This window comes from Passer montanus, unplaced genomic scaffold (assembly GCF_014805655.1).
Source record: "Passer montanus isolate IOZ18808 unplaced genomic scaffold, ASM1480565v1 scaffold3, whole genome shotgun sequence".
Taxonomy (NCBI): Eukaryota; Metazoa; Chordata; class Aves; order Passeriformes; family Passeridae; genus Passer; species Passer montanus.
The window spans coordinates 11,404,684-11,548,862 of NW_024367707.1; positions in this window are offsets into that span (position 1 = coordinate 11,404,684).

Sequence of the window (144,179 nt, forward strand, 5' to 3'; positions counted from 1 at the left end):
CCGGATATTCAACCTTAACTAGCATTTTACAAAAGTGGATATTATTTTTAGTTTATTTCTCTGTAAAAAATCACATCCTGCGATAATAACAGAATTGTCTATTATGAAGAAAAAACCCCTTATTGGACTCATAAAAATAGTAATTTAGCATTTTACTTTATTACTCTTTGGAATGATTTTTGGCTTATGAGTAGGAAGCATCTTCAAGTTATTTCTTTAAAAACATGGATTTCTATCAATAGCTACAAAACTAGGACATTTTTCAGGAGAAATATACAGAAATAAAGCATGGGCTGTTCCATACTTTCCTGGATTTTTATATTGTTTCGGTATAAGAATTATATGTAGTGGGACAAAGAATAGCCATCAATGTCTGTATTCTCAACTAAAAGGAACATAATAGGGAAATAATTCTACTTTGGATGAAAAGGCACACACTAAGGACCTGCATTCCCCAACTGAAAACTGATATTCAGGAGAGATAGCAAAACTTAATGTTCTGGAGAGCAGAACATGCTGTTAAGTGTCTATGGCACCAGTGCAGTGGGAAAATGTCTGGGTATGCTATTTGCCAAATAACTGTTATTTGTGAAGGAGTAGCTCCAAAGTCATATCCTACTGCTTTGGCACACTGAGTGATCCAATAAATGAAGACAGACGCTGAACCTGGCCTTGATGTATCCAATGTAATTAAGGAAGAGATCTTAAAGAACATTTTCCTAGTAAATTAAAAAAGAATGTGGGTTTTTTTGGGGTTTTTTTTGGGTTTTTTTTTGGTTTTTTTTAACTTTTAATGTTGCAATGTATAATTCTTGGTATCCCCAGACAGTCTAGTTTTTTTGGGAGTTGTTTTTTGTGTTCTTTAAAATGGAATCCCTCTGAAAACTGTAGAAAAATGGATGAAACAGTGAAGCTGAAAAACATGAAAGTGTTTTTCTGAGCTGTAAAAAAAGAAAGGCAGATGAGCATAAAAACAATCAATATATTAACATAATAGATTCACCTAATAATTTACATTCAGTTGCTACAATTAATGTCTGCTCCTTCAGATCACAAAGGTGAGTTGTATATTACTGTCCGGGGGTGGGGTGGTAGGGGGGAACAACAGCACAGTTGAAAAAGAGAAAGAAGCAACTCTGATGGTTCAAACTAAAAACTTGAACCCTTAGATGCTTCAACTTAGCTGACCAATTTTCTTTCTCAGAGGAAAAGAGTCTTTCACATATGACTCCTGTTTGGAAATGAGTTTCCTTGCTACGACTCATCTCCTCCACAGCCAAGGAGAACACCCTCTCTCTGCAGGCTGCTGGCAGTGATGACATCCAGAACCCTCACAAGCCTGAGGCTTCATTTGTCTGTCAGAAGTAGGAACCCAGCAGATAAATCAGTCCTACAGCCCTAGTTTTCCTGTGTTACTAAATTAATGATAAATGTGAAGTCTTTTAATGAAAATTTCATATGTACCCTGTTTAGAGTTGGCAATTTGTTTGGCACTTGATTCTTCCTGTATAAATTAAAGGGAAAATCTCTATTTGCACATTAATGTGCCTTACCTAGTCTTCACATAGAAGAGAGATTATGTCTTTATTTCTGTGCAAGTTTATTACATATTTTCCTTCTGAATAGCTGTTACAGAATAATTCTTGAGAAAACTGGTGTTCACTCTTTTAAAGTTTGTTTGTTATGGATATTAGAATACAAAGTCTGATTTGCATCTTAATGAAATGCCCATATTCTACATAGCCTCCAGCCCATCAGTTATTTGAAATTATATTTCAGGTCACGCTCAGTTTAAAAATTAATTGAAAAGAAATTAGTCCCACAAGGATATAGCTGTGAACTGTAATTTTGAGTGACAATAAGATAAAAGACTGTGGATTTGATCATGACACTTTTAAATGCATTTCATATATATAAAGTTTTTAAACTTTTCACAAGCATGCATTTAAATTGGTCTTGGCAGACATCTATTAATCTGTGTAATTCAGGAGCACAATAGGAAAAAAAAAGGAATTACTTTGAGATACTTGTCGCTAACTATTGTTTTATTAAAAATTCACCTGCCATTCTGAAAAAAGCAAAATCACCCCAAACTCCAACCTAAATAAAAAAACCCCAAACATAAACTCCCTTCTGTTTTATAACTGAAATTATTTGCTAGACTTACAGTCTTTCAAAGGTCTGAGAAGTCAAGGCAGTGAATCTGTGATACATGATACATCTACAGTATTTCTAATGATACAGGAGACTGAACAACCAGAAAGAAATCAATACATAGCAAGACTACGTGAAGGGAACCAAAAATTTCCAGTGTGCAGTTTGTGGCTGATCAAAATAGTTCAAACGTTGATTGTGACAAACAACTGGAATGGGCAGAATCTGAAGGAAATTGCATTGTTGAATTGAGCCTTATTGAACCATTAGGGTCCCTTTGGCGGTCTAGACTCAGGTGTTGGAAACATGGGGAAAAGGATAAGGATGTGATTTCAGGTGTGGGTTGACTCCTTGAAGTGAATAAGTACTTTCTTTCAAAAAGAAACATTAAAAGGTTCAAATCCATTCCAATCCATTTCTCTCATGTATAACTGTTTCAAAACATCAACAGCTTGCAAAATTAATACAAATGTAGAAACACATTATTACTTATCCAGAAGTAAGCTGGAATTAAAATACAAACCCCTCCTCCTGCTCTCAATCATGATACTTTGTTCTGCATTACTGATTCACTTCTGCTAAAGTGGTGATACATCCAGGTGATACTTCGGCCTTCTAAATTTATTGTTTGAGGAAAGAGGATAGGAACTAAATGTGTTCCTCCAAGGCTTCTTTTTCTATCTTTGAAAGGTGAGGTCACTAAGGTGAAGAACAGAAAAATCAGTAACTCCTTAGAAGAGTTACAAACACAGTACTTGAACTCTCTTTTAATGTTTTGTCCTATAGCTTTGCTTTGTCATCCATCTCCTTTTCTTGCAACAGAATCTGCATTAAAATATCTCTAGTCCACGCCTGAGGATGTCTGAAGGATGCTCCAGAAGTCTGAGGGTTTAGGGAATGAAATCTGCTCTAACTAAACAACTGCAATGAAGGGTCAGGGTGATATATTCAAAAGTCAGTTTTGACATTGACCTTTAATTACAGTTAGGTTTTTCTTTTAGGGATACTAGCAGGAGTGATGGAGGAAGTCTTTCTCATTTCAACTTTAAAAATCTACAATGTGAGCACCTAGAAAAATGAACTTAAATGAAGTTGATAGTGGAGAAGTAGCTCATAGGTGAGCACACTAGGACATAAGTATTCTTTCTGGAAGCTCTCAGCCAATGGTTAGAGAGAGTTTTACAGACAAAGTTAATTAAAACATAGCACAATTAACCATTTTCCCACAGTCTGTTTTGCCTGAAGCGAACAAATATATAAAGCAATAGGTGTAGATGTAAAAGTCTGCTAAGCTAAATTTTCTAAATAGGATGTAAAATGTACATGAGTAAATGTTAGAAATATTTCAAATACTATTTGGCTTTTTGGGGTAATAAACTTCATTAAGAAAATTGAAAGGAACCCATCAGGACGGCTAAGTCCAACTCTTGTCCCTGCACACGACAAGAACATGGCAAGATTCACACTGTGTACCTGAGTGCATTGTATAAACACTTCTTGAACTTTGCCAGGCTTGGTTCTGTGACCATTTCCCTGGTCAGCCTGTTCCAGTGCTCAACCACATGCTGTGTGAAAACTTTTTCTTGATATCCAACCTAAACCTCCCCTGACTCAGCTCCAGGCCATTTCCTTAACTCCTGCTGCTGGTCACCAGAGTGATGAGGTTGGTACCCGCTCCCTCATTTCCACTGGTGAAGATGTTGAAGACCTCAGTGAGGTCTCCTTTCAGTCTCCTCTTCTCCCAGCTGAACAGACCAAGTGACATCAACAGCTCCTCAGGAAATAAAGACCAGAAAATTAAATCAGGGAAAAAAAAAAAAAAGAACATGTCAAAACCTTGGATAGCAAATGGATGACTGAATTACACATTGGCTTTCTATTATGAAAAGTTTTGGAAAAGTAAACAAAGAGTCCTATGCAGACAAATCACAGAATGTGCCATTTCCACAGCCATCTGCTATAAGGATATGACTGTCCAGCTGTGCTGTATTGTAAGAAGTGAGAAAAATGACCACTCAGGACCTGCAAAGAGGAAAAAAATCCCTTCACAAGCTTGAAATCTTGTTTCAGACCTCCCTCACCACAGGGGTTTTCTGTTCCGCCATACCATTTATTACACTCACATCCCAGGCCAAACCTAAGCTGTAAAGTGTGGTGATTTGTGGAAGACACAAGGGAAAACAGATTAAATAATGGACTGCAAGCAAAGAGTTTTTCCTAATTCTAAAGTTTATCACAGATTCTGGAATTGTCCCCAGCACTTAAAAACATAAGTGCTGATTTTCAAAACATAAAAATGGCAGTGTTAAAATTTCTTTAAAGCAGTTGATTCAAAATGTGCTTAATCAGAATCCCAGTACCTCTTATATTGCAATTGTTTATGGTTACTCTTTTTGCCCTCATGTGCAACTCCAGTGCTTTGTTAACAAAGTGAATAGGTGAATATCTTCAAGAGAGTGACACCAGCATTACAGAGGTTATCATGGGGAGTGGCCTCAGACATCAGACCTGTTTACAGTTCATCGAAATCAGAAAGATAATCTTCTTAAACTTGATATCACTAAAGTGCAGAATATGTGAATAAACCATACTTTCCAGAACCCTTGCAAGAGGTAGTTAAATAATATTAAAGGTAATCATCAGAAAAAAAAAAGGATCATTCATTTTTGACTGAAAAGCATACAAATATTTAAAGGACACTTTTATAGGAAGTCATTATCATTAAACATGTAACCTGTGAGAATAAAGAACAATCTTTCTTTAAGATCTACCCCACATCAAGAAAAGAAATTGCTGGAAGATGCTGAATCAAGCTAGTATCAGCACCTCTGAGGCCTTCTGTAAAAACTTTGCTTTTCTTGTCAAATTCAAATTTGAAAAAAAGGAAAAAAAAACATAAACAAAACAACAAAATCAGGGACAACAACAACAAAACAAACAAACAAAAAAAAACAAAAAAAAACCCAAAAAAAAAAAAAACCCACCCCCCCCCCCCACAAAAAACCCCAAAAAACAAAAAAAAACCCAAAGCCAAAACAAAACTCTTCAAGCATTGGAATTAAACTTTGAGTTAGGTTACCTAGAGAGGAGAGATGAATTCAGTGGCCATCAGGAGATGCAGGTCATATCCCACAGGACTCCTAATTAACAAGGCGTCTTCCAAAGAGTGAACATGGTAAGATAATGAGAGAAGCAAAAAAGGTCATAAGCAGAAAAGAGAAGAAGGTCACCAAAGGGTTAATCTCACAAGCAAGAAAAGTTTGTAAGCAATTTATAGTGCTAGAACTTTAAATTTTATTATGCTGCTTTGGAAACAGTGTGATTATTTGCTCTAATGTTATGTGCAAAGGCAGTATAAGTAGTAGATTGAAATGTTCTGAGAGAGCTGTGTGTCACCGTACAGCTAAGTACTCTGTTAATAAATATGGGGGATCCATGCTTGCTGAGTAGGAACAATGTAATTATGGCAGTCATCCAAGAGCAAATCAAAGGATTGGGATATGGTTTTTAAGGGCTTACATTTGAAATTGTTGGTTTCCAGCTCTCTGTTAGACAAAAGAGAGAAAGAACTGCAGAAGGCCACCCTGGAGAAGACCTCTGGCTGGTTCAACTCTTGTAATATTCCTAAATCTCAACATTTCAATGAAGAAGGGGTGATTTGCAGTGCACACATATTTTCTCAGTAGCTGTAAGTGCTATATCTCATTGGATTTTGTAGCTTTGATGAATGTGCCTCAGTTCACAGTTGAGAAGAAATGCTAAATGCACACATGTTGTCTGATACAATGGCTCAGTTGAGAAGCAGTCCCTTGCCACATTTCAGTGACTTGGTTTGTTCAGACCACATGACCGTGTCCTTAGAGCAGTAATTAATACCTCGCAGGTAAAAGCATTTGTGTGTTTTACTTCAAAGTGTTCATTTTAGCCTTAGATATGAAAGAACTGGCATTTAGTATTGAATTCACAGGAAATATGTGGGTTTAGGCACTCAGATTTCTAAAGAGGAAAAAAAGCGGTGAGTCGCGTCCTTTTGCCTGCATCCTTCTCTAAGTAGTCTGGGAACCTGATCCCACAGACCATGACTTGTTTGGCTTTCCTTTGGCTGCAGCAGCCACATTTCTGTACAGCATAAAACCGGACATGAAGAGGGAAGGTTGGTGCATGCCCAGGTTGTGCCCCATATGGAAACAGGAGGTAATTGGGGGATATTCCAGCTCAGAGCCAGGAATTCAGAAGTGCCTCTATCCCTGCTAGGATAGGCGTAGTCTCTGAGAATGAAAAGCGCCATTGTTTCTTCTCAGACTTTTGGCAGAGTGCAGTGAATGTGTCTGAATACTCTTCCCCCACCACATAAAAGAAAGACACTTCCTAAGAAGTGGTATTGGACAAATTCTAGAAAGTGAGTGACTGACTACATCAAAACCAGGCAAATTCATAGTTCAGTAAACATGTAAAAACCAGAAAACTGACAATGACCTACTCCTTTCACTTCAGTTGATGTGTACAAAGCATGTGGAAACTTCAGAACTGTTAGTTGTGCCAAAAAAAGCATCACTGTGTTGTAAAATCATTATCTAAAATAGCAATTGCTTTCTAATTTGAATGTTGTATGTCAGAGGTTTAACTTCTTCAAAAAAAGTAAAGTCAAAAATAGATATCTAAACAATGCACATTTTAAAAAGAAAATGAAAATACATGATATAATGTTTTCAATTTTTTAAATTATGTCTTTGTTTTCATTCATCAGTTTCCAAGATTTTTTATAAAAATCTGAAGGCAAAATGCAAGTGATATTGAGAAACCACCTAATAGGTAGCTGTATTTTATGTTGTAAACAAACATGAGTCAGCATGTATGCGCATCATCGTATTTATTATTTTGATGCTGAATCCCAGGGCTTTCAATCTGTCTAGTCTTTCTTTTAAATAAGATTTACTTCCTTTGCCATATGTTCACTGTTAATATATTTTTCTTCACTTGTCATGATTTTGAATCTGATCTAAAGTGTCAGAAGCAATAAGAGTATTTTGACTGAAATCAGATATTGAAGATATAATTTTATGTAAAGAAAATTGACAGGTGACCACTGTTGCAAGAGAAAACTGTTCAACTCAGACAATTTAGATCAAATAAGTATCAAAGATTTTTATGAATTTTTCATGTCACATAATTAACCAGCAAATACAAAACAATATATTCAGGATCAATATCAGGAATTGAACAGATAAATCATGAAACTGGGGTCTTACCAAAGATTACTAAACAATTAAAAATTTCTAAACACTCTCCTGTAACTAATCCCCACAGCACACATACACTCAACAACAGAGACATGAATTACTGAAATGTACGTAAAAGACCCCATATGACATAAGCTTCACAAACTTCTTAAGCCCCATCTTAACAGTAGTTACTGTTTTGACTTCATTTAGTTTCACTGAAAAACTATATAGAATCCCACCATTTTCATGCTTAAAAACATTGTTCTAACTTTCAGCCTACATGTATTTGAAGTAAGCCAGAAGATTTTTCTTCTGGGATAGTGTTGTCCTTTAGTATATACAGATGTTCTGGTGCCCTCTCTCTTCCTCACCATAGAGAGAGGAATAGCAACCTGTATTGCAAAATTAATTGTAGAAATGGGGAAGGGCTGTTTTGCTTCAGCCTCTTTTGGAAACTGGAACAACTACTAGGGCAGATGGCATTTTGTCTGTGTAGCTTATCTTTGAATACCTCACAGCAAGGAGATTCCACAGCCTGCTGGGGCTCAAGGCCAAGAATGGCTGAGCTCTGGGGTTACCTGCTGGCCTCATCAATCCAGCTGCTTTACCTGTAACACAGAGCCCTGTTCTCTGGAGGCTACACAGATGCAGTGCCCTCTGAAAATCCTGGTGATATTCTAGAGCACATTTATGTTTCATGTAGTATGAAGTGCCCTGTGGCAAGTCTTGACATAATTTCATCCTGCTGAAAGTGTTGTGAAGAAACTTGCATGCAATATCAGCTCGATCCTCATCTGTAAGGAATACTGAATCTAAATCACTTATACTGATAGTGCAGAAGTGACTTTCAGTCAGACTACATGCATTTGTCCATTTGATAGATGTTCACAATGTTCTTAGTAGGTAGATGCTTGATTCACTGCCAGAACATCTACTGAGCAAGTTTTCGTATTCTTTCATGTCATGCACTAGACATGCATTTTTGGGATCAAATATTCTCTAGTGTTGATATTAACTTCCTGAGGGGAGAAGTGTTCTAATCTTAGGATTGTATTTACTTTCAAGGGCAACATTCAACAGGCACAACACATAAAAATTTCCTGAATCATCATGTCTCAGCCAGAAACAAAGAATTCTCTTCTTTAGTTAAGGTTTCAAGAATTCTTTGTTCCAGCATAAAATTAACTTGCAAGTGCAGGCTCTGTCAGTCCAATTTGTAGAGGAGGGAGGAGAGGATAGAACAAACACCATTATTTCAGTATAATCCCTATCCTGTTTATATGTTCCAAAAAGCTAGGTTAAATTGTACGTAGGAATAAATATCCATAAAGAGAAAGTAAAGGGAAACAAGCCAGCAAGTAACCACCCTACTACTTGAAATAGGATAAATTGCTTCATTCCATTTTATGTTTTTATCACAGTGTCTTTACCATTGCCTTAAGTGTCCCATATTCTTGTCCCATATTGAAATTCCTTATCACAGTCAGAAAAACTGTTATTGACTTGGCAGTAGCAGACCATGTGAAGAGACAGAATAGCATTTTTAACATTTTTCTTGGTGTGCTGAAGCGTTCTATTGTCCTGTATTATCATTCAGATGTGGTAGAAAAGCCTCCCATTCTTGTAAAACATAATTATCAATGTTTTCCAAGCAGAACAGAAATGCAACTAATAAACATGATTCTGTGGAATTTGATTTGTTTGCTGACTTTTTGATGATGCAGCAGCACAGTTTTGAAAGTCCAGATGCAAGCCTGCAGCCACATATAATGGCTCTGGTTTACACTTCTTGTGTCTTTGCTCTCTGTCTATCCAGCTCTCATTCAGATGTTGTATTTCCATGCTCTAGGGAAACTCTGAGTAAAAAGTCAGTGTTGTGAATTGTAGACTAATTTTTCTGACACACAACGAATTGCTAGCAATGGAGTAGCAAAGCATATGCTGAAGCCATTTGGGGGCAAGAAGCAGCAGCTCTCAGAAACCTCTCTCTTGTGGCCTATGGTCACATTGTGTTTGAAAGATTTCTTTCTCTCCCTCAAGTGTACCAGATGGACTTTTTGCATGTAACTCCTCAAGGTCTGTTGCAAAACATTCCTGTTCAACTGCAGCAATATGTTATTCCACTGGCAGTAGTGATCTGGACATTAGCTAGCTGTATTGTCTTTGGCAAGAATTAGTCTCAAACATATCCTGCTGAATGACTGACCTATGCTCCCTTTAGTATCTCAGGATGTTGTAGCCAGGCACATTGTATCCTTGAAACACATAATAAATGTGTTATGTTGCACAGAACTTCTCCCTCTATTACATGACTTTCCAGATATCTGGAAAGTGAGAGATTACTTTTTTTTTTTTTTCCCCTTGAGCTTTGCTTTGTAGTGGTCTCTGAACTTATCTAACAAAATTGACCCAGGAATCAGGTATGTTTTTTTCTGGGGGAGTTTGAAAGTGGGTGGACTGGGGAAGGGATGGTCATATTTTTCTGGCAATTGCCAAGTGTCCTGTGTATAGTCTGACTAACACAATTCCATTCTGCATTTAGTTTGTCTCCCCAGGTCTATAAAAATACCCTGACTCTATTGGGATTTGGTTATTTTTCTAGAAAGGCCATACTTTCTTTGTGCTATTTAGTCACTTATGTCTGTCCTGTTCTCCACACTTGGATATGGGCTCCTCCATTAGTTTGTTGAATATGTTGAGATTTCAGCAGAGCTGCTCAGGGCACTCTGAGAATCTCCAATCCTCTTATACCCAAGTCATTTTCGGAGCATTAAAATATGGTATTGCTTGATCTCAATCTGTGAAACCTTTCGGCCAAAAGACATTTTTATCCCAGCAGAAGAGAAAAAGCTGCTCCAAATATACTGAGTGCAAGCAACAAAGGTAACTGCAATATCCATTGCACACTAACTGCTTCAAGGTGGTGTTTTGCACCAATCCCACTGATTTGATTACCCTGAGTGCCTCCCCATACATTACCTCACATAAGCCTTACTCCATAATTGTGATCATTCTCGATTTACTTCTCTGCATTCCCAGGTCCAGGAGCGTTTCTTAGCAGTTTGGGGAATAAAACTGAAAGTACTTTATAAACTGTATATTTGCTACATGTTCAAGAGTGAATGTGAAGAGATATTTCTTTTGTGTATTTTCTCTTTTCTCTGTTGTAATGAAAAGGCCATACCAGTTTCTTTCAGTTGAAGAAGCAGCCTTCAGATTGGCAGATGCTATTATAAAGTACAAATTTTGAAGTACAGATTGAAAACTATAACAGGTCATGGTAATGCAGCAGGACTCGGATATTTTCCCGGCCTGAGAAAAAACCCAAGTGTAACCAGCACTTTTAAAAAGAACATTTATCTGTTCCCATAATATTGAAAAAATATGCCTATGGCGAAAGGTGAAATGCTAAATAACATTACCTCATTAAAAAAGTCATAACTGTCCATCAAAACTGCCACTCATTTGCCTTGGTAGTGAATATTACTGCTCACTTCAGTGACCCACACTGGCAGTGAGAGAAATCTCATCTCCCCCCTTCATATCTGGCAGCAAGCATAAGAAGTCTTCCTAATTTTATTTTATTTCCGTGTCAAAGCACTAAGCCTTGGAATTTGTCCCTGCATGAATTATTATGTGGAAATATAGTGAGTAAGGCACTGGCATTTCCACGGCTGTTCTGTGCTGGGCCTCACTGCTCCCCCAGGATGCTGCTTTATTTCTCCTTAATGACATCTGATTGCAGATGAGCTATCAAAATGTAGCTCTTCCAGCATTATGCACCCTAAAGTCCAAGCTTTGTAAATGTTCAATAGTACATTGCAAGATGGCAAGCACAGCAGTTGACATTTGGAGCCTGTGGATCACACCTAGAGATGCACCAGACTTGTTACTTTGGGAAACACCTGCTGCTTGGGGAACTGATACCTTACAATTGGGTTTGCAGCAGAATGAAATGGGCTTCCTGTATAATGTGTCTATGTTTGGAATTGTGCAAATTTCTGTTCTTATTTTGATTGACCCATATTAAAGGAGGGAGTGGTGCTTCAAAACTGTGTTTGACGTTTCCTTCTCTCTCTTCCTACTGAGATCAACTGTAAAACTGCCTTTGTCTTTAACTGACACAGAGTTAAGTGAAACCTATGATTTTCTGAAGATTTTCTTTATATGCTCATGTGCCAAAGAGAACACATGAATTTATCTCCCAATTTAAAACATATTTCAGAAGATATTTCTTCCAAGCAGCCCCACAAGACATCATAATTACACATTTGTTCATCTAGAAGCAAAAAGCCTCAATCCCAATGTTGGTGTGAAGACTTCTTACATGAAGCAGTGAATTGCTGCATTTTCTCAAGTAACTAGCTTCTCCTATCCTACCCATGAACTGTGCATGTACACCCAAGGCTCACTCAGCACTCAGGTGCTTGGAATGGCATTACAGCAGCCTTCTGTTAAAGTGGTGATCTCTACAAGGCAATATTTCCTTCTAGAGGAGTTGTCCTTTGCAAGAAACCTAATGTTAGCACAAGACAGTTTAAATGCATATCATATTCCTATAAATATATCTTTATTTCTTTAGACTTCTGAAATTTTTTCCCCATTAAAAATTCTTTCACCCGGGAAGCATTTCAGTCTTATTTGGAAAAAAAGAATCACACACTTTCTGCTTCTATTATGGAGGTCAACTAGAGCAAAATCTGAACTGAGTAGGATCCATACCCTTTCAGTCATAAAAAAATAACAGTGAAAGTCATCAAGAAGTAGAAGGTGGAGGAGGCCTCTATAGGGAAATGTGCACAACTGCATATTCCTAAAAGCCTTTCAAAATGGAAGGACCAGAAAGGGTTAGCTAAGCTATTAATCTCAGTTCAAAGAACATGCAAGTAAATTCCCTGGTGCACAGAGAACTAGATTGAATCCTTATGAACATGCTGACCTGCTGGATCTGAACATTATAGTGGAAACAGAAAAAATTAAAAATAGAAGAAAAAGAAGCAGAATAAGTATATTATTTTTCTATATAGCAGTAGCTTATTTCCAGCTGAACAAATAATATTTTTCTTTTTTATTTTTTTTCCTCTAAAACAAAGAGAATATAAAGGGTTTCATTTTCCCTTTTTAGTTTACTCTTGGTAGTTATATTTATCCATTTTATTGAAAACTTTTACTCTCTGTTTCCAGGAACAAGCAATATATTTCAGGATACTTTGCTAGTTATTTTTCTGGACAATCCTTCTTCTTATACAGAAGCTGTCTGTATCTGGGTGGTAAGATTAATATCTCATCATAAGTGCAAGTAGACTGGAAACAAAACAGTATAAGGAAAATACAGTACCAACCAAGAAAACTTAGCTTTTTATTTATTTTTTTATAATTAACTTATTTTGTCAAATATAGATACATTTATTTATCACCCACAACCCCCATTCATGTCAGACATTAATACTTTTCCTGAGTATTTTAGGTACAAACAGGTCAGAGTCTTCCAGAGGCAGAAGAACCTTGGTCATGTCAACACCTCTGCAGATATCTCCAAGAATAATATTTTGTAAAAAAATGGGAATTAATTTAACGTAACAGAAGATAACTAGAAGTGTATGTGACAGAAAATTTAAGAATTATTTTTGTAGGACAAAATAAATATATATTATGATTTACATGCTAATTTTCATTACTTGAAATTAAAGACACTATTACAATATCTTAAACTTCAGAAATTACATTGAAAAATATTGGGTATTCTCTATTCACTGTAACACAAAATTAATTTCTACCATAAAGCAAAGAATCGCACAATTACAGAGCTGGAAAGAAGCCAAAAGGATCATCAGGTTCCAGCTCTCAGCCATGCACAGGGCCATCCCCAAGAGTCCCACCAGGTGCCCAAGAGCATTGTCCAAACACTCAAACTCTGTCAGGCTTGGTGCTGTGACCACCTCCCTGGGCAGCCCACTCCAGTGCCCAACCACACTCTGGGTGAAGAAACTTTTCTAATGTCCAGCCTCCCCCTGATATCTAAACCTCCCCTGGGAGAACTTCTGGTCATTCCATCGGTCCTGTCACTGACCACCACAAAACACTCTGGGTGAAGAAACTTTTCTAATGTCTAGCCTCCCCCTAATATCTAAACCTCTCCTTGGAGAACTTCTGGTCATTTCATCAGGTCCTGTCACTGATCACCACACAAAGGAGATCAGTGCCTGCTCCTCCTCTTCCTCTCACAAGGAATTTGTAACTGCAGTGAGGTTTCCCTTCAGTTTTCTCTTCTCCAGGCTGAACACACCAAGCGACCTCAGCTGCTGCTCACAAAGTTTCCTCTCAAGACCCTTCACAGATTCATGATCCTCCTTTGGACACTCTGCAGCACCCAAAACTGTGGCAGCCAAAACTGTCCCCAGTACTCGAGGTGAGCCCACCCCAGCTCAGAGCAGAGCAGGACAATCCCCTCCCTTGCCCAGCTGGCCATGCTGTGCCTGATGCCCTCCAGGACAGGGTTGGCTCTCCTGCCTGCCAGGGCTGACTCATGTTCAACTTGCCATTGACCAGGACCCCCGGGTCCCTTTCTGTAGCATTGTTTTCCAGAATCTCATTCCCCAGTCCATCCATACATCCAAGGCTGTCCCATCCCAGGTGCAGAATTGGTGTACCTTAGTTTGTAGCTTCTATTTTTTTTTTTTTTAGATCCATACATCCAAGGCTGTCCCATCCCAGGTGCAGAATTTGGACTTTCTCTTGTTTAGTTTCATATGGTTGGTGAAAGGTGAGTCTATAAAAAACATAGAATTAAGATACCTAACAAAAAATATTCAACTTCTCAACAGGTGCTTCCAAGATCAAAGTTGAGTTAATTATAACTACAGTTATAACTCCAGAATGGCAACAAGTCCATCCATCCATGCCACAATATGCAGTTAAGGCAATTAAATACAAAGTGTACCTTAGCTTGTAGCTTCTATTTTTTTTTTATTTTTTTTTTTTAATATGAGGAGAGATTGAAAGCATTTGGGATTGCTCAGGCTGGGCAAGAGAAGGCTCTGTGAGAATCCTGTCCCTTCCTTTATCTGACTAGATCTGAGTAGATAGCCTGTAGTGGTCATCTAAATTATCTAGAATTAAAATCTAAGATACAATTTTTGTTTGTTTTGAAGATTTTTGAGCAGCCTGAAGGACATATAGGGACAACCAGCTGTCTAAAATTCAAGATTTCCCTTTGTTACTGTGTTTCTGAACTGCAGAATATTTTATTGCAGAGAGGGTTGATAAATAACTCATTTGAAACTGCACAATGGTAACTCTTACTGGCTGAAAAATAAAGCAAACTAATTTTAATATATTAATACAAATAATTAATTTTAATAAACTTGAGGTGATCCTGCCCCTCTACTCAGCCCTAATGAGGCCACATCTGGAGTACTTTGTCCAGTCAAGTAGTCTTGGTTGCAGTGATATTAAACAAAGTTGATGGCCCTGAGGTGTGTGAGGAAGAAGAGTAACAGGGTGCAGACTCTGCATTTCAGGAAAACAGATTTTGGCTTTTTTACAAAAATGACTGGTGACATTTGGATAGGTATCATCTCTCAAAGGCTAAGGAGCTTGTGAAGAAGGCCTTTCAGGACAGCATTGTCCTACTGCAAGGATGATCTGTCTTTGTGCTTGGGAAGAAAAGTGTGATATTTATAGCTTGACCTAGTTAACTGTCCTACTTAATGCTCTTTATTGACAGAGCATCCTCATTTGTGCTTCAGATGGATTAATTTGGGGCAACATGGGCCTAATTTTATTTATAGTAGTGTGGACTTGGGTAATGTTTTACTGAGATGACCAAGGATCTCACTGAAGATCTAAAATTAAACCATGCAGAGGAATAGACTATTTTATCAGGCTTGAATCCCATGAAAGCAGGGAATTCAGAGACCAACATGTACTTTGTATTGGCATTAAAAAGGAAAAAAGATAATTTCAGTCAGTAAGAACATTTATTCTCCTGGGTTGGTTTTTGCTGATTTTTTCTTTTGGTTTTGTATCTTCTTGTATTTTTCCCTTTTTCTCTGCTGTGAAAAGCCTGTTTTTTTATAAATACATTAATGAAATTAATTTTAATCATATTTTCTCAACCCATATCAGGAGACTATCTTGGCTGGGATAGCTGGAGCCTTGATGCAGAAAGGCAGCACATGGGCTGGAAGCAGGAACAGACTGCACAGAAGGAATCTATAAATATTTCCCAGGCATATAGAAGTGGTGTCAGGAAAGCTGAAGATCCACTGGGGTTGAGCAGAAAGACTCAAATAGACAAAGCTCCGAGCAGCCTGGTCTGACCCCACAACTACCCTTGCTTTTGGCAAGGGGTTGGACTGAGGATATTCTGAGGTGTCTTCCAGCCTCAGCTATTCCCTTCTGCACTGAAAGAGGCACTGGCCTGCGTTATTTTTATCAGGTTGATATTTTTTACCTGCTTTTGGCATCTGCTAGATCTCTATCCATGATTTGGTGCCATTGAGTCAGACCTGGGGTTTACCTACATCTCTCTAGAGTCAACAGAAAATATTAGAGGAAACCATATGATGGAGAATATAATAAAAAGTTTCCATACTATGTACAGGATGACACCTAAGAGACTCAAAGACTTTTCAAGTAAACGATATAAAACTAAATTTAGCTATTGTTCTGTTGTCTTTTCACTTCAGATTGCATTCTTGAAATGCTATAATGTTTTCTTTCAGCAAATCTAATTTTAAAATGCACAACCAGAATAGCAGTGCAAACTAATATAAAGCAAAATGCATTATATCCTCTCTGAATACAAAAAAGCCCCACTGGACCTTGGTTTCATTTATAGCCAGATCAAGCCAACTTCAGCTTGTCACAGGGTCATAAGTCTGAGATATCCTAATAGAGAAAGCTAAAATTTTTCAAGTTTTATTTTTCCACAGTGATTTTAAATGTTTTCTTAAAACAATTATTTCCACTCCTCTCATCTGTAACTTATTATCCCTCATGTGTGATGAAAAGACAGAAAGGCCCTTTCTTCTTTTTTTCTCTTTGTCATTTTTCCTCTTCTTTTCTTCTGCTTCTTTCTGTTGTATCTAGTCCATAACTCTTTTTTTTTCCCAATTCCTTGTCCTTGCTTCTTTATGCTTTAAATAGAAAAAAAAGTCATCCTTCTATATAAATGCACTCCTTACACTTCCCTCCTTTGCACAGTCAGTGTCATGGTAATCTAAGGAGGACAAGCATAGTAACTGTGCATGAAAAGTGCTTTGTAAGGCTGTGAAATGGTGAAGCAGAGATGGTGTGTTAAATGTGTCACCTGGGTTGAAACTGAATTATGGTTTTTATTTAAAACTATAGCAAATGAATAAGTTTCATTAGAGGATTTTAGATACATCCATCCAAAACTAATGTATAACTAATCTAATGCCTTTCACCACAGAATTATGGAGGATTCAAAAGAAACTGGAAGAACATGCAGAAAGGGTAAAAAAGTGAAAGAGATGTGAAATACCATGTCATAGACAATATAATTTTGATTTTGCAGTCAAATTCAGAATTTAAACTTTTTCCAGTAAGTGATGAAGCCGGCTTAGTCTAGACAACTATACATAGTCAACACAGGCACAGACACTTAGGATCTGTACTAAGTATTTAGTGCTCCTTTCTCTTGGAAATATCAATTCCATGTATTGCATCAGGGATCCCAGTGGGGAGCCTTTAATGCTGAGTTCTTTGAAAGCTCAAAGGAGTTTTAACCACACGTGGGTTGAGTATTTTATTATCTCCAGCTGAGTTCTTTTCCATCTTTTCTACGCCCATGTCTAGTGTAAAGGTAATGGGTCTCTAACATTTAGTTTTATTTCTGTCTTACTTTGAACTGCACATTTACAAATGGATTCATTAGATCAGGCTTGCTTTCTCTATCACCTGAAAAATTACTTCTTTCAATGTTAATAAATGCTTTTTATTATTTTATTTCATTCCTTCTGGACAGATAAGTGTTGTATGGTGGCTTTGAGAGGAATGCTACTGCCTTTCTCTTGTTCCTAGGTTAATATGTGCCTACTTTTTTTTTGAAAGATAAATTCATATTTTGCCAAGATTGAAAGCATCCTTTGTTTTCTAGAAATGTGAGAATGTAAAAAAACAGGGGAAAAATTGTTGGGATCTACTGTTCTATTTGCCATGGAGAAAACTAAATCCTTACACAGTTAGTACAGTTCCAGAAAGTAAATCGTATTATCTCAAGTCTTAGTCTGAACTTTGATTTGTGTAAAGCATATGAAATGTGGAGGTTTAAAAGTACTGAAGCTGCTATCGGAGCCTATCAAAGCATATTCAGACTGCATTGCAAGTGTCTTCTGGACTCTATATTTGAAAGGACAAAATTTTATGGACTTTGTTTTAACATTTTGAAATAAATCTGCCAACCTTTAGGGAACAAAACCTAAGAAATAATCTGACTTGCAACATTACCAAAAGTTAGAAATTCCAATTTCTCTCTAGGTTCCTATTATTATTAAACATACAAAACAATCTCTTTGTAGGTAGCTAAAAACATATTACTACACCAAGACTATAGGCACGTGCAGTCCTTAGCATTGGAAGTTTATATGGATAAAATATTCTCCCATACAATTCCTCAAATCATGCTGGTTTGGCATTTTTAACTCAGGGCCTTCATTAAAGTCTTTCTGAATGGGTGAAACAAAAAACATGTTAAGCAGCAGTGTTGATCTAGAAATGGTGCACTGTATCCTCATATTTAAATGTTCCAACTACAGGAGGCATTACATAGTCCAAGACCTTTTCAACTCAAATTTCTGAATTCCTACTATGACATAAAGTTATCAGTAACAGACAGCTGTTTAGAAGTCCAGGTAAACCTAAATACCCCTAATATAATTACATTCCTGTCAATATGATCTGAAATGAAAATGATTTTATGGTTATTTGGTTGGCAATGAAATCATAGGAAATTATTATTTAAACCAGATATGATGCTATGCAGGTGTCATATTGAGCACCAGTAGGAATGATCTATGATTTCATTAATTCATACACGAATTAAAATACAACTTCATTCTGTAGATTTCTTTTTCTTCTGGTAGGTATTTTGCAGGTATTTTTATCACTCTAGAAATGCTGTAACCCATTGGTTCATTGGCTAAGAAACATTTTTGAGAGTTCAAAATACATGATAGTAAAGAAAGATGGTTTTTAATCATTCAGTAGCCATATTAGTACTTTGTTTTTCCTGATTTGTAGCTGATCAAGAAAGTATGACCTTAGAAGAGTTCGCGTTGAATTTAAAGATGTAGAAAAGTACAATTAAGAGTTTTCTCTACCAGCTTCAATTCAGAAACAAGCTGACATATGGTATATTTTGGCTTGTGAAATTACACAGCAATGAGAAAATTAAAGTCATGTGGTACTAAACAGAAAGTGGATTTGTGAAAGAAAACTAGGGCATCAGAATTAGAAATGAAAATTCTAAGTACTTCTGACTCATTTAATTCTCAGATCAATACCAGGAGAATTTGGATTAGCTGCCACTTATGAGGAGAAGAGGGATTCAAATCCTTTAAAGCATCAAGAAGAAGGGAATTTTAACAAAACTTTATCAAGAAGTTCTGAGATACAATACTAATTTCTTTATTGTAGTATTGTAATTGCATAAATGTTGAAAAAACAAGCAGTTTCTGGGGTTGGGTTCCTTACACTGACATACAAACTGCTCTGTGATATTACAAATAATTTTCATAATTTTTTATCTTCTCAGAAAACTACAGGAATATCTACAGAAGCTCCTGAAAAGAAGCTGCACCTGTTTTTCCACACTGTTGGACAAATCACGTCTCCATTTGAGAGTGGTTTTTTGTTATTTATTATTTTCTCAATGTGATATAAAGATAGCTACAAGTGACCTAGCATTTAAATTCATTTCTTCATAGCAGAAAAACTTTATCATAATTTGTTTAAACACATTATTTCTTATATTTCTGAAGTCACTGTAGTTGCATTTTGGAACAGGACTGTTGGGGATGAACACATTAGAATCAAATGGATACTATTTGAAATACTGATCCACACAATATTATTAATTTTGTACTAAGTTAAGAATGCTTAACTAGTAAAATGGTATCACACGTTTTACTTATGTCATCCACGATACATTACAAACACAAGGTCAAATGCCATTCATGTTCATCTTTCTGTAAAGATCTTTAATTTCCATAAGACCAAAGAAGACCAGAGCTGTTCTGATAGTTTTTCTTCTGTTCACATATTTTTTTCAAATTTTTAAGCAATTTGTAATAATTTTCTAATTTCTTCAACCCTACCTTAAACTTGTGCTATGTAATAAACTTGTTTTAGGATGACCAGTCATTTCCCTCAAAATAAATTCTTTTGAACAGTCCAGGGATTAGCAAAGCAGTCATATACCATATTTTTGGACAGAAGACATTTCATCACAAATCTTTCTTGGCATCTCTTAATGACAAGCAGTCATGTTCTGAAGTTATTCATGGCTCTGTGTATACCGAAGTGTGAAATCTGGAAAGAAAATTCGAGTTTTGACTGTGAGGTTTCTGGCTCATATATAATTTTACCTTTATGCTGGGATGACAAAAAAACCAAACCAAAACAAAACAAAAACCAAAACAAAACATAACGAAAAAAACCAAACCAAAACAAAACAAAAACCAAAACAAAACATAACAATTATTTTGTATCTACACAATACTGGTGTCAATTATCTCTTCTGGGAAACACCTGGACATTTTTATCTTTTGCATTTACTAGTTCATGGCTAAAGAGGATCTGAACAGAAGCAGACACTGGGGACCAAAACTCAGAACAGAGAAGCCCTGGCTGGCACAGCACCTTGGGCCAGGTGACCTCCCAGTCTCACTTCCCACCTATATTCTGTGCTTCTAAGAAAACTCTTCCATTATCTATAGTCTTGGGGAATCCACCCAGTCCTGACTTTACTCCTAAAGCTCAAAGTAGCTTTCCTGAACACTGAAACTAACTGTCTGCTTGGGATGGAGTCAACTTTTTCCACGTGATAAGATGTTTTAGATTTTCCTGTTAAGTTGCCTTTATTTTGATCATAATGTGTCTTGATGTCACTGTAGCCCTTCAGATTCTGTGCACCACAGCATGCAGGGGTGAGAGAGTGGCTGGGTGAGGACTGGGCTAGTCTAGAGTGAGATCTGGAGTGGCTGCCAATGTGAATGAATGCCACAAGAGGGGAAAAATGACAGAATCTGCCACTACAGATGCTCCTGGCTTTCAATGGACTGTTAGTCACTGCCAAATTTTCTGCTGAAATCCCAGCTTTCTTTGCAGAGAATCACAGTTATATTCTTCAAGAGTTTCTCTGAAGGGGAGCTATTTTTAAGGACAAGTCAAATAATTTGCTACTGTGAAACTGCAAAACATAAAATCTTAGCTAGGAATCTCTGTTTTGCCAAGTCTACAAGAAACACAGCATTGAGAAAGGATCAGCCAGCAGTAAAAAACAGAAAAAAAGAAAAAAGTTGTGTTATCTTTTTAAATCTCTGTTTGCCTATCAAAGAGAAGCATTAACTTGCTTCTCAGTGACTGAAGTCGGGCTGCCTTTCTAGTAGGTAGTTGTGCTGCATTTGGGAAATATTTTACTTCTTTAATGTGTATATATGAATAGTACACAATTATTATTATATTTAATTGTCTGGTTCCCAGTGGCTTTCTCAAGCTATTTAGTGTTTATCTAGGCCAATACAGTGCTCAGCTGGCTTAGACTTCCTAGAAATTCTTAGGAATACTTGATGTGCCATCAAGGTGTTTTGAAAACCTCAGGTGATTATCCAGTAGACTGTACTTTTTCTCTAGGTTACAACTGAGCCAACATGCCATTGTGGGATTTCTACATGTTCTGCAAAAAGTAGAATTTGAGAAGTTGATTGGATAAATGAAATTCCACACCACAGAGGAAACCCTTCCCACAAACTGCTTGTATATTCAGCGCTTTAACTATTAGAAGTTAGACTTTTGGAAAGAAAACATATCAAATAATAATAAAGGTCATAAGAAAATCTTTCAGTATAGACGTCTTCTTTCAAGACAAAGACAAAAACTATTTCTTTCAAATGAAAGAAAATTCCTTTCTCACCTCCATTTTTTATTCCCTCTTGTACTTTGACTTCCATTTACAGAATTAGCAGCCAACATGAACAGTGAAGCACAGATAAATTAATCTACAAATGGAACACCTTAAACTATTGTTTCAAATTTGTATTAATGTTTTCCAGCTGTATTTCAGTTTTTATATGAAAAGTGAAGAGAAACTTTGTCAGTCTTCAATTTGTTCCTATCAAAATCCCTCAAATCACTCTGGTGAATAAAAATATATCAAAACAAGCTATTAAGAAGATAGTGCTAATTTTTTCCCCTCATATTGCTTGGAATTTAATATACTTTTAAGGCACTAACTGCAACTGCTTCTGAAAAATTTCTGAAATAAATGTACATTCTTCTTGAGAATAAATCTATAATTCTAAACAATGGATAAATTTTTCACCCTCTCTGTGACACTTGTCATCCTATACCTATAGTAACGTAATGCTTTTTCATTCTCCATGCTCTCAGGAAAGAAATCAGGATGGACATGTTTGTTGTCATGGCAGGAAAACACTACATGTATTTTAACCAAAACAGATGAGGAGAGTGTAAATCCCTGGATTATTTGGTTCTGGAGAGCTTTGTGGTGGCTCACTTAACTATAAGTTCCTGCATAAAAAATAAAGTGGAATATTTCCCTGCTTTGAATGTTAAAGAAACCTGAATATGCTGTACTTCAGCTTGTACTTGCCCTGAGTGCTGGCATACAGCTTGTTACTGCATCTTTTTCCTTTTAGGACAGGCAATGAAACTTGTTGCATTAAATTTGTTGTTTAGATAATTTTTATAGAAAGCTTGGCCACAATAGAAAAATTTTGATTCTATAGTAATATCATAGTAGTTCATGAAATGACTAATTTAAAAGAAAGGAAATTGGTGTGATTTATGGTAACCTGAGCAATAAGACCAAGTACCTAACAGCAGTTATCTTAAAAGGGCTGCCCAGCTGGTAAAACAACTGTGTCAGGCAACAGGAAAACTGAAGAGTGGCCTTTCTTGAAATACGGCCTCTTCAGCTCACAAAAAAAAAGACAAAAAAACAAACAAACAAAAAAAAAAACCCAACCAAAAAAACCCAAAAAATACAAAAACAAAACAAAACAAAACAAAAAAAAAACAACCAAAAAAATCCAAAAAATATGTGTCTCAGGTAGCATTCCCCTTCCTTCGTGGTCCTGTTCACTGCAGCATATCTGCCTGCTGGATTGCGCAGCCCTGTTAGGAAAGCATGTGCTTAACCTGTGATAATGCACAGCAGAGGTGCCTTGGAATTAGATGAAATCATCGAAATTTTATGAGAATTTTGTACAATCTGCTGAAACCACCAAGCCACTTTTTCTCTTACTTTTTCTTGCCCTTCCCTAAGTTAGTAAAATGTTTCTGCAGAGCACAAAGTGAGTTTCAAGCTTTGCACTTGCCTGAACTGTATTAGACCCCTTTTCAATTTCTGTAATCCTATTTCAGTTGTTCTGGTGCTGTGACTTGCACAACACTGTTTTCTCTTCAGGAACTATAATTAGGCAATTTCCTGTAGAGAGGGCACTATTGAGAACTGGATCCACCTGAATGGATAAGGACAGGATTCACCCCACTTCTAGTTCAGAAAAATAAGACAGTTATGTCCTGTAAAAGAGACTGTGACTCCTAAAGTGCCTGCAGGCAATTTCTACAATCTCTCCCTGTAGCTTTCTCTACAGGGAAGCAATGATGCTCTGAACAGGCCCAGGGTGAAAATATTGAGAAGCACAGTCTAGATCATTACACATTTCTTTGCAAACTACCAAGGACCTGTGTTGAACATGCCTCTAGCTTCCTCTCTCTCCTTCCTCCACCCCAAATATTGCAGGAAATAAAAGGATCTCATAAAGTTGAGAGCAGCTTGTGTGCTGAGTTTAGTAGTGATGAAGTAGGCACTTTACTACCAACTGCTTTAAGACAGCCTCAACTGCAAACAATTCGAAGCTCTATAGATGAAAGCCATTAAGATATTCAATCTTGCAAAAACAGCTTAAAATTTGTATTGAAAGGGGAAATTCAATAAAGAGTGACATTCTCTGTGGTTTCTACTTTATTGCCAGTATTTTCTGTTATGGCATATTGCGAATTTTTTTTTATTAGCTATTACCTAGCACTGAGAATATTGCAAATAACACTTTTTTACAAAGGCTTTAATATTATTGTTTTTAGCATATTATTATAGTAGTGAATAGTATTTTCTAGGGTAAAAGGAGCTTAGAAGAAAATAAGTATTAAATAAAATCCTGGAAATTAACATTAAAATTCCAGGCATTTCTGATTATCTTGTGTGTTTGTTTTGTCTACTGAAAATATCAGCTAATTAGAGCTGTTAGAACAATTCTGTCCTGAGCTGAGATCAGGGGCTGTGGGTAGGGTAGGGGACCCCTGGCAGACTTGGCAGGGACAGTTGGTGCTGCCCTCAAGGCCCTGCCAGCAAATTCTGCTGCCAGCAAGGTGTGTCCTCACAGGCAAGGTGTGTCCTCCCAGCTCACAGATGCTGGGTTTAGATGTAACTCCCCATGAGCACCTTCCAATTTCTGCCTGTGAACAAGGCGGTGCTGTCTGTGAGGTCCCAGCAGCAGGAATCATGGGGCAGGACAAGGTAAGGAATTTGTGGAGCCATGAGTGCTTCCTGAGAGGGATGAGCTTTCTAAGAAAACAGGTCCACAGTCACCGGTTCGTTGTATTTCCCTGAAAGGCTGTCTGCTCTGCACTGAAATCAGTAAGTGCTGGAAGGTGGATGGAGCTTTGAGGAGACCAAGTAGCACACCAGGCTGCTTGCAGTGTCCATGTTTGGGGCAGAAAGCAGGTTTTTTGCTCATTCCCTTGCCAGATTTGAAGCAAATTGTATGTCATCAGAGCTTCAGCTTGGTTAATTTAGCCAAGCCTCTGAAGACATTCAGAGAGCTCTGGGGGCACAGGCAAGGGATCCTGGTTCCTCACTGACAAGTCTTTAATCTTCTCCCAGGCTAAGATCCCCATACTTCTTTTTGATAAAATATATGGGGTCTAGCAGGAGAGGTAGAGACAGATCAGCCTCAGTGCAGGACTGTGGTTGAGGTATTTCTCAAGACTTGGGATGTGTCAAGGCACAGAGATGTGCCTGAAGGAAACCTTATCTCCTGGGACTGGGGAAGTGGGTAGTTATGCAGGTAGTGGGCAGCAGGGTTCTTCCCCTCTCCTAAATCCATCAGTCATGTTGCTGTGCTCCTATAGGTGCACTGATTAAGGCAAGGCTAATTTGGTTGGGGCAGGGTCAAGGGCACAGGAATGGCTATGGGGTCTGGGCAGGTCAAGGCTGCATCTCATGGGGCTGCACTCAGCTGTAGATCTCAGGGTTGCAGTGGCTGGGTGAGGACATAGTAAAACCAGGGATCATAACCTTTGGTGTGGCCATTGTGTAATTACAGTCCTGGGTTATAATCCTCAGGTGGAGGAGAGCTGCCACATTCAGGAGGTGTCTGAGCAGCAGGCATGGCTGGGGTGGTGGCACAGCCAGGCCGCCGTTCATACAAGGCAGCACTGGCACTGGAGGACTGTGCCAGAAAATGACCCCGAAAGGATCCTAAGGTCATCCTCAGTCTCTGGGTAACCCCTTCTACAGGGAGCATGAGGATCCCACTTGGCAGTGAAGAAGGAAAGTGTACCTCCTCAGCTAGGGCAGCCCAGGATGAGAGTAAAGGAGCAGCGGGGTGTGAGGAGGGATGCCTCAGTTCTGGGGTTGGCCCAACAGGAGCAATTGCAGGGTGATATCCCCCGGCTCTTCTCTTTCTCATTGACAGCCAGTGTGTCCCTCTTTCTCCAGAAGTGACAGTGATGGGATGGGCCAGGCTGGGGAGGGCTCTGGGCCCATGGACTGGGGTGACAATCCTAGGAAAAGTTGATCAAAAGACCTGTTGGTGTCATCAGAATCAGCCTGTCCAAAAGGTGACAGTTTAATGAAAATTGTAGAGAGTTGGAACTCTGCTTTCAGGGACTGGATCCAGGGAGAGAAATAATGGTTCATTTCATGATTGCAGATGTCACTGGGCAAAGAAGCAGAAAGCAATCCAAATGAGGGCAAAGGTTATTATGGTTTTGCTTTTGCCCCACTATGAATATTTCACATTCATCAGTTCTGAGAAAATTCCCTCATGTATCTTAAGTGCAAACTGACTGAGCATTCAGGGGAGCCACTTAAATTGAAACCATTCTTTAGCTCATAATGTAACCAGATGATACATCAAACATTTTTACTTATTGATACAGGATTTTGAACATGAAGGTTTGTTCCATCTTCACTAATTATCAATCTGTCAATTCAGCCTGAACATCCACACAGGATAATGTTGTATTCTGCCTCAAATTTCTATGTCAGCATAGTAGAGGAAAGTGCTGAAAAAAGTTATATTCTCAATCAGAAAACTTTGATGTACTTCAAAGATAAGAACACTTCATTATGTTCACAAAAAGTAGAAGTGTCCTACTATGACATGAACTCTTTTAATATTATGATTAAGTGAAGCTTAATCATATGAACATATGAATAAAAACACTTGCTGATGTCAGTTCATTTTTCATATTTAACCCACTTCAAGTTCCCAGTTCTCAATGAAAATGCTTACATCTTTAAAAAAGATTAGGTTTTACTTCATAGCACCTCATAGAATTACACTGCATTGTATTTCTTGCAGTAAAATGAAACGTTTAACTCACTAAGTTGACATTAGAAATAAAAGATTTTCAATTCAGTATTCATAAGGCCACCCTCTCTTTTGTGTAGAGGAGGTAGCTTAATGGCTCTCATGAACATTGTCTTTCTAGACTCTCTGGAAGAGCTTTGCAGTGACACAGAACACATCTGGCACGAACCTGTGCATTTATACTATTGAGTTAAGTGAATCTTTCTTAGAAAGGAAGCAAATTCACTGGGCAGGAGAAAAGGATTTCTAACACAGGTCTTCACCCTAACTAGATTGTGCACATATATTTTGTCACCTTTTCATCAGCAATTTTGTCACTCTAAGGAGAGAAAGTGAGAGAACATTTCTGGACTTAAACTAGACAGTTTGTTTGTACTCTACCTATTTATAAAATTAATTTGCTATATATCAATCCTAATAGAAATTAACTAGGAAATAAGAAAGCCTTGTCCCTTTCTGTGGGACAAAGTTTGTAAAAACATAGTCATCTCTTTTCTTGGTTCTATCTCTTTCCTTTAAATAGTTTTCTCCCCTACTGTTCATAATCTTGACACTCACATCTCCTGCTGCCCCAGAGTCCCTTGCCAACAAGGATTGGTTATAACTGCATCTCTCAAAATGTTTTCATTTTCCTTATGCCCATTCTTTAGAGAACTGCTTTGCCATATGCTACTTATGTCACATAATCATATCTGTTATGGTCATGTCTAAAAGTTAACTGAAAGGGAGTTTAATAGTACCAAAGCTAAAACTGTATGCAGTGCAAATATTTAGGAATTACGTGAGTAAAATTGTCTGCTGCTTAAACATATCCCTTTGCTAGCTATGTTCCCTCTATGTACTATGAAAAAGAATGAGGATTTAATCTCATTGTGAAAAAGACATCCAAAATAGGTGAATCAGAGGCTGTGGTGCCTGTATCTTTCTGGGGAGCAGAATGGCAGCCTAAGGATAATAACTCAGTTATATTCAACATCTAGAGGAAAGATGCCTGTGGTTAGGTGAGATGAATTTCTCCCCTGCTGACTTGGATCAGGTCCGCTCAACCAATGAAACTGAAACTTCTCATGTGGCATCTCATGAAATTTCAGGCTGTAGTATCTAACAGTCATAGTTTCAACAAATTATGTAGGTTTTATTTTGTTTTGACCTTGTCAGTGCAATTCTGTGCTTATTAATCAGAGACATGGTGTTTGCTGTTTAAGTCAAATATTTTGATTACATTGTTGCTCATGAGATCTACTTAGAGGAAAAAATGCCATTACATCTCTCTTGGGATGGGAAAAATAATGTTGGCCTGTGTTGATGTTTTTCCATGTGAAGCTTTAAAAGTTGAGTTCCCGAATGCCCATGTGCATAGTAAGGATAGAATCAAATACTTGAAGGCATTTTTGCTTGTAAAATCATTTGAAAAAATAGGATTTCTGGAAATTTAATAATAAACTTAGTTCAAAGGCTGTATTCTATGGTTCGTAACAAATACCAAGTTTCATAGAGCTAATTTTCATGAAGCTGCAAGAATAAAAGCATGAAAAGCAGTTAAGCATGTGGAAGTATTCTGGATTTTTAAAGTCATGCTTTTTTGGGACTATATATTTTTTCTTCTCTCAGATTAAAATTTACTTTTTTTTTCCTTTTGTTAAAAATAAGGCTTTCAAGGTACTCCCTTGTGTTGTAACCACAGTGGGCATCTCAGCCTCACCCAGCTGCTCACTCACTTTCCCACAGGGACATAGGGAAAAAATAAGAAGGGTAGAAGATGGCTTTAACCATCTCATGGGTTGAGATAAAGCAAAAGCTGCAGGTATCATCAAACCAAAATCAGGAATTTATTAGCTAATTCCAGTTAGCAGGCTGTAATGGTTAGTTGTGAGGACAAACACGGTAACTCCAAAGTCCACTCTTCCTCCTCCTTCCCCCTATGTTACATGCTGAGCATGACACCATATGGTGTGGAATATCCCCTGGGTCAGTTGGGGTCAACTGTCCAGATTCTGTTCCCTCCCAAGTCCTTGTGCATCCCAGTCTGCTTGGTGGGACAATGTGAGAAAGGGAAAGGGCCTTGAGCTCTGTAAGAACTACTCAGCAATAACTAAAACATCCCTGAATTATCCAAGATGTAGTACCATGCCAGCTATCCCAGCCAAAACCTGTATGCCTCTATAGCCATGTGCTTCACACAGAATTGCAGAGTTTCTTCATGCTCTCACCTGCTAAAAGCAAAATAATGGATGAAAAAAACTCTTACAATTCAAGTATGAGATTATTATCTGTCAGGTCCCTATGGTTAGAAAAACTGTACATAAGGGGACAGATTTTTAACCTGACACTGAGAAAGTTTTCTGGGTTTTCTGTCACTCTGTATTTGTTTACAACTACATATGAAATAGCAGTTCAGACAATAAGATCTGTGTGAAGTATATATGAAAACAAGTGTATGTTGCAATTGTGGGTACCAGATTGTCTTCCCAAGACTTTGCTACATATTTTAATTTCCAGTTCTAGGTTTAGTAAGCACAACTTAAAACTAGAAGGTGCTGTGAAGAGATGAAAACATCAAAAGAGCAGAATAAAATGTTGTTGGAAGAGTTGTAAATAACCCTCAGGCTACTAAACCATAATGCTGATAACGGTAAAGATACTGCTCTCTACGTATATTTGCTTGTTTAGAAATGTTTGGTGAATACAGAGCAGTATCACGCAGTTGTAGTTTAGATCACAAGTAAGTACAAATTGTAAAGTACATTCATGATCATGAATTGTAAATGAAGCAATAACTTCTGACTGTGTAATTAATATGTGTCCTGTTGATTCAATTTGTCCTGCTTAAAGAGTTTGATTCTTTCTTGTGCCAACACCATTACCTTGTGTGTGATAAAATCCACTGCATCAGAGAAAGAGATAAAACCAACCATCATGCTGTGTACTCTACATTTCAGGGAAAATACAGTGACACTTTTTGAAAGGACAAAAGAATCTTTATCTGATTCAATGTAATTGAAAAGCTCTATATTCTCCATTAGATGGGCTCAGGAGAATTTTGACTCACATATACAAAGCTTTATACAATCCTAAATCCCCTGAAATCAAAGGAGCTGGAAATCTAACTGTGCTTCTTGCCAGTGGCCTCTCTTTTCCTGTAAACTGACTATTTTCAGTTCTCCTTGAAGTGCTCTGTGCATAAAGTTCTTACCTATTCTACTTTGAAATCCTCGATGGTAAAGTTAGATGACCCACATGTTCATTGAAACATGTCCTAGATATCTTTTGGTCTCTCACATTTGAAAATGCTGGTAGGAATAATTACAGGATGAAGTTTCCAGCCTCCAGTGGAAGGTCAAGAGAAATCGAAAGCAGCTTCACAGGGATAGCCTGCATTGGCTGTAGTCTATGGAAGAAGCTATTAGTCAGCTATCATGTCAGTAAATAATACTTCGAGATGGATTTCTCCAAGAATGAGAGTGCTCAGGGACTTGAAGCAATAATAAAATTCCAGCCTGAGTTGTGTGCTTAATTAAAGCTATAGACTACAACATGAGATATATTTGTTATTTGCTTTTAATTTGGGCAAGTTTAGACCTGTGCAAGTGATCACCTTGCTTGATTGCCTAGATACTCTTAAAATCTTATTTTATCACTTCCAATCACTGCTATTTAGTGTGGTAATGTATGGGAATAAATAATCTTCAATTTAATTCATGATAACAGTTTGATAGTTATCCCTCAAATTTTACAATAAAGTCTGTGCCTGATGTATCAATGATCTTCCACAGCTGCAGCTGGGAGGGTGGAGAGGGAGGAGGAGAAGGAGCTTTCTTCCCTGGATCGCAGCAAACTGAGTAAAAGGACTACTATCATGCCTTCAAACCAAATTACTTATGAAACTGGCAAGAAAGTTGTCTTTTTTACCCAACATATGAATTGGTTATGGTTCTTTGGCCTATCAAGTATGAATTTTTTCCTTAAGTGGCTGCCCTCAAATTGTGTCTGATTCATTCAAACATTATTCCAGTTTCTTACTGTATATATCATTACTCTATATATGCTATACTATTATATTCTACTATACATATCCTTACTTTATTATAACTATGTTTATTTCAATATCTTTATAACATCACAGAGTAAAATGAATATTTATAAGGAAGGAATGAGAATCTATGCAGCATGGAATAAATGACTTAAAAGTCGGATATAAAACCTGTAAAATACTTGCAAGGTGGTGTTTCTTTTGTAATTTAACTCTTGGTTTTGGTAAGATATTTGGAACACTATACTTTCCCTAAAATTTAAACTGCTGCAGAAAATAAAATTAAACAAATACAATGATTATGGTATGTTGTGTGTAAGCCACATAATGGTACAGTACAGCTGAAGATAATCTATAATATATATGGGCATAGATAAGTGTGATGGAGTGTTGTACAAGCACATTAAATTGGCACTGGTGCAAGGTACAGCAAAATCTTCAAAGTCAGAAAGCACCAATGTTGAATTGATAATAATAAGGGCAAACGTCAGATGCATTAGCAACACCTCTGGGATGTTTGGTAAGAGTATACATGTCCAATTTAAAAGTAATATACTGCTACAACCCCAAAAGAAATATTTCATAGAAAGTTAATGATTTGAATGTAACAGATCTTGGGGCTAAGTCAAGACACTTGGGCTTAAGAAAACTAGATTTAGTTTTTACTTTGTAAAATACTTCCTTTGGGATTTCGAGGAAGCAAATTACTTTGAGTTATCAAAGATCTCTTTTAAAGTAAAGTTCAGCATGAGTCTCTCTATTTTTTCCTAAATACAAATTTTAGGATTCTTCAGCACAGCAATGAGTACTTTGTGAGAACCATGAGTTAGAGAAACATGCAAGTCATTCTTAGTCTACTTAAAAGTGATTTCCAGTTATCTAATACTCTTCTAGTAGATAATACAAATTTACAAATAATTTTGGTCACACTATAGTAAATATATTTTCATTATATGATGTGAAACATGCAATCCTGTATAAAAATATGCACATAATCATAAGTTATTACACTTTAAATACTATTATAAGAAATTAAATGTAATTTGAAACCCCCCCATCCCCACTCCAAACTTTAAATGCTATTGCTCAGACACTAAGCTTTGTCTGGAATTCCCTTGTATACAGGAATATGTATAACATATATACAGATAATATAAGAGGAAAAACACTACATATGGTGTGATTTGTCTTACTTTTTATGTTTTTGTTTTTTTTTCATAAACAGAATAGTAAAAGATAGGAAAGATAGAGCTCATAGATAAAGCTCGAAATAGGAAAGATGGAGGTCATACTGTAGCATTTTGATTTAACTTAAAAGAAAGTTGTTACTTACAGTAGCATCACACTCACTGCCCTAACAAATGCTAGTAAAAAAGGAAAAATTTAAATAGTTTTAAAAAATCAGATAATTTACATGGCTTTCCAACAAAAGGATTTCATTTTTGATTTTTGTTGTAAAATCATATTGGCAACCAGCCATATATGGTGAATTTTTATTTGATCTGCAAAGATGTTTCTTTAAAGTTGTGATCATTTGTTCAGTCCTCAAGTGGGCATTTTCCCAAACAGTTGTTCTGGAATATAAGGTTTTTTTTGTCTTGTTTATTTGTAATGTTTAAATCAGCTTAACCTTTTTTTTGTCCCTCCACTTGTAGGTAATTGCCATCTGGTGAATGATGATGACTGTGTTTCTCCAAGTCTTCCTCATACAAATTCAGTTTGTGAGACCTGAAGACCCTGAGATCTGAAGATGATTGTTTCAATACAGATAACTGCGAGAGGACAGAGTAGCCCAAAATGGGAACAGGAGATTTTATAATGAATTTCATGGGGAAAAAGTTAGGAATAATATAGGTAACTCAAACACCTTATTTAAGTAACAAGAATAACATAAAAGAAATGTTCAAAGTGGGGAGGGCAGAACAGTTTTGTGGTGTAACTATAACACGGCTATGACAATAGTGTTGTAGCTGCAATTGCTTTGCAGGAACTACAAGTCACTGACACTTTAGAATGTTAGAATTTTGGATTTACAGTAGTGATGGATGTGAATCAAGCACAGTTATCACAGGTCCCCTAATAAAGTCCTGTTACCAGTTCTAGAAATACCTAAGCTCATAGAGTTCTTGGTTTGTCCACTCTTCCACCTTGTCTAGACCGTTCTGTAAGATGATTCACCCTTCTGACACATTCTCGTGACCCAGCTTTGTGTCATCAGCAAACTTGATGAGGGGTCTTCAATCCCAGCAACCAGAACATTTCTGAAGATTTTTAAAATAATGTATGAAAATGTTGATTGTGTTTAGGACTAGATTTGATTGTACTCTTTTTGTAGGAGATTCACCTCTATATGGGTTTGTTAAGAAAATGAAAAGTTCATTTTAACCTGCAACTCCCACTTCTAAGTAAGAATGCACACACAGAATTGAAATTCTCTATTTATGACACTTTCTAAATGTTTTGCTTCATCAAACATGGCCAAAGATTTGTGTTTTACTCTGAAATAAATACAGCAATATGTAAGGTATCCTTTTCCTTTGTTAGCAGTTAGTGTGTGGCTTAAACAAAATAAAGAAAGAAAGTTATCCAAGACTTCCAAATTTGCTATATGGTATAAATTGTTCTGTTTTCAGCTCCTTTTAATACATTTTTTCTCTTTCTATTAAAACAAAAATTAATTAGTCAAAATGAAAACCCATTTCCCAGAAGACCCAGTTTCTCGTATTCTTGTATTTTATTGTGAACCTCATGGTATGATTTGACATCTTTGAAGAAGAGCAATGGCCAAGCTGCAAATGCATGCCACCTACACAATACAAACCTACAGCACATTAATCTGTTGACCTTTGCACTTGGAAAATATCTAAAGTTCTTTATTTATAAAAACCTATCAGCAGTACCCTGTTGCAATGTTATATATAGTAAGTGCCCTACACATCAGTTGATCTCTGGGTATAGTTTATGGCATCTAAGGTGCAGTAAAAGGATACAACAGGCTTTATCATCTGTACCCTGCTGGTTACTTGACAGGCATTTCTGTGTAAGATATATGTCAAAGGGTAAAAATAGAGTGTATTGAAAAAAGAAAGGTATCTATTAAAACAGTAAAACTGGCAACATCTGGTAAGCCCATCAATAGAACTTTATAGCTTGCATTTGCTTGAAGTTAAGGTTTATTACATGGAACGTGTGGTAAAAGAATCATGTCATTTCTCACCTAGTTGTTTCAGCAGAACATGAGGACGGTGTGTTGTATCCATTCCTAACAATAAAAATCACTTCAATACACACACACACAACATACACACAACACACCCACCAAGTGGTTCATCTGTCTGGTGTGTGCTAAATAGTCAATAAAGTCAGATATGAATCAAAGTTTCATGTCCATCTATACAAAATTATTAAAAAGAAAAAAAAAGAAAAGTGAAAATATTCTTGCACAGGATTGGCATACACCAATATTCTTTGGATTGTATGTAGAGTAGTGCACAGTCATTGCTAAGAACACTAAATCTGATACTATTATGCATTTATTTTAAATGATACATGAATAGACCATATTGAATACCATGGATAGAAAAAGAATGCTGGAGATATTTCTTGCATGCTAGGGAAAAATATGAAGAGTTATAAAAGCTTTTTTAAAGGACTAAACCTCAGAAGTAAGAGCTCCCTTAGAAGACTCAGAACCCATTTGTCATCTGATTAACATGGTAACTTCTTTTGCAAAGTGACTCTACAACACAGAAGTACACTTGAACTGCACTTAAAGTATATATTGATTTCCTTCAGTTTCCTTCATGACCAAGATGCAATTTTTTCCTGCCTCAAATACTAAAACATGTAGAAATATGCCTCCTTCCTTTATATGTAGACTCTCTGAGCCTTCGAAAAAATGAGAGAGCTTTTGCCAGTTCCAGGATGATTCATTGCCCTTTAAAATACGCCATATTTTAGTTTTTGAAAACATCTTAACTTGAAGATTCAAGAAGAAAAGCAAAGGGACAAAACTAAACCCTGACTGTTTAAAAACCCCTTTCTTTTTCATTTTTACATATTTTGGCAGATATGATGAATTGACACATTTCCACCCTCTTAAATAAGGGCATCCATTATGGAGGTCACATATTTTGTACATTCCTTAATCACTGTAATAAATATGTAAAAATTTTTTATAATGAGGCACGTGTAGAAAAAGGAAATCCAAATCACTACTGCATTAAGAAATTGCAGAAATTATTCCTTTCTCACCAGACATGAGAGCCACTCAATCCAATATTTTCTTCTAGTAGAAGCTGTTCTCTATTCAGCATTTCATGGATAGAAAACCTGAAAATCAGAACACTTATTTAGGCATCTAACTATGTGCTTTTTTATCTCATTTTAAAATAATGTTGAAAAGCCCTCAGGCTCCCTCCTAAAAGTAGCGCTGTTAGCTATTTTTTAAATGATTCAGCCTTATTACTTATATTCTTTTCTAGGCAACTGTTTACTTTTTGATTGGGTTAGGCTTAGAGTAGGTTTTTTTTATAGACCAGGATTAAGTTGCTAAAGTGTCTCGTATGATTAGAACATGTAGTACTTTTAAAATGGGAATTAGATGTGACTAAGGAATGTAAGAAAATTTTTTAAACATTTGTATGCATAAGAACAGAATAATGTTTAATTATGCCAACAGTTAGAGAAATTATATTGCTGTTTGTTAACTTTTTAAAATTATAATAGATATGAAGATTTTGCAAGCTGTCCAGATTTTAAAAACTAGAATTGAAATAATCCAAATAGTAAAGACTGCTGCGAAAGAGTCATGAATACAAAAGGAAAATGATCAATATAAAGTTCTTAGGGATTTTTTAATTATTTGAAAATTGCCAAAGTTGTTATATTCAACTATTTTAGAAATAAAAAATTGACAATAACTGAATAACATACAAAAGTTACTCTCAAGGTAAGAGTTTAAGACCGTAAAGTATAAAATAGTTAAAATAGTTAAATGAATAGAAACCTATTTGTCTTCAAAACCATAGTTGCTTTGGGGGTAAACATTTTCTATCATTATTTATTCTAAGTTGTTCTGTTTTTCTAGTATTGCATGAAATGTTTTATGTGTCTTACAGCATGCAAAGCCAACACAAGTGAAAACAGAAGGATACAAATGGCTGCTCTGATTTTGTTAAAGATCTTATTCATTGTCAGCATTAACTCTTCCATTCTCAAAAGGAGCTAGACATCTCAAAAAAACCAATTTTCAGCTACTTTTATTTTTTAGAAGTTTTTTAATTAAAAAGACAAAATTTTTACTATTTAATTGGGATGATATGCCACATATTGAATAACACAATGCAAAATAAAAATGAGTGTTCTGGGTGCAACAGCTACAAAGAATTACAGTAAGTAAGCTTAAATGATATGTTTTACAGCCATATTAAATAAATATAGTTTTAATTTTATAACATGTGCTTAAGAATTAAATACACCATATTTTTTCTGGTTAGTTTTTTGTTTGGTTTTTTTTTGTTTTTTTTTTAAAGGGAGTGTAGTAGCCTGGAACCAAACAAATCTACCTCCTTCCCCCACTCCAGTCTTTCCATGCAACTTGCAGGTGGTAGCACTTACAATCCCCTACTTGCTGGTAATTATCTGACGTGGTATTAAATCTTTTTTGAGTGATTGCCATAACGCTTTTCACAATATTATGCAAATTTATGTTTATGATGGGAGGGCCACAAAGGCAACACATTTTAAGAAATAGGTTTTATACTATAGACTAGTTCACGAGCTCTCATTTTCTGTCTGAAACTTTTCCTGAAGTGATTTTTGATACACATTACACTACAGAACTTTCTGTGTCATGTGTTATTCACCTAAGGATTTATCTTTAGATTAACAGACAGGCTAGTTTGGACTATTTTTATTGGAGGGGGAAATCTCATTACACAGTGAGAAGATGAGTATTTCTGAAATTAAAGATAATAAGCCAAAGGCATTAAGCTATCAGCTGTCTTAAAAGCTAAGATATTGACTCTTCTGAACATCAAAGCTTGGTCTAAATTGCCCCTATTATTTCTAGATCAGGAAAAAAAAAGGATCCAGTCTTAAAATTGTCCTTGTCAGAAAATTACCATATATTTTCCACTTTTTGCATCTACACACTATGGTTATGTATAGTATTTTCTGAAATTGTTTGTCTAATAATGTCATATTTTCCTCGCTCTTTTAAATTATGTAGTAGTTTTTTTATTAAAAAGGAAATTGTATGCTGGAATGAATAAACTCTACTACCTCTAAACCCTCTAATAATATGTAAAACTGCCATTTTTTATAAGTAGAAATAGGCAATATTTAATATTTGAATGATCAGAGAAAGAGGAACATTGAAGTATGTCTTTCACTTGCTTGTTTTCTATTCTCTAGAATAGGCCTGGAAAAATGCATTTTTACAACTAAAATGCATTACAGAGTGAGAAATAAGGTTTTGCAGAGTTTCAATTATCTGCTTTCAGACTAACTTTATGCAAATTAAATCAGTAACAATCAGACGCTCAGCCCGAGGAGAGGTCTAAGATGCACAGAAATGTTAAAAGGTAATAGGAAAAAAAAAGCTATGATTTCACATTTCTAATCCAGTCTGCCCAGCTGCCAGCTTCTCACAACTTCAAGCAGGACCTGTTCAGAAGTTTCTGGCTGAAGCTTTGTGAAAAAGGGCTTCTTACATGGATATGCTTTTCTAAAACCAGAAATTCCTTTACAGGTGCAAAGCATGTTTCTGCCTCTCCAGTGTATCAGTATTATTAATTTTGTCCTTCTGATATTTTAGTAGACACTTCTTTTAATTTTTCAAAATTTATGCAGATTTCTGGCATACCCTAAAGCCATAAACACTTTGTCTCTCTTGAAATATGTATTTACTAATAACTTTCGCCTTTATAAAAGAGCTTTCAATGACAATGGCTTAGATCTTTGTCAGTGTCAGTCTCCAGTAATTTTAAGCATTTTTATCTAAAGCTTTTATGTTTGGATTCAGGAAGTTTTGAAATTGTTTTGAATGAGAGAGACCTACAGCTGATTTTCTAGTTAAAAAAAAAGTTTGTTTCCAGTAATGGCATATCAGACACCTTGAAATGTATCATTTCCCACAAGTGCTATGTATGTTATTTCAGTTAGGTGTGAATGGAATTTGAACTTGTATGGAAGGTTACAGTAAGTAAACTGTGCAACAGACAAGATATTGTAAAGGAACAGTGCAGCAAGAACAGATTGTCAATAGCAGTTTATACATTATGGAATTCCAGACAAGATGTTGAAAGATAATGATTCTGATCTGACTCCTTCCACTCTCTGTTTGAATATACTATATATCCCCTAATCAAAGTATATATATAATATACTATATAAGACCTAATCAAAGTAAAATGCAATAAAGGTCCATGTAAATAGTGAAGAATTTGATAAAAATAAGGAGCTATCATATATATTTTTAAAAAGGAAAATTAGTTCCCAAGGGTGAAGACTGTGTATGTAGAGCTTTATATTTTATTTTTAGTACTGAGAACAATTCAAGGTGCAAAAGTAATATGTCAGAGGTTAAAATCAAGTAAGTGTTCCAAAATTATCTAAAACTTTGCACCTTTTCTATGTTTTCAAATGACTGTGTTCTAAGAGGAGATGGTCTCTTTGTCAGGACACCATCTCTGACTGGAGACAGAGGGTATCAGCCTAATGTTAACTTGAAACCCAACTCACATGCTGTGGTGAAAAACTACAGTTCTGTTCAATATAACAGTTCTCAAATGCTTGATTAATTTTGCAATGCAGCTTTAAAGGAAGGAAAGGACATCTGAGAGAGGATGTTGTTATTCAACATTTTTTACTAGGACTACCCCAAGAAATAATGACTTTGAATTTATTAGCATATATTGATTTTTCCTGTCCAGGCTTTCTATCTTATATTTGTATATATTTTTATAAGGGTACACCAATATCTAAAGTTATGGTGTTTTCTCTTTTTCTGAGAATGAAATTTGGCTTTTTTTATTAATTTAAATGTCCACTATTCTGTCTCTTTTTCTTAGACTGAAGGTCTGAACATCCATTATGATATAAATGGCCTCCCCTGAAACAGAAGCCCTACACAAGAACAAGGATACAGCATTTTATTTGTGATATTCCAGCTTCCAGCGAGAAAACTGGGAATCTGTGATGGACTAATATATTTAATTATTGTTAAATTGTAGTAACTGCAGCTCTAATACTACTCATTCATATGTAATGAAGTTTTCAATTAGCTTGCTTTTTTGTCCCTCAGGAGTTTTGCTGTCTTGCAAGGATTCTAGTCAGAATAGAATTCACCTTTAAGTTAGATATTTGCTCTTTAGAAAACACATTTGACTTACTTTTCGGTCATCAGGCCTGACTGGTGAAAATCATTCTGGGTTAATGAAGAGAAGGTAAGGCTGATATAACCATTTGTAATCATTACTTGTATTCTGCTCTGTCAGCACGAGAAATATAGTGTAGGTGGTTTATGTAGAAGATAACTTGCCACACATCTAATGTGAAAGCAATGAGAGAACTGACATTTAGGAGTTCAGATCTCTGAGCTAACTGTCTAGTGCCGTGTTTAAGGTATTTGTAGTGTTTCCTGGCTACATGCTGGCTTCACTGATATTTGTCTAGAGAAACACATGACTAAATTTTGCAAATAACCAAATGAGAACCTTGTTGGACCTACTTCTTCTATGTATCAATTTGAGAAGCCTTGTCTACCCTTCCCCAGAGAAATTACGGCCTGATTTGAATGATGGTTTTTTTCAGTGGACAGACATCTCTTTTCTATTTTTCTAACTGATTATTATGCTATCCCTAATCATCACACAGTGATATATCATATTACATTCCAAAATTTTCATTAGTCTACTACTGCTACATGAAGAAACCCACTGCCAATTCTCGACTATTTCATTCTGCCATGTAATTATTCTTCTGTTCCTACCTTACACTGATTAGAGAAGCATAGATTTATCTTTTTCAAATGCTAAGAATGGGAAAGATTATTTTCAAAGAGGAAAATACAAGAAATTATTATTAGAGACCATTTGGGATAAAAATCTCTTATAGTAGTCAGAGAGATGGGTGTGTGATAGAGCCTGGTGTTCAATGTGTAGGCTTTTTTGGTTTTTTGTTTGCTTTTTACTGTTAAGCAATTTTGCACCTTAATTTTTTTTGGTTTGTTTTTGGAAAGCAGAGTCCGAAAGGTACTGTTGAATACTTTTGAATAATACCAGTGATTTTTTTAGAATTAAAAAAAATACATCCTGTTATAGATGTATTTAATGAACAATTACATTGAGATAATGGAGAACAAGCTCAAATACAAGGGGTAAAATAATTCACATTTGCCTGGGGAAGCACATGGCTAAGTTGTACTGTACTGAAGGCCAACCATGGCCTTCAGCTGAACTTCTCTGATTATTTGAAGACATAAAGGAACAGAAAATTCTAAGCTGAGGATCAAATAATGTAAGTTACATATGGATAACTTACAGGGATATCATGTAAGTTTTTGACTAAAAGAGGAAGGGGAGAAAATTGAGAGGAGAGTGAAATTAAAAAATAGTAATTCTAATTATAGACTTGATATTTATCTGGATTTTCATATATTGTACAAATCTGTCATTCTGGTTTTAAACCAGTCATTCCATATTCATACTGAAATTACATTCAGTGTGCTTATGTTAGAGGTTGGTGAATGCATGCAGGCCTTTGATGAATTTCTTGGCTTTGAGGTGATAATCCAGGTAATCAGTATGACAGGCACAAAGGGCAGGTGTAGGTGTAAAAGCCAAGAGGCTCAAAAATCAAGATGCTCAAAAATGTTTTCCAAGATTAGATAAAGGTAATTTTAAATGCAAAAGTTACCATTTTAAAATCATTCTTCAAGCTTACATTCAGCATCACTGAATGTTTTTCTTCTGTGACCCATCCTGCATCACACTGATGAAATCATCTCAGAGTGCATCATCTGCATCTTACCTCAATGTGACTCTGGTTAAGCGAAGCCTCAAAACCAAACCAAGCAACAGAAATCCCATCTCAGCTTGACCCATAATCATACCTGCAGAAGTAGACTCAGTTTTTGGATTTGTGCTGAACTGCAGAGTCTGGACTAGCTCAAGCTCTTATATTTTCAAGATGAATATTACGATTCTTATGGTCTGTGTAGGAGTGATTCCTTCTTGTTTCCTTGATCATCTGAACAAACTAAGCAAAGAACATCTGCATAAAATCACTGAGCACTCAGAATTTGTATTTTATATGTTAACTTTTTAATAAATTCTGGCTTTTGATTTCTGATGGGGCATATTCTTGACTAATGCTTACTGAAAAAAAGGGAACTCATGCTGTTTGTAACAGGAGCTACCAGCACTTATTGTATCACAAAATGAAGTCATCTTTAGGCCAGCAAAAACTTTACTTCAGTGCAAGTTTCTTATCATCATTGGTACACAATCACAGAGCTGACAATGGGCCAGGAACAAATATTTCCCTTAACTAATCAAGCAAAGGCTTGAATGTACAACATAGTTACAATCCTCTTTGTTCTATTAATGGTAGAGAATATAATTGTGTTACTTGAAACATGGCATAACTTTCAGGTAAGAACTCACTCGAATACTTATAATGCACATAGCACACTATTTAGGTATCTTCACTAATGAGCTAATATTCCTTAAGCTATTTAAGCATATGGAGGTCATTATTTACAGTTGAGTTTATAGAGGGGTTGCTGGTTTTCATCCGTAGCTGCTGTAAAGTAAGACGAGCTGTGAAAGAACTTCTGAAGTGCGTGAAGACTTCAGAAGTACCAGCCAGAAAGTTTTCCCTCCTCTATCTTAGTAGTCCCAGGAGGCAATAAAAGTAAAAGGGGTTATAAAATAGGACATATGGACAAACTTGCAGCAGGTATGGATTATATAATGAGAGACATCTAATATCTGATATGAAACGAACATCACCTGAGTGCCCAGTCACCCTGTGATACTGACTTTGAGAGTTCCTATGGGCTCTGCTTGAATAATTGACATTTATCCAGACAAGAAATCTGTAAGTTTGTCCTTATCTTTGAAGCTGTCCCCCTGATCTGATCTCCTACCTGACAGCCAAGTCTTCCGACATGCAGCTATGTCACTTCACGTCTCAACACATAGGTAAATCAAATTACTCATACACACTAGGACTGGTGTGACTATTTTAATTCCCAAGACAAGTTAAAAAAAGGGGCTGAATCTTATAGTGCCATATTACAGGTTTTCAGCCTTAGTTAGTCTTAGTAATAATGTTGTGACCTTGCAGGCACCATGATAATTAAAAAACACTGCTACTTTCTGTACTTTCCTGTGGAGTTTCAGAGCTGATGTTCAATTAAAGATTAAAAATATAAAGTTACAAAAGTTTGTGGGGTTCTTCCCCTGGAAGGAAACAATGTTTTGTACTATGACTGTATCTTGTGACTCTATGGGAACACTTCATCAAAAAATTTGGTTGAAGTTTAATTTCTGACCATCTGATGTTCCACAAACACATTATTACTGTCCGAAATTAGCACATTTTACAGGTTAGCAAAAAAGAATTTAACAATAAATTTATCCTGGTCTGATTCAAAAATCTGCCTTTAAATATACCTGAGATTGTACTGCAAATTCAATTTTCCAGCAGATCGTATTGCCTAAAGTTAAATCAACTTGAAGTGAAATCCAGATAATTTTCTACCTTTTTTTCAGCTCCTTTATCATATCCCTAAGACCTACTGCAGTGAAAGAAAACCCACCCACAATATAAAGCCATGTAAACCTACCTGTTTAGGCTTTTTTATTTGTATCTTGAGCAAGGCAGAAGAATTGAGGAAGCATTTATTTTTCTTCCCTTGTTTTTGTTATAGCTTTTATGAAAGTATATTCTTATTTTATGATTTTGTATCAATTAAGTAATTATTTTTTTAGGCCCACAATTTCTTAACTTCAAAACTTCTGCTTAAATTCCACTGGGATTTATAGATTAAACACATGCTTAAAGTGAGTGTGTAATTAGATGTTTTGCTGAATTGGATTTTTAATTGCTAATTTATTTTTAGTAAGCTTTTATTGACATCCTTGTTTATGTAAGGGAGCTATTTAGATTTTCAATGCAAGATTTCAGTTGCATAATTTCTGAAGAATTACCTTCATTAAAGCAATGAAGTAGAATTAATTATGAAGAACTTAGAGACAAAATCAAATGGGGAGCAATAAAACTGAAACCCCATGTATTTTATTTTGAGTTTCTCCATCCTAATAAAGGTGAAGTGGACAAGCACATTATTTAATCTATGAATTACTTTGGTATCTGCATTCCCTCACGTACAGTGAAGCAAATTCATGGCTGGTAAAAGCAAGGCTTAGGTTGGGGTTTTTGGTGGTGGTGGTTTTGGTTTTTTTCCCCAAACATAGTCTGCTTCGTTACAACAACAATGACATTGTAAAAATAGACATAATGAAAAAGATGAAAATTGAGACTTTATGGAAAAGTAACTATATATAGGTGGCCCTTGTAAAAGAGAATGAAAATTACTTGAAAAAGCCAAATGGGAGGCTTCAAAGCTGTCACCAAGATTTTTGCTTTGTTAGTAATATGGGAGAACAAATAACAAAGCACGTTGCAGGATAGAAATGCTAAAATTTCACAGAGTTATTTGAAACTATGACCTGGTATATTTACAATATAAAAGAGACTTGGCATAAGAAAAATGCCTAATTGTCACAGGACAGAAGCCAGATAGCTTGATATTGACATGATTCTTATCAAAATTCAGTAAGGCCACATAGCATTTACCAGTGATCTTACTCATCCTGGTGGTGTCTATGTCATCTTGCCTGTGTTTAAACGAAAAGACAAAACTGCTGATGAGAAAAATTTCTGAACTCGCCCTTCTCTAGGACACCCTTTTCACACAACAAGCCTTTATTTTAGTCTTTGTAATTGCTTTCTGTGTTGTCTTTTTTGGACTAGACCTCCCCCTGCTGATGCTGGGCGGAGGCTGCTGCTCCTCCTCGAGCTGCCGAAGAGGCACAAGGTGGGAGCAGGGTGGAGGTAGACAGGAGAGCCAGGCACAGAACTGGCAACTGGCAGTGCCCACAGGGATTGATTTAATGTCCCTTCAGAAAGCACTGCCCTCAGCAGTGAGGATGTTTGTAGTTCTATGCAAAATTAGGAGTGAATCCTTGATAAAATTTGTGACTTGCAAGTTTTACATATTTTTGTTTTTGTTTCAATTTTTCTGTCTACAAGCAGCATACTTCTTGTCCTCAAGTCAGACTTCATGTTGTAATGAATCAAGTCCTCATTGCAATGATGCAATGGCCTCTTTTCCTATTTTATCTTATGTGTAAAAGTCCATTAGAATGAATACAAGAATCTGTAGCAAGCGGGCTAGGTACATTGAAGGCCATTCACGTTTTGTATATTCATTGCATGCACTTCTAACTGACATTTTGCCTGGGCTTTTAGCTGAAAAGGTGCTGAAAAATAGAAGACAAGCAAAGCCTCTGGAGCAGCCAAATCCATCAGCTTTAGTGCTGTGCTAATGTCACCTTGTGGCTTCCTTTTTGCTGTGAGAATAGAAAATCTCTTTCCTTTACCTGTAATATATGGATACCTTCCATAAAGCTGACAGAAAAAACACCCCTTCCTTCTAAGTACCTTCTCCAGGCTTCCCAAAGAAATATCCCCCAGTCTGCCATTTTTCTGTTGCAGACCTTTGCACTAGGTCTGCAAACAAGAACAAAGAATTTGTAAGCAACCAAAAAGTTCCCCAAACCACACTTTCCCTATTAATTTTGTACCAATGTAAATGCTTGCATAGACTACAGGAAATACAAGAGCTGTACCTAGAAGCAAGGTTAAAGAAACATCGTTCTGGATTTCCCAAGATAAAATAAAATTTTTGGTACTATCTATTTGGTATCTCACTAGGGAAACACATCAAAACATTTTTATGAACTTAACATCTGTCCAGAAATTCCAGATCAATTACTTTTATATAATAATCTGAAGGGTTTATAAAGATGCATGTAGAGTTCAGAGTGGATAAAACACAATCAAAAGCTGACATAAGCAAAAAAAATCAGATTCCTCAGGAAAAAAAACGCAACAAACAAACAAAAAAACAAAAAACAAACAAAACAAAAGAAAACCACAGTAGATGGCTTCCTGAACTTTTTGGGACGAGAAATCAAATTAAAAATTAAGTGTAATTCTGTGTCAAACAAACAAAAAAAAAAAAAAAAAAAAAAAAAAAAAAAAAAAAAAAAGGTAACATTACATACTGCCAAAAGGAAATCTCCTGAGGATTATTAATATTTTTTAAAATATATCATCCAAAAGACATCATCCAAATAATTAGCTGATCCTGTTAAAAAAAAATTGAAGATTGGGATCCTGCTTATTTAGGGGATTTAATTTGGTATTTAGAAAAAAACTGTCCAATTCTGTTTCTTGGGAAAACCAAGGCAGCCACCCAAGTCTGGCAAGTATAAAACAAGTTCTCTAAAGTCTAAAGCAGCACCTGGGGATCATGCAGGATAGCACAGGGTCAGCCACATGGCCTCTACAGGAGCAGCTGAGCAAGACCCTGAGAGTGTTGGTTGCATTGGTCAGGTCTGCTATATCTCTTTGGGGAGCTTAGGAGTGAGCAACTCTGCCTGTTATACATCTCATATCTGATCATGGAAATATGGAATGATGGAATACTTTGGGTTGGAAGGGTCCTCAAAGACTAGTTCCCTTTGTCACAGACAGGGGACCCCTTCCACTAGATCAGATTGCTCAAAGACCCTCCAGCCAGGAACGGGGCCTCCACTTCTCTGGGCAACCTGAGCCAGTGCTTCACCATCTATGTCAGGAAGAATTTCTTCCTAATATTGAATCTAAACCTACCTTCTTTCAGTTAAAACCACTACCCTTGTCCTATCACCTACCCCCTGATACCCAAATCTGATGTCTGCATCTCACCCTGAACATATTATGGCTATAGCCTGAAGGTTCCTCTATGAGAAAAAAGCTCTTGATTCTGTATGCACACAGGCCATGTACCTCTATTGTCAGCAGGAAATAGTTCAGTCTTTGGGCAATGTCCTAATGAGTCGTCTGCTGAAGAGGCTGATAAACCACCATTTTCTCTTCACCTCGAAATCATCTCCATCTTTTTTTTGTATACCCACAGCTGTCTGTAGCTGGATGATTTCCCAGAGACATTTTGTTTGATCTGTTGACAAAAGGTCAACAGCTAAAAATACAGCTTGTCACCTGAGTATTGCTAAGAAAAGAATACTCTTCAGATGGTCTCTGCTGTATCAAGGAAAACATGACAAGTGAGAGATCTGACTTGTCACTCCTTGTGAGGGAAGCGATGATCACAGTATTCAGTCAGCTCATGTGTTGGCATTGTGCTGATGAAGAAACAGTAGCTGGAAATTTCACAGGGACTCAATACACTGGGTAGAAAGAGAACTTTAAAGAAACTACATTGTGGATGGGCTATGTAAGAGGATGAGGCTGAGCTGATATTCAGACTTAGTTGAAAAAAAAATAACCACATCACTTTTCACACTGAATAATGTTTCTCCAGAGAGGGAAGAACTGGAGAGAGCAGAATCACCAGTCAGTCCACTACACCACGAATAGCTCTTCCTGCCTTATAGGTTAGAAATCTAATGATATGGAGAGGGAAGAACTGGAGAGAGCAGAATCACCAGTCAGTCCACTACACCACGAATAGCTCTTCCTGCCTTATAGGTTAGAAATCTAATGATGTGGAGGAGCACAAAGAAAAATAAAAAAATACAAACATATGTATATATATATACAAATACTTTACCATTTTACACTGAATTTTATATTTCACTTGACCTGCTCTTGGCTCATTCAAAAAGCAAGCGGTAACAGACTGAGGTTGTACCAAATTTCATAGTGAACATTTTTCACAAAAAGTCTGAATCCAGGATCATCTAAGGCTCTTATAGGCTAAATTAGCTTAGGTAGAGCTTTATATAGGAAAAAACCACCAATTAATAGTAAATTATGCAGAACATTTCATAGTGAACATTTTTCACAAAAAGTCTGAATCCAGGATCATCTAAGGCTCTCATAGGCTGAATTAGCTTAGGTAGAGCTTTATATAGAAAAAAACACCAATTAATAGCAAATTATGCAGAAGAGAAAGCCAATGTAAATCACTTATAAGAATTCAATGGTAATTATGCAAGTTTAGTTTCTATAGCTTTTGTCTGTAGTTGAGTAATAATGAACTCTCTATGAAGAAAATACCATGGCATTTCAACAGATACAGTTAAAAAAAAAGGAAAAAAAAAAGAAAAAAAAAGAAAGTGAAACACCCCAGGATAAAAATAAATCAGTTTTTGCCTTATGTGAACTAGTGCACAAGATAGATTTGGACAACTTGAAAATTAAGTTAACACTTTTGTAAACATGCTGTCACATAGAAGTAAAAGATGGAAAGATGGCAATTTTTTCATAGAGAAGATGGGAAAATATTATATGCTATATTTAGTTATGTTTTCACATTTTTCAAGCCTTTGTCACTCCTTCTTTCTCTAAGCATACAGTCTATTTTCTTTATTCATCTGAAAATCTTTCCTGTCAGAACGCAAGAAGCAAGTTTCGAATAAAAGACTCCATTTCTTGCCGTGTTCATAAACAACATAGTTTATGAACATGATATACTGAGTTTAAAAGAAGACTTTCACAGCAATTTTAACAGCCAAATGTAACAGCTCATTTAGAGTTTTATTTTGCATACAGCCAAAAAGTTGATGCAGACTGATGAAGAATTCTGGAAATATTGTGGCAAATTCCTCTTTTATTCAATATACAAAATACACCCTGACTTAAGGGAGTTGTAGTTTAAATTTTCAAAGATGTCATGGATTGAGTTTGTCACAATTTCTAAGCATTCTAATAATAACTAGACAACAGAACACCCTAAAAAATACTGAAAGTATTTACTCTAACTAGTAACAGTGATCATCTGCTTTACACTAAGGACTATATCACACAGATGATGCATAATACCTTAGGCAGGATAATACATATATATTGAATAAAATACCTGCAGGATCTGAGTCTGTAATAATATTCAGGACAGTAACAGTACATAAGGATTATCTTTGAACAATCCATACAATTAATTTTAAGGCTTCATCTGCTCAATGTTAAAAGTAGTTGTAAGCCATAGTTTATTGAATAAATTAGACTAAAATAAACACTGACGACTCCTGGTACAGATATGAAAAATGCAGGTTTGTTCCTTACTTCAAAGCCACATTCTGAATCTGTGTGTTAACAGTTTATTAAATTATATTTTGCACATAAATATGTATATATGCATATGAAAATCCAAGTAGAAATATTCCAACATCACAGCAGGAGACTAGAAAATGATTAAAATATCAGGACCATTGGGATATTAGGTAGGGGAAGAATGGCCATTTGACTTTTGGCTGACACTTCCAACCATATGCGACACTTCTAACCATATGGTATAATGAATGTAAAAAATCAAATTATACACTTGACTGAACAACATCATGGGAAAATTTGCAGTCCAATTTGTTTCTCTAAACTGAAACTGATACCTGATTTCTAAATATGATGCCACTGCATTAGGTATAAGCTGTTCTGGAGTTAATTCCAGTTTCATCTCTGGCAGAACTATTCCTGTGAACTCTATGATATATTCTGCATTTTCCAGCAGCAATGAAATAACTTTACCACATAAAGAAGAAGCCAGAGGGAAGAAAAATGATCACTTCATCTTAAAATAAACAAATGCATTTAAAAACTTGAGATGGAAATAGTTTTTTAGTTTCTGTCCAGCAGTTTTCTGGAAATCATTAAGTTTCATTACCTCAGAAGGGTGCAAGTAAAAGTGAGTCCATGTCACAAACACTTGAGTCAGAATGAGACTTTTTTGGTTCCCTGAATTCCCCATTCCTGTTGTGTTAGTTTATACACAATCTCAGTCAGATTTGAGTGTATTAATAATTGAGAACAAACCAAATTTGCCAGCTGATTCTGAGTAGGTGATTTAACCCACTCAAATGACCTAACAATTGACATGTTGCGTTCGTCTTCAGTTGCACTGTAATTGTGTTGCTAGTGAAATAGAGAACTACCCTTGACTAGAAGTGCAATTAATATAGTGCATTAGAGAGAAGCCTTCAAGTAACAAATTAGTCTTCCTTTTCTTATTATATGATCTATTGTAGCCAAGTAGTTTTGCTGTAAATTTACAGTGGTTATAATTGACAACCACCTTCCTAGCCAAGGACTGGAAAATATACCCGTAAAGACAACATACAAATACAAGGACAAATGTAGGCTGGGCTGAGTACCCCCAAGGAGCAGGACTTGGTGGTGGTGGTGCATGAGAAGTTCAGCATGTCCCAGCAATGTGCACTTACCCACAGAGGCAAATATATCCTGGGCTGCATCAAAAGCAGAGTGGCCAGCAGGGAAAAGGAGGTAATTCTGCCCCTCTGCTCTTGTGATACCGCACATGGAGTGCTGCATTCATCTCTGGAGTCTCCAGATAAGAAGGACATGGACCTGTTGGAGAGAGTTCAAAGAATGGTCACCAAGATGATGAGAGGGAAGGAGCTCTTCTCCTATGAAGACAGAGAGAGCTGGGTCTGTTCAGTCTGGAGAACAGAAGGCTCCAGGGAGATCTTTAAGTACCTGGAGGGGGTTGGCAACAGAGCTGGAGAGGGACTTCTTCCAAGAGCATACGGTGATAGAATGAAGGGTCATACATGAAAACTGTAAGAGTGTAGGTTTAGGTAAGATGTTAAGAGAAATTCTTTACTCTGAGAATGCTGAGGCACTGGCACAGGTTTCATAGAGAAGTTTTGGTTGCCCCTTCCCTGAAAGTGTTCAAGTAGAAGGCAGCACTCCCAAGGCAAGGGGTTTGCAACTAGATCATCTTTATGGTCCCTTTCAACTCAAACCATTTTATAATTTCTTTAAAATGTCTTATAATTTCCCAAGACTTAGTATATCAAACAAAAACTAATACTCACCAAAACTAACCAACTAATCAAATATATAAAAACAATCACAAACAACAACAACAACAAAATTCCCTACATTTTTCTTGACTTGACCGCTTCTCTAAATTTAAACAACATTATTGAGAAAAAAATTCCCAGGAAGCTGCACTGGAAAAGAAAAGAGGTTCATACTGTCCTTATTGACACAGAGCCACAATGTAAATTCTTTTGACAAGTTAAAGGGTAAATACAAAACTCCCACTTTTTTTAAACTGAAACTGGAGTAACCAATGCCTTCAGTAGACAAGATACTTGAACACCTTTAAGCTCACCCCTTACATACTCTTTTTTTGAAAATGTTTGCCCTGGCCTTATTTGAAAGGCCAGGGCAAACATTTTCTTGTATCAAAGAGAACACTCTCAAAATTTAAAAAACTCCAAACATTACAGTTTGTTTTTTGGAAACTTTTCTATCTCAAAAGAAGACTGACATCAAAATGTTTCAGGAGACAAACTTCTAGAATGGATGACTAGTTTATTAGAAATAATCCTTTTAAGCATAATTATGGGACTAAAACAAATTAGAAAGTCAATGTGTCTGTCTATTCAGCATTTCAGATCAGGATCACAAGTGTAATTTTCAAGCAATCTCCCAGCTGGCCTTTGATTACCACTGTTTTCCTTGATATCACAAGTCATTTCAGAGCATGTGAAAAAGTTTTCTCTCAGAAACTAGACCAGAAGGCTCCTTCTTAAGGCAATCCAACTGCTAATGTTCATTGAGAACCTGGGAACGGATTTAGAACTACTCCAAAAGTAAATCCCTTTCTGTGATTTTGGGGAGTGCATCCTTTGCAGTGATTGCTTCCCTTGGCTGTACTGAAGACAGCTATGATTAATTTATTTTTTTTTTCCTGTGGGCATTCACTTGAGTTTTACTTTTCTGGTGACCCACAGATGTCCATAACTTAAAAGCATCCATAATTTGTACTTTCCCTGCTTTTTGGTCACATTACTGCAACTACTCGCAAGCAGTTTAGAGTGAGACAAACCCTTTGTTGTTCTCCATGTATTTTTTTCCCTTAGAGGGAAAACAAAATAGATCAAGACAGCAAAGTACTGAAATGAGAGAACATTCTGACCCCTCTTTGGTTGTTATCTGTTCCATAGATATATTTAAGGCTCAAGGGGGTTTGCTATTTATATATACCTATGGATAAAAAAATTCTCACTAATAATATAAAAGTATTTCTGCTGGTTTTAAACCTGTTTGGTTTAATAACTGTGCAGATGCAAAGATAAATACTTATATAAGTACTGCCTGTACATATATAGGTTAATTTTTAAAAAAGATACCATTGAGTGATAAAGTATGAGAGACCAACCCTCCCCCCTGTTAAAACAACAATAAACCCCCAGTAATTGAAGTAAGAAGCTTCAACTCATTAAAACAAACTGTTAAAGGAAACAATTTGCAGACAAAGCAGATGTTACACTAGTCTCAGCTGAAAAGATTTAGTTGCACTTCTTCTGCCGTTTCATTTAATCAAAAGGAATTTCATGCTTATGGTTACTCCTTATATCATTCAAACCAGGCAAATGGCAATTTTAAACTAGAGACATGCATATCTGAAACGATGCTTCATAACAGAACACAAACAAGGTTTTAGGGAAAAAAAAATATCCTTGCTGATAACTTGGTTTTGGAACAGCAGCGGTTTTTTTAAATTGAATCTTTTCCATGTGTCTGGAAAAGCGTCAGCATTTGCCTACAGTAATCTTTTTATGTGACCTCATGAAGGAGGTGGTATTAATACTTTCATAACTTACCATCCTACTCACTTAGCCCAGTAAATTGTAGGTGTTGTAGAAAACTCATTAACTGCATTCATCTGCTGCAAATATGATAAAAACACTTATATTATTTGCTGTTGGCATTTCAGCTGACACCAGATTTCACTCACTGATGGCAGCACAAAAATTAATTTTTTGCATTTTTCCTCCTTATATATTTACATTGTTTTCTTTACTGTCATATCTTCCTGTTCCCATCAGTCTTGGAAGATACAAAACTGAGACTATATCAGTACTACAGATGTGAAAGCAAGCAAAAGTGGAGACAAGTCACTTGTTTAAGTTTCAGGTGTAGCAGTGAAGTGAGTTGAAGACTTGTAAATCCTATAGAAGCACACTAAGCACTGTACAGTCTATTTTCTGATGTGAAAAATTATAATTTACATCAGTTCATCTCAGTGTAATGAATAGCTCTCTAGAGAGATGGAACAAAGGGGGGACGGAAAGTTCCCAAGGCCAGAAAGAATTCAACACAAATCCTATATTTTAGGAAGTTTCATGCAGAATTATCAATCCACAGTATTGACATAATGTATGAAACTGGTGAAACATACAGTTTTAGATATCCTTATTGGTGCCATTCTTCAAGCCATAGGAAATTTTATTTGTAATAGGCTAAATTAAAAAAAATAGCAGAGTGAACAAGCGAGTAGGAACACTTTACTCAACATTCTGTTTTGAAATTTTTATTTGGCTAAGACACAGGTGAATTCTGCAGCAAATGGAAAGTACATTCTACTAGCACAATTTTTTCTGTAGATGTCCATCACACATACCCTCTGTTTTAAAGTCAACGCTTTGCTCAGAAAACTATGGTATGTCAGACATCGGAACACTGACAGCAGTCCTGAGTTAGAAAGCATGTCACTGAACCACATGATAACTCAGGGAGGAAGGGATCTCCAGAGGTATGTAGTCCAACCTCTGTCCAAAAAAGCTCTGGGGTAGGGGGAGGCATTATGCTAATGTAGTGTCAGGAAATAAAATAATAAAATAAAATAAGTAATGCCTAATAATAATGAGCTTGGCAGAACAGGCCTACAACCTTGGATATTTATTGTGAATATGTAAGTTAACTTTTACAGGAACCTTTTCATAATTGAAAGAAAGCAACTGTCTTGCAGACAGTACAGAAACAACAAAGAAATACTCTCAGTGTCCAGATCGACGGGATGTCAACAGACACGTTCACATTTCTTACATACCACCAGCTCATTTGCTCCTGGGGCAAGAGAAAACAAATCATTAAATGCTAGACATTACAAGTTTCAAGTAAAGCTATGAAATGAATTTGCACACTTCAGCTGTACCAATGCAATTGGAGAGCTAATTCCATTACAGAAATGGTCTTTGAAAGCTGTTGCTTTTCTGAGCCTCCCTCCTTGGTCCTTGGAATCCAAGGAATTGCACTTGAGAGAAATGTTGCATACTGCCATGAAGAATCATGACCTTGAATACAGACTATCTATTTATGCATGTATTGTATGTTCTGTCTGGTCTTTCCCTGTGACTCAATGCCATGAAATATCAGTGTACTTTCTGAATATGGAGACTACTCTTGTTTTCACAGAAACCTCACCAGTACTCACAGGACTAATGGTCCTGAATTACAGTCAGTCATGTCCTAGACAGTCAAACTACCTGTTTGTGGCAGAGAGATTTCCCACATAGTGTCCTGTGGTGCTGTGACTGCTGTATACTTTTCTTTATTGTAAATAATTACATAAAATTTAGATAACAAAAGAAATATTTGTTTAAAGGACATGCAAGGGAATATTTTATTTTCTAAATAAATTATTAAAAGTTAGAACAGATCTGGAAGTTATTTTTCCTTTTAACACCTCCTGTACTGAAGGGGGGGTGGGGGGGGGTGGGGGAGGGAAGGCTAAATTTTATTCTAAGTGTCAAATGGCTCTTCTGTTTTTCACCTTTAAACTTACATGATGCCAGAAAGCAGTTTGAAGGCAGTGGTTGAAAATTTTAAAGCCAGGATGCTTAACTGCCAGAAAAATAAAATATCTTATGTGAAGTCAGTTCTCATGAACTTGTGCCTCAATGCCAGCAAACCCCAAATGGGGTAATTATTACCAATGATCTGTGAAGGATCAGTATAGAAATTTCACTGACAAGAGATGAATCAAGCAGTCATAAACCTTTTTCTTCTTGCTTTAGGCAAGCCCTGAAATTTTCATTTAGGTTTGTATAGTAGCCTTCTAGTTTTGTATTTGAGATCATTTAAGAGGATGGTAAAAGTGGTCTGATAAAGTGTGGCCCATGTACTTCAGCATCTCTTAAGCTCTCTGCCTTCTGCAAGCTGCTTTCTGTAAAGTGCTTTGCTGTGACAGACAGGAAACCTGAAATGCATCACCTGAGTCATTCTGCATTTCCAAATCGGTGATGTGGAGCTGATCAGCACTGAGATCTGTTCTCTAACGGGTCAACAGCATCTCAGTAGTGATCTGGTGTCCTCATTCACCTGATAATGGGGTGGGAAAACGATTGTGATATTTTTGGTTTTTTTTCACAGTGATATTGCAGAATCAGAGAATGTGTGAAATTGGAAGTGGCTACAACAGATCATCTGGTCCAACCTTCCTGCTCAGGCAGGTTCATCCCAGAGCGCATTGCACAGGACTGTGTCCAGATGGCACTTGAATATCTCCAGTGTGGGAGACTCCACATCCTCTCTGGGCAAACTGCTCAGTGACCTGCACAGTAAAGAAGTTCTTCCTCATGTTCGAGTAGATCTTCCTGTGCAGCAGTTTCTGCCCATTGCCTCTTGTCTTAATAAACTGACAGTCCAAATCTGAGCAGAACAATGTTTGAAGCTTTTGGGTTTACTCCTGATGATGAGGCTTTTCTGTGATTTTTGGGATATACTATCTCACCAAACAAAACTCCCAGCCCCAAAAAAATACCAAACCAATACCAAATAAAATGCCACCAAAAAATTATTCAGCTCTGCAGCCACTGAGATGAGTGCTAAAGCTGTGAGCATATTGTAAGTGTCTTGCTTTCATAGAAGGCACAGACTGACATAGGACACCTGATGAATAACTAGAGGCAACTTGAAAATCTGTAGTAGTCCCATTGGCAACATTAATCAAGTCTAATTTCTGTGGCAGTCTGGCATGCAACTAAGTGAACATTCAAATATATTTTTGTAACACCATATGCCACTAGCAAATCTAAGTTATTAATAGAGCTCATTGTGAGGGAGCCATTCCATGGCAGATGCTTCCTTAGCACAACAGATTTAAGTCTTATCAAGTGCCACCTTGCCAACTCTGTTCACCTAGATTGCCCATTTGTCAAATTTTCGCATAAATAATATTATACTTTCTTCCAGCACAATCTTTATGACAGAGAGTACTTTCTGTAAGAAAATTAGAACATCATACTATTAATCTTCTTGTAATCTCTTTTCAAAATACAGCTACATTATGATCAGTACAAACCATTCAGTGATGAGAACCGGGTGGGTGCAGAGTTTCTGTAGTGACTGATTGCTAAAATGTGTTTAAAATTATTTCCTTTAACAATCCTCACACTGTTTGTGCTAGGATGAATTCCCTTTTGGACAATAACCGTCTTTATGTTGCTTGCTCCAGCATGATATTCTGATGCTATTTCAAAAATAAATTGGTGTTACAGCAGAAGTTGCCTATTGTCATACACTGTATCAAAATGAGGACAGAATAATTTGGTAATTTTGTCATGTGGGCTATCTAGTTATTGTTTTCTTTGATTTCCTTTCTAGACAGAATTTGGCAGTGTTTATGGTATCTAATGGGAATGACAACATGAGCATTTCCAGTCTATCAGAACTGTGGTACACTGCACTATTGGATCAATACAATCCATCATATCAGTCTTTCTTGTCTTGTTCAGTTTAACCTTCTATTCTAAATTGATTGGTTACATGGCATATTTTTTAGAAGATAATGTCATGAAAATACTAACATAACATTATAATTAAGCATAGCCTATATTTTCCATGCCTTTTTACCACCAGTTTAACCAAGACATGAAGAAAGGAATAGATGTCAGACAGCTCCCCACAGCAAATTAATGGCAAACGTAGTAGGGTAAACCTTATTTTAAATCTACAGAAAAAAAAAAAAAAACCAAACCAAACCACCAAACCAAAAACCAGATTATGTAATACTAGGAAAAAGATTTGATGTTTAATGCCCTTTGCACCTTCAGCAGGTAAAAATGGACAAAAGGACTTAATTATTTATACTAATAAATAATATAATATACTACTAATAATAAAGGCACTGGAGACCTTGTAATACTCTAAGATCATATTTAGCACCTTGGCTGACTGCCTTCTGCAGTGAATTTGTGGCAGTGATAACAAGACTTCATAAAAGTCACCATTTGCTGTGAAAAAATCAAAGACCCAGAAGAAATGTAGACCAAGAAATTCACAGAGAAATGTATCAGTGTTGTTAAAAGTAGAGCCATGGGAACTGAGAAGAAATTGTCTAGCAAGAAAGCACATAAACCTTTCAGATAACTTAATAGAAGCCAAGGGAAGTGTTAAAGAAATTAGGACAGTAAACCTAGTTTAGGAAAAAAAGAGAAATAAGTGATTAAAAGGAAGCAAGAGCAATGAAATGGAAAGCTATGTTTTCTAGTTTGTTCTAGAGGTGTCTTGAAAGACACTGAGTAAATTGGATGTCCAGATGTAGCATGAAAATACTGCACTATCCGCAGAAAACAGTCTTTAAGTTTTTTCTGTTGCAGTTTAGATGAACTTTGATAACTGAAGTGATAGTAGATTTTCAGACTATATCGGGTTGCAGCACATGATTTGGACATCCATTTCTGCTACCTAATAAAGGTCTTTGGGGAGCATTGACTCTTGAGCGATGAACAAGAGTCATCAGTCACCATTACAGCATTAGAAGCTTGTAGTTGATGGGATGATATATAATGCAATATGTGGAAAATTAACATATAGATGGTTCTATGATTCATCACCTAATCTCTTATTTTTGTTTATGACTACAAAAAATATTTGAGAGAACACTACTATTTCAGTTGTCCTTTCAGACTGGTTGTAACCTACATATGATACCTGTAAAAAACTTTTGCTCTTGGTCAAAATGTCTGTGCTGGTTTACAGTGCAATCAGCACCTTCAGTGCAATCAGTATGATAATGTCATTTGCTGTTGTGAAGACTTCATTGGAAATGGTTGCTACTCTTCTCCACCAGGTTCATTTTGATCTCTCAGAGAGAATTTAAAGGAGAGGGAATACTTTCTGCATTGCAGGCAGGTGCTGTAACAGATGAAAGGAAACAACCTGAAAGTGTAATAAAGACCATTTTTAAGCCTTTTACTACAAGCATTTGCCTGTAAATTGTTGATAGAGTTCACAGTCCCAGAATGCTGTTTCATTAACTTCAATTTCTGAATGTAGCAATATTGCTGTGCAAAGATCATTTCAGTTCTGCTGTGTCTAGTAACAGCAACATTATTGTCTGAGCTTACCATCATCACTTATAGATTTACCATTTCAAATCCAAATTACTAGAGACCACTCCCCAGTAAAGCCCATATTAAACAATTCCATATACTGCTGACTAGTGACAATGCAGCAGCCTGCTATACAAACCTCATGCTAGATAAGAAACTAGGGCAGGATTTGCAGAAGTGGGGAGAGGAAAAAGCAGCTAGTTACAGACCACTGCCTGCCTGCTGTGCCTGGTGTGCCGTGTCACTCTCTACAGGAGAGGTTGCACCATTTCATGAGACCATTTTTAGCACCAGAGCTACATCTTGCCCATGAATGTTACCTGTTATCTATTGCATTTTTGAAATGAGGATGGCTTAGGTATTGTTTTTTTCCTTCTTCCTCAGGAAAAAAAAAAAAAGGAACCAAAACTCTGTGTGCCTGTTGCTATGCATTTGAAATCTCATCTACCTCTACCATTTGTTAATGAAGTGGCAAAGGGGGGTCCTTGAGATGAGCACCCAGCACTCTGAAGGCAGCTGCCTTTCAGATGCTGTTCTCTGTTTGCTGGCATTCAGATCATGATGTAAAACCCCATCTTTCCTTCAACAGTAAAGGGAGTCATATAAATGCTGCTGTTTCTTCAGTTTGTACTTTTGGTTCTTTTCCAGACAACCTCTATGAAGTTCTGTATCTACAATGAAGGAAGGGTGAATGGAAATATTTATCTGCACATATACACCCTTTGAGTTAATAAATAATTTCAGAGTATATCTACATGACCTCATGGACCTAACACTAACCTTATGCTCTTCTCTAAGGGACTACTTCAGCTCTGGAATGAAAAATTGAATGCAATTTAGACTTTAAGTCTCAAGAGAGCTTTGCTTGATATCATTACATTGCATGTCCTGTCTGCTGTGATTTTTGTCTGCTTGAGTTTTTTGCTTTGGACTTAGAACAAACTTATACTCCACTTAAAATCTAAGATGACATTGAAGTACTGAGGTGAATACATGAAAATTAGAGTTGCGGAGATAAAATGGGAATCCAAGGTACAGGATTTTGTCTTAACTCTTTTATTCTCCATCATACTAATTGAGATGCTCTCTTGCCCTTTGAATTACTTACAAGAAATTTTGGGGACTGATATTTGGAATTATTCCTTCACAATGGCAGGAACTGTGAGAAGATCTTATAGAAACTGCAAATATTTAGGGATCCTTTCAAAAAGAAACAGCCATGACTCATGTTACCTGACTCAAGTTTCCCAAAAGATAATTTTCAGACCCTGTTTCATTACATTGTCATGCTGTTGCAATTGTTTTAGCTTAACACCAGTCTGATAGACTGTTTAGGCAAGGACTCCCCGCAGTGGTACAGCCACGTAGAGCCAGAAACAGACAAGTTCATAGCCACAAGGAGCAGATCAGCAGCACCAGAACATGAAAGGTAGTAGGAACTATCTTTCAAAGAATGCCATAAATAGTCTTAAGCCACTGGAAGTAATGCAAGCTGTGTCTCGTTTTAGGCTGATTAAGACAATTAAAGAGGGACATATATGTATGTATGAACAGCAGTATGGAGATTTGATGTGTTTTTCCTGATGAATATTTCATTCTTCTGCTGTTGGTACCAGAAGATGCTACATTGATATGCAGCTACCCAGTCTGCTTAATACTTAGTCTATTTGCCCAAATCTTCTCACAATCATGACTACTCACTAGATCTTACCGAATTGTCTTTGGTTTATACAAGTGTCCATTTCTAAATTATTATTACATTAATTGTTTTCATTAGAATAATTAATCTGATTTTCTAAGCTCTTATTCACAAAGGGAAGGTCTACTTATCCCATGGAGGAGCAGACCTTTCTGACATTACTATTTAAGAGCACTTTAAATCACTTATGACTTCCAAAATTATGGCATTAAGAGACTAGAATAGTTAATGAATTGAGGAGATCTGACTAAAAAACCCAAAAAAACCTACTTTATTGTTTCTTACAATATAAAGACTTTATATTGTAAAGCTTTATAATTACAAAGTTTGTAACTTTATAAACTTTAAGAGTTAAATTGTTTTCAGATCTATGAAACTTTAGCCCTACTTTGGTGGAGACATATGCAATCGACAGTTTTTTGGAAAGGAAGCCAAATAGAAGATCAAAAATAGCAGAAGAATTTGATTTAAGGGCAGTTGGTGGTGGTGGTCTTTACCACAAGGCTAGGAAATCAGGTGAGAAGTAGCAGCTTATGAGACACTCAGGGAAAACTGAAGAGAGAAAATATTTTTTGGTTTTGTTGTCTTAGTGCTTTAACATATTGTTGGTTATAATTTTCTTTTCTCTTTTCCTCTTTCAGGTACCATGAATTCTCTTCAGGTTGAAGACAAAATAAAATTTTCTACTTTTTTTTGTGCATTGGTGCCCTTGGAGCTTCAGCATAAAACCCTTCAAATTGTTCATTAGAGATGGAGGGTGGTGTCCTAATGATTTGCATTTAATAATGTATATTACAACATTTTCTATATGCAATACCTTATTATTCATTAAGAACAAAGAACCATCATGAAGGGCAATTTTTCTCACATGGTATTTACAGGAAAAGAAAAAATTATTTCAAAAAAACAGAATGCTTGTTTTTCCCCCATTACCTCTTAACTTTGCAAATTAAAAGGGAAACTCATTGAAACTTTTGCTCAGACATAAGAAACTGAATTACAAAAAGGTTATGAAACCTATCCAAACATCATGAAAGATAACAGTTACTCTCAAAATAAGAATTAAAAATCTGAGAGAGGTTTTCTAACTTCCCAAAAATCTTTTTAGAAGTAACAGTAAGCCTGGACCAATCGTGGTAAGGCTTTGTCAGGCTGCAAAATGGCTCACAGCAGGTCAGACTTCAGTTCTAATCAATCCCATACCACGCTTTAGAAAACTATGCACTTCAGGACAATCATCTATGGTAGGAGGGAAATAAAGTTAGCAGTAAATAGGAAAAAAAATCCCAAGCATTAAATAATATCCTGCTTCATGAGAAAAATTATGCTTTAAACTATTTCTCTGTTACTCTGATATTTTTCTTTCCAAAATGTGCCATATGCTTGCTAAACCATGGTTGACAGTTTCATTTTCAAAGATTCAAAAGTGTGTTTATTAAAGTTTTGATGCTGGCATTTCTCAGTTCCACACTATTATAAAATTTATTCAGCTGAACTACATGAAATAGGTTGTGTCTTAAGGGGAGAGAAGGAAAAATGCTTCATGGATTCAAACAAACACATTTAGCCTTTTGTTGAAACAGCCGTTTTGAAAACCCATTTACACATATTCAATAGTGGCTTTTCAAAAATGTGCATCTTCTGTCTTTATTTATTTTCAGTGTTTTCTCCAGAAGGTGTCAAGAAACAGTGTTTATATTAAACAAAAATGTCAGGGTGCCAATGTTAGAGACTCTGTCTGTAAACAAATCAAAACCTATAAAGATCATAAAGTTTGCAGCAAGACTTAAAATAAAAATGCAGCAATAAATCTTTACTTACAAAGTTTAATATTTCCTCCCCCCCACCCCTCATTTTTGATTCATATTCTACTTCTTATTTTGCTCTCAGGAAAAAAAAATAAAAAAGAAATAAAAAGAAGCATTGTGCATTCATCAAAATAGAGCCATTGCCAGAACACTCTTGCTTTATGGTGTGAATGAATTTGGGACAATTTAATACCCTGATATCAATGAAAAATCACATTTTCTTGATAATAATTAATATAAAAAGGTAAACATTGCTTGCAGAAACTTTGTTTTGCAGTTTATTCTTCTCTGCTGTAAATCTTTTGTGTACAAGTGTTTATAAGTTATATGCTTTGTATATTTTTTTTTACAGTGTTTAAAAATCCCAATGTCAGATGTTACATAAACAGAGATACAAAACGAGGTCAGTCCTAATCCTGAAAAAGCATAACAACCTGCTTTTTTTCTGAACATGTGTATCAATAATTTAAAAACAAAATGAGACATATTTATTGAGTACTAAGTATTGAGTCGTGCCCTGAAATCATGCTTTAACAGTTCCCTGGCAATTTAATGAATTTTGAAAAATCATGTTTTTCATGGGACTAGAAGGAGGAAGTCTACTTCTTTGTTCAGAAGACAAAATTAATACTACTTGAATCTTCAGTTTTGCTGTTGTAATTATACTGTAAAGGACGTCAGTATTTAAAAGCAGGAGGCAGAACTTTTCATGCTTTGCACTGTTAAGCCACCAGCTGATGAGCCTTCGTTCATGAGCATAGTTCCTGTTATGGTGAAGGCATTTATCATAAAGAACATGTATCTTAAATTCATAAAAATTGAATGTTTTGTGGGAGGATGAACTGCTTGTTTTTTTTAAAAATGCTTATTTTTGATCTTTGCATATACTGCACTATTTTAGTTGAGGCTAATCCTGAGCCAAATGCTCAGCTCATTATAGCACTCCTCCTTTCATTTAATCTGACGACAAAAAGCCTCCCTTGCTTGGCAAAAGTAAGGTCAGACCTTAGATGGGCTGCAGAGCACTCAGGCACATGATCCTTTCCTCATTGCTCTGAGCTACTGCAGATTTCCAAGTAGCTCATTGCAGATCCAGGGAGCATTCACGCTGCGGGTGCTTCGTGCTGTGCAGAACAGCCAACTGACCTCCACCTTCCCTGTCTGCGAGCAAGTCAAGGATACTGCTCCCCCTCTTCAGCAACCAGTCTTGAAGATGGACTTCAACCTGATGCAGGGCATGTTTGGTAACTATAGAGTCACAGAATTCTTTAATAGCTTTAGAAAGTGCCTGATATTTTTTTAATGTAAAAAATATATTTGAGTTGGCTTCTGAAGCTCTCTGAAACCTGTTAGCAGTTTTATAAGCAAACACATAACTATCTCCTTAACAGCAAAGAAAATGTGAATTAGAGAAAGTATCTATGATATAGAACTAGCTGAAAGTTATTCTGTCATCTGATAAATCGGTTTCTTACTTAAAGAAAGGCAGCCAGATCCTCATTTTGCATACTTTAGGGTCTCCTTTAAGTATTTTTATTTGTGTAATCTAAAATTAATCATTTATCATACAGACAGTGAGCTTTAGCTACCATTAATATCTGTCAGACACATCAAAGTGCAGTCACCCTAAGTTCAGTACATAGTCAATGCAATAATCATGTTCAGCACAAAATCAGCACATGCTCAGTTATAAGGTGAACATTCCTTGCTCCAGGTATGAAAGCAGCTGGTGCAGTGGGTGACACCAGAGAAGGGCAGCTGAGCTTCAACAGCTGCTTCACGTAATAGACATTAATGTTTTTCATTCCCAAATATCATTTGGCTGAATTAGGAGCTGAAGCTTACCTTATTTTTATAGTTAAACTAGATGTGATTTTAAAGCAGGTCAGTGCCTTAGCAATTACATGGCAAATGAAGCTGGCAGTGGATATAGAGCTCCATAAGTTGTTTCCAGCCTAACAGTGGTAGCGTACACACACCTATATCATAATTCCGCAATTAACAAAACACAAGCCTTGTCTGCATAATCCTGTTTACTACTGTTAGGAGTATATTTGCTCAGATATACAAGGTTTAAAGTCTCACTGTGATCTAGGAAGCCAAATTAAAGCTAGTGAGTTTGCTATATGTGCTGCTGCCCAGGCCCCACATCAGTCTGAATGCAAGACAGATTTGTACCAGGGAGTGTTAGAACACGACCCTGGGTGTATTGAAAGAACACATTGCTAATACAGTCACTCCAAGCTTCTTAGTCCAGTCATTAGATCAGTACATGGCATTGCTCCTGATGCCTTTCGTGAGCATGTGGCAATAGAAAAAGCTGTAGAGAACAGTTCTTCACTAGGCTCTGGTATCACAGCTAACATCAAAGGATTTCATATTTTAGAGGTACTCTTCATCATGCCACATTTTTCTGACATATTGCTGCACCAATAGGAGCATTTGGGCATATAAGGTTATCATCCATTTCTATAATTTTTAGCTATAAACTAACAGGTTTTTACCTGTTTATAAAAATGGTTTGGTTATTATGTAATTTCTTATTAACAATTAAGAAAGATAACAATGTAATGTTGCATAAATTATGTTTTGGAGACTTTTTGTGCCGCCCTAGTCTCATAGAAAATATATGTCTTGATCATATTTAGTAATACTTTCACTACTATTCTCACAGCTCACACGACATGAATTAAAAGTCTTTTTAAAATTTATTTCATTTTGTTTTCAGTGACTGTATTTTCAAGGTACTTGCTGAAAGTGAGATTTCATGTGGCAGTAATTTTTGTGGTTTAAGATTCAACTGTCATCTGAATCTGGAAAAATTGAGCACCTTTTTTCTGCCTTTATTTTTTTGGCAAGTTTTCGATTAGACATAAGTTTTTGGGTCATTTTTTAATCATAAACTTCTACAATATCCCAAGTTGGAAAGGACCCATAAAGGTTGTTGATAGATTATTGCTTTAAAGATTCATGAATTCCCGTTTGCTCTTCCATCTAAAAGCCCTATGAAAAGGAATTTTGGAAGGAAGATACAGAAATGGAAGAAAATACTGTTTTGTTTTACTGTGAACAATATATCTTGGATTGAACATGAGAAAACAGTTTACCTTTAAATGTGTTCTGTAGAACTCTGACATTTATGTTTAATTTTAAAGCTTATTTTTTTCCTTTTTTCTACATTATAAACTTGAAGATCGTGACACACCATTATTTCTGAAATCATCACCTAATATTTTATAGTAGTACTGACTATATTCTTTCTGTCTATCTTTAACCTCCTGTAAATTATTCTCACTACTTTATAGATATCAGTAACAATGGATACTGGTCATTGTGTAAAAAACCCAAAGAAAATAATATATTAGGATTTTTTAAAACACAATCTTCTTACCTAATGATCAGATTTGCTTTCCTTTGGACCATTTTGGAATAAATATTACTTTTATATAATTAGTATTGTATATTCTATTGAAATTATTTTTGTCTAGATTTTTCAAAAACAAATTGTCTAGAGCAGGTTTTTTGCTACATGGAAATATATTTTGAGAATTACTAGACATTCATAAATCTTCCAAATAAATCTTAAATTTTCCTAAGCATTTAATACATCCAAAGAGAGGTAGCCATTCCCCATGATGACCTTGCAAAATAACAAAACTAGAATTGAGGTTAAATACTGCTCAGAAAGTTGAAAACCAGTGATCTATTCACTTGATTTGGGAAAGCACCTTGACTTTCTGCAATATACAGAAAACCAAGCTTGATCTGGAAAGCACCTTGACTTTTTGCAATATACAGAATAGATGCAGAGGTTTAAGGGGTCCAAAGTCTAAATTCATCCTGCCTTTGCATTTGCCTTTATATTGGTGTATGGTGCTGATCAAGGTGCTGTGTTCTTTGGTGTGGCTTTAGCCTTTCTTCTCACTGTTTTTTTTTTTTTTCAGTCTATAAGATACTTGTGGCCAGGAGGTTCAGTTATCAGTGTGTTTGGAGTTTTTTCATTAACAGAATAGAACTGCTGGGATACATTCCTTGAGCTTTTATTGCAGCATCAGCCTCATTACATGGTTGAGACAATAGGAAGATGGCAACAGTTCACGTCTTTCCAGCAGCAGTCAAAGATTTCTTTGTTACAGAGCATTTAAAAAACTTTCTAGAGAATAGCATATTGCTAAAGCTTACAGACAATTGTTCCAGCCAATCTTTAAAAGCACATGTACACTTTCTTTGCACAATACTTACTTGTATGCCTTCTATTAACAATACACAATATATCATTATTAAGCTTAAAACCTTCTACTATCTTGCTAAGCATATTTTTCTGCAGCCTTAAGGTCTATCTTAGCCAAGCCTAAAACTCAAGCTATTGTTTCATGTCCTTGTTTGCTGTAGTATTGTACCTTTTCTAATTTCAGACTTTGTAGCTGCAGTTGGTTCTAAGTTTTCTATTCTTTCTTCTCAAGCTATTGTTTCATGTCCTTGTTTGCTGTAGTATTGTAACTTGTTCTAATTTCAGACTTTGTAGCTGCAGTTGGTTCTGCAGTTTTCTGCTCTTTCTTTTTCTAAGGCCTGCTTTACAGCTTTCTGGAAATCTTTTTACCTTTACTATTTCCCACAATCAGTACTGCAATGAGGACTTCAGATAGTGCTATGGTAAAATATCTTATAATAGCTCAGTTCCAGGGTGTACCCTCACACTGGGACATTACCTGCCTGTGGTCCATTCTGGGCATTGCTTGTCCCTGGCCACTCATTTCACCAGTCTTCATCCTCACCTTAACCTGTGGGCTGGATCCTGGCACACCTTGATCCACACTACTGCTGAGGTTTCTCTGAGGCTCTGCAGGTTTCTAAACTGTCACTGTCACTGTCTAAGGTCACTGTCCCCATCCCAGCCCTGCTCCTGTGCTGTGCATCGCCATGGTCCTGCTGCATCTGTGTGCTGGGGCTGCTCTTAGCTCCCAGCTGCTTCTCTTGGAGCAGCCATTTCCCGTGGGGCACAGGCACTCCTAGGTTTTTTTACACTCTCATCTTTATATAGAATTAAATGCCACATTAGTTTGAACAACTTAATGTGAAGCAAGTTGGAGAATGGCAACAAGAAAGACAATGGAAGAGAGTGTTTTAATAAGTGGTGAACCTAAACCAGTAGTGGATTAGTCATGCTACATTTTGCATTATTACTTATATTATGGATTTAAATAAGTTATATATTTGTTTTGCATTGTCAATACTGAAACTAAAATGGAATAATGTCATTTTTAGTCCAGTTCATATTAAAAACAGAAAAAAAATATTTTTCATTGTCATCTTTCCAGTCACAAAGAAAGTATTATAGACAAGACAGGGAATTGTAATTTTCAGACTACAAGCTGTTGAAGAGTTATTGACATTATTTTTTATTCTGCATTTATTTCTGTTTTTTCCTTTTTATTATTGAATATTTTTATTGCTATCATTCTTATTAAAAGAACAGAAGAAAAGACATACATGAAAAAGCTGAAAGATTAAATTACTTCTCATCTCCTAATGTTGACAGTATCATACCATACAAAACCACAAAACTGAAAGAAATGCCTCAGCAACTGAGTTATTTTTTCTGTCATCACAGGATGAATAATTTAAGATGTAAATGTCCTTAGAGCTTCTGGTCTATGTGCTGCTGCTCTCCCACATACTGCTAACTACAGGCCAGAACCACAAGCTAAAAAATTCATTGTAATATGCAAGATAAAGAGGAAAGACAAGAAATAAAGACATTCCAATGATAACAGGGGATTTATGTGAAAATTCTGGATGATGTGAAGATATGAATTACACCTCAAGGAAAAAAGGAGAAAAAAATCCAGGCACCAAAGCTAACACCTCAGAAGAGCAAGGATATCTCCAACTGCAGATATCTTCAAGTCATTCAGAGAGTTAAAAATATGCATTAAATATTTCTAAAACAGACATTAAAATTAAAAAATACTTCTGAATGAGGCAGATTATTTATGAAAGTTATGAAGTGTGTGATTAATATAGTAAAGGAAATAATACAAACACTTATCATAAGGAAAAAAAATCATATGTTCTTTCCAATCCTTCTGAATGCATGAACAACATGTTTGGCTCCCTGATTAGGACCACCCTTATATATACTTACAGACTCTTTTATCTGTGACTGTAACTAGTGTCATCTGTGAAAGAGCAAGTAAATTAAATAAAATATCTAGACAGTGAAAAAATATGAAGGTTTTGTTTTATGCAAAATTTTGCAGCTAAAAAAATAGCTAAAGCACTCGAAATTAGTGCTTAAGTGCATATTAAGACCTTTGAAAAATGCAAGGGTTTTTTCTGCAAAACAAATATTAAGTTGCTGTATGTCTGACTACAGAGTCACAGATTTACTTTTATTAATGTGATGTTAGTATTTTAAAAATTTAGTACTTTGGAGCATAAGAGAAAGAAAAAGAAAACTTCTTATCTTCACTTTCCAGGAAAGAAAATTATGCAGAGAAAGACCAAGGGCCTTCTTTAAACCCATGCAGAGAATTAAAAGAGAAGCCTAGAATATATTTGAGCAGCAGGCATTCTTCTTTTCTTCAATTTTACTATAGGAAATGGATTCAGTTTATTTTGATGCCCTAAATATTTTGCCTTGTACAGAAAGAATTATGAACATTAAATTTGTATGTTCTTTTCCGTAGACAATGGAAGGAAAGCATAATGATGGTAACTATAACTGCAGTTAAAGATTCAAGTGGCCAGCAAAATTTTGGCCTATGGCATGGTCATGAGTGGGCCTTGGTTGGCTTTTCAGCTGACAGTAGCTGAAGTTAAGGATTCTAAATCATCGAAAAAGTAATATTTTATGTTGTTATTGATGACTCATTTTGCTTCCTTTGCCATAAGCCCTACTCACCAAATTGTTCAAAGGAGAGAAATGTCATTGCCCTTCACCCCAGATTTGCAATGAACCAGCTGTATCCTGACCTGGTGAACCCCAGCTCGGGCATCAGCAGCCACATTCTGTGTGCACAAGATGATAAGCACCTCTCAGCCAGGAGACATGCTGCGCTCACAGGATGGGTGACCTACTATCCCAGTAGTATCCAATCCCAGTCCAGTAGGCACCTTGTGAATCTTCCTCTTGCATGAGTGGAATAGATTTACATTCAAATTTAGAGGTAAATCAAGGGTACTTCAGCCTGTGTTCTGAGCCTAATAGTGTATGGAGCTTGCATTGTGTTCCCACTAATAAATCTGAATTCCAGTTGGATTAATCATCCCATTTTCAGGAGTACCCTACAGTGTTACAAGGTTCTTTTTCATCTCAAGGAATGAGCAAAGCAAGAAGCAGGAATGAATTCTTATACGCTGGCAACATATAGTGACGATGTACCATCGTGCATTCACATTCATGGACAATTTTAATTAAATCACCTGTAAAGGGCTGTAATTTTCTCAATAAAAAGTGTGTAACTTGTAAAATAATACACTGCCTTTTTAAATAGAAATTTTAAAATTATTTTCAAGCCAGGTCTTTTTCAGAGCATTTCTATTTAATAAAACAACTGATCTTGCAAGACCACCTAGGAAGAGCATGTAAAGCAAATCACTACTTAATTGAAACCAAACCTACCACTCAACAAATAGTGTAAAGGTAATAAAGCTGGAAAACTATACTTATTACAGAATTTTTCACTACACTAACTAGCTAGGAATTAACATCTCAGCAGTACATTCGTGATGCAGTCTGGCAGGCTTTCTTTTAATTTTCCAGTTTTATTATTTAATCTGAGTTTCTGGACAATTTCAAGGCTCTAAGAGTAGGTTTGCCCAGCCTAGTAGCTTTATTTACTATAAGCAAATTTCTTTATGGTGGTAACTTTGGACATAGTCTTATCCAAGAACAGAAGAGGAAAATCAAGGGCTTCTCCTTGAAAATCTGGTTCGTCAAAATGTTACATTCCAAAGAGTTCATATTCTTATCACACCAGAGATTTTTTTCCTTGAAGAAGGCAAATTACAGTTTTATCTTGACATGGTGTCATGAGATGCAGGTCTGATTTGCATTTTAAGTAACCCCAACAGATTATATGATTCTTTGTTGCTGCACAAAAAGAGAAAAATAAAGGTTGAAGTATACCTTGTCTTTTGGAACTAAGTCTTAAACACATCTTTTAGCTTTTTTTGACATCCACACTTACCTTTACTAGGGTGAAATGTCCTACTTCTGCATGCAGCCACACACAGTAATATGACAGACAATTTGTAGCAATTCTCAAAAAAAAAGATATTATCAATTGGAAAGATCTAATTTTCAAGGTAAACAAGAAAGTAAAAAGACATTAAAAAGCACTGAAAGGAACTAATTAGATAATAACTTAGATTATAATTAGATAATGTTTGAATCTGGAGTAGACACTTCTACTGCACAGAGAAAAAGAAGGATGCAAGTATGACTTTTTATCTTTTTATATCAAGGCTTGATTTCCTCTCATTGTTTCCTGTTTTTATATATTTACTTAAAATTTATATTGGTACGGTGCTTGTCACATCTACAAAATTTTTAAGCAATAACTTTTTTTAATTTTTTTTCTTTCTTATCTCTATGTAATATATTTGGAAGGGTAGGATAGCACAGGTTTCTGCTTTAGCATATTAGCTCTGACCAGCCCTGCTAATATTCACTAGAAGGCCATCTCCACATTCTTACTTACTGTGATATAACGCATAAACTGGAAATTATGTATGCTCTGATAGTACATTTTGTAGTACTCTACATAATTGTCTCCACCTGTGAAAATTCATAGCAGCAGATGAACCGCTATAAAATATCTCAACGGGATCATGCAGATGTTGTTCCTTTTAAGGCAAACATAAATAGGTGCAAGTTTTGCTTCAGAGACAATTCTTCTGTGCCATGGAGGGATTTAAGCCACTCTAGGATTATTGTTCATGGTCAGTTTCTGCTTTGAGTTCCTCAGGTGGAGGTTCAAATGCAAGCTGAGTATGCAGAATCATTCTGGAATTAGCAAGGCACTGACTCCATAGGTGAAGATTTAATCCAGAACCGGACCTGATGTATTTTTTGTATTGTGGCAGACAGATAGAGAATAGCTGTGGCAGACAGATAGAGAATAGCTATTTCCTTGTGTCAGACAGCTGCCTAATGTACCTTGCCTCCAGACTTAGATCTTCATGGAAGGATTGCTCTGTGACTAGACTTACGCATCTCAAAATGCTACAGAGATAATATAATGGAACACACGTGCTACTGATTAGGATTTGCTCCTAAATGTGTTGCATATACAGGAGACAGTTCATTTGTATTTTTCTCACAAACAACAGTGGAAAAAGATATTCATATGTCTAGAAAGGCTTGCAGTCAATGATGTTTATGAAACTTCCCATTACGGGTTTAAGCAAATGCTGTAAAATGGAAAGATTCAAAGAAAGGATCAAGGTTGCACAATTTTGTATTTCCAGTCAGAAGCACTACAAAAGACCTTCATTCTTCATGTCAATGTGATGCTTCATTCAAACAAGAATTTATGTTACCTCTCGCAGGATCAGGAGTTATACATTTGTTACAGCACTAGTCCTTATCTTCTTATAGCAAAGTAGCAAGCACAAGAACTATAGATATATCTGGAAAGCCTGAGCATCCATGCTCTAGTGTACCTTCAAAATCCTGGTAAAGCTATTTGAAATGCTAGAAATTACTTTTTTATTGGTTTTGGGGAAATTGCATATCCAAGGAAAAGGAACCCTGAAATTGTCATAAATTAAATCTGTCACATTGCAGGGTTTGGTGGACACATTCTCTCAATTTTCCCTGAGATTATATTAATCCAGAAACTGTTGCAGAAGCAGAAAATCTACTTAGAGCTGAAAGTCTTTCTAAGAGGTTGCTCTCAGTGCACAGCCCCTGGCACACAAGTGTTCCTTTGTACCTGGTCTGAAAATGTTTGAGGTGATGTGCAATAGAGAAAGATTACAGCATTCCTTTACAGAAATGTTCAGAGTTTAACTATATGAGTTGTGTTTCTAATTCTAATGCACTACCAGCATTACTACTTTAGATGTCTCTGTATTTGAATCACGTTCAAAAGAGGGAATGACTGAGAAAAAAATATTTTGATTTTATCACAAATCCTCATCTATAAAAAAACCCAGTAGAATTCTTCCTATAATGAAACAAGTCCCAGTACCCTTGCAGTTTTGAAAATTTAATTGTATTGCTGAAGGCTGGACAGCTCTCTCAATAATTCTTTTGGACTCAGAGAACATTCTGAAATGTCTAAACTCTTGTTATGCCTTGAGGAATCTCTTGCTGTATCAACAGACAAGGAGAACCCTAAAAAATATTTTAATCCCAATAGGAAAACAATTGCCATTCAGATATTTACTACTGTAGTAAGGAATCTATCATAAGGAATTTGGATTTAATTTTTTTTAGATTAGTGAAATTATACTTTTTGCTCTGAATAAGAGAGAGAAAGAAAAACAGGTAGCTCAATTGTGGCATTGCAACCGACTTTGCAACATCTAGCAAATATTTTGTCGGCACACTTAGTCTTATCATCAGTTTTTGCTGTCTTTTATCAGCTTCACATATTCTTCCACATCTTTACTGAAGCAGTGACAGCCTCCATGAGTAGAACAGTCTAATAATCCTCCAACAACTGTTTCACATTGACTAGACTTTGATAATGATGGGCCCAACTCTTTCTTAGACTCACATCTTTCTGTAAACAATACATCAACTGATTTTAATACTAGTCAAATAAAAAAATACTATTAAAAATAACCAAGATGCTCAAACCATTTCCTTTTTGGCATCAGTGATCAGAATTATTTATTACAAGCCTGAGCATTATCCACTAAACCATTTTATCACAATGTTTTTGGCACCTATGACAGAAGTAGTCAGGCATTAAATGTGAAGCTTACTCGCTGCAGTGTCTGGGGGTAACTAATCAATGTGGCAAAGATCCTGGGTGCATAAGATATATGTCTCACGTTCCAGTGATTAGTTTGTCAAAGCCACAAGATCTATGAATATACTTATTTAATCTGTCAAAAGGATATAGTACAGCTTGAAAAGTCATCATCAAACCTGATGTAGCAGAAAATTTCAAACTATTGATTGGATTCAGGCATTCACTTTAATCTGAATATGTGCTTTGGTTCATCAATAGGTCAAGTAGCTTATGAGAGCAACCCAATAATATTCAGATCTTTAGTCAGCAAGTTAATAATCCCTGAGTACTTCAGCTTATTTTTTTCCTGGGATTCCTTTTAAAGAGAATGGAGGTTTTGTATAAGTACAGAACGGCAGACTGAAGTTGTGTTCAGCTACAGCATCTCTCCTCTGCAGTGATGTGGGAAAGGTTAGAACAAAAACAAGAGAAAACAAATTAAAATGAGATTTATCTAATTGTAAAGCTATCACTTCTCTCAAGAGTAGCTTAAATTTAAAAAAAATAATTAGTCTTGGATCCCCGAAAAATGAGCTATCTGAATAATACTGCAATTTTTTTTTTTTTCTGAAAGGACAAAAACTGCTGTGGCCAGTTTTGTTTCTAAATACTGGGATAAAGTACCTACTGTGTTCACTTTAGAAAATGTTGTATAATTCACCACACATATCATGATCATACTACTAGATTTTCTGTACTCCTTGTTGATAATATTATTGATACATTCGTATTTTTAGCTGTTTGGTTAAATAAGATCTTATAGTGTGCATGATTTATTTTTTCTTTACTTTTGCATTATGCATTTGTATACTCTTTGTATATAATATGCTTTTGTATATTTTACATATTTGAGCTTCCTGGACTACTGGAAGATGATGCTGCCCATGATGGAGGAGTTAGAACTAGATGACCTTTAAGCTTCCTTGCAACCCACACCTTTCTATTTTTTTATTAGTATTGATAACAGACTCCTGAAAATTTTACGCCATATATTTCCTTAGAATCAATCAAAAACCAACCCATTTCCTTTATTTCTCCACAAACAGTAAAATCCTTTAAATGTATTCTACCAGATTTCCAAAAACAACTGGAATACAGTCTTCAGGAAAGTTAAGAAAATCAGCATTTCTGAATCTTTACACACTTGATGGAGTCACTCAGCAGAAAAAAGTGATGATTGAAAGCATGAAAACTCCTACTTTTTGATTTTATTAAATAGAATGATAAATACAAGGAGTTATTTGGATAAGTTATGTGTACATATTACACTGTTTCTTACTACAGCCATAAGTTATTTTACTGGTTATGAAATATGAATGTTCAATAATTAATCCAATTAAACTCGAAGATGTGTATTAGGGGAAGAAAATCCTACACGTTTGTATAAAATATTATAAAATTACCCTTATAAGAAACAATTTTCACTTGTAGCAAAATTACTTATTTTTTATGCTGAATATAAAGGAAAAAGTACAAAACAGGATGTAATATACTAAATGTACCGATTATAAATCTCACTCAGGAACAAAAAATTGCCCAATTTAGGTTATATTTCTTATCTATTGAAGGAATGCAGACAAGCATCTTCATATATATCTATATATATCTCTTCACAAAAGAATGAGAACTTGGTGGGCTTGCCCTTACCTGAAAATTCAGGCACTGGGGAGATAAAGCTGTTTGTGCAACAGAAGGAAGAATTCATTTCAGACAGCTTTCAAAATCTAAAAATCTTCTGTCTCTGACACACAGATCCATTACTGGTTTGCCCTGCTAGAGGCCATGCAAGGAGAGAATAATTTTCTGAGGATGGTTCTTCTCCCCTGTACTAAGATGGGTTGACTCCAGTTGACCCCATTTTTAAAAATGGCTGGGTATCTTCCTATTAACTATTATGGGATCCTACTTATAGCATTACAAATTCCATGTGAATAATGCACCCCTAGAGAAGCTGAATCTTTCTTGAGAAAGATGAAGCTTCCTTATGGAAGCCACTCCCTCAAACTGAATTCCAGTCCAATTAACCAACAGCCTCAAATCTTTAAACAGTTTTCAGATTGCAAAGGTTTAAATTTTCCTGTCCTGATGTTGGAAAAAAATCAATAAATCTATATACCATGTGGTCAACTGCTGAAAGTATAAATCCCACACCCACTGAAAAAAATTTTCTGTGAGTAATACAAGATGGTCAGCAAGGTCATATTATGTTAGGGTCAAAACCATGTAACATAACATATACTTAGGCTGCTATGCTTCATTATCCATTAAGAGTTCATTTATGAAGTCTGTAACCATACATTTAAGTATTCCAAATACCGCCTTTACAGTTCTAGTCTCAAAATGAAATTATGCATATAAAATCAAATATTTTTTGAATTAAAGTATGTCATTCACATATCCATACATAGCCATATATATATATTTACATATTTATACTCTTGCACAGTGTATATATACACACGTGCATATTTTCAGTGTGGTGTATTTACAGGTGCATATTTTATATATCTTTTTCTTCATAAATGTCTTTGCTTTGAACATATCCATGTAAATAAACACTTTGTGCAGATCCTTGTTTAAAAGAACATATTAAAACTATTTTTCTTCTTTGAAAGAATATGGTGATAGTATTTTCCTTATTCTCTTTAAATTTTAAGTAAGAAATAGCTGCCTGTTCCTTGCAGTTTTCTGTAAAGATCTTATTCCTGAATTGCCCTTGCTTTTAATAACAATGTAACAACAATGCTAAAAAATTGCTAAAGAAGAAAGCAGTACATAAAGTGAGGGAATTTTTTTGTTGACTCTCATTTCACTGAAAAGAACTGAGGGGAAGTACCATCCTGTAAATACCAACCCTTGATTATCCCCATAACTCTTACTCTCAGGAGTAAGATCCCAAACTAAGACCAGACAGGCTGGGCCGTGTAAAAGGGGAGGGAAAGTGGGAGGCCAAGGATGGAGCCCATCTACATTGATACAAAGAGGAGGAGTCATGTGCTATACCTTGTGTTTGTGACGCAGCTTCCAGGAAACTAGGATGTGGCAAAACACTGCAGAAGCTGCTGGAGGCATTTTGACACAGGCAGTCTGTGATTCAGCTGTCCTTTGCACAGTTGCTTCTGTGAACATCGGATCAGCCTCCTCCAGCCCCAGCCCATGCACAATTTTGAATGACAAAGTAAAGGATAATGCTGACACACATCCAAAGATCCTGCAACCTGGTGATTCCCTCACAAAGGAGTCTGACAGTTATAATTTTGTGCCCTAGATGGAAACAGACCTGTTTATTTATTTACTTTGGGCAGCAAATCCCTGTAAAGCAGATGTAGGCTAACCACTTAAATAAACCACAGGCAGAGGTTAGCTGTTTAGGGTAACATCTGCACTAGCATATGTCAGAAGGGCTTAAAAAGAGAATTTATTTGAGCATTTCACTTAGAATAATGATGCCAGCAAAGGGACATTGTTAAATAGAGAGAATATGGATTTTGGAGACCATCAGTTTGAGAGAACTATTGGAGTGAGAATCTAAACATATTTAGGTCAAGGTTGGATTATAAATTCAGAAACTTCGTCTTAATAGAGTATTTCCCTATTGATTCCTTGCCTTCTGACTCCTACTGAGTCTGCATCTGTTCCTTCTCTAAGTAGACAGAATGTGGAATAGATGCAAATATGATGCAGTTTGTTGATTAAATTCTTGGCTGTGTTTATCTGTTGGAAGCCTCACCATCAGGCAGTCAATTTAATCAAACAATAATCTTCATTCAGTGGTGATCTCTCATAAAAAAATGTACCATGATGCCTGCTGCATCCTGTATTTATTGAAGATGTATCTCTTAATGGGTTTTAATGCAATTGTGTAAAATTGATAACTGAGAGGATTACTTGAAATAACATGCAGTACCACACATAACTTTTTTGTCCTGTCCCAAGAAAACACTGCTCTTCTTCAGGAACAGTTGACATCCCTCTGGCATGGACCAGCTTATTATTCATTACATTTCTGACATTCCCCATGGCTATACAAAAGAATGAAAAAATCAGCTCCTTTGTCACTTCAGTGTTTTATTCTGAACACTGGGGTTTGACAGACAAACCAAATTAAATTTCCTGGTTTAGACTCCCTGTTACACATGTGATTAAAAGTCGGAAAGGGAAGGAGACATTTTTGCTTTTTCTTTTCACTAACAGCTTCTCTAATTTTAGATAATATAGCATTTTAACCCTCATCAATAATATAAGCAGGCTAATGTAAAAAAACAGTGAAAAAATAGGTCTTTTATTCACATTAGAGGTAAAAAATCTGCTTTTCCTTTAAGACCTAAGTATGAGAAAGACTGTGAATTCTAAAACAGATTTTATTGTTATTTTGATGGCTCCCATCCTCTGGAATATTCTTTACCTTCTCCCCAGAAGCCACTGCCCAGAGTGAAAGACTGACTGATTTGCACCTTCCTGAGACAGAACAGGCCAAAACCTGTTCTGCTAACTCTTTTCACCCTATCATGCAAGCCATATGGTTCCTAAACCTTTCTCAAAAACCTCTCATAAATGAGACTTCACAATGTGCCCCAGATAATCTCTTCTACTATTTCATTGGTATTTTTTGAGTGGTTTTGTAATCCATTGCTTTTTGTCTTATCCACACTGATATAGACAAAAATTGCCAAATTGTTCAGCACATCTTGTACCTGAACACTGCTGTCACACAACATGTTGGTCTTTTCATCTTTAATTTAAACATTCCCATTTTGTTCAATTTTTCCTGTAGTAATTTTTTGTAAACCTCTCTGGAAGCTCTCCAGTAGTTTCAGAAGGATCTTGAAGGGCTGCCAAAAACCAGAGAAACACTCAGCTGAGGTTTTGTCAGTGCAGAGCAGAGCAGAGGAGAAAGATCATTTGTCTATATAATACCTGCACTTTTCAGGTAGGTGACATTGATGACTCATGTTCTTGTGATCCACTGTAACCTGTAGGTCTTTTTCTAAAGGACTGACATCAGTATAGTTCAATTTTTAGACCTGATTTTTTTCCCCCAGTGTAACATGTCTGACTGCAAAGCAATATATTCTCTGTAGTGAATTACACCTTTTTCACACTGATTTCCAAGATGATGTTAAACTCTGTGTACATATTCCTGGCAGTCCTGCCAGCCTTGGTATGATCTCCAGATTTAATAATTACATTCTGTATCAGCCAGATATTAATATATTTATTAGGTAGAGCTGGACCAGGACAAATCCTGAAGAAACCAGGTTTGTGTGCCCTTTGATGAAAACTTATCCTCTGAACAAGATTTTCCTCTTTCACGAGGCTTCTTGTACTGTGATAGAATAAATCTGATGTGTTCAGCACTTCCTTTTCTTCCAGGCCCCCAGACAGCCACTACTAAGAATCAGGCATCACTAGGCTATTGATTAAACTACCTCAGGTAATTGATTATTTTAATAACATTTATAATACAACTTTCAAATAATTTAAACTGGGGATTTTTTATCTACATTAAAATATTTAATTGGAAAAAACACCAAAAAATATCTCTTTTTAAAAGTTGCTTTACACAAGGGGAAGTAAATGTAATTTCCCTTTTTCTAACGAACAAAAAAACCTCCAAAGTAGATATTCATAGAATCATAGAAAGGTTTAGGTTGTAAGGGACCTTAAAGATCATCTAGGTCTATGCAAGCTTAAAAGTTAGCAATTTTGAAAACCATTATTTAGTTTAAAATTTTATTCATTAACCAGAATTGTTATAGGGCCATGGAAGTGTAAAATAAATAAAAAATTGCTTAGATAAACTCCTGTTCTAGTTTCATAGGCAGCAGTAAAATAGTGTTTTATCAGTGCATGTAATAATAGAATCATAAAATAATTCAGGTTTCTTTGAATGTTATCTGGGCCAACATGCTACTCAAGAGATAACAAGCAAACCAGGTTGCTCAGGGCATTGTCAGGTCAAGTTTTGAATGTTTCTAAGGACAGAGATCCCACAACCTGTATGGAAATCTGTTGCAGAGTTTGACCACCCTCACTATAAGCACTTTTTTCTTATATTGAATCACAGTTCACTGTATTGCAGCTTGTGTTCATTGACTCCTGTAGTTTTGCTTGTGTACCTCCAGGAAGCATCCTGCTCTGTCCTTCCTGCAGCAGCCCACTGCATAATTGAAGACAGCAATTGGATTCCCTCTTGCCTCCTTGACACTTCTTCCAGCTTCGCCTTCTGCATCATGCAACTACTCTCTTTAGATCATTTCAGCCTGCTGTTTCAAAGGACTGACTGCTTTACTCTTGGTCCCAGGGAAGTAAAAGAGTTAGCAAAGCTGTGCTTCTGTGGAATTACAGTCACAAATCAGGGAATTTTTTAGAGGAGATGCTTGAAAAAGCCATTAATAAATATTCCAAGTCAGTTTTTTACTTTTTTGTAACTCATAGCTTATACTGGCAATTGTGTGTGGCTTTGTAACTCATTGATAAAAGAGGCGTCTCAAAGCCTGGCTCCATGTGCCTGTTTTGTAGATTTGGAAAAAGCAAAGTCTCCAGTGTGCTGAGGGCTACATGTGTTCCTAGCCCAGTACAATGTGAACAAGGGATTGCTGGCCTAATAAGGTTGTGGGTTATTTTTGCTTGGGGTTGGGTCCTAGTTCCTTTTTTCTTTTATTTTGTTGGGGGTTTTTTTTGTTGTTGTTGTTTTGTTTGGTTGGTTGTGGTTTTTTTTTGTTGTTGTTGCATTGCATTTTTTTTCTTTTTTTTTTCCCCTTAGGTGGTTTTGCTTCCTTTTGTTGTCATTTTTTTTCCTTTTCAACAGAACTTTATTTCACACAAATGACAATTTCAGCAACTTATAGGACCATTGACACCTGTTTGAAAAGATCTCAAGATTACATTCGGATTTTCAGATCTGTTGAGGCTTTTAGAAATGCATATTTAATTTTCCAAGGTTTCATGTGGCACCACTTAAGTCTATTAGTACTGATTAACAAGCAGAAGTACATGTTTCAGATCTAAACATTAATAAAAAGAGAAAATAATTGTTAATACACAAGAACATTTTTTATTTTCTTTCACAATTTAAAAAAAATACACTATCTCATTGTGGTTTTTTGGTGTTGACAGTATTGGCAAAAGAGAAAATAATTGTTAATACACAAGAACATTTCTTATTTTCTTTCACAATTTAAAAAAATACACTATTTCATTGGGGTTTTTTGGTGTTGACAGTATTGGCGAGAAAACCAGTTTCAGTACTCTACATCGAAAAAATATGTCATATTTCTTAAACAAGGATCATTGTATATTAGCTATATCTGCAGTTGTTGAAATAAAATGTGTTTAATGGCTGCTATTTGGCATTCTTGGCAAAGAATGAATTATCTGAAATACTACTCTAATACTGCCAGCTATCCCATTCACTTTAGCTGAAAGTTTCTTTTTGTTAACTACAGTAGTGAAGCTATGACATGTATAATTTAGAAGCTCAAATCAGTGAGATGGTCTACCCTTGAACCCCATCCCTGCTCTGTGATCTCAGAAGCTCCTGATCATCCCTGACTGGACTAGCTGGGTGGGGAAGTTTCTCTTGACCATATGAGCTGAGCCCCGTTCATACCAGGAGCTCTTAGGTTGTAGAGGTGAGAACAACCAACTACCAGAAACATCATATGTGCCCAAACCAGATGGGAAATAAAGCAATTTCCCGTTGTTGTCTTAGGAAATCATGTACCTGGCTCAAAGGCTGAGTGGGGCAGTACCTTTGTGCACCACAGCCTCAGTGGAACCACTGGAACAGTGCCGCTGTTACTGCTCTGTACGAAAATACCTCAGTAGTTATGGGGTGGGCTCATGGCCAGGGCGCAAACTTACCCATGACCAAACTCAGTTATCTTGGGAGCCTGTAGAGAACATTCCTAAGTGAGGCCCTCTGTGCTCTTCTGGACCACAGCAGGCTGCAGCAGCATGTCTCAGAGTTCACAGACCCTCGGGCTCGCAGTATTCAAGGAACCATTCTGGAAGCCAAGGATCCCCCCCTCACACACATCTCCACGCTCCTCAACGTACAACTCTTGCCTGTTGGGAAATGCAGCGAGATATTATGTATTTTAGTAACCTGAGGGGAATTTTTGATACGTTGCGGATAGATAGAATGTAGGAGAATAGAGATAGTGGTAAAGGTAATCTCACCCCATAGGAGTTACAGCTGTGCTAATTATCAAGAATTAGGAACAGGCCTACCCTTAAGAGGCCACAGCTGCATCCAATTAGGATGGGTATTGTAAAAGAGTAGGTTGGCTGCTTGGAAGGTTAGAGGCTGTGCTGAGAAAAAGAAGGAGTTAATGCTGTGAGGAGCTGCCCATGAGAAATCACCAAGAAGGTATGAAACCTTTGCAATAAGATGGCAACAATACGTACCTTTACAGGCATTGAAATAGGTATACCTATTATTTTTCTTATGGGCATGTAAATTGGTTGTGATACAAATGTTACTATCTCAAATCTATAGTTAAGTCAATGTTATAACTTTAATGAACTCTATTGAATCTTTGAATAATTTTCCAAATGTTAAAGTACTCAGTGATTAATTGCTGCTAAACCTTTTGCATTCTTGCCTTTACATCCAAATCTTTTACACCTTTCTCCTCTTTTGCATTCTCAGCTTCAGTGAAAATCTTTCCAAGTAATTTATCTTTCGATCTTCCTGTGTGCCTCAACCTGTACAGTAAGTAACATAGTGAACTTTTCCACTCTGTAAAGCTTCGCTTTCACAAATTCATATCAAACCTTCCTTTTGTCAATACTTTTGACAATGCGTCTTTAAGTGGCCAAACACTCACCTGCAACAACCATAACAATCAAAACATTTAAGCTCCAGCTTAGCAGTGGGACAAAATTAGTATGCCACAGGAAGCCTTTAGAAAGTTTTCTTATAAAATGTAAATTATTTAAATTTCATTGTTTAAAAGATATTGTATCATTCTTCACAAGAGAATTCAAGCACTCTACAAAATACATATTATTAAAAGCTATCATTTTGTGGAAACAGTAGATTGACAACAGTTACAACAATGTGACTTATCATTATTTATGAAAAAAAATTGTTTAGGTGTGTCTATGTATAAATGCAATCAAAACTTTCCATGCTTCATCACATTCATATTTATGGCTGTCTTGGCTTGAAAAGATGGGTGTCTGCTAAGGAAAGCAGGAGCCTCCCTTGAAACTGACAATGTAAACCCCCTCCCTCCAAATTATTATAATTTTGAAAATAAGAGGCTCTCAGGCAAAGATATGGGAGTAGGAATACAGTTCTTTACTAAGAAAATTAAAAATACAAATGCAGTAGTACAAAAAAAAACTCAAAAAATCCCCAATGACAGAGTCAGAATACAACCTGACACGCTGTTGGTAGCAGTCTGTTCAAATGGTGCCTGCAACCCTCCTGTAGTGACAAGGTGAGGTTCTGTTTGAGCAGTGATCCTGTAGAAGGGTGGAGTTTTCCTCTGAAGGACCAGTGATGGTGTGGATGGGTCTAGTCTGCCTCTAGGAATCCAGTGGAGAAGGCACCTGCTCTTTGGGAATCCAGTGTGAAAAGGCTGTCTCTGTTGTTCCAAATCCCTGATTATATCCAGGTAGGAATACTTTGATAATCCCTCTGGGCAGAGCTTCTCGCAATAAGATGATGTAATTTTATCAGTCGTACAGTAACACTCATTGGCCCATTAAGGAAAAGATATCTCCATGGAGGAAGGATTGGTGGTGAAAGAGATAAAGAAAACTACACAATTAACAGCAAATAGCTGTCCCACATATAACAGATGGCAAATACAATACACAGCCCAATTTCCAAATTAAACAATGGCCAAATTTTTCACAAGATGAAAATGGAAATATATTCCAATGACAATTCTGGGAGGAAAGACAGACCTTGAATTTGATATAGACAATGTAATGTCAATTAAAATTAATTTCTTCAAATAATATATGTTTCTGGGGTAAAAAAAGATATTGTGAGAAAAAAAATCATAGTATTAAATAAGGGTCTATCATAACTGGAGGTTTTTAGTTTTGAATTTATTATTCTGAAAAAGAAAAACATGAAATAAATTTTAATATAAATTTCAAATAAGAAAACTTAAGGGAATGCAGTAAAAATTTTAATAGAATATCTGGAGCATATTGCAATAAAAGTAATGAATTCCACAGTTATTTTAATTGATAGTGATAGGTAGAAGGCAAATAAAACATTTCAGGGTCGCAAGATTTCGTTTCCCTTCCCGAAATCTTGCGATTTCAATGGGGATCAATTGGGCAATCTTTGGACCAAGTCCCAGCACTTGACAGCATCTCATGCCTTTTGATGGCTTTGAGTTTGGCGAAGATTTTTTTTTTTTCTACAATGCGTGCCATGGCTCTCATATCTTCCCCACCGTGATGTGTCTTCTTCCTCGACACTTTCCCCTGGTTTTCCAGCATCTGGGACTTTAGTTTTGGCGTCTTTTGGTCTTTTGCACTGCACCTCTTCTAATCCTGGGCTACTTTCTTGTAGTCACTAAATTTGCAATTTTTTTTTTTTTCTTCAGTAGCTTTGCCCTGGCTCTCATATCTTCCCCTCCAAGTTGTGTCTTCCTCCTCAACTTTCTGCTCTGCCTTTGCAGCATCTGTGAGCTTAGTTTTGGCATCTTTTCCTCCTTTGCTCTGCACCTCATTTCTTCCTGGGCCATTTTCTTGGAGTCACTAAATGTCCCAGTTTTTTCGTGTTGAGGAATTTTTCAGCCATATTTCATTTGATCATATCTCCTTCCCAGAGCATTTGTAAGCCTTTCTATTCAGGGTCGCAAGATTTCGTTTCCCTTCCCGAAAGGAAATGAAATTTCATTTCCTTTCGGGAAGGGAAACGAAATCTTGCGATTTCAATGGGGATCAATTGGGTAATCTTTGGACCAAGTCCCAGCACTTGACAGCATCTCATGCCTTTTGATGGCTTTGCATTTTTTTAAAGAATTTTTTGGGGTTTTTTTCAGTGTCCGTTCCATGTCTCTCTTTTTCTCCCGACAATTATCTGTCTCCCTTTTTGATTTTTTTCTTCTGGTTTTGCAGCCTCTGTGAGTTTAGATTTGGTGGTTTTTTTGTCCTTTGCACTGCTCTTCATGTCGTCCTGTTGCATTTTCTGATAATCACTGAATTTTCCAATTTTGGTTTGTTTTTTTTCTTCTTTTGAATTTTCTGTTATGTTATCTCCATGCCTGTGGTTTCCTATGTCCTCTTTTTCTGTTTCCCTCATTTCAATGGGGATCAGTTTTAGCAAGCTTTGTTCCATGTCTCTGCACTTGTTGGGATCCTCTGCGCTTTGATGGCTTTGTCTGTCTTTGGGAGAGGTTGTTTTTTGTTTTGTTTTTTTCAGTGTCCATGGCATTTCAGTTATATCTTCCGCTCAATGTTCTGTCTTCTTCCTTGATTTTTTTTCTCCTGGTTTTGCTGCATCTGTGAGATTACTTTTTGGCATTTTTTGGCCCATTTACACTGCACCTCTTTTCATTCTGGTCCATTTTCTTGTAGTCACTATATTTCCCAATTTTCTTTTTTTTTTCTTTTTTTTTTTTTTTTTTCTCCAAAATATTTATATTAAGGCTGTATGTTTCCACCTAAATGAAACTTGCAGTCTAATTCTCCCATTATCAGAGAATATATTGCTTTGATGATCCACATGGATCATCAAATACAACTTAGTCCAACTCTTAGGAGAACGGCCCATATGGAAATCAAATCTACAACCTTGGCATTAGTAGCACCATGTTCTAACCAGCTGAGCTAATCTCATCTTTCTCTGTCTGTTTTCTGTCTTGTTTTCCTACTCATTGATCGATTGAATGTAATGACATGGAAGCCAAGAAGATCAAATGTAGGTTTTCTTTGTATTCTACAGCTAGAAGAAAGAATATTGGGAAAACTTTCTAAGTCAGTTCAGAAGTTTTATAAACTGCTGGTGAAAACTTGGTCTTTTGATGAAACCTTAGAACTACCTTTGAGACATAATCAAAATCATTATGATCTTTTCAAAAACCTGTCTTTATAAAAAGTTTATATGGGCTTAAAATTGTATATTGCTTTCTAGAGATGGAATTAATTTCCTACATTGAGGTGATTATTAGGGCTATCTGTTATCAAACTTCTTTCTTAAAAAGATTATGTCCTCACAATTTAATAAGGATGTGCAAGTCTTTGAATGCATCCAGAGGAGAGCAACAAAACTGATGAGAGTGCTGGAAGACATGTCCTGAGAGGTGTGGCAGGGCATTGGACTGGACACCTCCTGAAGTCCGTCACAGCCTGAATTATCTTGTGATACATGTCTAACTACAGCAATATATACAAGAAAAGGGGCTACATTTTACTCAGCTTGCAGATTTATATACCTCATATTGGATGTACACCTTTGTAAAATTTCATAGTGTAGGGCAAGTAATTTTCCTTCAATGAAAAAAGACCAGAAATAAATATTTTGGCTCCCAGAGGGCATAGTCTTTTTTGCATTACTATTGCTATTCACTATACTTACTTACTAGTCATTCAAACTTTTGTAATGAAAAACATTTGTTGAAATGCTTTCTGGCAGCATTTATTATATTCACTAAGCTTCAACAAATAAAACTTTCTTAACATCACCTGCAAGGAAATCTAAAACAGAGTGACTTTCAGGCTGATTTGTAGATATTACAGCTATTTTGAAGACAACAGATTTGTTTGCATTATGTAATTTCCTACCCAGCACAGTGTGTGATTTCATTACAAATATATTCATTGGGCTTTGTTGAAAATATAGCCAGCCTAAGTCCAAATTAGATCCAAATGAGATCTCTTGAGTTTAGTGAGAATTGGAATTAGGCCCCTAGCTAAAAGGAAAATGTATAACAATATCCTGACAATAATATTCACCCTAGAAAGTGCTAAGAATTTAGGTTTATTATGCCTCACTGTGCTATAGCAGAGAATATATCAGCAATGAAAGCAAAACTGGAACAGAGACTAAAAAGCTACTGAGAAGAGAAAACATATGTCCTAACAAACCATTCACTGCAATATTAACTGCTAGGTAAGAATGCTAAAATGACAAAGTCCTTGAAGTGCATTTCCAAGAACTTCAAGAATTAATGGGTACAGCTAAACCATAGTTCTGCTCTGCAGATCAATGTTAATTTTTTTTTTTTTTGGTCGAAGAGATTTGTACTTTTATGGGCTGTTGCCCTAAAATTTCTGTCTTTCACTACACAGCCTCAATAAATACATTGCATGACTGAAAATCAAATGCAAAAAATCTTACAACTCCCCAAGTCAGTTATAGTAAATTATTATGAATATCTACACTACAGTCATTAATTAAGAGGCTTTTGGCATCAAGAAGCTTTTGCACTGCCAAACAAACAAACCATAAAGAAGTGAAGTTTTTAGACGTGCAAGTGTCTTGCATTCATTATAGTTAATTAGATGTATAAATTAATACAGGACCATTGGACTGGTAATATGATTTCTTGGAAGCCATCAGAAAGCACACTAATAGTTCTACTTCACAATGTTTACATTAAATACTCACCAAACAACAAACCACAAACAAGAAACCCTCTCCAAAACTGGAATATAGTAATGTATTTTGACTGCAGCAACTCGGAAAGGATGACTTCTATTGAAAAAAGAGTACAATAAAAGAGGAAAAACTGAATGATTTTGATGATTAGATGGCTGGATAACCTCTCCTTTGAGGACAGGCCAAGAAAGTTGGAATTGTTTAACCTGGAGAAAATAAGATTCTAGGGAGAAAATAAGATTCCAGTACCTAAAAGAAGTCTGAAAGAGATCTGAAGTGGGACTTTTTACAATGGCATGTAGTGATAGGACATAGCATATGGCTTTAAACTGAAATAGAGCAAGTTTCGATTGCACATTAAGAAGAAATTACTTCCTGAGGGTGATGAGACCCTCAGGAACAGGTTCCCCAAGAGAAGTTGTGGATACCCTATTCCTGGGAATGTTCAAAGCCAACTTGGATGGGGTTTTGAGCAACCTGGTCTAGTAGAATGTGTCCCAGTCCATGGCAGGGGGTTTGGAAAAAGATGACCTTTACAGTTCCTTCCAATACAAACCATTTAGGAGCAGACAAACATACAAGCTGAAAATCAGCAACACAAAATGAAAAATGGCAAGCAGAATTTTCTTTCTTGTTGGGGTTGATTGAAAGAAAAACTAAACTGTTGCAGTAGTTTATCAATAGAGGACTATGTATTCCCATGACAATACAAGTCAAAAAAAAAAGGCAGCGCTGAAGAGCTGATGAGACATCCAGTAACAAAAGGGAAGCATACACACTACTGACAAGACATGAGAAGCACCATACATACAATTCAATTAATAATTAAGAAAACAAATGGTTGGGGATGTGAGAATACAAAAGGAAGGATTACTTGAATAGCAAGGGGGTGAAAACTGATTTAGAACATGGAATTAAAAGTACATTGTTTCTTCAGCCTACAAATACAAAAGCCAGAAGGGATGTGAGTAATGTTTGTAATTTCCTAATGACTGAAGGATTAGAGAAGGGAAAAAAAAACAGATTAAAACAACTTAAGATATAAGGAAGTCTGAGTCAAAAGTTAGTACATACAACATATTAATATGGATATGAATAATTGAAAACCAGTTATTTGAATAAACTTCCTGCCTCAAAGGAAGTCTGAGTCAAAAGTTAGTACATACAACATATTAACTGGTTTTCAATTATTCATATCCATATTATTTGAATAAACTTCCTGCCTCAATAAGGTTGTCAAAATGTTTTCATATGGAGCAGGTTTAGCTCCTTATCAGGTCATGAAAAGGACAGAACATGGAAAGAAAAAGAAAAAAAAATACAATGCAAGTATCTGAAAAATTAACCTTCTTGCACAAGTAGGTTGAGATCCTTTTCAGTTCCAGAAATTAGTATAATGTTATTGCTTTGATACATAGTAAGAATTCCATGGACTCAAGCAGTTTAGCTTCTCTGAAAATTTTACTCCTAATTTAAAAAGAAACACAAAATAGAGAGTGAAGAAATTTGCCCTTTAGTTCATGTCCTAAAGTATAGCAGATGGAAAACAAAGGAAAAAAAAGACACAAAAAAATAGACTTCAAGGTGAGTTTTCATTGTTACATCTGGAGTACTAGTGAGAATGAAAATGGCAGAATATAGAAGTTGGAAAACTCCCATAATTTTCCTACCTGTTTTTTAATCCTCAACTTTAAATTGCTTCCTTTGCTGCTTTAGGGTCCAGACTCCTATTCTGTATTCAGTTTTAAAATCCACATTGATTTCAAGTCATAGTTCTTAGATCTTTTTTTTCTAGAAGTGATCAAGGATAAGTACAGTATCTCTTTCTCTTGACAGTTAAATCCATACAAACTGGGAATCAATTAAATGAGATATTATTATCAAATGCTCATTTATTATCAATTTCCTTTCTATTATTTATTTCCTTTCTATTTAAGTCATAGAGACTTTAATACTTGTTTTGATGAGATAGAAATTATTTCAAGAAAGATTTAATTTTAAAATCTTATCTGTGAGCCACAGAAATGTAAAATTAACTTCTAGGTTCAATATGAACCTGTCATAACTGAGTTCAAAATTCTAAGTAGTAATAAGCAACGAGTCACTGGTTTCTGCAATTGAAGGAAACTCAAGAGAACTCATCAGTTTTCCTGATTTTGATTTTGAAGCCAACTCTGTTACTCCATTTCAAAACCAGAGCAGCAGAACAGCTGCTCAGTTATATGAACTGCTTCAAAATTCAATTGGCACAAGAAATCTGAAATGTGTGTTTCTGAAATAGTCTTCTCAAATTAAATTCTAATAATATAAATGGGAAAATAAGTACATTTTTTTTTTCAATGGGTGACTCAGTAATGGTATGGAAAAAAAAGATTTTGAATGTGTTAAAATTTTATTGAATACTTCTTCAGCAGGTTTGTGATATGACACATATATAACTTACATGCTCACCACTAAGTTGCAACTACAGTGTAACCTGCATAGATATTATAACAAAGAGATTCTAATATTATGGGACCAGATTTATGAGTGCCTTAGGCATTTTTAAAATTTATTTTAATATAAATATAGTGCATTGTTGTTGACAAAAAAAACCCTAGACTCCAACTGTCTATACATTGGTTTACTAGCCAAAAATACCATGATTCACTTCTCAGCTGAATGAAGGTCCTGAAAGAATCAAATAAAAGTTAATTATGCAAGAGATTCAATTTAGCTGGAAGTCACAGAAAAACAACTTCAACCAGTTTTCTTAATTCCTGAAAGCTGGTGTTAATAATGTAAAATGGACTACATTTTCTCAACATGGAGTACTTTGTAAATTTTAGATCATTAATTTTGCAATCTCATTAATTAGAAGTGTCATATATATGTTTATATTGACATACATACCAACTTGCTTTAGCTTAGTATCTGGGACTATATATATATATTTTTAAAACCTAATTTCTGACAGTTATCACACCAGTATATTTTTGATACTATTTTGACTAATTGGTCTTCCTCATTGTTATGTCTACGTGTCTAAGGTATTTTTCCTTTCACTTCTTGTCACATCTGTTTGATTTCTGTTGTCTCTGCTACAGTAGAAATGTTCTAGACAATGAAGTGCAGACCAAATATATTCCTGACCTTGAATAATGCTGTGAAGTACATAAAAGCTTTTTTTGTAGTATACTATCAGGGATCTTAACACTGTATGAGGTGGGAAAAATGGTCATAATTTCTATAAAAAAAAAAATCCAAGGGTTAAAGCACCAAACAAGATGAAAATGCTACTATTTGACTAATTTGCAGATGCATTTCAATCACAACTCTTTGACAAATCATTTTATGGGGTTTTTTTTGCAGGTGTATATAGCAGTGGTTTTTAATTATTCAGTAATCCTTTTGATGATTCTAAAAAAGTTCACTTCCATTTTTGGCATAAATCTGTAATGATATCTACAGATCAAAATGCAAGATAAATATCTTTGCATTTGGTACTCACACCATGAGAAATCTAAATTTGTGGTAATTCATCCTATCTTTTCCTTTATGAACATCTATTATGCACTGTATTTTCAAAACTATGAAGACTAAATTACATATATATATATATATTTAAAATTTTCTCTATATTATGTTTTTTGACATATTTTCATTCTCCTTTTTTAAATTTCTCTATTTCAGATGAACCAGGGGCAGGTATGGATTTGCCACAGGCTTAAGTCATTAGTAAAATGTTTTAAAGTAGCTAGATACAGAGCACTTTCATTGATATTTTTGTATATATTAATTATTAAATGTATCAACATAATAAAGAACATCAAGGATGTATAATTGCAAAACATTGCCTCTAAGAGAAAAATTCAGTACAATTTTAATGTATATATTGCACAGCATACTGTGCATATAGTCCTTTTGTATGCGGTGCAATTTTTTCAAATCAAACATAAATCCTGATCCACACAAAAAACCCCCTTGAAGTGTTCTGTCAGGTATTGCAAAAAGTGACTTGCCATATTAACTGCTGCACAGTTTAGAGTTGTTTCACTTTTTAAGTGAAAAAATTGCAGAGAAAATATGGAAGTAAAGGATATTCAGTCATTCACCAACCTCCACAAAACCTTGAACTTCTCCTTCTCGTTCCCTTATGCAATCTGTAGCAACAGCTGTCTTCCTGAGTGATGGATAGCTTTTATACTGTCCTTTGTTTCAACCTGAAAGAAATTATTTTGTCACAAGCCAATATATATATATTGGAGAAAAATAATATAATTCAAATTCTGTCCAGATTTCATACTCAGGAATGTACAACAAGGATTCAAAGTGTATCCTAAATAACCTACCAGCAAGGACAAAATCATGCTTACTTTGTCTTATTAATTCTAAAGAGGAAAATGGAGAGAAATATGAAGATGTTATAGGTTTAGTTGTGGGGGTTTTAACCCATTCATTTTTTTTTCAGACTGATTGGAGTGATTGCCCTTGCATCACTTTGGTACTGAATTGTCTAAGCTTGCTTTTGTTTTTTGCCTCTCTGAAACATTCACTAGGGCAAAAGCAGACCAGTTCCGAGATTTGCAGAAGTTGTTGTCAATTCACCTACTCAGCTGAGGAGAAAACCTGATATAACCACAGCAAAATTCCATGCAAACCTAACAGTCTCAAAAAATGTGGATGGGTATAGTATCACTTTTGTTAAAGGGTGGTAATTTCTAGTTCCATAAAGTGCACTCAGTTCTTCATTTTACCTTCATTACTGATTTCAGTTTTTCACAAAGCACTTCATCAGCTCTACTGCACAATTCAACAGAGATAAATAGGAGTGGGAATTAGTCTTTTCAGGTTTTTTTTTTAGGAAAATGTCTCAAAATTTATTTGGGATATAAGAGATTGATAACCTGGATCCATTATCCCCATTTCTTTTTCTTATATGAGAGGAAAACTGTCCTTTGGAAGAGGAACAGCTGACCACACACGATAAAATTGTTTTCTTCCTTCCAGTATTGACCAATTCACGCCTACCTTTCAGTGATGCTCCATGTCACTGCTTGATCAGTCCATGCTGTTTTATAAGTGAAAGTTTCCCACTTTCATTACATGCCATACAACAGCAGGAATACCATAAGTCCAGCCTTTCCTTCACTCTCTCCCTCTACCCCACTATCTTCAGTTTCAGCAACAGTGGCAAAGCTGAGTTCTTCCCTGACAGATTTAATGAGCAAATTTCTTTTGGTATCCACTCAGCCTGTTTTAGACTTCCATTCTATGATTTCAAACCGGAAGTGATTATGTTCACTTTGAATCTAAAAGCACTCTAGATAAGTAACTCAGAAATTAACTTCTGTATTGGATTAATCTTATCTGAAGACACTTTGAGAGTGACTTAATGGAGACATACTGGGATAGCTTCCAGTTACTATAGAAAAACCATAGGGAGGAAAAGATTAAAAAGAAGGTGAGAGACAGATGCAGAGTGAAAGACGATTTTACATTACTCAGTCTTATTCTCTATGTAAGAATATATTTGATGGTCCCTTGTCCATCAAGATACTCAAAAACAAATTCACCTGTCCAGCTTAATTTACCCAATATTTTCCTTGTATATTTCAAGAGAATAACCTGACTCAGTATATAATTCTGCTATTCTAATGGGGTAAAATATGGTTTTGTACTTCATGTGAAAAACATGTAATCCTTAAAAAACAAAAAGCGAACTGTTTTAAGACTGAAAATATTTCAGGAAATTAAAAGTTTTTACTCTGGTTGATTCGTTAGCCTTTAGGTGTTCCAGGCAATTTTGCTGGTTTGCTTTTCTTTGTTTGTGTGTTTTCACTTACAGAACTGTTCAAGGCTAATCCAAGATCAAATTTTTAGAAGACTATGCAATAAGGATATATGACAACAAATTAATATGAGTTTTCAGTGTAATAAATATTATTTTGGTTGAATTTCATGGGAAATTATGGAAAGTAAAGTATTGGTCACAGCTGGAAAGACTTTTGTTACTGGCTTCAGATGCACGTAGACATGTAGAAAGACTACTAAAGTACACCAGCAGTCACGTTTTCCAATCTGGATGCATTTAAATATGTCATATATCCTTATGCTACAGTTTGTACAAATAAACTGCAAGATTTGCTAACACAATGGAGAGATACATTTAAGAGCCCTTAGTGACACAAAATACTAATGTACGTATGTACAGATATAAAATAAGTACTTGAAAATGCAAGTGTCATTTGAAAGTGGGTAAGCTTTAAATGCCTGCTTTGCATGGGGCCATAAATTAAGAGGCTACTTTTAGTCTGTCTTCATTACAGAGATGGAGATGCTTTCATTGCAGCTGTTCTGAATTGTTTTTGAGAGGGATTTCCTTCTAGCATTGAACAAGGCAGGAATAAAAAGACTGGCTCTTTATTAAGGAGTGGAAATCAGGAGCTTAAAATTAGATTCTGCGAAAAACTTAAATGGCTGTGCATGTCAGAAATACCTTTTTGGTACCTGCACATTAGCCTTTCAGCCTTTTAAAAGGATATTATTAAAATAGCGCTCAAACACCACTGAATATCTGAATCAATAAATAAAATTATTCAAATGCCTTATTTTAAGATAGTTGCATTTGTTTACTTTTTTCAGTATAGCTTTTTTCTTGTCAATACTAGAGTAGTTGGAGTCTTTCTTCTAATCTAATCTCCTCACAGCTCTCAAAAAAAGGAATTTTTCTTTTTCTGAATATCTAATTGTCAGTCTCTCTTCTTATACAGAGAATGGCCCTTTGATAGAACAGCATTTAAAGAAAAGAAATATGTCTTTTAGATAAATCTATTTTGTTTTAGGCACTGTAAGCCAGTCTGGACTATGTCACATAATGTTTTCTTTCAAACACACTTATTGGTGGTCAGTAATTAAGAAAAAACAATGCCTGCTTTGTATGAGACTTAGTTGCTGCAGTGTCTGCTTTACAAAGTTTCAAGTTTTTTCAAGTCATATGAAGAAACAAGGATTGTTAGCTGTATACATGTGGTCAAGTACAGGTTTATCAAGCCATCCATAGCTATGTCAAGATAAGTCTTGGAAATGTCCAATATGGGGAGTCCAGATCTGCTCTAAAATCTGATCCAGTGTTCACTACTCTCCTATTGAACATCTATTTATTCCTAGCCTGAGGAACATACCTGGCCATTACACTTTTTTTTACTGTTTCCCACAAACAAAATGAGTTTTCTTTATGCCTTCATAACCCCAAGTAACCTCTGTCATACTCCTTCTTATTCTTTAGAATTCCTAACTAGTCCAGCTCCCTCCAACGTTTCTATTAGGTTGTGTGTCTCATGCTCCTCACAATCATGGCAACCCTGTAGTGGATCCTTTCCATTGTCTCAGAGCTCATCTTGGGAAACTCAATCTCACTTTTGTCTTTTAGCAGAAAAGAAATATTTGTAGTAAAATTATCCTTTTATTTATTTTGGAACTTCTTTCTAGCAACTCATGTTTTTCAGGCTGTAAATTTGATTGGTTGGTTGTGGGCATTTTTTACTTTACAAGTCCAGACAGCTGAAAGAATGACTAACTCATAGTTACATCCATCAGGCATATTCGTTGCTTTATATTGATTTTCAGCTGCACTATTCAGCTTTGTTTTCATCTATTCAACCTGTGTAACAGGTCACAAGCTCAGAGGAAAAAAACACTTTTGAATTCTTCAGGAAATAAACTTTGTGAAATCATATAAGATCAATAACTACTGTAAGATCTGACATGGCTAACAAATCACAGAATTACAGACTAGCTGAAGCTGCAAGTCCTCTCTGCATGTCACACAGGCCAAGCCCTCTACTCAAACAAAATTCAGCCTCAGGGCTATGTCTGGTTGAGTTTTGAATATCTCCATGATCAGAGACTTCAAAACTTCATTGGACACAGCATTCCAGAGTTTGGATACCCTGCCAAATGTTACTGCATTTCTGAAAAAAATAATTTCTGGCACTTTTTTGAAAAAACAGGGTGTGCAGTTCAAGACACTTATTGTATCATATGTAGGGTGAGATAGTTTGTTACAGAGCCAGTTTTATTTCATCCTTTTCTTAGTCTTCCATCTCCTGGAGACAGACCTGCACTTTGGTTACATACACTAGGCTGTAACATGATACTCAAATTACTTTTTTTTACCTGAATGTGTGAATTTATAGCAAATAAAGACTTTGAGGAATTAAGACAGGTGCTGCCGGAAACAAATTGGGATATAATTGGGATATAATTGGGATATAATTGCCAAGAGCAGGGAATGATTTGCCTATAATGGACTGTAGCCCTTTACTTTCTCCCCAAACATAACAATTTCATAACACAAATGCTAATAAAAAAAGCATGAAAATAAATCATCTCACCTCCTCAGTCTAAAGTAATCTTACATACCATTTAAATATCTGAAATCTTAGTTCCTCATTTTTTGGGGATACCTAAATACAGATACAAACTGTGGTAAAGAAGACCCAAGTTAGCTAGCAAAGTAAAGCTGCTAAATGCTGAATTGAAAGAAATTGTATCTAGAAAGCTATTGTATCTAGATATCCAGAGGGAGGAAGAGAAAAACAGAAAAAAATTAGTAATAATAATCTATTAGAATCTAATATTACATAGGAATCTACCTGCTTCAGAGGTATAGAATTGCCACTTAGAGATGAAAAATGTGCATGTATAATTTTTATAGAAAAAAACAGAAAACAAAAAAACCCTCTGTTTCTTGCATGTATATATATATAATACTATAAATATATAAATATATAAGTAGTTCCTCATTTTTTGGGGATACCTAAATACAGATACAAACTGTGGTAAAGAAGACCCAAGTTAGCTAGCAAAGTAAAGCTGCTAAATGCTGAATTGAAAGAAATTGTATCTAGAAAGCTATTGTATCTAGATATCCAGAGGGAGGAAGAGAAAAACAGAAAAAAATTAGTAATAATAATCTATTAGAATCTAATATTACATAGGAATCTACCTGCTTCAGAGGTATAGAATTGCCACTTAGAGATGAAAAATGTGCATGTATAATTTTTATAGAAAAAACAGAAAACAAAAAACCCTCTGTATCTTGCATGTATATATATATAGTACTATAAATATATAAAATTGCATATATGTAGATTTATAAATTTATTTTTATGTCAATAAAACCTAGTATCCTACATAACAATAATTTCTTAATTATTTGGAAACAATTCTGATACTCTTTCCATTTCAGTATTTTTTATTCATATCAGCAGTCTCTTTGACATTACAGGAATTGCTTTAAAAGACAAGTTAAAAGTCAAGACCAGTTAAAAGACAGGACCATGGTCTTACAGTTTATTCTATCTAAGGGATTTATTATTTGGATTTAATTATACATCAGTTTATCAACTGTTAGGTCTGGAACTGGAGTAAATATAAATCTCTCAACTGACTTTAGGAAGCTGGCTGCTTTCATCCTTGACTGGAGAAAACAGAGCAAAGAAAATCATGCAAATTTGTGATTCTCTAAAATGCTTGAGCACCTTCTAAATAAAATTTGAAAGATAAGCAAGTACACTTTCAAAGTACAACCGCATAAAGTGAGGGTGCTGTAGGACTCGGTGATGTTGAAATGATGCATCTGGTTCAGCCCTTGGCTTGTTGCTTTTCCTCATTCCCTGTGCTTTAGTGCAACATCCTGGTTGTTTGAGTTTCCTTTCAGAATTAAACAGCAAACAACAGAATATTTTTATTATTGCAAATGACCGGCACAATTTGTTTTATATTAATTAAAGAAAGAACACTGCATTTGATGTGAAAGCACATACAAGTTGTGTTCAAATCATACTTCATAAAATTGTTTAAAGATCATGTTTTCCTCTGCTAATTCTATTACCTATGGTTGATCAGTTTACAGTGGCCTTGACACTGTTAGAACACAGTAAGAGTTGTTTTGCATTATACTCTGTCTGTGAAAAGATGAAGGCACAGCCAAAGATTGACATGAAACAAGGAGAGCAGTCACTTTTTTGCCTATTATCCTGGCAACAAGGAAAATGTGAGAATACCTTCTTTTAAACTGTCTGAGTGATTGTCTTAATGTGAGGCAAACTGCCTCCCGCGAGATGAAATACTAAAACATTACTATATTATTGGGCTGAAGCTTCCTGGAGAATTCTGTGTTAAAATATTTGTCTCAGACAGCTTAAATTCTATTTAGATATGCTGCAAGTGACAGTGACATACTGGAAAGGAAATCAATGGGTGCGTTGTGTTTAAGATTCAGTTGCTGGAACACAGAGAGAGTTGTTTGTCAAGATCCAGCCTATCTCCCATAGTCTCCTGGTGGTACTTCAGAACAGCACAGGTCATCCCCACCCCTCGTGTCACCTCTGTCAGCCCCTTGGCAGTGTCTCAGAGGCTCTAGGTGATGAGAAATATTTATTGGTGATGATGTTTAGATGACTCCTGAGTCCTGGGTGTAAGAGTGGGATACATACAGCCCATTGTCCAGGTTCATTTTATCAACAGGACAGATTTTTTCTGAAGCTCCCTTCAAGGGACAGACAGGAATCTCCCTGACACTGCAGCCTGTACACTATGTATTCATGGCACCTGTGCAGATCATTTTTCTCCAGCATATAAATAATCAGCATGGAAGAAAATCTAAATCAAAGCTTGTTCACTCCTCCAACTCTGCATTTTTTTGCACTGAGGATGAAGGATGAGGCCTGAGACTGCTGGAAAGAATCAGTCTGTCACTGGTTTTCCCAGCAAGAGGATAGAAGAACTAAAAGTAGTTGCTCTGTGTCCTGGATTTTCAGGGCTGTGGTGTAAATTAAGGACACCCAAAAAATCATGCCCCCAGGATGTTGAAACCCTGCACAACAGCTTTTCTTTTGAGTAGAGCCAACCCAGGGCCAGAAAAATAAATAGGGTATTGACACAATATTAGAAATATGCTATAGATTTTTTTCATGTGTTTAATTAGATATAAATTAATTTTAACCTTTTATATGGAATGATTTCTCATAGACACTTTATCTAGGTCAAACTTTATATGACTTGTTACTCCAATTCAAGGCTCAATAAAATAGATGTTCTCCAATGAATAGTTTAAAGAGAACATACTGTTCTCTGACAGTGCAATTGCTTTTAAACAGTGTACCATATTCTAAGACAAGTGTCATTTTCTAACATTTAAAAAAGCAAGAGTTTCAAAATTCAGAGTTGAGCCACATAACTCTGCTTCAGGTTTCCAGTTCCATACTTTCTCCAAGCTCTGCTATAGGAAATATTAGAATATTGAAAGGACTAATTTTAAATTTTTTATCTCAAGTCACTTGTCATGTGGAGTCAATCTCCATGAGAACTTGAGTCATGTGCTGCAGGCTGGAAAACCTTTTTCTTATTTACTCCACTTTATCCTGCCACTGATATACTCCTTTCATTTCTTTTTATCCAAGGACTTAAAGTGGCCAGTGGGAGTGATATTAGAATTTGGGAAAATTAATGCTCTATAACTAAGGGGAAAAACAGTCATATTTTAAAAGCTGTAAAATCATATGAAACTAAAGCAGACCAAAAGAAATTTTAAAAAATTGTAATATGCCATTCACTGTTTCATCATGTCCAATGTATCTCATGATATCACGTCTGAGTTTATGCATCAATAGCAATTCCTCACAACTACCTCACAACTGCTTTAGAAAAGCATAAATGTTCCTGGTGATACAAAAGACAAGCTTTTAGACAAATGATGGCAAGAACATTACTTTGCACAGAGAAAGATCTCTTCACCACAGAAAATGACTGCCATGTAGAACAAGCATGAGATTAATTTCTCATTGCTTGTTATTATAAATGTTATCCATGGTCATAAAATCATACAAATCTTTTTAAAATTAAGCTATCCAGTGAGTGAAATGTTTGCTAAAAAAAGTGATGCATTCCCTTTCCTTTCACATGAAACAAGACAACAATTTTTTAGTTTTGATTTAGTGTCTTCTTTCACTACAGTTCCTATGTAAGTAACAATATAGGTTAAATCCATATGATTTGATGCCATAAACCTTTATATGAAAGATCATCCTTTTATCCTTTCTAATCTTCAACTACTACACCATAAAATAAAGCTCTGTATTTTGTGTCTTTGATTGAAGCAGCATTTTTAGTGTACAGACAGATGCATTAATTTAGATAAAATGAACATAGCACATGCATTTGAATAAAATAGAATGCAGTTAAGAGCATAAGTTACAATTGTACTCTGTATGGGGATCAAGTAGTATTTTGCAATCCAGCTACCCCTTAATGCTCACTAAATGCTTTTGCTGTTCTATTTCTAAGCACTTCTACTGTTTAAAAAGCACTTATGGTAGTCTAATAGAGTTTTCTTTCCATTTGCATCTGTTTTTAGCAGATGATGTGAATGATAAATGTTGGCTTTTACTGATTTATTTCATAAGAACATTATGGCTCTTAGAAGGAAATCAGCATATGATCAGGAAATCTGTGATATAAACATGAATAAACCCCAAATATGTTTGGTTTATAGAGAAGGTTATGCAAGCATTTTGGTGGTCATCATTGATTTTTTTTTTAAAGTTAAGACCTATGATTTCCATTAAGCTTAAGGACATACAGATAAGTTAGGCCACCAGTCTGTAACTTAACAATATTTTTAATCTCTTTTTGCAATAGCAAATTAATTTCATAGCTCACTGATTATTGTTTTGAAGATCCGTCAGATACTCTCATTGCTGGAGAGTGTCTATTTGCATTAAGGAACTCAGAGAACCAAAATATTCACAAAGCATATTTTTCCAAGATTAGAGTGGGAGAATCACTTACAGTAATTATGTTACTCTGGATCACTTCAGTACAAGTGGTACAACCAGATTTCCTCACCATAAATATTCACTATAATTTTTTCTTATATTTCCTCAGGTCTGGTATCTATTACATGTCTCATGCACTTCATGAAGAAAGCTGTAATGTAATTACTGCAGCTTTAACTTGTTGCAGGACAGAAAGTCAAAGAAGTAGTCTAGTATGACCTTGCCTAAAATCCCTAATTTTTGATGTCCTGTATTTCTGTTCTAGAAGGTAGAATTTAATCCATTTTACTTGGGGTTTCTCAGAGCTGACTTTTTGCATGGAAATAAGGGTTATGGCTACAACAGCTATAGAAGTTTAATTATTAATTACCATGTTAGCAAATATACAATACCTAATATTGCTGCCATTGGCGACAATAGCACAGACAAAAGAATAGAAGTGTATTACAAGTAAAAAAGGAAGGAAAGAAGGGAAAGAGAAAATTGCTCATATTCTTTTACGGTCTTTAATTTTTCCTGTTTGTCAGGAAAATACAAGCTGGCACCATTTTGGTGAGATAATAAAACTAAGAAATTACTCTAATGTATCTTTATACATACACATATATGGATAATAGTTAGCTAGCCTTTTGAAATTATATTTTCATTAAGAAGTGTACATATGCTTGGGTACTCACATACCCTCAGATATGTTAAGCAGATGCTCAGTTTTTAAAGGGTGCATTTATCAAAAAAGACTTTCCAAGGCCCTGGAACTTCAATCATTATCCATGATAAATGCTTTGAGCTTGCATGGAAAATAAATCTATTGTCATTTGCTGAGATGCTAGATTATAAGTCTCCTGTGTACTTTTACATGAACTGATGAGTGAAAAATGAAATAAAACAACAATTAATTATTTGCATGTTCTTTGCTCAGGGAGCAGCAGCAGAGTATGAAGAGGGTACAAGACTACAAAAGATTTTGCAGGTATATTGTACCTTTATTTGTTAGGCAGTGTGTCAATGACACATAACACGAGTGGCTATTGTTCTTTAACTACCATCAGTTGTTTTAATGTCTGGAAGTAAAATGAAAATTCCACTAAGGAATTGAGAGAGATGCTTGTATGGATACTTAACCCATATTGACACTAACCAACTCTTTGGAAGTTCGGTCTAATAGATGTTTCCTATTAGAAAACCTAGCCTAGTGTTTCAGCCTAGTGTTTCCAGGTCAGATGCTGTTGAAAGCACTTGGTGTATTTTCATTTGATAAAACAATAATTCAAAGATGACTGAACATGTCTATCTGACAAGGATAGGTCAAATATTCTGCTTATCTCTGAGTTAATCCTCCTGACTGAAGACTACAATAACTACACTGAATAATATTTTCTCTTTTGTTAGTGTCATCTGGAAAATAGTGATCATTATTTAATCGTAGTCCATGAACTTGGTTTTCAGCTTTATTCTAGCAGCAACTATTCATCTGGGTTTATTTTTTTTTTAATGAGATATGTATGCCTGTGAATTTCTGACTTTGACCTTCCAAATGTGTTCCTTTAAATAAAAAAAGTTATTCAAGTCATCCTTAATATGAACTAATTCACGATACTGATTTCCTTATAGCTGTTCATTTCACACTTTTATTAAACCCAAGAGTGTGCTATTGAATTCTGGATTGGCTCACCAAAGTACATACATGCAGTACATCCAAAGCACATATTCACTACAAATCTTAAATTTGTGTCGTACTCTTCCTCTCATACTCTTTTTACAGCAGTTTGCTTTCTTCCAGTTAGTGGTTCTTTAAGAGCAAATGATGGGAGTGTCTATAACAAGTCTGGGCTACAGAAGGTAGAGAGGAGAGAGCTAAGAGTGTCTGAACCACCTTCTGTGCATCAGGAACAAGGTCCACATGGAGCTGAAGGGATGAGAGCTGCATTTTAAAGCTTCTCTCATAAATATTTAGAGCTTTATTCTAAAATTGACATAGTGTTAATAATGCCACAAATATTTTCCAATCCTCCCATTTATAATCGGGAGACTGATTCAATATAGGAAGAAGTGGAAGCCTTTTTTCTCTATTTAAGATATAATCTGATTTTACTGTGTGCCTTATTCCCAAATATATTCCCAAGGGTATTAAACTGAGAAAAACAGAGAAACATGAAAGGATTTCTAATATGTAGTGACAATGAAATTACAGTAATGTTACATGTTCCACACTAAATGCTTCTAAACTTTATGGAACTGCCATCCTTGAGGATTGCTTCCAGAAGAATGGCTGAAGATTCAAGAAAATTATCATGAACCAGCTACAGTGAGTGAAAGCATAAATGTTTTATTGTAGTTTATGACTAAAAGAATCCACAACTCTTTGCAATCCTCATATTTTATTAGAATTGCAAATAAATTTAAGAATTAAAACAGAAAAGATAGATAAATCATATGTTTGATTAAAAAATATCCTCTCAATTCAAGTGAGAGAAAAATTTGGAAAATTTTAATGGTGGGAGTGTCTTCAAATTAAAAGAAAATATCTGCAGAGGAAATAATTCAAAAGAGATTTAAAATGTGGTTTTCTGTGTATGCAGATTGACCTATATTTTCATGGGAAAATGAGTAGACAAAAGTAATGTCTCAGACACAAAATCTTTGCTAAATGAATACCTTGGTGTGATCTTCTTGACTTGTATTCCTCCTTGTCTTGGTCTTTACTTTAGCATTCTACCAGTTTCATTAATCTCTCTCTCTGTCTATTGAGTCTTTCACAGTGTTTGTATTATGTGAGCCAACTTGCCACTGGCCTTCAAACAGAGACACCACTGTCCTGGGGATGGAGCATGAAAGTGGAGACAGGAGAAGAGGGTTGCATTTTATCCTTTATTTCTTAAGACAATTCAGTCTATCAGATCCCTTTTTCTTTAGGTACAGTGAAGTACTGGCTTTTACTTATTCTGAGAAAATACTTTAGCACTGATAAGCTTAGCAAGTAAAGATAGGAGGAATATTCTTGTTATTCATTGTATTTAATTTATACTTTTCTTGCTGTTTTCAATTTCTCCTTTGCTCTCTTTAAACATAACTACTTCAAGCCTTTTTCTTTCCTTTGTGTTTTGAATATTTATCTTCTGACATCAACATAAAACAGCTATGAAATATTCTCACAGCTATACAAAAATCAACAGTTGCCATTTGAAGTGAGTAAATGAACTGAAGTGCTGAAGTTATTTATTTGTGCAAGTACAAGATGCATTTCACATGTCAGGAAGCACTGAATTTTGGCAAATGTTGGCTATTTAATGCAGAGCATGATTCATGCTACAAATATATCACACAGCAGCCAGAAGAGTCTAGGTACTCCAATCTACTCACATTTGATCTACGGAAGAGTCTACTGCTGTCTGAGCAGGGACTGAATTATCCTTTATACTTATGAGCTGGTCTTCCTATCCATCTGCTGTTAAAGCTGTTGAGCACACTGGAAAGGAACTGATTTAATTGACGTGCCGCTCCCCAGGACTTCTAGCTCAGCACAGACTTAGTAAAATCATGTTTGACATTACATAAAGAAGCTACCAGCTGAAAGTCTAACAGTTTTATTTTATTCATGGTTCAATGATGTGAAAATAAACACAATTCAGTCCATTGTGCTGACCTAGAAATGTAGTTGGACTATTCAATAACAAATGATCTTATTTCAAAATAACCTGAAATATTGTGTAATAGAAACAAGCATTTGTAGGCTGGCTTTTCCAAATGAAGGATAAATGTCATGAGGAAAGTAAATGTTTCCACTGTCAGCATCTTAGTCTCTTTGATCTCTGAACTATAATTTGCAATATCATTGATTTAACGTCATTCTTTTCCACAACAAATTAAATGTATTCATTAAAAGAGCTGCTTTGCTTGAAAGAAAAGGGACTAATGGACATGTTTATAGAAACAAATTTCAATGTCTAAGAAGCATTGGACAAAACAAAATAAGATAGATGATTTTTTAATATATGTATGGTTATTCCATTTAAAGAAAAAAGTATTTATCCTTTGCTAGTTAATAAATAGATCATCAGTTTCAGACAGTGACTGACAGACTCGTCTACATCCAGCTGCATTTCATGTTTAGAGGGATGAATGTTGCATGGTGGAGTAAACAATGACACCCAGTGGTCATATTTACTCAAGGCCTGTCTGTGTTCTGGGTTTCCTCAGCACATTCCTATTTTTTCTTAGTTTTACATGGGGTTTTGGTTGGTTTTCTTCTTTTTTTTCCCCATAGTACTAATGACACCATAGATGAGTTTTTTGAAGCTGAATGACATAATGGATTTGACACACAAAGGTCTCTAGAAAGAGAAGTAATAACATTTTCATCGATGGCAAGAGTCATAAATGTAAATCTATATAAACTGTGTTTATAGAAGAAACTGTCTACAAAAAAATTTGGAGAACAACATGTGCTAGATTGGTATGACAATGACTGATGGTGGAGATAGGTTTTGTTTTCCAGAAAATGAAATGTTTTGGGTTGTTGTATGTCATTATGGCAACTGCAGGGGGGAAAAAAACCCCTCAACAACCCAAAACCCAACAAAACCCCAAAATCCTTCCCCTCAATCATCCCACCTCTCAAAAAAGCACTCAACAACCCAGATCATACAAGATCAAAATGGAGTCTCTACTAAGGACAAAAAATATTTTAATGAATTATGGTTTATCAGAAGATATGGGATATCTGACTCCAGATATTTGCTTTGCTGAGAGCAAAGCAAAAGCCAAGAGCAGCTGACTCTAATAAAATTGGCTAGAAGATGCAGATCTGGAATGCATTATCTGGTTCTAACTTGCATACCATGAAACCACATATTTATTACTTTTGACTTCTGAGGAGCATCAGTCACTGTGTGATCTCCTGAAACAAAGCTAGTATGCAATTTCTGTAATGAGCTGAACCAATGTCTGGTCTTCTTACAGCCCTTCTCATTCATCTAGAAATAATTAAGTAATTTTTTTAATAAATTTTGTCTCATAGAATACTTATTTTCTAAATGATACAGTTGTAAGTAGGGCTCTCCAAGACAGCAAAACAGTAAAATTTTCTATCTATTTTCTACCTCAGTGTTCATAAAAGCAGTGCTCCTAGTGATAAATGTAAGCTAATATGGTACTGAACAGACCGTATGAAGACCAGTAAGAAAACCAGTATGAACAGACCATATGAAGACCAGTAAGAACTAAACAATGTCATATAGAATTGTTGGTGCAAGGTTTAGCCAGGACAATAATGCACCAAGGCATTTCTCAAGGAAGAGCACAATCTCATGCCTGAGGAGCACAGAGAGGATTGCAGTGGCTGCTACACATGGGAAGTAAAGATGTCCTTCAACAGGTGGTGCATAGGAGACCCACAACAGAAAGCAGACCTACTAATTCCTAAGAGGGAATGAAGAGGTGTTGACAGGCAGAGCCTGTTACAGATCTTGCTAAATCTCAGCACCAATGGCAAAGAGTGATACTCTGTCCTGTCACTGTTCTGTGTCACCAATCCCCAATGAACAATGTTGGTGTCATCCTAAATACAAGAGCAAAATAAAAAATGACTTAATGAAAAGGTGAGTAGGTATGGAGGAACCAACTGTAGCTTGTGCATGGTTGAAGTATAATAATAACTAATATTATAACTAATATTAGACAGTAAAACTTTTTAATACTTTATTATAGTATTTTTCTTCTCAACTAATTTGTACTTATATTTCAAAATCTGTTTTCAACCTGATTCTGTCTTACCAAATTAACCTAGGTGATACCCATACCATTCTTTGCTTTGTCAATTTTTAACTATTTCATGCAATTTCTCTTTACTGCCAAATTTCTGCCAAACAGAGCATCTAGAATGTTCTCTATCATGTACCTTGTCAAACTATCAATCTGAAGACCTATGATAGACAAGAATGATTTATTAAAAAGTCCATTAGATTCCAAGCTAAAATAATTAAAATTGGTGAAAGAGAAGAAATACTAATGTTTCCAATTCATGCTGAGAAACTGTTCTGTGTGTTTATGAATATCTGTAAAATCATTACTAATGACAGCTGCTGAAAAAGCACTGTTGAGAAATCACAGAACCATTAAAGCTGTGAAGGGGCCTCAGGAGGTCTCTAATTGAACCTCCTGCCTGAAGCAGGGCCAGTTCTGGGTCAGTCCAGACCGTTCCTGCCTTGGACAAATCGGAGCTTGAAACTCCTCAGGTACAGATGTGGCACAGACTCTCAGGGTGATCTGCCATGCTGCCTCACTGTCCTCATGGGGAAATAGCTTGTCTTTCTATCCCGTTTGTATCCTATCTCATCAGTTTATTCCTGGATCCCAAAAATTATCCTTGGAAAAAATACCCAAGGAAAGTCATGCTGCAACACAAATTAGTTGTTAACAACAGTTGTTAACAACAGTTAAGATGTTGTGATTGGTTCCAGTTAGAACATGGTATTTCCCTTTTCATTAATGTGATTGCCTGTTTCTTACTGAGAGCAGGTCTCCATGGCCTCAGTCTGCCTCAGAGTCAAAATGAATCAGATGAGCCTCTGGATTCATACGCCATTCTCTTTGTTTATTCTCCTTTCTTCACAGCTACCTCCTACAGATTAGATGTGAAGTAATCATGACAGTAAAGACCAGGGAATTTTAGTTCTTCAGATTTATTAAACTATCTCCTGCAGGATATATTGGACGAGCTTTTCATTTAAAAAGCAAGTGAAATCAAACTGTCACTTCTGTTCAATAAGAATCAAATGAAGAACACCAACAATGACAACTACAAAATGTAATTGTAACAGCAACAGCAGCTGTCTCTTCGTGGGGGACTGGTGAGACACTGTACACAGCTTGCCTGAAAGAAAGAAGAAAGGATAAAAAAGATTACACCCCCAGTCCCAACACTAGAAATGAGTAGTCTGTGAAAGAGCCCTTATTTCTCTTCCAAATTGCATAAGGGATTTGTGAAACCTACTGAAACCTATTGCTGCTACAGTTGTCACCTACACTTACCTTTTCTCAGAGAGCACCGCTGAAACCTTTGTCTCTCTACATCACCCTTCCAGTCATGCCATATGTTAATTTAATTATAGCACCATGTTGATGTGTCCTGCAAATGTGCTCTGCAATTGGGCAGGACTTTTACTCCGGGAGGAAGAGAAATCCTCATCTCTCAGAGATATGGCCCTTTTTAACATTATTTTCTTTTTAAAATAGCCTACAAGTATAATAAAGTATTAAAATGACAATAAAATATATTGATTTCATAGGAACCCATGTGCATGTATTATTGAATATTTATTATTATTATTGCTCTAACAAATATTGTAAATTCATTCTTTTTATTTAAATATAAATAAATTTATGTTAGTAAATAATAGTTATTATTCCTCCTAATGCACATTTTCATAATTTTATTTTATTCATCTGAAGAAGGAGAAAAATGCAATTGTCATCACTAAAATTTCCTTTATGTTTTTTCTTAGGATTCCCACTTCTTATTGTCCAAAACTCCTCCAAAATCTCTTATAGACACTGCTCTTATCAGCATAAGGTACAAACGTGAGGTTGAAAAAAAAGATCAATTTTTAAATGAGAGAATGTGAGGGAAAGCAAAAAAAGTCAAAATCTTTCAAGTAGGTTACACAGGATTCTGTGCAAAGCCTCATGTATGTACTCAGGGAGTTTATTCAAAGCACTGACAAGGCATGAGAGCACCATGTACAGAATTGTGTGTTTATCACTGCTCCCAGCTGGATTCTCCAGCTAAAGCAAATTTAGAAAGTACACATTTTGGCTTCATTAGTGAGTCATATGATAGCATTTATTTTCTTATTAGTCAAAATTTGGAGTCTGTGAAGACAAGGGATAACCAAGGAACAGCAATTTTCCTCGTTGCAAGGGAATGTCACACCTTTTGATATTAAAAGATTCCTTCTTAAAAATATAAATCTTTATGTTATCAAATTTCAGAACATGCAGAAATAACTCGGGTGTGAATTCTAGAGCTAGCTGTAGTATTCATTGATTTTTTTCCTCTTTTGTTTGTATTTTTACTGTGGTGGTCACTATTTTCACTGCTACAAGTAGTGTATACCAGATGGGATATTTGCAGTTCCATAACCTGGGCACAAAAGCAGCTTTAAGACTGTAGAGTTTCCTCTGTGAAATACTTCAAGAAACTTATGATACTTCACCACCTCTTCTGCTTTTAAATGGGAAAATTCTAAGACTTTTTTTCCCTATGACTTAAACTTCTTTCTTTCTTAATGTTTTGCATTACAAAGACCTAAAAGATAAGGTCAGTTCGTAGAAGCTGGGCCTGAAATTCATACAATATTGAATTCTAGCATCTTTGTACTGCTAGTTCTTTAACAATGATTCCAAAATATAGGTTAAATAAATTTATCAAATATGTTAACTAATTTCATTTTCAGAAAGTTTTGGTTATCAGCAAAAAAATTTCTTAAGACTTTAAATCTGTTGTAGAAAATAAACCCTTCAAAAGAGAGCAGGATCTGCTACCTCATAAAATGAATCATGCAAATAAGGGACCATATTGGAAAATGTGGGCTGCAATCATTCTCAATCAGTAAAATGTAGATAATGATTCTTGTCATGCTCCAAGGATGATGTGAAAATTAATCTGCTAACAAGGACAAGATAATGATTTTGTCAGTTAAGCATTATGAGGCATTGACATTATTTTGCCTGTAAATCTTTTCAGTAATATCCTTATTCATTATTCTGAGATGGAAGACCAAAGTTTTTGAGATAATAAATTTAGAAGAAACTCTCTAGAGCTTCATAGAACTTTTTTCAGCAGAGGCCCTGCCCTCTAGGTGAGAAGGAACTGCATTTGAAATTCCAAAGTAAACTTTTCCAAAAGTTATGTTGAGAAAATATTAGTCCCAGTGAGATCAGTAGGTATATTTGCCCCATCAGCTGTAAACGTAGAAGATGAAAAATGAGATTATTTTTGAAAACCCATTATAATTAGTTTCCACACTGATTTTTTTTGATATGTAAAATCTGCCAACTCACAAACAGTGACATACCACAGGTCTCCTCTACTTCAACCACATGAGTAAAAACTGGGGCTTAATTTGAAGTCTTATGCAGCCATTTTAAATCCAGGATCAAACCTGGCGCTGTGATTACTTAATTGGACAAAGACATATCTACCTTCCCCAACAACAGGTGTAAAAAACAAAAGGAACTTGTGTAACCTGCAGGTACCCAATTTCCACTAGGCAATGGTCAAATGTCCCACATAGCTCTCAAGGTACTCTGCTGTCCCTAGTCACCCTAGCCTGTAAAAACACCTTCCCTACAAGAGTTCAATCACAGCCCCTGCAGCTCTGAGGACCCTGCTCTATCAGGCAACTGTTGCTTCTTGCATGTAGTGATGCTGAAACCCTTGAAGCATAACTCTTAATTGCAGATCCCAATGTCACTGCCTGAATGGGACTTTAGTCAATCACTGATCCTCACCATTTGCTTCTAGGTATTTTTTAACTACTCCCTGCACAACAATCTGGCTCCCATGGATTCCAGTTTTGGTCATTATTCTCTCCATTCATTGTAGTCTGTTTATCCATCTCAAGCTAGGCAGCAAGTCATTTAAAAGTTAATCAGTGCAGTGCTCTGCATTTCAATAGCTGTCTCCTTTTATGTGTCTAGACATTAGTTGAGGGAACCAACTCAAAGAAATGAGCTATAGTTGCTCTCTGAAGCCTCATACCTCATCCCTTCTGCATTTCAGAAATGGTTCATCAGGAAGCCTGTGTTCCAGACTAAGTTTATTCTGAGCAAAATGCAAAGCCGAAAGAGATCATTTTCCATGCAGTTCACACCACTGCCAGTCTAAATAGAAAAGTTAATTTTGTAAAATTTCCATCAGAGGAACTGATTATGCTCAATTTTTTCCCATTTAGGATTAAAATTTTATAAGAATTGCTGTATGCAGGCCCTTACCATTAGATAACTTACTAACTGGAACTGTAAACATTTTCCTAATCCTAATCAATACGTAGTTGTCACTATCATATAACTTGTTTTTAAACAAGAGCAAATATTTCTATGGCTAAGAGAGTGTTAAAAAGCAAATAGGTTCTAGAATTTTGTACTCTCATGCACATAAAATGTATTTAAAACAAAAGAAATATAAAACACAAACAATTTTTTTTTTTTTTGCTGTGTTCAGTATAAGGAAATTAATCCAATTAGCACCTTTATTGTACTCTCATGCACATAAAATGTATTTAAAACAAAAGAAATATAAAACACAAACAATTTCTTTTTTGCTGTGTTCAGTATAAGCAAATTAATCCAATTAGCACCTTTGGGTGTTAAGATAAGATGTTAAGAGAAATTAGATACCATTTGCTTTTGCTTGAAGCAGAAAAATGGTATTCAAGATTTACTTCATCTTTGTATTTCCTAAACATCTATTAGTAATTGCTTATTCTGCCATGTGTGTTTGTTTCTGTAGTCCAAACATAATTGGTGTGATTCCTGCATAACATGTTCATTTATAATTGTTTCCAGGAAAATTAAGCCCTGAATTTCATTCTCTAAATAAATGCTTTATTAACCGAGGTAATGATATCAGAAAGTATTAAATTCTCCAAAGAAGTAAATATGTCATTTGTTTAAGCTCTACTTCTCTCATTCTCTTTTAAACTTTTTTTTTCTTTTTTTAATGAACATGAATTACAGCTGCAGCAGGATGGAAAAAGCAGTCTGGTATGCAAAAGCTCTTTATAAAAAAAAAAAAAAGAATAAACAGAAAAAGGTGCCCAACATTTCACTTTTCTTTTTTTAATGAACATGAATTACAGCTGCAGCAGGGTGGAAAATGCAGTCTGGTGTACAAAAGCTCTTTATTAAAAAAAAAAGAATAAACAGAAAAAGGTGCCCAACATTTCAGAACATGAGAAAATACTATGCACAAAATGAACTGAGGCATAAAACAAACAAAAAAGTATTTTAAATGTTAGTCTTATAGAAGCTCATAAAATTTCTTTCTTTTTAAATTAGCTACTCCTACTAACAGAAAAATAATCAAAATATGATATTATACTTCCTTGTCAGTCCCTTTGTTACGGGAACACTAGCAGGTCAGTGTTATTATACTGTTACAGAGTCATTGGCTCAATTAAAAGATCAAAACACCAAAACCCAACATTTTTGCTGTACTTAAGTGGGAAGTTCAGGCCACATCTGTTTTTTTGGCTACACATCAGTCTGTGAAGCAATGCTGCTTCATAGCATCTCTGTTGATTTTAAATTATAGCCTTAGCTTCTTCCATTCTCAGACATCCAATGTTCCTTTCATGTATTCCATCACTTAAAAAGAAATACAAGCAGGTAATGCAGACAATAACCACTTACAATTACTGTGATACCATTTTTATTAAAGATTTATTTATTTAAAATTATTTTAGTTTCATTCTGCCATTATCTAGATGTGATTTTCCTATTATAGGGAAAAAAAGAGTCAAAGTATGTAACCTTTGTCTATGCTTTCATTTTTCTAACTCTGAAGTGGGTGGTGTCTGACAATTTTCCATGGGAACTTCTTCATTTTGGAAATATTATTTTCATGGAACAAAAGTATTTCATTTGGAATATATTAGCTAGTATATTTTCTTGACTGGAGCACTGAATGACAGTAATTTGTTACAGTGTACTCCACAGCAAAATTGGTGACAATACTTTCAATAATTTGCATGGGATTTTCTTGACCATCAAAATTCATTTTTTGTGTCTGAAATCTTTCACATGAAATACAATTTTTTGTTTTGTGAAAAAATATTAACATTAAGGAAGGAGGAAAAAAGTTAAGTAAAATGCCCAGCCTTTCAGAATGGACATTCTGCAACACATTTCTGGGAAGTTTTCAAAAGTTTTCTTTTATTTCTCTACAACATAAGACAATTCTTTTCAATATGAAAAGATCTCTGGCGAGTTTTAGTGAAAATGCTCTCTTAGAGGGTTAAGAAACGAAAACCCCACTCTTGGTTACAAGTATTTCTGCACTGTCACATGGTGAGAGTTTCAAGCCTTTTAATTTTTTTTCAATTCCCACATAGGTTTAAGACTGAGAAAAGTTTCAGGCTCAGACTTTAGTTTTATACTTATTTTAGTGCCTTGTCCTACTTTCTATTAATTATTTCTAATTCACTTTTCTTTACTGAGTGAGATTGTTTCAATTTGCTGTCCTTGGGAGAGAAGCAGTCAAACAAAAAGCCTTGCCAAGGCAAATTAAAATGCTGAAGTGTAAAATTTATTTTGTAATGCCTGCACAAGCCTTGCCTGTACAGCATTTAGCTTTATGTTTAGTGGATAAAGGGCAAGAACTCCAAACAAGGACATTTAATCTTGATTTATCTAAAGGGACATGAAAAGGAGAGAGTAACAGTTCTGGCTGCCTTTCCAGTATCTCTCAAGAAAGACCTGGAAGGACCACCTGCAAAGATGACATGAGAATGAAAATTGTTTAGTCAATTTACTAATTGGCTTCTCTATATTAAATTGCCAATTTCATTTAGAGGGACAATTACTGGCTTTTAAGGTGGTGGATTTAGCTCATAAACTATATCTATGAGGAAATGAGGAGAGCACAAGTAATTTTTTTCAAGGTATGATACAGGAATTGCAAATAGCCAAGCCTACACCATTCCTAACTTAAAGTGGGTAACAGTGTGAGAAAAAACACGGAGAAGCTCTTCACTCAGTTGAGTTGTTTGCTTTGTTGTCTTTGGGGCACTGGTGGAGAGAGAGAAACAGAGCAGCGAGATTTAAGAACAATATGTTACTAACTTATAAAGGTTAGATGAAGGTAGCTCTATGACTGCCACTCAGGCTTGTCATGCAAAATAATGTCTTACCTCCATGTACAATTTTCTTTAAAAAAAAAAGTTTAATTTTTTAACAATTTAAGACTAGATGGTCACATTTGGATTTTGGAAAAATGCCATGGACAGTTCAGGAGATTTTACAGAGACACCTAGAAAGTAGCAATTTCCATTATATATCTCCAGAATAAAATTTAAGTACCACTGAAGCCAGGTGAAATTCTGACATTTGCTTATTTAGGATCAGATCTCATCCATAGGAAAAAGATATTTCTTACTCCAGTCTCCCTAGTTTTGCATCTTATTATTAGGATGTTGTGTGTCTTATATGTTGGGATACTATCATTTCACATCTTATTTATCTATCCTTATTTATACAAAAATATTAACTAAATCTTTGTCAACTTCTAGATGAGCTCAAAAGGCAAAGAACAACTGAATTTGCAACTTTTGCCTAAATCCCTTTGTGCCAAATTTAGTACAAGCTGGTGCCTAACTCAATTTGTGAAAATGCCATTTAGCCATGAGAGAACTGAAGTTTTTTAGAAAAATCTATTGAATTAATTACACATGGCATCTAATTTCTTTCTGGTAGGGAATTCTAGTATATATTAGTCATCTAAAATATGTTCCAAGAATACATTTTTTTTTACTTTCTGGGTTTAAAACAGTAAAAGCAATGTTTGGTACAGAAAGCTATTCCACAAAGACAGCTTTATGGCCAGAATGGCTTCATGGCTGGATCAGTGAAGACTGCACTGATATTTCTATACTCTTAAAACCTGCAAATCCACATTCAGCATAGAAAAAATGAGCAAGGAATAAACTAGATAAGTCCTCTGTATTTTCCCCAATGATCTTCTTGAAATCAGTCTTTTTTCCTCAAGAGACCAGATCTTAGAACAGGAATGCAAAACCCAGAAACTGTGAATTGGAGTAAAAATAAACCCTATAAGCTCTTCTGCTAGGTTATGGGTTTCTCAATGTAAAACACTAACAGAGTTCAAACAGTGATCATTTTCAGTGGAGGATTTATAATTTAAATGGAGATCACTTTTTAGATGAGTGATGACTAAGGTTGACTACTTTTTTTTCTCAACAGGAAACTGTCTTGGCTTTAGGATTGTTCATGAGTGATTTACAATGTGTTCCAAAAGGCAGTCTTCAAAACACAGAAGTAACGAAATTACACAGAAAGTTCTGTCTTCAGATCTGCTCAGCCAAGGGAAGTGGCTTTCTGGCCACTGCACTTCACCCTGGACCAGCCTCAAAGACTCCCAGTCTTTCATCACTTCCAACTTTAATGTTCCCATATTTTTCTTTCTTCTATTATGTCATCTGGAGGTAGACAGAGAAGAGTAAAATTATTCCATTCCTTGTATCCCTTTTTGACCTAAATCCTAAGTGGATGATGAGAAGAGCAAAAGTATTTAAAACAACAGTTTTGACAGTTCTGGAAGATCTCTTACAGGCACTCTTGAGACAAGAGGACAAAGCCTAGAAACTTAAGCAAGAAAAGAAAGAAGAATTTTCCACAGATTATTTCCATTTTGAAAAATTTACATGACAATGTAATTTGAATTCCTTGCTTACACATTCAGTTCTGAAGAGGACTCTGAAATTTGCAGTTTTTAATCTTTTTCTCAAGAAGCAATGATTTCTGACAATGATTGTGTACTTCAGAACATTTAACTGTGGTACTTCCTGAGCAAAGAATCACCTTGGAAGGGTGACAACTTGAATTTGAAAGAGATGAGCAAATGGGGGTTTTATAGCAAACATGGTATTCTTTTTCACTTGTATACATTTCCTCAGTTGGGGTTGAGGGGGTTCTGTAGCAGGGGTTGAAATGAGAAAGAAAAGTGGTAAGAGTCACTATATTACTGACTGCATTAAAGTTTTCTGTATAATGTCAGCTTCCCAGGGAACATTAAGCAGCATTTTTGTCCAGGCAGAATATATTTGCTCAATCATTTCTCTGTAGCTGAAGCAACAGTTTGGAGATGGGGTTACCCTGGTGGCTGAAGTACAGAGCACTAACAACAGAAGTTATTTTTGCAGGACACTTTAGAGTGTTAAAAATCTGATGAACCCAAAGACTTGGAATGAGTCTAAAACACTGAAAAATTATTAGAAAGATTAATGCATTATTTCATCTGTATCTATAACATCTGCAGAGTTCTGTGAGATTTGAAAAAATGCTGTAATTTGGGACTACACTTTAGTGAAATTCATGAGATAAAACATTCAGTTTTACCTATTTCTCATAATATTCACTTCAAGTACAATTTAAAATGAAAAGAAATATGGGAGAAGTGAAAAAGAAGGAAAATAATACCCCCTATTACAAAAAATATTAGGAGCTAATTTAAAAAAGCATTTTCAAAGTTTTACTGGAATGTAAATTATTTTTAAAGCTCACTGTAAGGTGAGAGTAAAGATTTGTTCATTGTCATTAATGCACCTGAACAAGATCTTTTGACAAAACATTTCTACTTGGAAAATGGTTAATCAATAATCCTGAAAGAGTTGCTTGAAAGGCTTAGACTAATACTATTTCATAATGTAAATAAGACAAATAGGAAATAAAAATAAATTAAAAGCTGTCAGAAAATGTTCAGAATGAAGAATACAGGAAGGCACCTCCCAGTATGAAAACCATTGAAATTAAAAATATAAGAGAACTACATTAAAAACAATTCATCAATGAAGATTTTAAATTTTTTATCTACAGGAGTTTATCTACTTATTATATGACTTTTTTTCTGAAAAATTATATTTGATTTATGAGATACAAATGCTTTAATTAACAGCAATTCAATTTAGTAGTGGAAATACACATTTTATATGTATTTATCAAATGTCTTTGATAAAACTGTGTAGTGCCACATATTACATTTACCTTGCTTGTTCTTTAACTTTCAAGTTTGGGCTTAAATGAGTGGGGCTGAATTCTTGGGAAATAGCTGAAAAAGTAGGGCAAAGGGATTTGAGAAGTGGTGAAAGGAAGACCAGTTTTAGAGATTATCTAACTTAAAGGAAGAACTGTTGAAAGAAGACAGAGTCAGTCCCTCATGTGTAGATAACATTTGGTTGATAAGACTCCAATTAGCCGTAAACCACTTTTTCATTTAAAATGAAATGATGTTTTTAAACATTCATCATGTTTGTTCTGGATGGCAATGAAATATATTAGTTACCAAGGAATGTGAGTTTTATTTCAATGTGAACCTGACGTTATATTTTTAATTTCTGGAACATAGGTGTATAAAATAAGCAACAAAATACATTGTAAATGACAGTTTGAGACAGATTTGTATTTTATGTGTAAGGAATTTGATAGCTGTGAGCTTCTAAGAGTTTTGTTTTTTTTGAAATAAAAGCCTAAAGGATGTTTTCAGCAGCATGGCTGGTTTATATCAAAGAAATCCCCATGAATTTTTCTTTAGATTTAGACTTTTAATTGCACAGATGTGAATTTTGATGCAAGTTAGTTTCTTTTTAAACTGATGTCAACAAGATGCATTTCAGTGACCAGCAGGTTTTTTCAATAAAAAATAATTAGGTTTGACCATGTTTACTTCTTTTTGTCATTGGCCTAGATATCTTGTGCAAAATAGAGATTCTAGTTCTCACATCTCTCTGTTTAACTACCATGACAAGAATAGATTTTTGATATTCTACTCCTGTTCTAAAGAAAGGATTTCTTACAGGGTGTCTTGTTAAATCATCCAGTCCCAAGTGCCTAAATGTTTATCAGATGAATGAAAATAAACAGCCAGCCAAGACTGTGATTTGCCTGATCTATACTGTGAATGTTGACTAGTCAAGGAATTTAGGTGACACTTGTGATTCACATTATCCTCTCTCAGAGTAAAAAATTACATAAGTGCCTCAAGATCTCCTGCTCTGAAGTTTCTTCTCTCTTTTCTTACTTTGTCAGATGAAAATATACAGATTTCTGCTAACTTCAGTGTAAGGTTTTTCCTTCTTATGATCAAGTGCCAGAATTAAATTGGATCTTTTAGGTGTCTGTAAGCTTTGATAGGCTTTTTTAAGCTAAGAAACAGTGAAACAGAGAGCCATGAAGAATGTATTTAGTACTCATATCTTGGGAGCACTACTGACAGCATAATTCACAATTCAAATTGGTGATTTTATTATAATGCTTCTTCCATTTTCCATTTCAGGGCCCAGACACGTTGCTTGCCACTCTCATTTTGGCTTCCAGTATAGTGTATTTCAGTAGCAGCTCTTGAAAGTTTTTATCTTCTTGGAAATGTTTCTTGAGAAGGAGATTAAAAACTGCAAATGTCAGGGTCCTCTTCAGAACTGAATGTGTAAGCAAGGAATTCAAGGTAGACTAAGAGAAAGATTTCAGTTTTGAAATTGTGTTTTAGGCCATTATTAGTACTAAAATAGAATTCAGAAAACTTCTTGAAGGCAATGGGAGAAAAAAATCAACACCATAAACTTTGGATAAGAACCATTATTTGTTTTTAACCAATATTAAAAAGATTCTATTAATATGCTTATTTAAGAGTTCTAGTTAACTCCTACTGTTCCTTAGTGGGTGTATGACCAACACAGTTATTTATTCTCTTTTAGCTGGCATAAAGTCAATAAAATCAGTATCTGGCTGAATATTTCAGAAAGTTCCTCAGTGTTCTATTTCCCTTCTTCCTGGCTATAGAATTCTCCTGCTGGATTGATGTGATTGACACATTTCTCCCAGCTATCTTTAATAAAATGGGGTTTGGATGCTTGGTGGCCCCAGGCTGACTGTCTTTTCCTCTTGTTTCCTTGTTGTCACATGGACAGCCAAAATTAATGTATTGTCTGCTCCTCTTCTCTTGGATCCCTATGTGGGTCTGAAGGGTCACAAGTGGAGCAAGAACACAAAATAATAAGAATTATCTCACTGAAGACATTGTCATGTCTTTTAAGGGATAATTAGGTTCCAACAAAAATAAAGATTTGTACTGGCAGATATAAAATTACTGTTAGCCCAGAACTACTCTCTATCTCAAACTGTTTAATCAGTCTCAGGCAAAAATATTATCCATAAAATATGCAAATTATAAAAAAACAGATCTCCAGGATTTACTTAAGAAAAGGAAATTGATATTTGTAGCATACTACAGTAGAAAAGCAGACAATTATTTATAAAGTGAAATCCTTTGTAAAAATTATGGCATGTGTTCTGCATTTCAAAATATCAGGTCTTATTCCCAAGTGGAAAAAAGGAAATGTGACTCATCCGTGAGGAAAAAAATAGAAAATTTTGTTTATCTTAATTTACAACCTTCACTTGCAAGATTTTAAGTTATTATTTATTAATCAAAAAAAGTATCCACAGATTTAGGTCACAAATAAGTATGTCAAGTCACAGTATATTTCCCCAGAAAATTTTTTTAATATATAATTAACACACAGAAGTTATCTTGTAGACAATGTGTTTTCCTAGCAGAGAGAGAATGAAAATGCAGCACTTGACTTTTCTAAATATGTTTATATCTCTGTTGGATTTTTTGAAGGGTCTATTTTTTTCCATGAAACATTAGAATTTACCAAGAATACTTTTATATTTATTTCCTAAGAACAATAGCACAGTCTGGTTTTGAACAAATCATCTCTTTTAACCTGCCACTATTCTTGAAAAGCTTTTGACCCTCTAGGAAATGTAATGTTCTTCTAGTTTGTCTCAAACCTAAAGTCTAGGAAAAGCCCTTTGCTCCACAAAGTGAATTTTGCTAATTTTAATGAATTCTGAGATGTATCACCAGAGCCAGACCAAAAATGAATTTATTATCAGACTACCTGACCTAAGATTATAAACACCTGTCTTGCACTAACAATGTCTTACATGTTAGCACAAATGTCAGCGAGTACTAAATTGTCTCAGCTGCTATCAATGTTTCCTGAAAATCTATGACTTTGCAACTGTTCTTTAAAAGTTTTTAAATAAAACATATACTCTTTAATAGGCCTGGGACTCCACATTATATTTTACATTCTGCAGTCACTGCTGTGACTCATCATTGAATACTGAGAGTTCACTGCCTGTTCAAATAAGATGGAGTGCACTAAAATGGACTAGGAGTAAAGTACAATTGTGCTCTCAGAAATTCAGACTTTTTTGAGTAAACTCAGAACTTGCAATAAAATAAATTTTAAAAGATCAATGAGGATATGTAGCAATTTGTTAATAGAATTATAAATATATATAAAAAGATTTTTTTAGCAAGTAAAAGAAATTAATACTCAAAGTTACAATAATAAGTTACTAATATTCTAAGATGTCTATATTCTGTCAGTGAAAGAAGAGGAATTTGGCTTATATGGTGCATTTGGTTTAAATTTATTTAACAATTTGCAATTAGATGTTTCAAATGCGTGCTAAAGTATGGAAATGTCAAGAACTTGTTGATGAAGTTTTGTGGCATTATGCAGCAAATAATAACTAATCCTAGGCAAAGTAATTACCACCTCCTCATAGCCACCAAATCTAAGCTTCTAACTGTGGAAAATGAGAGAAAATTTCTGACATCTGCCATATAGTTTTGTTCCTGCTCTCCTTATCTCTCCTGTTCTGCACAGAGTAAATATTTTTGTTTTCTCAGAATCACAAAATCATAAAATTGTTTGGGTTCGAAAAGACCTTAAAGATCATTTATTTCCAATCCCCTGTCAGGAGCAGGGACACCTTTCACTAGACCAGGTTGCTCAGAGCCCCTTCCAACCTGGCCTTAAACATTTCCAGGAATGGGGCACTCACAGGCAACCTGCTCCAGTGTCTCACCACCCTCACAATAAAGCATTTCTTTCTAATAGCTAAGTTTGAAGTCATTCCCCCTTGTCCTGTCACTATGTGCATTTACAAATAATATCTTTCCATCTTTTCTGTAGAAGAGTCCCTTCAGGTACTGAAAGGCTGCTATCACCCTGAAGCTTCTTTTCAGGATGAATAATCCCAATTCTCATAGCCTTTCAAAGATAGACTTTTAAACTTCCTGACAGAAGTCACAGGAAAGTGACTTGAATTAACAGTCTCTATAAAACCACTAGGAAGAGCAAGGGTGTTTGCAGCATTCTACTCTCCTAAGTTACCATCTTATTGTAAACTTGGACTCTATTAACCCAGGTGAATTCAGTTCCAAAATGTTACAAAATTAGAATATAGATTGGATAAAACAAAAGTACAAACATTAAAAGAAAGCCCCTGGCGAGAAGTTCTCCTGGCTTCCTTAGAGTCTAGAAACAGTAGTCTGGTTATCATGAGAAAAAAACCCTGGCTGAAAGACTTCTTCCTTTTGAAAAGTAACACTGAGTGCATAGGAGTCAGCACTGAAAAGGGGATGAATACAGCGTAAAAGTACATGCATACTGGATGATATTCCACAGAATAGTCTGACTTTATGGGTGTTCATTCCCATTTATGTCAACACTTGATGATTTTTACAAAATTGCACCTGCTCTTATGATGAGAGTGAACTGCATCAGAAGAAACAAAAAAAATTAAATTTGTTGATTTATTTTCTAAAATCATTGTTGAAGATCTTTGAGAAAATTACAGAAATTCAAATCATTCCTAAGCAAAGACCAAGAAACAACCAGTTTTGTATAAGAGATATAATTTAGCTAGAAATAAGTATTGACAATCCAACAAACAAAGATGAAGCAAACTTTCATGGTTTTGATGAAATATGCTTACATACAATATTATTACTCACCTACAGTGCATATTCTAAAACTCTAAAATATTGCCTAAACAGAAATTTATGTGAAAAAATAGGTGAATTCATGTGCTGTAAGTGGTAAGGTATACATTACTTCATCTTAGCTCAGTTCATACACATCTGTAAGAAAATTGTTTTGTTCACCTCTAACCACTAGAAAAACTTTTTATTTGAGTAATGTAAGAGAAGTTCTAGACTCTTATGAAACACAATTTTTCATGTCATACATATACACACAGTTTTAAAAACTGCATTATAAAAACATGACTTCGGTATTTCATAACCCTGAAATAACTTGGGGTACTGTGTTGGTTTTAATAACCACTGTGAACCAAACTCCAAATAGCTCCTCCTTTTCACCCTGCCTCTTCTGAAAATGGAGGAACAATAAGGAGAGTTTATAAATTGGAATAATAATTTACTAAAATCACTATACCCGCAGCAGTATTAATAGCAAAACATCACAAAGTCATAAAGTTGATGTCATAAAATTTATGACATCATTTTGTGGATATTAAGTATCACTTCAAAAAATGATTGTAAGAAAATAAGAAAGAAATTTCTAACAAGGCATTTAAATGGAAAGACACAATTTCTCTCAGAAAGAAATTATGACTGCCGAATTGCTGTAGACTGAAATTATTAGACCTGAGAAATTATCCCTCTTTTCTACTTGAACGCATTCACTCTTCCTCAGGCATTTGATGTGAGGTATCATCAGGGACTAAAGTAGATGGACCTTTAATCTGATTTAACATGCTGCATCTTTTATCAGCAAAACAGGTGAAGGAGAAGAGGGGTCCAGATCATTGCTGGTGGAAAGATAAACTATTCATGCTTTTACATCCTGCTCCATCATATAAGAGTTAGAACATGTATTGGTTTGACCAAAGACAAAGAGAAGAAAGATTTTGAATCATCCAGGCAGCTGAAGAGCCAAGTATGTGGGTGAGCTCTGAAAACAGGAGTTGTTTATAGAAGGATATCATTACAACACTGCTGAAGCACCCCTGCTGGGTTGGGGTAGGAAATTGGTTTTCCACTCTCCCACTGCAGGGATGTGTCATTGTTTTGCATCAATATTCTTGTGTTTGAACCATCTAGGTTGGTGGCTGAGGAAAATCAAAGGACTGCTAATTGGTGTTCTTAAAATGTAATGAAATAAATAATGACAAATTAGACAGAAATAGTTGGAGGTTCTTTGTATCACTCTTGGCTAAGACTTTGATTATGAAAGTAAAGCCAAGTTAAGAAAGGAAAATAAAATATTTTCCCAACAATGTTAAACTGTTTAAGAGTATCTAGAGACTAAATACTAGACATAGATACAGAAATAATTGAACACTGATTAAGTCCATGTGGAATATTCAGAAGCTTAGAGTTAGAAAAAGCATATTCTATTAAAATTTATAATTTGTACATAAATCTCATTTCCACATTTGGTTTACATTTAAGGATAGTTTAGAAAAAAACCATTCATAAATGTGGTGAATTATAATGCTGCACAGATTCTATAATGTCTTCATGCTTAGCAGGAGACATGAAATATGCAGAAAAATTACTAATCCAAGATAATTGGGAAGTAATAAATCCTAAATTTTGGGAAAATGAGCATCTGCAAAAGTATCTCAAATCATTTTTCCAAATCCAAATAAACGTGGTTTACAAGGGCATTGCTTTCTCATGCATAAGAAAAAGACTAACTAGGGGATTAGTTGAAGGATATTGCTAGATTGCTATTATGCTATTATTACTATTACTATATACTGATACCAATGTAAGAAGTATGCTATATTATTTCAAGAATAAAATTAAGCAGGTCACTATTTCCTGAGTTGTTTACTACAACTGAGTTGTTTACTACTACTACTACTACTACTATCTACTACTACTACTACTACTATTATTATTATTATTACATCAACAGCAAACAGTAGACTGATATTTCTCTAAAGACCAGATTCTATTTGACAGAGGTCAAAATAATGTTTTTAGAAAACCAAGATTTTTAAAAAGATGGATCAAAAAAATTGTCGTATTTGAAGAATTTGAATTTTTTTCTATAATCATTTATATTTTACTGCTGGTTTTGGTTGTGCTTAATTAAGATAATTCTTCCAATTCTTCACCATGTAATAGTTACATACTTTTTCTGGTTCATACGTTGTCTTTTCTTTCTAGCTTTGGAGTTGCTTTAACAATTTTATGTATTCATAACACAATTCTGATTAAAGGCTTGAAAAATTACATAAAATTGTCTACCATCAGACAAATACAGTCACACAAAGTGTTTCTTTAGTGGTGCCTGTCTCATTACCTTAATAACTTTCTCTAATGAGTCAAATAACATGCAAAGCTCTGTCTCTAGTGTTGGCAATTTTTGATGCCATTTCACCTTCTAATTCTGCTCTGCATGAAGTAAAGGATAAAATAAATACCTCCCAAAAGACAGTGCAATTCCACTTGCATATCTGTGTATACCAATATCCAACTCCTTTCTTCTAAAAATTTATTGACTTACTGACAAAGTTGCATTTCCCCAACATTGTCAACCAGCTCAGTCAACAAGAATAAAAACATACTTCCCCACCCTTTTGTTTAACACTCTTGTCCATCCTTCCTTCAATTAAAAGTGCTCTCCACTTCCATGCAAGTCACATTCCATTTGATGCCACCCAGGAAACAAAAGGAAAATAGTGAATTTTACAAAACCACTTTAAAAATTTAATACATTTTTGAAGGGATAATGATTAATAGAATCTGAAGCCTATCTGACATTTGAGCCTGGAACACGAGTCAACAACAGAATGGAAAAAATAGTTACAATCTAGCACAAAAGTAGACTAGATAATGAGAGCCAGTATTGCTTTAGCCTTTCTATTTCTTTACTTTGGTAATTGCATTTGAACTTGAGACAAAATTTTAGGAAACTTTTAAAAATTTTTGCCTAAAGCAATTTCATTTTTGTGATATACTGTTCAGTAACAGTGATCTGCTTCCTCAGTTTGAATTTTTTTGTTTTAATGAGTTTGACATTTTAGCAATTAGAATATAGCTCACTCAAGAAGCAAAGTACTTGACTGATTGGAAAATTATATGAGATAGCATAATAAGCAGTGATTTTGGAATGGTCAGACCAGATCAGGTCAAAAATGCAAGTATATATTAAAGTAGGATATAACACATAAAAAAAATCAAAGACATTTATGTTCAAAATAAATGCTTATTTTATTCTGTTTTCATTTGTATTTGAAGCACAAATGGGCTTTTTTTTTTTTTTTTTTATGGGGAGCAATTGAACCACAATGAAGCCAATAGGAGTGAGAGGGAGATATATCTGGAATACACACAATTCATCTTCAATTGTATGAAGAAAGATTCCTCCAACAGAAAAGATGAACTAAAAATTTTGGAATGAATTTTAAATGAAAATCTTTCAAGTGACATTTATGTAATGCTTTTTCAGTCAGAATTTGAGCTGGCTAAATATGTCAACAATCTGATATTGATTGCTGTTCAATAGCAGCAATGGAAATGAATGGAATGAAAAACATGGGACACACATTTTTTGGCTGTTAGAGCTCTAACCCTAAAATGCAATTGCAGTGAATTGTAATCTCTTGGATGAATGCTAGGTAGAATTTCTTCTCTTCTAGCAAGCCTGTAACAATAGATTTGTACAGAATAGATTTGTACAGAAAAGATAAATTCTGTGTCATTATGAATATGTTTATTTTCTAATCTGTGCTTGTTAAATCAATCTGTATGTGTGTAGTAATGGGGTAGGATTTGCCTTCGTCTGAACAGTCAACATGCTGTACTAGATATGGGTTCCAGACAATCAGTTTCAAAAATTTAGAGGTAAAAAAAAAAAAGGCAGGAAAAAAAAAGCCACAATCAAAACATACCAAAAATAAACCCCAATAAACAAACTACCAAAAACTATTGCTTTGGGAGTTATTGGTTTAAGCAAATGTGATATTTAAAAAAGGAACAGAGAGAGAATTCCAAACAGTTATATTCAGACCTGGACACAACCCCCTCTGAAGAAAAACTTTTGGTTCAACTCATTTGGCAGAGGAATTGCTTCTGTCTTGATTTTGAACCCTGTGAGAAGACATTACTTTGTTTAATTCACAGCTCCCACACATAAAAAATGCCAGTCAGAATAGTCAATTCACAAAAGATTTTATGCATAGGATTCTAGTCTCACAAATGACCTGTAATTCCAGATACTCTTCTAGTTATTTACTCTTTGAAATATTACTGATCGCCCACTGAGGAAATTGAATGTTCTTGAGATAGGCTTAAAAATGCTTAAAAGTCTTTAAATATCTATTTGCTAGAAAAACACAATTCAAACATCTAAGAAAAAAGGGAGAAGGAGGAAAATCATGAGCAGCCAAGGATGTTTTCCAAAACAAATGAAAAAGGAAGTTTGAAATAATAAAACTTATTTTAGAAGTTCTGTGCTGTGAAATATGCAGAGAACACTGGGGAAAATACAGATACAGAAGAGGAAATTAAACTACTATAAAAATTGCAGAGAACTAATTTTCTCAGTGGTTTTCCATTAAGATTATTTATTTTGTACAGTAAATTGGCTGTATTTTTTCTACAGATTTTAAAATTACATGACCAGATTAAAAAACATTCTCATTCTTTTCATCAGGAAGATAAAATTGAGAACACACTTGTCTGTAAATATAAAGAGGAAACAAACTACTTCAGGGTATCTGCTGAGCCTTTTGGTCTGTTTAAATCTTGTCTATTTATATTTAACACATTTATCTGCAGCCTAACACAAAATGTACATTTCTATAGCAGTTTCTTTTTATCTAAAGAGATATAAGATAATTTATTACTTGTATAGTGTAAGGACATCCACTAGATCAGATTTTCACAGGGTTATGCCACACTGTTTCACTGGTTTCCCCTGCTCAGACTAAATGTTCCAGGTACTTCAGTTTTATTCCATTTTTATTCTTTCTAAATAAGAAATTGACAGTCATGGTAGATTTTTAATAAAAAGAACAATTTAATAATTAATTTAGTAATAATAAATAACTGACATATTTCCCAGTTTAATTAATTGTGTCCAGCTCGGAAGTCCTCAGAACAAGAAAAAAAATGGAGTTAGTTGAGCCAGTTCAGAAGGCTACGAAGATGATATAAGGGATGGAACACCTCTCCTATGAAGAAAGGCTGAGAGCTGGTAATGCTCTGCATGGAGACGGCTCTGGGGAGATCTTACTGAGGCCTTTCAGTACCTGAAGGGAGTACACCTACAAGAGTGTCAGAGAGGGAGTTTTTACAAGATCATGTAGGGATAGAATATGGGAGAATAGCTTTAAACCAAAATAGGAGAGGTTTAGATTAGGTATTAGGAAAAAAATCTCCCTAATTTGAAGAAACTCTTTACTGTGAGGGTGGTAAGGCACCAAGAGAAGGGGTTGCCCAGAGAAGTCATGGATGCTTCATTCCTGTAAGTGCTCAAGGCCAACTTGTCTGCAGCCCTGAGCAACCTGATCTTGTCCCTGCACATAAGAGGGGTGCTGGAACTAGATGATCCCTAAGGTTCCTTCCAACCCAAACAAATCTATGATTCTATAAAAGAAACATAAGAAGGCGAGGAAGACATTATATCATGTGCATATATTATTTTCAGTATTATATTCTGTAATTTTTTTGTATTTATTATTATAGCAGTGTAATAACTGAGAATGTCTGTAAAGGCTGCATATTTCACATCTACAAAACATAGCACAGTTTCTGTCCAGAACACCCACAGCTGAAAGTAACAGAAGCTGATATAAATGGGTTTCATGCATTTGCACTTGCACTCTGTATTTTTCCACTCCAGTTGTGCTTCTATAGTCACAGCTTCCATGTATTTGTCACCTGTTGTCCGAATAAGTCTGTGCAGATCCAGTTTCAAAATATCAGTACATTTCCATTTCTTGTGGGGTTTTTATCAACATACTAATTTTGTATCAGCAATTGCTTTTGCTGTTAACAATGCTTTTTCCTTCTTTTTTTTGATTCTAAAAGTATCACTATCCTTGAAATCTACAATAGATATTGACTGGTGATGACTAGAACTTATATTATCTAAGTATTTAAATCCTTCAGCCCATCAGTCATGCATTGTTCCCAGTCCTTAAAAAGAAAAAAATGAATGACAGTATAAATCTCTGTAAATTTCACCACTAAGAGGTACATTGAAAGCACTGGCACTTTTAAGGAGAAATTGAAAAGATTTAAGATGCCCACCTCCAGCAGTTTTAAATATGAAATGCAGTTGTGCACCACATTATCCTGGCCACAGTAATTGACCTTGGGACAGTGATAAGCATTTGAGAGACAGGTTGGACACAGTAGTCTGGCTCTCACCCTAAACCTGAAAACCTTTCAAAACTGGGATTGTTTAATTTCTCCTGCTGTTATGTTCAAAACCTGTACTTGTCTTGAATGTAAATAATCATTGAGTAGGGAGGGGGCGGCTTGCAGTAAAATTAGGAACAAAAAAAAAGGTTAAAATGCCACCTTGATGAGGATTTTAAATTTGTATCCAAAATTCACAAGTTACAACTCTCCATCTAAGCTTTGTGAAAGGGACTGACACAATCTGTTGGGTTTTATGAAGAATCAATAATACTAAAGAAATGTGGCTTCACTTCTGAAGGGTGATAGGACACAGAGAAAACTTTAAACTAAAGATGAAGATGAAGATGAAGTAGATGAAGAATCACTGAAATTAATTACTTGCACCCCTGTGCAGTATTCTCTGACATCCAAGGAGATGGAGGATTTCTTTGTGTTAGGGTGCAATAGTCAAAATGGAAGTACTATAGACAAAGACAAGGTAGAATAGCAACATAGAAGTTGAAATACCTGCAATACCTGCCTGAAATACCAAGTAATAAAAGGGCAGGAAAGGTTCCTAATCATTGCTGGAAAGTGCCAAGTATATGTAATTAGTTCCTAAAATAAGGAATGTGGTTTGTGATTTGTTTATAAGCAAATAAACAGCAAGCTATCTCTTCTGCCACAAGGTTCATCTTGCATAGCTAGACTAGATGGAGCTGACCTCTATGGGATCATCTTCAGTGTGAGACAGAATTTACACAGCATATGAACTCACTGGGTCCAAAATGCTAAACTCAGCATATTCGTAATTAGTGGAATAATTCACGTCTATTCCTTTCCACTTACGTTTTTTTCTCTCTGCCACATAGCTGAGAAAACAGTCAGTTGGGTTCTTTCATCCTTGTTTTGTATACTTGAGTAGAAACAAAGCAGAATTTAGAAATTTTTAATAATTTTAATTTGGTTCATAAATATATCCCTGTCATATGGAGGTAGAGTTTAACTGAAGTCAGTGGTGTTATTTTGACATAAATAATGATGAATACAATATTGAATAAAGCCTTCTAAGCTTTGTTTTAAAAAACACTCAAGTTATTTACACCACTAACCTTCTATTTTTTAAAATATTACTCTATGAATACCTTTTTCTTCTAAATTTGAAGGAGAGAGAAAACTTCTCAAGAGAATAAATCAGAGTTCCCAAGGCTGGCCTTCTACTCTTAACCATTCCTTTGTGGAGGTTTTTATTTGCCACTGGCAATAGATTACATTTCTTCTCTTTCAAAACAGTCTTTCCAAATGTACCACCCTAGTACTGCTGCTATTAAAACCAATAGAATTTTTTCAACAAAGCTGAATACTTCTGGAAATCCTACTTTTTGTATCAAAGCTATTTCTTTTGCATGCATTCACAGGATCTCTTGAAATAACATCATAATCTCTTCACTTTCCTAATGTCTCCTTTTGCAGCTATACACTGTAAGATTTTAATCCACAGAAGCATAGAACCATTAAGGTCAGAAAGACCTCCAAGATCACCAAGTCCAGCTTTTGACTGACCACCACCATCACCTCAACCACAGCCCTAAGTGCCACATACAGTTGTTTCTTGAACACTTCCAGGGATGGTGACTCCACCACTTCCCTGGTCACTCCATTCCACTTTCAATACGTGTGTGTAATGGCACAGACCACAAATAATCCACCATGTGAGAGTGCAAATATCTCCTACAAATCAGTCCAACCCTTTTTACATGAGGCAGTGATGACTCTGAGTGTAAAAGATTTACAAGTTTTACATAAAATTACTTGCAAACTGCTGGCTGTTGAAGCCATCAACCATGCTAACTATCCCATTTTAACTTTTATACACAAGAATAATTTTCAAGAGTGTTAGTGTAGTTTTGTGAATCAGATTTATAGTTCTTTATTATTAATAAAATCATCATTATTTTTGACTTTTCACAACACCATAAGCAAAATGCAACATGTAAGAATCTTCCACCATATTCCATAAATTTCCAGAACCATGTTTACAAGTCCCTTATGAAAATGATTTCTCCTGGATAGTGTCATTGTCAAACAAACTCAATCCTGCTGAAGAAGATGACTCAGAGCATGAAGCAGTATGTGAATGCACTTCAGTAATCCATGAAGTAAAAGCTTAGAATGAGAGGAAATCTAAAGACTGAGGTAGATAAGACACTGTATGGATCTTCCAGTAGATCTTAACTACTGATCAATAAAGATAATTCAATGTTCATTAGAAATTTAATAATTACCTGACATATCTGAAGTTCCACCAAAAGATATGAATCAACTAATCCTGATAATGATAAATACATAAAAACCATTCGCAGGTCAGTGCTATATCAAACCATGCAGCCTCTGTTGGAAAGCAGAATTTGCAGACATAAATTAGGCTGTGATTTCAATTGGTCTCATGTCAATGCAGCTACTTCTGTCGAAATCCCAAAGCTATCTGAAAATACACATGAAGTCTTCAGCTAGGAAAAAATATGACGTGATGAAAATGACTGAACTATAATCAACTTAAGCCCAAAAGCTTCTCTAGTGCAAATTGACACTTATTTTATTATGTAAAACCTAAACCACACCTTAACATTCTATGAAATGGAAAATATTAATGAAAATACTGAAAATAAGCTTGATATTATTTCTGCTGTGAGATCATTCACCTATGTATTGAAGATAGCTGCTCTACATCCTGTGAGATGAAACAAGAAGGCTCCAGAGCCAGTAGCTCTAGCTCAAATTCCACATCTGGTACTGCTTAGTAACGTATATGCAAAAATCATTTTGAGAGACAACACAATATAATCCCACTCAGACATCATTATGCTCCTAATGTAATGTTACTGGATAAACTCAATAAACTATTGCTAGATATAGATTTTTCTACTGCTTTTTTTGCTCTGTCTCATAGTTAAGCTTTTTGTTAAAGACTGGGGGCATTGATTCCATAGAAGGACAGCTGTAACATAAAAAGAACATTTTTTGCAGATTAATTCCTCCTGCTGGTTTATGAATAGCTGATGTCTCAGTATAACAGAGAAATCCAAGCAGCTGTACCAATTAGACATGACAAAACATTTTCCACATACTGTTTTGTCTAATGAACTGTCAGAAAGTGCACTTTCCCTGAGTTTTAATTACTTCACCACCCACAGTTAGGACAAGTTCACCTACCTCTTCTGTCTGAGACTTAATTCATCTTCTCAGACGTGTCCTTATTAAAAGTGAGGGGTCCCAGTTTGTACTTTTGCTAAGCAGTGAAATGCAATAGAAAGGAACATTATGGTAAGCTGTATCTTTCAGAGCAGCCATTCTTTTTCATTTAGAAAGAACATTCATCTGCCTATCTATGAATCAAATTCTCTGCATTCAGTAATCAATGTGAGCTTAATCATTAACAGTAAGCTTAGACTTTACTTGACAAAGGTTAAGCTTTCCACATATCTTGAATTATCCAGTGGACTGAAGTCTTGATACTCTCCATAGCTATGATTCCAAGGAAATTCTCCTTAAGCATCTGTCATATTTTATAAAAGCTTTATTTCAGCTACTAACAAATAAGTATTTTATTGTGACTATAGGTCAACCTACATTAGGGCTGAAATCTGGCAAGTGTAGGAAATAAAACTCTTTAGGTAAAATTTTATCCCACAAATCTGAAAAAAAAAAGTTCTTTGCATTATGCTTTCCCAAAAAAATTTCCTTATTATCTCTTTCTCTATTTCTTATTTTATTAAGAACATTCTCATCAAGACAAAAAACATGGGATTTTGTAATCATTTTGCCACCTATAAAAGCCTTGCTTGATATGAAGGATGCTTTTATAGTAATAACACATACAAGAAGAATGTAACAGTGCTGAAACAAGGCATCTGTATAGGTAAGCTGGAATCATAAACTGTTTATTTTTTGGTAACTACAGTGCCCCAATAAATATGAGACCAAAAAAGAAAAATATTAATTCCTACATAAAATCTTCATTCAAGACAAAGGAGTTCTCTGGAAGTCTGCATCAGCATATGGTTTAATTTTATGTTGAAACTCAGGGCAGGTTCAGTGAAAAACTTCACACTAAATAATGTGTAGACGCTTACAGACAGTCACAAGTTAAGGAAAGTTTGGGGAAACCCTGTGAAGCTCTGCTTTCCACACTCACAGCAAGACCGATTATTCTCCAGGGTGGAAAGATCAGTGATCTTGAGACAAATTAAAGTGCAAATAAACTTTAAACAGGAAGATTAGAAGAGTATGTTTTCTACAAGAGTATTTCAGGACTGTGGAACCCTCTTCAGAAATTCTTTATGGAGAAACATCTGCATCTCCTCAGATAAAAATGCCAAACAATGACGGATGTGGATATGTGTGTGTTTTCAGATGAGTGGGAGGCTTGCCTAGAGATGACATACAAAATTATAGCTGGTCATGGAGAGAAGGATGGTAAGCAAAATCAATATACAGGGAGTCAAGAGGAGCCCAGGAATTCCACAGATAATGCACTGTGTTTAAGTAAATCAGGATTCAGGTTCTCATGCTTGCCTGAACCAACCTCTTAAGCTGTACGAAAGAGTGAAAAAAATTAAACTGCTCTTTTAAGACTATACCAAGTAATGTTTGCTGAGAATGTCTGGCATAGGGAAAGAAAAAATACTTGGTGGCATGAATACTGAGTAATGAGGCTTATCCTGCTTCATTTTTTGTGTTTAACAATTGTTGCTAGCATAGGAGAAATAAGAACATTTGGAAAACAGTGCTTAAATATGAATAGTTTCATATCTGCCGTGGAATGACCATTTATGCATGAATATAATATTTGAATAGGAGATCATATCTGATATAAATTGCCAGAGGTGCTCAGATGCTGTCTCATGTTCAGGATGCAACCTTGTATTTCTGCAGATATGGTCCTTCCTTTGTTCCAGCAAAGCAAACACTAACCAACCTCATCTTGAAAAAGGAGATGTTCCCTGCACTGTGTTCCTATCATTTGGAATCAGTGTGATTATCTACTGAGGAGGGAAATCTAATTTAAGTATTGTTTCTAAAGGGGCACTACTTCTATGACATCAGATTTTATGGAGCCAGAGAAGTTTAAACCAATAATTTAAAAGAACTTACTGTTTGTTATTTCTGTTTGAAAAAGTATTAATTCAATTCTCAGTAAAATACAAGTCAGAAGGTTTGACTGACAAAATATCTCCCTTGCTCAAGAGAAACTAGCAAAAGTTGAATGGGATTAAAAGATGAAAATGATGTGTACTACTACAGGAACTTGGGCCTTTATTACATATTATTTACCGAAAGATGGAAGCATTTGTTATAAGTTGTTAGCTATAAACCGCACAGTCTTGATCAGCAGAATTCTTTATAGCTGAAAAAAAAAAAAATTCTGCAAACTATGTGGCAAACTGGGTTGTCAGCTACAGTAAATCTAGGCTAATCCCTCCATGAAAACCCTTGAAACTACATTACATTTTCAGTACTTCTCTATAATGGTATAGGTTCTGTGCTGATGTTCCATTGTGAATACAAATTAAATTATCCTTAAAAAATTAAATTATTAAGTTATTAATTTTCACACCAATATTCATATAAAAACAAAGATTCATATTTCATGAATACTGGTGGAAGAGGAAAGGGTGCAATTTACAGTGTTGTAGGGTAGAGGTTTTTTTGCATTAGTAAGAAATTCCTTATGATATTAAATTTCACACTATTCTATTTGAATGAAATATGCAACATATTACCTTGTACTGCTAGTAAGAACTTTAAAAAAATCATGCATATCTTCAGTTATAAAGGAGCTGCTTTGTCTTTTCTCACTTTTTAACCCTCTGATAGGGTGGTTCCTCCAGAAATTAAAAACGAAGAAACAAAAAAGCTGACAAGTCGGTTGGTGGAAGAAAAAGAAGACAATGTGAAAACAAAAAAAAAATTAGACCTACAGCTTTTCCAGGACAAATTTAAATAGCATTAGGAACCATTTTACAAAAACAATCCCGTCTTTTAGACTGATGCAAGAGATCAGTTCATCCCCCGGCCCATACTGATACTGGGGGTTGTTCTAACCCTGATGCAGCACCTTGTACTTGGACTTGTTGATTTTCACGAGGTCCTCATGGGCCCACTTCTCAAGTTTGTACAGCCTCCCCTGGATGGTATTTGGTTTCTCTGGTTTGTCAATTGCACCCCTCTGTGTTGTACCATCTGCAACTTGCTGAGGGTGCACTTGATCTTACTGTCTGTCATTGATTAAGGTATTCAAGAGCACTGGTCCCAAGACAGAGGCCTGAAGGACCAGGCTACATCAACAGTCTTATGTTTGAGTATAAATTATGTCCCTCGGGGGTCTGTTAATTTTTAATGAATGCTTCATTAAAGAATGAGAAAGGTTTTTAATTAACTAAGGCTCTTGACCCAGACAGTAAAATCAGTGGGGTCTCCTGCTCTACTCATCACACAGGAGCAGTTAAATTGTCTAAGCATGTAAACTTACAGCAATATTTCAAATCTTTGGTGTGTCAGACATTCACATTGGACCAGCAGATGTGATAGGACCAAGAGACATCCTTACTCTTCTACAGGTGGGAGCCAGGTAAGAGACCTGCAGCATCTAATGTGGCTAAGATACCTATAGTAACAGCACCAAAATCCCACTGCCACTGGAAGTCTGTGAGAAACAGTTTGTGGTGTTGTCACCTAGGAAGGGATGGAGAAGTCACGTGATACTGATATTCAGTGCTCATGTAGAAAACCAAACCAAAGCAAAAACAAAAAACAAACACAAAACTTTGTGCTTCTCTTGTGCAATTGCCTTTGATAGTTTTCATTTTAAGTTCTTTGCTAGCCAGGCATTTTCAAAGCCATATTGGGCAATGCTTTGTAAAATACGTGCACATATATCTGGTAGATGTAATGACTAATTTTACAAAGATTGTGCAAACTGTATGATCACATAACATAGAAGCATTTTGTTTTCTAGACAAGCAAGTGTAAAAACAGTTTATTTTATGGAGATTTTAAAGATAGATTTCTGAAGAAGTTTGGGAAAAAGTTGTTTTCCATAAATGCCATGATTTCAAATTCCATTTGAGCAAAAGAAGCAGCATTCTAAATCAGATTCAACTACTCCTTAAATGAGGGTTGTTCAAAGTTTAGAGTGAAAATGAAACAGAGCTACAGCTGGAAGATGAGGCCACAATGACTTCTCAGAGCAAGAACTTAGGTTTGGATTCCTGCCATCTCCCTCTCTGACTGACCGTTTTTCTGTGATTTCAGCAGTGGGTGAAACAAACAAAATAAATAAATAAATAAACCCCAGATCTTCCAAAATACATTCAAAATGTGGATTTTATTTGACATGTACTAAAATTTAAGAATACTGACAGTGGAATCTTAATGTTAGTTGGGAATATACAAGTTTCCTCTGTTCTGACTACATGGAGGAATTGCCTTCCTGACAATCAGACTCCTGAGAGTAGCCCTCTGATGTTTTTATTCTGACTTAGAGAACCTAGACTATTGCTCAAAATTACATGTAACTCCTGGTGGCTGAAATAAAAACCTCATTCAGTTTAAAATGACGGAGAATGGACAATTTTCAATTTATTTCTTCCAAACACACCTAAATTATATTATTTGAAATTATGCTTTAATATAAGGTAAAGAAAATATGCAGATAAAATTTACAATACTCTTAGTTCTCCTTAAAAGACTGAATAAAATAATAAATATGAAAATGAATGGATTTTTGCAAAGTTAAAGGTTATATTAAAGTGGAAAAAGGACACTGAGTTGGAATTTTAAGCGTTTAACATTATAGCCAAGATCAAAAATATATTTAGGATCCTTTATAGTATCTATCTTTTAACATTATGTAGTGTTTTTTATGCAGAAGTATCTGTACTAACACCAAGAAGGAGATAGAATTTCCACAGTCCTCTAGTAATGAAGGAAATCCATTGTATTTCTGGTCTTTCCCTATGTGATCATTGCTTACTTGGGTGGGATGTCATGCTGCTCTTTAGGTTTACATATGAGATAATGGACATGTGCTTCTGAGGTGAAACAGGACTCCTGAGCCATAGGCAGGGTAATGAGGAGGTCCCTGCTGCAGCCAGTGAGGGCCATTAGGACCTTCTTACTGCAGTGAGAAGCAGCCCATCCTTGCTGTCTCCAGATCCTGCACTTCACACCTTTCAACTCAGTGAAAGGAAAGATGCAGCAGGTGTAAATCAGTGGGTCCGAAGCACAGAGAGCCAAGGGCCATCACTCTCACCTGTTACTTCTCCTACAAGAGCAGTTAGAGACCAGAGTTCCACTGCTCTTGACACAGATGAGAGCTCTTCCACACATGAGGCACGGTTCTGCTTCATAAGGCAGGTAAGGAAACAAAGGCATAAAGGGGGAGAAAGATGGGTGAAATGTATAGTTCTGTACGATGAACATTCTCACATCATCTCCTGCTTTAAGAATTAATGGGAATTGCCCAGTCTCTGTTTTTTTTTGCTGCCTCTCCTGCCTGAGTCTCCTTAAAGTTAACAGCTCCTTAAAGCCTCTGAAGAGTTGAAGGGAATCCAACTAATTTTTGTCATTTAATTTGACAATATAAGTGATTTCACTGTTTATAATGTATGCATTTACAGATATATGTGTTTAACTTTCTGTCCCAGTGATGTCCTTGAAAAACTGTACTGGATTGCTTCTTTTTGGAGTTTGGTTTTATGATATTTGTTTGTTGGGTTTTCTCCCCCCTGTAGTTTGCCTTTCTTATGTCTGATATGGAACTACTTTGGATCAATACAGTGCATTAGCAATGAATAGTCTTTCTGTCCTTGAGTGCTAAAATCTAGTAAGATTCTGATTACAAGATATTTCTAAGTCAGTCAGGAACTGGGGGAGAGCAATGATAACCAGTTACCATTACAAAGCAAATGCTGCCTTCTGACCTCTTGTTATAAGAATATAACCACATCACCTGTCCAGTTTTTATGACTGACCTTTTTCATGTGTATACATGTTTCAATTAATTGGCCATTACAATTTTGGAAAATGTCTATATGCCTTACTGGGTTTTTATGACAAGTTCTTGGTTTAATTAAATTAAGATGGCAGTGTTTGTCATGTTTTATTTACTTTGCAATGGTTAATTAGATTGATAGAGAAATAACATCTTCAAGAAAAGTATCTGTGTGAAAGATAGTTATACTTCTCTATGTTCTATTATTGTGTTATGATTTTTGAGAGGAAGCCTGCTATTAATTCTCATTTTTCAGTATGGGACAGACTGAGATTCATCTGTGTTCAAAAATCTTTAGTCTATTTCAGCATTGGCAGGCAGCCATTCTGAGATGAATTCCTGGTGACATGGAATTGCTTTTTAGAACACACAGGATCAGTTCTGAAATGAACAGGGAACAATGAAATCATTAAATTTTTAAGCTTTGCATGTTACTAATCATGGTTATGGGCCACATGCTTGGGAAATAACCAGTATTTTTTTTTTTTTTACCAAAGTGGTGCCAGCATCATTCATTTATATGCAAAAGGAGGGGGTAAAAAGGCTTGAAGTAGGCTAGGGACAAGTCACAGGTGCAGTCTGTCGTATACATACACAGCTGTAAATCTCTTTGGTTGCTTCATATGTGGATATAATGTTTGATTTTATAAAGACATCACACTGATCATCCTTTGGCCTTAATCTGGGCATTTCCAGAGCTGGCAGAGTGAGCCGATATAATTCTAACTAAGGACAAATTCATCTCAGTGGGAGCTGTAGCAATAGTATGCCCCATAGATAAAGAACATGAGAATATATGAGATATATTGCTAAATGGAATTTTATGTGACTTTTACAGTTTTTAAGCACAATCAAATGAAAAAAAATGTTCATATGAATGTTCAGGTAAAATTAATAACAAAGACTGGAAGCTTCATGCAGTGAACTGAGAGTTACTAGGTAAATCAAAGTGAGCAAATACAATTTTTTCTAGAAGCAAAAATACCTATTGCTAGCTAATAATATTAAAGCAAGTACTGCTAGTAAAATACATTGCTAATTAACTGCACAGAATGAAACTTCATACCTGGAAATTGATAGCATACCTCATCTTGACTTAGGTATGGTTAAGATTAAAGAATATCACTTAATGTGATTAGTAATGAAATAAATATCTAAATAAATAAATTCTCTATCGAGTTGCCAAGTCTTAGTTAAATTTCACCTGCACTGAGAAATAATTTATCATCAGATATTCTCCGTATCAAAGGACACTACTGTGTGCAAAACTGAACTAATTACTCAAGTCACTGACAGCAAGAACTTGTATTTCTTCACATTTCTTCATCAGAGAGTGTGGGCATTTATTTCTCTTCTCAATGGTCTGGCATTCAAACAAAAGTTTAAGCTGAAAATTTTTTGTACTCCTTTCAATGTGTAGTTTTCACCAGACAGAAGGTTCTGCTCTTTCTCAATGGTCTGGCATTCAAACAAAAGTTTAAGCTGAAAATTTTTTGTACTCCTTCCAATGTATAGTTTTCACCAGAGAGAAGGTTCTGCTATATGCCTCAGCCCCCCGTCAAAAAAAAAAAAAAAATCACTTTTTCCTGCCTCAGCTTTTTTCTATTGAGACATATATGGTTTTATGTTGTGGCTGATGTATTTTGTGACTGACATTCATATAGATTTACTAGGCAAGAGGGACTAGGTCGTTGGTAAACCCTGTCTTATTCATACATTAATTTACTGACCATAGAGGCAATTCAGCATATAAATATAGAATTGCTGCAGCACTGATTTCTCTAAAATGCACAGAAACCTCCCCTTTTTGTGCTTAAGTAGCCATCTGAGGCCACACAGGAACAGCCATGGTGTGGCTAAGTCTCTCATTTTTCCAGCCTTGAAGAGTCTGTCTGTGCTAAATGGCTGATGCCTTTGTCTCACCATGATGGATTAAACAGACCCACAATTCTGGGAGCCCTTGGAGGGTGCTTCAGTAGGCTAAACCCCTCACATTCTCACCCATGCCATAGGCAGCTTGACAGAAAGCTAGAAGCACAGAGATTTAGGTGCACCTTCAGGATGTGAACTTATTATCCGTCTCAGGAGAGAAATGCAGTAAGAATATAATACTTCCTAGAACAGCACCAGGTCAGCCAGCTTGGCCTTGAGTGTTATGGTGAAATCTTAACTGCAGTGAGTGCAGAAGGAATGCTTTCAAAAATAAACCAATAATAGGCACTGAGTTCAGTACAGGAGCTGATTCTGGTTTCCTTGTCTCAAGAGATATTTTTCCTTTGCATGTAATTGCATACAGCAGATTGTACTGCCAAATTGCAGCTCCTCCTCTTCCTCTAATACTGATCTCTGCTATTAGGAAAGGATAAATATTGTTTTTTCAAGAGGGTGGCTTGCCTCTTTTATACTGTCCATCACTATCCTTTCCAAAATCTTTCATCATATGCTCTAACAACTGCCTGAATATAGACATGTCTACTCCCTTGTGTCAGACAGCACATCAAGACAGAGAGTTTTAAGAGAAGAAAAGAAAAAACACTGAAGAAAAGGAATGCTACAGACCTAGATGAATCCATTCAGTCAGCCCGTTAAGTTCCTGTCAAATCTCTTCAGGGAAGAGATTAACCTCTTCTGAAGAGTCAGAGTTACTATCACTTGCTTTAGAGAATCAAGCAAAGGGATTAGAGAGGGCTGTACATATTGCCCTCCCAGATCCAGTTAATGACCCATCTACTGTACTTCCCAGATATTCAAAGGCAAAACTCCCATTATGCTGGTAATTTTTAACTGGAATGTTCATAAGAACTTTCTTATTTTGAAATTAATTTCTTCCAGAAAAAGAATCTTCCCAAAGAGATGTGACAGAAGTGAAATTACAAACACTCTTTTCCAGGAGACCTGTACAAGCCTCATACAGTAATAACAAGGTGCAGCAGGTGGTAAGGAAATATTACTTAAAATTATGAGAGAAGATTTAAAGTTTTCTTTTTGAACAAGAGTTTAGGGCAGCCAGCTGTTGTTATATAATTTCCTATGCCTGTTTTTAATTTGCCTGGGATTTAATTGTTATAGTCAGACCTAATGAACATCACAAATCATTCAGTTTCATTCAGAAAACTTGTATTACATCCAAAGGAATTCAAAGTAATTTTATTACTTGATGGATTCAGCTTCACATCACTAGCAGAGATGAGATCAGTGTTGGACCAAAGTCCTGAGAGGCAGGCAGTAAAGATGTGAGGTATAGTGAAATGCACCCAGACGTCTTCACCAAGACTTATGATATAAACAAAGCCTCCATAACCCTAAATCCAGTGATCAGTAATCATGTAACACTAGTCAGCTGTCTGAAAATTAAAATTCTGTGTAACCTGTCAACACATGGGACTATGATGTTAATTGTCTCATCTTTGGCAACAGCTAACATTTCATTTTGCAGGAGGGGAAAAAACCCTTCAAAATTTCAACAGACATATGCAGACTTCTCTGGAGCTAAAGGTGGAGAAACAAATAATTGTTAAGCTTTAGAGAATATTTAAAGCTGGCAATTAAAGATAAATCAAAGTCCTGACATGTTGAGTCCTATATGAGTGACCACAAAGGAAGGGGATGAAACCCACATATTTTAAAAGCAACGGAACTGTCCCAACAAACCCCCCTTTCCTTCCTCCCCTTTCTGCCATAGAAATACTCATTCAAACACAACCACATAAAACATTAAATATTGCTTTTAAATAAATTCCTTTCAAATGACATGAAATCTGATTCTAAAGTCCCTAATGGCAAGTGCCATTAGGTGTTTGGTGTTTAGCTGCATTGTTACTCCTGTGCTGCTAAGACATGTCATCTCATTTCCAAGTTTAAAGTTTTCTAACTTTGACTTCCAGCAACAGTATTTTGTCATATCTTTATCATCAGTCCTGAAAAGATCCTCCAACAGCAAGCAGGTCATCTTTTATCCTCCTTTCTTATGAATGTAAAACCTATGCTAATCTGAATTTACATAATGTTGTGAGCATCCTTTGAATACTCATTGTATTTTAATATTCTTCCATACTGAGAAATAGACCAGGACATAATGTTGCATAGAAAGGCAAGATCATTACCCTCCTCACATTCAAATTTACACTTAATTTAATCTCAAGTTTGAATAAATATTCTTGTTGTCAATATTATAAAAATATTTTCTCAAAATCCTTCATTTTGCTTCTAAAATATATTTGTCCCTGTTAAAGAAAAATTATTGTTTCATAATTACTTTTTAAAATTCAGAAAATACTACAAAATTAATCCCTTTAAATTGTCATTTGTTGTTATTGTGTAAAAAGACCTCTTTTTTGTTAGTTATTTCCCTATAAAGGAAATTGATACAATGAATTTTCAGCCATTAATAATCCTTTTAACACCTTCTACATATTGAATTTTTGTAGCTTTTATCTAAAAATTACAATATATGATCCAAGTCTAGGAAATATATGTACATGCATGGAAATATAGACAGCAATGTCATACCGTACATTTCCACATGTATATTTTAAAATGTCATTTTAGGATATAGAGATTAAAGAAATAGAATGTGTTCTTATCATTATGAAGATTCTCTCTGGAACAAATACTTCCGTTTCAAAGACTACAAGGTGATACAATTCCACTATCTGTCCAATAGCAAGAAATTACCTTTAAATCCACTACCTCCTTCATTCTTGCAGGATTAGCTGAGAGATGATGTAAATGCAGCCTTTTTTTCTGAAATCCTTGGGACTTTTTGAAAGTCAAAGTTGTCCAAGGACAACATCTTCCATAATTACTTATTTATGGGTATTTTCACATATATACAGGTAAAAATAACAGAACTAATATCTCTGAAGAGTGATATTTATCTCCCCTAATTTAGTATTCCAAAAGTTAGCCACCTTATCTAATTGACTGGTTAGGGTATAGCACCCAAAAGACAGGCCTACACCCAATTTACTAATTCATACCACCACCTCCTATTACCATTACCTCCTAGAAGCTTTGCTTCTCAAGGTGCCCAAAGGACATGAGGAGTTTCCACACCACTCTCCGAGGGATGGAAGGGTGAGTGAAACAAGGGTGTCACCAGGTGTGTTCTGCAAATTCCCACTGCAAGGGCCACCAGTTGCCAGCTGTTCCCCAGCTGTTGGACACACTCAGTCACCAATTTGCTGATAATCCTCCTTTTCACAGTTCAGACGAACCAACTTGGATTTTTGGGATAAACTATTTAAAACGTCTAATCCTATTTTGAGTGAAATACATTAGGGATCCCCAAGGTTAGGGAAAATAAGCTGGATTAATTTAGATGGTTTAAAAAGTAAATCCTGGGTAACTCAGAACTTTTTGACCAGAAAGGGGTGCAAGCCAGCACAGTTAAGTGATCATTCAGTGTTATAAACCCATTTTAGTTGCAAATTAGACAGAATAAAGACTTAAGTCTGTACGAAAGTAATATTGGTAATGTACCTCACAGCTGAGCTGGGAACTCATCTCTCTAGTCTTACAGAGGTCAAACATTTATTGGAGCACTCTGGCACAGAGCTGACACTTGCAGCAGTTCAGTGTTTATTTGCAATTAACCATAATGAAATTTTCCTCCTCACTGTAAATCTGTGACCTTTACAAACCTCATGAGAATTAAGGAAGTCTGGCATCATGTGACTTTGTAGCTCCCATCTGGATTCTCCAGTGTCTCCTATGTTTCAAGTGCCAATCAAGGTATTCCCAACCCCTTCCTCACACATGGGCCCTCAGCTGTCAGATTAGACACTCTCCTCCACATGTAGTACCAGTAAGGTCTTCCTTTCCTCCTCCAGGATCCTTTTCCATTATTCATATCTCTGACATGTTGAAGATCATCACATCCTCTTGCTGATTTGATCAAAAAGCTTTGGGATGTTCTAGGTGTGGACACTTTCATATATATTATATATATAAAACCCAAAGAGTAATCATTGTCTTATGAAATTCCTGATGCATCACCACAAAAATACAAGAGTAAGAATTTAAGTTGTTTACATGAAAGTGCTAAAAAAAGGACATGATTCTTTGAACTAGCTGCAAGCATAATATAAGCCTCTGTAATTAATTATATTTTATTGAAAAAAAACCAACCCGCAAACATTCCTCTTTAATCCAGGCAGGGTACTTTTCAGATCTTTTTTCTTTTTATTTTATCTTTGCGTGTGTAGTACTTTTTGTAAATAATTAGTGTGTGGTTTGCATTTAATATTATGTAGACATCAACAACCTTATCAGAAATATCTCTGGAGGAATACTGTAAATTATGAAAGGAATTTAACCACTTTTTAATTTAAAATTAACACTCATTTAAACAATTTTATTGGTGTTATACCACAAAAGCCTTTTCCCTCATAGAGTTCAGGAAAGACAAGACTGTATTTTCCTCATTTATTATACATAATTATAGAGCAGGTTAAATATATACATCTAAAATTGGATGAGAGAGGTCTCAGAATCCTAAAAACAATCTTTTTTAGTAAAATATTTAACAAAAAGGTAATCTCTGAAGCAGTTCTTATTTTAGTCCCAAGTCATATAATCATTTTGATATTCCAATTGTGAAACTGAAAATGAACTCTGAAAACCTTTGCCTCATTTCATGTCTCTCTGTGTTTGTTATGCAAGCCAGCAGTTCCAATGGACAGATCTACTCTGCCAAACCAGGCATTCACCCAGGACATGGGAGCTCTGATGATCCTCCCTGCTGGTCCTTAGACTCTTCCTCCTATGGGGTACTATGCTTAGCCTTCTCAAAGACAATTTGTATTTATTGTTCTGGAAATCCCTTCATCATGGAGACTGGCTCCAAAAGCCACCAGGGAAGAAGCAAAATAAAGCAACAGTTTGACTCTGTGTGGAGCAGCAAGGATTTCCCCCAGATGCACCCACGTTGCACAGAATCTCATGCAGTACCACCCTTCAATTTCATGGCTTAGGTGTATTGCTGCTATATAGTTTTATGCTACACCAGCAACTTTGAACTTAGGGAAAACAAAACAACACAGCTGCAAAAAATAGTCTGACCAGGGGGAAATCCCAGAAGGAAATTAAAAATTAGTTGCAAGACAACTTAGTATAGAGGAGGCTAGCTGTCAGCAAAGCATACACAAGCTTGTCTGCACCTCTCAGCTTCCGAGCTGGGGGTATATTCCTGGTGCTAATTTGTTTCTCAGCATAAATGTGGGCGTTGAAAATGTGCCTGATAACACTGGTAAGGATGAAAATATCTACAAACTACCCCCCAGTACACAGGAAGCAAAGTTGTGTAGGGAAGCCATGTATCAGGGCTAAGCCTGGATGTCTTCTCAGGCTTCCTCCTTCCACTCCAATGGCTTTTAAACACTCCCACAGCAATTCCTGCTTTAAGTCTCCTTCCAGCAGGATGGTTCAAACCTGGGGAGAGGCACACTCACCTTTCCTCACTGATCTTACATTATGCACTCAGATTATTCCCAGCTGGGCCTTTGTGTTTCCTTGTGTTACAAAGAAAAGAGATTTCTACTTCTGGGAAGAAGAAAACCTCTGTTTTCTTCTATTTTCTGTACAATAAGGGAAGCTCTTTTCTACAGTGCCTCTGAGCAGAAGCTTCAGGCCCATGGAGGATTGTAGCTCTCCAATGATCCTTTTCAGGGAGCAAACATATTTAGCTCTTCAGTGTTTTATTTACTGGCAGCAGAGGGAATGTAACTTGTACCAAACTAGGGTAAATGCAATTCCATTCGTGCTCTGATTCTATTCACTGGGAAAATTCATATCTCTGCAACAGATCGCACACACTTTAAATTAAGCTTTTTAAAATTCTAAAGTGTTATGGGATTGTTTGGGGATTTGGGGCTTTGTTTCTTTATTTTTTTTTTAATATTTAGGGCAGGATTCTAAAGCTTGATGCTTGAGCTAGCCGATAATCATTTATTGTAATCAAGCTGTCAAATGTTTTTCTACAAGCTGTAGTAATTTGGGAAATCTTTCCATGCACCATTTGTGGTCTCCAGCTGATATCATGCTATTAAATTGACATATTAAGAAATTCCAGTGTTTGGATGTGACTTTTGATGCTGGGGTAGATACTTTTCCATTCCACATCAGGGCAGCCCACATGGATTTTTGTGCCTTGGCACTGAGCTGTAGGGTCCTGACTTCACAGAAGGGTGTCATATGTGAGCTAAGCTTTTAGGGAGAACACGTTACAGAGTGCACAGCTAGAAGCACTGTGCTCAGGCTCCAGAGATTTACAGCATATGGGGGTCCCATAAAATGTAATGCTAAAAGAACTGTCTGGAGAGCATCCAGTCAGGGAGGCAGCTCTTATGAAGATCTCTGCCTGGCACAAGCCACAATCAAACTGTGCATACTAATGTCAACAGAATTTGTGGGTGGGGTTTTTTTTTCGGGTTTTTTTTTTCTGCAGTTGGTTTTGTTTTCTTTTTTTTTTCATTCAATCATGCATTATTAACACAATGCCTAAATAATTATTTTTATTGTATTTAAGTCATTGAAAATAAGAAAAGGTCTTCCAGCAAAGAGAGGACTGAGAGTAACTTGGAAGAGATATAAACAGCAGTTTTTTTTTTCTGCAGTTGGTTTTGTTTTCTTTTTTTTCATTCTATCATGCATTATTAATACAATGCCTAAATAATTATTTTTGTTGTATTTAAGTCATTGAAAATAAGAAATGGTCTTCCAGCAAACAGAGGACTGAGAGTAACTTGGAAGAAATATAAACAGCAGGGGAGGACACAAGCTATTTAAACTAAACTGTAACAAGGATGCAATTAACTGAGAGGCATCTTGGTGGGGACTTTTGCACAGATAGGTAGGGAGAAAATGTATGGCAAAGATATACTTCAGATGATGAAGATGTTGAAGGGACAATAGGAGCTATGGCCCTGCAATGACCTGGGTTCCTAGTCATGTTTCTATATAAGCCAACTGGGAACTGTTTAGTTGTACTTCTGCATAGTTAATTGTGCTTTTGACCCCTTTGAAGAAAGAAAGCAGAGTAATGTAGTGATAAAATCGGGGATACTTTTGTAGGGATTTACCAGCTAATAATTTCACTGGTACCTGTTCTTCCTGTGTGGTATAGCACATATACTTCCCATTGCCTGGAGCAACTAGTTGGCTGGAAAAGACAAAACAGAATTACTTCTCTGAAATGAGCTATGTCCCTTTAAATTGTGGAATAAATGCATACTTCCAGTTGTTCTATAAAGTGGCTGAACGATATGGAAGAAAAAGTAATCTTTACTTTTTTCCTTTTTTCCCTGCTTCCAAAATATCTAAACCACATGCATTTCCACCAGGTCTACAGAACTCATTGGAGGTTAGAAAAAAAAGATTCTACAAGTATGTCTGGCCCTTCTCCACAGAGCACAGATGCAATGAGGAGAGAGGCTCTGTTGTCACCCATCCATGCAGTGCTTGAGTAAAAGCGTGCAGAATAAACTGTCCTGTTGAGACACTAGAGAAAAGAGGTGGCCAAATTAGAGTAGCTAAATCATGTGTGCTTAAGAAAAGGTACCTCAGTATGCAGTTTAGCAGAGCCTTCAAATACTCCGTCTAGAAAACAGGGCTGTTCCAAAACCTTCTAACACTTAAACTGGCAGAATTTGGTCCACTGCCAGGAACAAAAGTGTATTCAAACTATACTACACCAAAAAGATATTTCTGGAGACAGTTTTAATTCACATAATACTTGTGAACTGTAATGTAATGTTATTTATATGTTCACAGGTTGCATGTTTTACCAGCAGAAAACTAGGGAACTCTGGAATATCTTTTTGGTTGTTAAATCCTTTAACTCCTGTATATCACCATATTTACAGAGCACAATGCTTTCTAAAGTACAATACAATAATTTCTAAATATTATTTGCTTATTTAAAACCAGCTGCTTCCTAACCCAGAATGCCATTTAAACAAGTAATCCTAGCTCTCTGACAGCCTTACTATTTGCCCTTTCAGTAAACTTTTTTTCCCCTCTGGTATGTGAGAAATTGCATTCTCATCTGAAGTTCAGTTCAGCTCCCAGTTCCTCAGAAGGCTACTGCTTTGCTGTGAGGGTGTGATTGTAAAATAACTCTAGTTATTATTAGCAGTAGTGGTCCTATTCACACCCTCAATCAACCCTGAAATTGATATTCTTCATCTGATCTGCACAGGTCATCTGGCAGGTCACTGCCCCTGTTATATTACACCAGTGTTTTTCCACTAAGCCCGTTAACAAGGTTAACTAAAAACGTGACAGACAGAAGAGAGAAGCTGGACACATGGCACAGATTATTTGGCTTAGAAACTAGCAGAGCTTTCTCTGTGGCAAGAACATATGAATAAATGATTTTTAACTCAGCCAAAATAATTTTAGTTTCTTTTTTTTCTGAATGCCAAAACTCTTGAGACACCAAATCATGTCATTCTCTACCCCCTCAACTACAGCATATTTGTCCTGAAACAGTTTGCCTTAAAGAAAAAAAAAAAAAAAAAAAAGAAGAAAACCCCAGAAAAAAAG